This window comes from Sorex fumeus, unplaced genomic scaffold (assembly GCF_029834395.1).
Source record: "Sorex fumeus unplaced genomic scaffold, SorFum_2.1 ptg000232l, whole genome shotgun sequence".
NCBI lineage: Eukaryota > Metazoa > Chordata > Mammalia > Eulipotyphla > Soricidae > Sorex > Sorex fumeus.
Window position 1 is genome coordinate 807,592 of NW_026606289.1, and position 135,025 is coordinate 942,616.

Genomic DNA, 135,025 nt, shown 5'->3' on the forward strand with positions numbered 1-135,025 from the left:
AGTAGGGGGGTTAAGACACTGGTTTGATCCCCAGCACCACATAGGGTCCCCCGAGCTCTGTCTGTTGAGGCCCTGGAAGCCCCTGAGTGCCCACAGGGGTGCCTGGGCCGTTCCTAACGCATCCTCGGACCCTCATACGGAACCCCAGGCCTCTCCTCAAAATTGCCGGCCTGCCTGTGGAGTATTCTGCAAAGTGTGCGAGAAGGCAGGCCGTGGGGAAGCCCGGAGCGAGCAGCGTTCTGGAGACGGGGCGGGGTTCTGCGGGCCAGCAGGGTGGAGCGGGAGAGGCCTTCTGAGGAGGTGCCCTTCGACTTGACACCTGATGGCGCCGGGGGCAAGGCCGCGGGCAGGCGCTAGGTGGCGCCGTTGAGGGCGAGTGCCGTGGGGTTGGGCCGCGGCGGCAGCACCCGGGCTGGGGGTCCGCGAGGCCGCCCCCGCTGGAGCACTCGCCTTTGACTCGTGCCAGGGGCCCGGGGGTCCCCCTGCCCGGGGAGAGACCGGGTGGGGTAGGAGGGGCAGGGGGCGCGGACGCCGCGGCGCAAAGGGCCGGGGGCCGGGCGGGAGCCCACGGCCCTCGCCTCGCCTCGCCTCGCCGCGGCGTGCCGGCGGCGGGCGCGCGCGGCGGGGGCGGGCTGGCGGGGCGCGGGCCGGGGGCGCGGCGGGCGCGCGCGCGGGGGCGGGGCCGGCGGGCGGGGGGCGCGGCGACGCTGCGGCTGGGGCTGCGGGTCCGCACCGGGCGGGCGCTCGTTCCGGGCCGCAGCGCCGTCGTGCCCGCGCCCACCTGTCACGCCGGCGCGCCCCCGCCGCTCAGCTCGGGACGCGGGAGGCCTCGGCCAGCGGAGCCCGGCCCGGTCTCCGAGGGCTCGTGGCGGCCCGGGGTCGCAGGTGCCTCTCGGGCCGCGGGGTGCGGGGGGGCGGCTGACGAGGAGGGTCCCGGCGGGGCGCCGAGGACCGGGATGGGCTGCCGGGGCGGGGGGCTGTCGGGGGCCGCCCGCTCGCCGGGGGTGGGGGCGGGGCGGGGGCCGCGCGATGGGGGCTCCGCGGTGGCCCAGGCCCGAGGCGGCCCGTGGGGTGCGGGGGCCTGCGGGGGCGGCGGCGGGGCTGCGGCGATGGCTGTCGCGAGGGTGGCTGCGCCTCCCTCCGCCTCCCCCCAGACATGCTGCTGCTGAAGAAGCAGACGGAGGACATCAGCAGCGTCTACGAGATTCGCGAGAAGCTCGGCTCGTGAGTGCGGCCGCGCGGGGCTGGCCGAGTGGGTGTGAGCGCGTCGGCCGCTGTGGCCGTGAGTGTGGCCGGATGGGGCGAGGGCCCTGGCCGGCAGGGTGCTGGCGAGTCGGCGCGTGCGGGGGCGTGCAAGTGGGATTCTGGACACGCGTGTCGGTGTGTGTGCGTGCGAGCGCGATGCGTGTGATTGTGTGTGGATGTGTGTGCGGCGGTGTGGACGCCTGTCGACGTGTAGCTGCGTGCGGGCCACGGTGGACAGGTGTGCGTGGCTGCGTGTATGTGGTTTGTGCCTGGGTGCGGATGAGTGTGGATGTGTGCCTGCGTGAGCGTGGGGGCGGCGGTTAGGAACGTGTCCATTCATGTGAGCGGGTTACTGAATGGGACATGTGTGGACGCATGTGATCGTGTGAGCATGTGAGTGGGTGTGCGAGTGGATGCGTGTGATTATGTGTGCATGCAAGTTGGTGATGTTATTGTGTGCGCGTGTTTGATCGTGTGTGCGCCTATATGCGGGGTGTGCATGAACGGGGTTGCGTGCGTATATGTGAGTGCACACATGTTGGGGTCCGCGCATGTGTGGAGATGAGTGTGCATGTGCATGTATGTGGGTGAGTGTGCCTGTAATTGGGGCGTGCCCGTGTGTGGATACCTGGGAACGTGTGGGTGGCTGTCTGTGTCACCTGCCTCAGCTCTCCCCCTTTCGCTCCCCCTTCTACCGCAGGGGCGCCTTCTCCGAGGTGGTGCTGGCCCAGGAGCGGGGTTCCTCACACCTGGTTGCCCTCAAGTGCATCCCCAAGAAGGCGCTTCGGGGCAAGGAGGCCCTGGTGGAGAACGAGATCGCGGTGCTGCGCAGGTGTGCGGGGAGCCCGTCCCCTTCGGGCGGAGGCTGTCCCCCCCCACCCCCGTGCCCTCCCGCAGCCCTTCAGCTACTTCCTGCCCTTGCAGAGTCAGCCACCCCAACATTGTCGCCCTGGAGGATGTGCACGAGAGCCCCTCACACCTCTACCTGGCCATGGAGCTGTGAGCAGGGGCTGGTGGGCGGGGGGGGGGGGGGGGGAAACGCCCTGCGGCTGGGGAGCTGCGCTGAGACGCCCCTTTGGCAGGGTGACGGGGGGCGAGCTGTTTGACCGCATCATGGAGCGCGGCACGTACACAGAGAAGGACGCCAGCCACCTGGTGGGCCAGGTCCTGGGCGCCGTGTCCTACCTGCACAGCCTGGGCATTGTGCACCGCGACCTCAAGGTGTCCACCGGGGGGCACTCGGAGGGCCTGGGGAGGCGGGGTGGCGGCCGTCCGCGACCTGACCCCTTGCTGTCCCCTCGCCCTCACCTGCTGCAGCCCGAAAACCTCCTGTACGCCACGCCATTCGAGGACTCCAAGATCATGGTGTCCGACTTCGGCCTTTCCAAAATCCAGGCGGGAAACATGCTGGGCACTGCGTGCGGGACCCCGGGCTATGTGGGTAGGTGGGGGCCGGGGAGTCATGGGCGGGCGGGTGCGGGCGGCCACCTCCGGGCTGCCATGTCTGTCCCCGACGCAGCCCCGGAGCTCCTGGAACAGAAGCCGTACGGGAAGGCAGTGGACGTGTGGGCGCTGGGCGTCATCTGCTACATCCTGTGAGTGCTGCGGCCTGCCTAGCCCTGCCCAGTCGGGGAGGGCAGGCCGCGGGCTGACTTGACTGTGGGTGCCAGGCTGTGTGGCTACCCCCCCTTCTACGACGAGAGCGACCCCGAACTCTTCAGCCAGATCCTGAGGGCCAACTACGAGTTTGACTCGCCGTTTTGGGATGACATCTCAGAATCGGGTGAACTGGAAAGGGGCCCCCGGCTCAGGGTGGTTGGGAGGGGGCCTCAAAACAAGGGGCAGTAAGACGGGCTGGGCTGACCGCGCCCCCTGCTCCAGCCAAGGATTTCATCCGGCACCTTCTGGAACGAGACCCCCAGAAGCGGTTCACCTGCCAACAGGCCTTACAGCACCTTTGGTGAGTGGGACCCCTGGCCACGCAGCCCCAGTGCCAGCGGGACCCCAAGGCTCACTCTGACTCCCGGCCTCCTGTCAGGATCTCTGGGGACGCAGCCTTCGACAAGGACATCCTGTGTTCTGTCAGTGAGCAGATTCAGAGGAATTTTGCGCGGACCCACTGGAAGGTGGGTGCGGGCCCCCACCCGTCCCAGAAGATGAGTGAGGCCAGGGAGGAGGGCGGCGCTTCCGGGCCTGACCCAGTGTCTTCCCCCAGAGAGCCTTCAACGCCACCTCCTTTCTGCGCCACATCCGCAAGCTGGGGCAGAGCCCGGATGGGGAGGAGGGCCCAGAGCGGAGACCGGCCAGCCATAGCCTCCCGGGCTTCCAGCCCAGCCAGGCCCCCAAGTGGTGAAGCCCAGGTGGGTGGCGTGCGCCTTGCACCCCCGGGAGCTGGGAGGGAGGAGGGCTGTGGGTGAGGAGCACCGTGGCAGCGGCCCCCTGCCCTGGGCTTGTCCTCCTCCAGGCTGAGGCCCGGGCCACCAGGACCACTGGCCCCTCCCGCCTCTGGCCCCTTCACATCCCTCCCCTTGCCCCCGGCCCCGGGGCTGGCTTCTGCCGGAGAGTTCAAGAAGGTCTTCAATGCACAGGGTGCTGAGCTGGGAGCGGCCTGCCGCCCGGGTGCCACCCTGGCCCAGGGCTGACAGCGCATGTGTGTGGGGGCCCCCTCCCCTGCCGCCACCGCCGCCGCTGCCGCCCACCCTCTGGAAGCCCGAGGGGTTGGCATGCGGGCTCCAGGGCTCCGCTGGCCGCATGGCTGTGGTTGTTTTGTGCTTCGCTCACTGTGGCTGCTCCGCTTGTGCAGTGGCCTCCAGCCCCCCTTGACTCCCCCAGATCAATAAACACAGAGAGCAGTGTCTGGTGTGCTGGAACGATGGGGGGCAAGGGCAGGGATGGGAAGGGGTGTGGATGGGAGAGTCGCCCAGGGGAAGGGGGCAGCCAAATGCCCCCCGGACCCCCTCCCTTGCGGCCTCTCCCCAGGGCCCCTTGCTGGCTCCATCGTCCTCCGTCCTGCCCGGCAGCAGACTTGCAGACAGAGATGTGTGTGCCCCTGGGTGCCTTGCACTGATATGCGCCGGGGGTTCACCCTGCCCCACCCTGTTTTGGACGACCAGAACCGCAGAGCATACCCCAAGGGTATACTCCCGTGCCCAGCCGGGAAGGACTCCAGGGTCTCTCCTTGGCTCTAGCCCGAGCAGGGGAGCACTCTGAGTTCTGGGGAGCCTTCCCACGGCCCATGCCCTCCCCTTCCACAACCAGCTGCCGGGTCCCAGAGCAGAGGCTGGGCAGGCTTTGGGTATACCAGGGGTGGGGATCTGGGGCAGAATCAGCCTGGGCTGAGAGTGTCGGCGGCGGCGGCTCCCCGAAGGCGCTGAGCGTCCATCGCCATGGTGACCGCCGGCTGGTAGGATCACGTGCTCCACCTCGCCCGACAACCTCAGGCCTGGCTGGTTCCCCTCCCAGCTGTGGGCGACCTGGCCGCAAGGCAGGAAGGGATGTCTGCGAACCAGTCAGGCGCCGGCATCGCCACGCAGTGGAGGGATGCGGGTGCAACCTGGCCTGTGACCAGTAGGTGGCGCCAAGGCCCCACCTTTCCAGCTCATCCGCAGTTCCCAGCACTGGGTGCCCACACCTCGCCTGGAACCCTGGAACCCCAGCTCAGAGCCCCCCCCCATCCCCCACCCCTCGTCTCACTTGGGGGAGATTTCCTGCCTGCTCCTCTCAGAGTGCAGAGCTAGAGCAGAGTGAGAGTGCCTCGTTATCCCTTCTTCCATGGGGCAGAGATCACTTAGGCAGTTCCTACAGTTCCTGGGCAAACTGTCCAGGCTCAGGTGCCGAGGGGGTGCTGGGCCCGGCTGTGAACGGGATGTCAGGGACAGAGCACTGAGGGGGGCTCTCGTTCTGGGCCATGTGGAGGAATTGCTGGGGACAGCCTACGGACAGGGGAGCTCGGGAACTGGATGTGCACTGGGCAGCTTGGAGGGTCCGGAGGGACCCAGAAAGAGAAGCTTTGCTAGTGGGCACAGCCATGATCAGCGCATCCCAGGACGGTGGTGCTGCCTCCTTGCTCTTGGCATCTGAGCACCAAGCTGGAGCTGTCCAGGAACCGAGTCTCTGAGCAGAGCCACAGGGAGCGGAAGTTTCTGGGGGCACCCGGGGAGGCTAGGGAGGCTCCCACAGCACATTCTACCTTCTTGAGTGCAGGCAAAGGAAGAACAGCAAGTTGGAGAACCCCCTTGATGCCAGTGTGGGCCTGGCCTTTCCTGTCCATCCTCTGCCCCCAAAGTCCTTCCTTACATTCGCTGGGAAGTCAGGGCTGGGGAGTCTTTCCATGGCCACAGAGCGGGGGGCCTAGAGAGACCCCTCTTGTATGCAGCGAGGGGCTGCTGGAGGGCCAAGGATCGCTGTGGCCATCCTGGTGGGAGGCTTCAGAAGGGGGCTGGAGAACAGTGGGCGACTGGAGGCGAGCAGGGGGGTCTCAGGAATAAGAACGGGGGTCCTGCAACCTGCTGTGCTAGCCCTGGCTTCAGCCCCGTATTTATGGACGCATCACATAAGTAGTACGGGACCAGGGCCAGGAGTCATAGGACAGCGGGGAGGGTTCGATCCCCGGCACCACATAGGGTCCCCCGAGCCCCACCAAGAATCGCTGAGCATGGAGCCAGGAGTAAGTTGTGAGCATTGTAACTGTATGGTATGACCCCCCCCCAAAAAAAACAACATGGGGATCCCACTCCAAGAACCAAAGAGGAATCCCGTTTGGTTGCTGGGGATTCAGTAGGGGAGTGTTCTCGAGGCCTGGGGAGGGCAGCCGGCCCAAAGGATCTGAGATCAGTCTCTTTCTTTGCTTGGCAACTCCCGGCAGTGCTCAGGAGAGCCTCTGTGTGCGGGGAATCGAACCAGGGTCAGCCACGGGCACAGCCAGCACCTCTTCTACTCTCTCTCCAGCCCCAAGACCTGTTCGTTTCTCCAAAGAGTTTTTCATAATTTTTTCTTTCTTTTTTCATTCTTTTGGGCTGGAGCGATAGCACAGCGGGTAGGGCGTTCGCCTTACAAGAGGCCAACATGGCCGACCCGAGTTCGATTCCTCTGCCCCTCTCGGAGAGCCTGGCAAGCTACCGAGAGTAGTCGATATGCCAGACACAGTAACAACAAAGTCTCCAATGGAGACGTTACTGGGCCCGCTCGAGCAAATCGACGATCAACAGGAGGGCCTTTACCTTTTACCTTTTTTCATTCTTTTGGGGACCACACAAGCAGTGCTGGGGATCGAACCTGAGTCTCTGCATGCAGAGCCTGTGCTTAGCCTGTGGAACTCCCTCTGGCATCAGTCATATCTTCTTTTGGGCGGCGGGGGTGGGGGAAGGTATACCCGGCATTCCTCAGGACTTAACTCCCAGCTCTGGTGGTACTCACAGGACAATATGCGGTGTCGGGGATTGAACCCCGGTTGACCACATGCAAGGCCAGCACTCTCCCCACGGTCCTCTCTCTAGACTCACGCAGCCGTATATTTAAACCTTCTTGATCAGTAGCTGTCCCCCCACTAAGTCCGTTCTGAATGTGGGTAGCTGGCGAGGCTGTGAGCTCCTGCAGCGTGTTCCAGCCCGTTCTTGCCAGTCTGCCACCAGCTCGCCCAAGGACACTGAAGCATGAAGCCGAGGGTACTCGCTGCACTTGACAGGCCACCCGTGCTCTCTGGCCTCTGCGGCAACGGCGTGCTGCGTGCTTATTGCCACTTCTGACAAAGGAAACGTGAAGCTAGATCCCCCAACTCCAAACTGTTCAGCTCCAGATTGTGTCAGATACCCGTGGCTTCTTGTGAATTCTGCAAAAACAAACAAAAAAAGGCAGATGGGATTTAGAACAGGTGGCGTGAGTCTGTAGATGAAGTTGGAGCCTGTTGTGGACTGAAGGCTTTCGTCGCCCAGATCCCTCATGCTGAAGCCTGGTTCTCCTCGCAACTGTCTTTGGAGGTGGGGTGGAAGGAAGCAACAGGAAATGAGGTCCCAGGAGCGGCCTGGGCGGCTGGCTTTGTTCTTTGAGAACTCGAGCTGTCTTCCTGCCCCGCCACACGCCCTCTGAAGCCAGGCCAAGTGCCTGCATGGTGAGAAGTTTGTGTCTGCCCCCCGAAACAGAATCAGCCGGAACTTAGTCTTGGGTTTCCAGCCTTCAGAACCATGAGAACATAAACATTTCTCGGGGTGGGAGAGATAGTACAGAAGTCAAGGCACTTGCTTCGCGTGTGGCCCACCCTGATCTGATCCCTGGGCCCACACGGTCCCCTGAGCACCATGGGGAGTCTTTCCCAAGTTGAGCACCGCTGGGATGGAGTTTCCGTCTAGCCCATGAGAAGCACCTGGGATGGGCCTTGAGGCCTCCTACACCCCAGACACGCCACCAAGCCTGGAGCCCTCATTCACCCCCAGTAGGTTACTTCTCTCATGTTTGACTAGGCCAGAGAGACGGTACAGAGGTGAGGCGCCTCACCTTGCATGAGGCTGGCCTAGGTTCAGTCCCCAGCACCCCATCGGGTCCCCTGAGTACCACTAGGAGTGATCCCTGAGCACAGCCGAGTATGAACCAAAGCAAATAAAGCAGAGTAGTATTCTCTTCAGGGTTTCCCCCAGGGAGCCTTGTTCCCACCCTTGCACCGCCCTCAGCTTCTGCCCTCTCTCAACCAAAGGAGAGTTACTGCTTCCTTTCTGATGTAGCTGCTTTCCATTCCCCTGGGCCTCTTCTTTTCCTTTTTCTCCGCGTGCTAGCAAGAACCTCCACTACTATGTGACAACAAGCAGCAAAGCACCTTGTCCCCCAGACCAGGCAGGCCAGCTGCAATGTTTCCTCATTCCGTGTCAGAGTCACTGCATTTTTTGTCAAGTGACCGCCTCTTATCATCTCAACAAAGCTCCTGTCAACTCGTTTGTTGAAAAGTGATTTTTTTCAAACCATGAATTGGGTGTTACATTTTGTCAAATTAAGTTTTCTGCACCTGCCGAGGTAGTCATGCTGGTTTTGTGCTTTGTTCTATGAATATAGCATAATAAATGGATTTTCAGATGTTAAATCACGCTCATGTTCTTGAGAGAACTCTCAGTGATCATGGCCTAGAACCCTTAAATCTTGCTGGATTCAGCATGCGTATTGTGACGAGGGCTTTGCCCCAGTGTTAGTAAGGGAGGCTGTGGTGTGCCTCTTTCCTCTGAGGGTGTGTTTGGCGTGGGTGTATCGATGAGATGGGGTATGTTTCCACTCTATTCTGCCCTTGGAGGTGAGGGACAAGCAGCATTTTTTTCTTTCCCTGTTTGATGGGATTCATCTGGAAGAAAATCTGGGCCCGTGTCTTCTCTGTGGAAAGATATTCAGTGATCAATTCAGCTTAATTATTTTTTCAGGTGGGGGGCACACCCGGCTGTGCTCAGGGATCACTCTTGGGGTGGGGGCGGGGGACTCTGGGGAACCATATGGAGTGCTGGGAATCAAACCAGGGTTGACTGCACGCAAGGCAAGACCCTTGACCCCCCATATTATCTCTCCAGCCATCAACTTCATTCTTGTAAGATTCTTCCGGCTTTCTATTCCCTTGGAAGTGAGTTTCGGTCACTGTCATCCTAGGAATTCACTCATTTCATCTGCATTGCGTAACAGGTTGGCATGAAATTGTTCAGAACAGTTTCCTGTTTATCATCCTTTACATTTCTGTAGGTCAGTAGGCCATCTTTTATTTTTGGTGCCGGTCATCTTTTTTTTTTGTTGTTGTTTGTTTGCTGTCTCAGTCTAGCTGAGTTAAATTCTCTTGATCATGTCAAAGGACTGACTTCTGTCGTCATTGATTTTTCTCGATTGTTTCCAATTGCTTATTTCATTCAGGTCCGCACTCAAGTTACATCTGCTCGTTTAGGATTTACTCTGCTCATCTTCGTAGGACTTTTGGGACACTTCTGGCTATACTCAGGGGTCCCTCCTGGAGGGACTTGTGTGCTGCTGGAGATCGAACCGGCTCCGTTGCATGCAAGGCAGACCGCTCGCTCTACTGTCTCTCTGGCCCTTTTTGCTAATCGGGTAAGGGCAATAATTAGGCTCCTGACTTGAGACTTTTCGTCAGGCGTAGGGGTTTAAAGCTAGAAATTGCCTACTCTAGCCACAACCCATGCTTTCACTTTGTCACACCCCACACTTCGATTGAGGTGCCGTATTTTCTTGTTTCAAGCATCTTCCAATTTCCCTTGTAGGGGTCAGAAAGGCATGACCTGGGCTAAGGCGCCTGCCTTCCAGGTGGCTGGCCCTGCTCTCATCCTTAGTGCTGCATGTTCCCTGCAGTGAGCCTGAGGCACAGAGCTGTGAGGAAAGCAGACAGACAGACACATTTCACTGATTTTTTTCTTTGACTCATAGATTATATAGAAAACTATTCAATTTTCAAATATTTGGGGCTTTGTTCTACTTTGGGGCCATCCCCAGCAGTGCTCAGACGTTACTGCTGGCTCTGCACTTAGGGGTCAGTGTTAGTGGGTGGGGCTTGGAAAATTGTATGCATATCTATGTTCACTGCAGCACTTAGTACAATAATTGGGATATGGAAACAACCCAAATGTCCAAACACACACGAATGGATAAAAAAGTGGCATAGGGGACTGGAGACATAGTACAGTGGGTAGGGCATGTGCTTTGCAAGCACCCGGCCCCATCTTGATCCCCAGCACTCCATATGGTCCTTTGAGCAGTTCCAGGTGTGACCCTTGAGCACAGACAGAGCCAGGAGTAAATGCTCAGTGCACTATGTCCCCCCAAAATTGTGTGTGTGGAGAGAGAGGAATGTTGATTCAACAGAGAAATCGAATAATTATAAACACATAGACTCCTAACAACACAGCTCCCAAATGCATAAAGCAAAACAGCATCAGGAGAAATGACAATTCAGTCATAATAGTTGAAGTCGTCAACACTCACTTTCAATAATTGAGCAAAGCAGAAAGAAGACGAACCAGGATATGGACAATAGAACTGTCAGGATCAATCTGACTTCTGAGAGCCGCAACAGCAACAGTGCTTCGCCCCATCCCATGCTGCCCCCTTCTCTGCAACAGTGGCACGCACCCTCTTGCTTCAATGCTTCTGTTGTGGGGTTCACGTGCCTCTGGGTGGCAGGGGACCCAAACAGCAGCGTGACTCAGGATGTACTCGGGCGTGTGGGGTCACAGCAGGAGTCGAACTTACGCAGGCAGATGTGCTCTCCTGGATCCTCATTCTCAGGAGGCTTAAAACATAGCCGGCCATAGCCCAGGCCTCGCCTGTAGAAAAGGGCTGAGATGATGCGCAGTCTATTCCTTGCCACAAAAGAGTTATGAACCCCAATAGTAATATTTGTTTTTGTCTTGGGGGGTGGCTGCCAAGAAGGGGGATCGTTGGGTCATAAAGCAGCTCTATTCTTACATATTTTGTTTTGATTTTTATTTTTGGGGCACACCCAGTGATACTCAATCCTGGCTCTGTGCTCAGGGTCACTGCTGGCAGGGCTCAGAGGACCATATGTGGTTTGGAAATTGAATCCAGGTTGGCTGCATGCCAGGTGAGTGCCCTACCTGCTGTACTGCCGCTCCGGTGCCACATTCTTCCTTTGATTTTGATTACATTTTTAAAGAAATCCCCATATTGCTTTCCAGAGAAGTTGAACTCAATAACAATTTCCAGCAACGGTGAATGGGGGGGTGCCCTTTTCACCACATCTCTGCCAACACTGGCCATTCCCAGACTTTTGCTCGAGCGGGCCCAGTAACGTCTCCATTGGAGACTTTGTTGTTACTGTGTCTGGCATATCGAATACTCTCGGTAGCTTGCCGGGCTCTCCGATCCCAGACTTTAATTTTTTAATTTGTGTTCCAGCCACAGCCATGCTTAAGATCACTCTCCACACGTTCGGACGAACCTCACTCATGAAGGAACCAGCAGAGGAACCCAGGTGTGCGGGACCCGGGGCGTTGATCTCCAAAACTGCTCGGATTGGGAATGGGGCCTCCTCCACCGAGATGCCCCATCTTCCAGTATGTAGGCGTTACACCCACCAACTGCCCCCGGCCGTGTAATCCCATCAACGGCCAAGACCCAGAGACTATCTAACCCTGCTCCCGGAAGCGCGTGGCTGCATCTTATCATCCAGTTCTTACTCTGGAGAACCTGGCAGGCTACCGAAAGTATCCTGCCCACACGGCAGAGTCTGACAAACTCCCCGTGGCGTATTCAATATGCCAAAAACCAGTAACAATGGTGGGTCTCATTCTCCTGACCCTGAAAGAGCCTCAAATGTGGCACTTTTTAAAATCTCAGGGCTAGAACGAAGGAGACCTTACTGGGGCCTGCTCGAGACGATCGATGAACAACAGGATGACAATGTTTGTGTGTGTGGGGGGGGGTGTTGAACCACACCCATGAATGCTCAGGGCTTACTCCTGGCTCTGCACTCAGGAATCACTCCTGGAGGTGACCAGGGGACCCTGTGGGCTGTTGGAGATCGAACCAGGATCTGCTTCATGCAAGGCAGGTGCCTTACCCTCTGTGGTATCACTCTCGCGCCTTCCTTTCTTTCCTAATTCTTGGAAAGAAGTACCTTAGAAATCAATGGTCTCAGTCCTTGCTGCCCTGGGAATGTCTTTGAAGGCTGGCTTTGCTGGATATAGTTTCCAGAGGAATGCTGACCGGATGTTCTTCCTCTAGCTCTCTCCGGGAAGCCTGCTGGACAATCTCCTGGACTGCCCTTCTCCCTCGACTGATATTCTCCTGCTGCCTTCAGAGTAGTTCACTCAGGCTTTGGAGATTTCCGTTCCTTCCAGAGGTTTCTGTGTGGTCTTTTCAAACTTGTCTCTGCCATGGAAAGTTTGGGGCAGAATCACTTTCCCTGCAATGTGCAATGCTGCGTCTCGCTGTCCATTTCGAAGTATCTCAGGATGCTAGAGAGAGCACAGCAGGTCCGGCACTTGTCTTGCACGTTGCTGATTCTGGTCCCAGCCCTGAGCCCTACTAGGAGTGATCCCTGCACTCCTGAGCACACCCAGGTTGGCTTCCAAATCAAACTCATGATCATGACCTGCCTTTGAATGTAAGCCCAGGGCTGAGGAGATGGGATGGCTGGCTGAGCACAGGCTTTGTCCCTCACCTGCCAAGGCGGCGTGGTCAGGCCTGAGTGCTGAGTGGACAGGTGTCTGATGGAGAATTTTTCTCACTGTTCAGGCCACTCTCAGATCTTCCCACTGGGACGTGTGTGGAGCCTGGAGGCTTTCCAGGAGAGTGCAGGGCCCGGGCTACTCGCTGTTCCTCCCAGCCCTGTGTGTGGGACAGGCACCCCATCTTTCAAGCCTCAGCACAGTGGCAGCCAAACTCTTGGTCAGCTTCTTCTTGGTGCTGCTCACCGAGGACTGAGGTTGACTTCTGGATCAAAAAAATGGTTTTTGTCATTTAAACTCTTGTTTTCTGGGGCTGGAGCAATAGCACAGCAGGTAGGGCGTTTGCCTTGCACGCGGACGACCCGGGTTCGATTCCCAGCATCCCATATGGTCCCCTGAGCACTGCCAGGGGTAATTCCTGAGCGCAGAGCCAGGAAGAACCCCTGTGCATTGCCCGATGTGACCCCAAAAGCAATAAATAAATAAATAAATAAACTCGTGTTTTCTGGGGAGCAGATGTGTGAGTCCCCTCACTTGTCTGAGTGGCTCTTTCAAACTTTATTGGCCTTCACCTGCCTCTGGACTGCATTAGAAAGAAGCTGCCTGTCAGTCACTAGAGAATGTAGTAGGTTTATTTTGCTTAATGATGTTTGGAGTAACAATATCTTATTTTATCTTGGGTCCAGAGTGATTGCACCAGGGTTAGGGCACATGCCTAGTTTGGGGCTGGGCCGGCGTCCATTTAATCCCTGAGCCCCAGCCTCGTGGGTGCCTCTGAGTCACGCTGACTTGTTCCTTTGTACATGTGATGTTTTCCTCGCACATCTTAGACTTTTCTACAGGGCATCTTGGGCTATCTGGAGAAGATTCTTGCACAGGAGAATCGTGCTCATGTCTACGGATACTGTTGGGAGCTCCCCCTCCACTACTTCATCTAGAATTTTGGTTTTTTTTTTCAGTTTGGTTATATTGGAGGCACCCCTGGTAGTTCTCACTGGTTAGTCCTGACTCTGTGCTCAGGGACTACTCTGGGCGGTGTTTGGGGGACTCTGTGGTATGGGGGGTCAAAGCATACATTCAGCCCACTGAGCCCTCTCTCCAACCCCCGTTTGGAACTTTGAAAAGACACTGTATCGGGCTGGGGGATGGCGTCAATGGCCCCTGCAGCCCCACTAGGAACGACCTGTGATATCACCCATGATGGCAGGAATGGCAGAACACCACCCACTGTGGCCCCAAAACCCAAATATAAAATCATTATTTTCAGCTGCAAACTCCAAGTGCCACGGAGATGCCCAGTGCTCCTGATGAACGTCTGCAATTTTGCCATTGTTAAGGGTTGTCGTCATCCGAGACACGGTTTCCAGGCTCATGTGGGGCCGGTCCCCTCATGCTGTTCCACGCATCTCTGAGAGGACCCCTCTCTGCCTGGAGCACTCTAGCAGATTGGCTCCAGCTCGACACTTTCAGAACCAGGTGTCCTTTATAATGCTTCCTCCAGATCCGAGGTCACAGCAAATAACCTCACTTCTTTGTGGGTGGTGGGGGTTGGGGGCTTGGCCTACACCCAGTGGTGCTCAGGGCCTATTCCTGGCTCTGTGCTCGGAGGTCACCCCTGGCTGTAGCCGGAAGACCCTGTGTGGTGTCAGGCAAGCGTATCAGCTACCCGCTAGCCCCCTGGGGTGCAGCACATTTCCTTCCCTGCTGTTGTACGCACAGTCCAAGTGGCTGGATCACTCGTGATCTGTCATTCTCCTGCTCCTCTTTCCGCTAAAGGGCTGCGTAGTGCAGTGCTCAGCCCCTGCATAATCCAGGAACACCTTCCGTCTTAGGGTCAAGCATTAGGGTGTGCCACCTGCAGGGCTACTTTCAGCCTCCTAGGAGTGCTGGGGGGACCAGGTGTTACCTCTCAGGTCCCCGTGGCATTAGGAAAGCTTGATGCTGAGATGGAGGGGGTGCTCCAGGGACCCGGAATGATGACAGCATGTATAAAATGTAAAAGAAAATGGAGGGACTGCCCAGCAACTAAAGGAAGGATGGGCACTGCGGCCAGGGTGTAAGCAGTGAGAATGTGTGGCCAAGGCATGGGCACAGTCCACTCCCGTATCTCTCCAGTGTCCAGGAGCCCTATCCAGGCCCAGAGTCCCACAGAACCTGGCGTCAAGCAGGAGGCCCCAGTCCCTGAACAGACCGTCTCTGCAGTGGCCATCCCCCGTCCAACAGTGACTGGTCATGAGGCTTGGCCCAGCTGCCGTGAGCCTAGACGCCGTATGCTCCCTACGTGCATTTTGTGGGGGGTTGTTAGGGGCCACACCCCGCAGTGCTCAGGGCTTACTCCTAGCCCTGCACTCAGAGATCACCCGTGGTGGGCTTAGGGGATCCTATGGGAGGCTGGGTATTGAACCCAGGTCACCCGCAGGCAAGGCGAGGGGTCTCCCCACTATATTCTTTCCGGCCCCCGTCCATGCATTTTGGACTCAGAGGGCTTGGGAAGGCCTAGGAATCAGCAGCTAAGAGCCGGGCAGCAGACAGGGCCTGCACTCAGCCCAGAGCAGGCTCAGCCTCCAGATTGGCCTTCACTTTGCCCTCCGCTCGGCCTCCATCCCTTCTGCTCCAGGAAGCAGGGTTTCTCGGGGGGTGGGGGGTGGCGTCCACATGGCTCTCACCGCCTCTGCCACCTTCTCCTTCAGCCTGCCCCCACCCGCCCTCCTGTGCCCTTCCCTTCCTGAATCTCCAGCTGGAATCTTCCAGAATCACAGCTTTTGACAAGCTGCAGCCCTGCTGGGCAGGAGGCCTTGGAGCGGAGGCTGGGCGGTCAGCGCGAGTCGGCTGGCTTCCTTGGGATTTCACAGCCTGCGTCAGCACGAAGGAGGCTTCGCTTTGCAGAGCCGCTCCTGCGGCTGCCGGCAGGCTCTAGGGCACCCCCCGGCACCTCCAGAGGCATGTTCTGAGTCTGCACCTCAAGCCCCAAGGTATCCTTCCAGGCCTCCTGCTCCCTTTTATCGCCTCACACCCCAGAGGTGTCCTGGATGACTGGACAGGCGCTAATGGGCAGAGCTGAGGTGGGGGAGGGGCGGGCAGTTCCCCCCTCCCCCCCAGCCCTCCCATGTACTCAGCCGCGGCCCCACCTCTGCGTCTGCCGCCTCACAGACACACGCGGCACGAGGGGCGGGTGTGCACTGCCATGAATGACCCTGTGTGTCTTGGCGGCGGCGGCGCGGGCCCTTCCCCGCCCCTCCAACCCACAGCGGCCCAATCCAGGCCTCTGTCCCCTCCCCCAGGCCGCTCTTGCCCGGAGACCCCGGCTCCTCGCAGCAGTGTGACCACCCTCAGTGACAAAGAGCCCCAGTGATGCGGGCACGACATCTGGGGGGAGAGGGAGAAAGGTATCTTTTCACACGGCAAGTGGGTAAACAGTCGGGAGCCAGATGCACGGCTGCTGGGATGCAGTGTGCGCTGCCAGCAGGAGTCACCCAGACGCCCCCTCCCCCCCCCCCAGCTCCGGGGCCAGTAGTGGCCCTTGGGCGGCCGTTGTGGGACCCTGGCAGGACAGGTGGTCCCTTAGGATGGCAATCCCTCTCCCCCTCCCCAAGAAAGAAGCACAAGGCACGGTTGTGTGGGTGTGCAGCATTGCGGCCCAGGGCTAGGCCAGAGGCGTGTTTAATAGGGTTTCTTGGGTTTCAAGTGGGGGGATGGGGGGGTGTCTCCTGCTAGGCTTGTCCCCGCGCTCCTGCTTCTTTCTGCTCCCTCCTACTGCGTTCCCCCCCATGGAGGGCAGGGCGAGCCCTAGGTGGTATTCTAGGTGGTGTCGAGCCCGAAGACACCCTCGCTGGTGGGGGTGGTGAAGTAGGTGGGGATGTCGGGCACAGCCAAACCCTGCTGGATGCGCGCCTGCGCGCGCAGGGTACGCTCGAAGTCGAGCAGCTGGCCCATGAAGTTGAAGTTGGGGGAGATGTTGGACTTCTTCCGCTTCACCAGGTCGTACGCGTCGTTGAGAGACAGCTTCAGCTTCTGCATGAGGTATGCCACCGTAAGCGTGACGGAGCGGCTGACACCTGCCAGGCAGTGGACCAGGATCCCGCAGTTCTGCGACAGGGCCTCATCTGGGGTGGGGGAGGAGAAGCAACATGAGCACAAGCCAGGAGCCCTTTCCGACCCCCTGACCCCGGAGGCGAGGCGTCGAGGCCACTCACCAATGAACTCAATGGCCTCCGGGAAGAACTGGGACAGGTTCTGGCTCCAGTGGTCAGAGATGGGGATCTGCTTGTAGTGGAAGTCGCCGTTCTGCTCAAAGAGGTTCGGGAGGTTGGGCGTCACGTTGAGGATGTAGCGGATGCCCAGTTTGGCCAAGCTCTCCACGTTGGCAGAATCCTGCGCGGAGCCCAGGTAGAGGTTGGGCAGGATCTGGACCGGGTAGGAGGGCAGCAGCCCTCCGTGGGGCAGCATGGTGCCCTCGGATTCCGTGCCACTGCTTGTGGACTCACGCTCCGAGTCGGCGTCGGCACAGTCGGACGCCAGGTACAGGACGCCCAGCCCCACCACGGGGTTGGGCAATCCCAGGGCTCCGGCGCCCCGGAGCCCATCGAGGCTGGTCTCACACAGGTGAGGGCACTCGACCTGGAACTTGCTGAAGCCACCTAGAAGGGGATAGGAGGAAGGGCCTGCTGGGCTGCGCTCTGCAGGGGGAGCCCAGAGACCCCAGGACTAGAGCACAGCCCACTGCCTCGGGTGGGGACAAGGACTGCCTGAGCAGAGACACCCAAAGTAGGAGGTGCAAGAGCAGCAAGACCCAGTGGAGTCAGGAAGGGAGCCTCAGGGTTGAGAGGGACTGCCAGCCTGGGGGGGCATCAGGTACCCAGGGAAGGCCATGGAAGAACTGAAGCTCCGGGCCCTCCCCTCCTTGGGACAGTAGGGGCTGGTCCTGACCTTTCTGTCCTCTGAGATGAGGGGCGGAAGCCTAGGAAAACTCTCCCATACCTCGGCCTAGGGCAAGACCTGCTGGGACCACCTCACTGGCTCTGCAGGTCCATGGGAGAGGGGCCTCCCCTCCTCTGGGCCTCTGGTTATGTGGTCTGTTTGACCCCCCACACTCTCCCCCAAGTGGTGGGGAACCTTCCAGAACCTTCTGTGACCGGTAAGGTGCTCACGTGTCCCTCTGTGAAGTTCAGGGGCCGTGGGAGAGGACCCCCCTCCTCTGGACCTCAGGCTATGTGGTCTGTTTGCTCCCCCTCCCATGGGGTTGGGGAACCTTCCAGAACCTTCTGTGACCGGTAGGTGCTCACATGTCCCTCTGTGAAATTCAGGGGCCCTGGGAGAGGACTCCCCCTCTGGGCCTCAGGCTATGTGGTCTGTTTGCCCCCCCACCCATGGGGGTGGGGAACCTTCCAGAACCTTCCATGACCAGAACAGACCGCACATGTCCCTCTGTGAAGTTGGGGGGCCATGGGAGAGGAGCCCCCGCTCTGGGCCTCAGGCTATGTGGTCTGTTCGCCCCCCTACCCACGGGGGTGGGGAACCTTCCAGAACCTTCCATGACCAGAACAGACCGCACATGTCCCTCTGTGAAGTTGGGGGGCCATGGGAGAGGAGCCCCCGCTCTGGGCCTCAGGCTATGCGGTCTGTTCGCCCCCCCACTCATGGGGGTGGGGAACCTTCCAGAACCTTCCATGACGAGAACAGAGCTCACGTGTCCCTCTGTGAAGTTGGGGGGCCGTGGGAGAGAAGCCCCCCTCTTCTGGACCTCAGGCTATGTGGTGTGTCCGACCCCCCCTCCCCTGGGGGTGGGGAACCTTCCAGAACCTTCCATGCCTAGGAATGCATCCCTCCCAGAAGTTCAGTATGTGCATATGGGGTGGGGGAGGTGCCCTCACTGGGGTTTCGGAGCATCCCGCGAGCCAGAGCTGGCCGGCCCCCGTCCCCCTGCCGCCCCCCGCATTTTCCCGACGCAGACTCCGGGGTCCGGGCCGGGGAGGGGCGCGTGCCCGCACCTACCCTGAAGGTAGTAGGCCAGGTAGCCCTCCTCGCGCAGCCTCTGCAGCAGCGTGCCCAGCACCGACTCGCTCTCCCAGTCCTCGGCGGCGGCGGCGGCGGCGACCTCGGCGTCCGCCCGGCGGCGGCGGCCCCCGGCCTGGTCGTACAGCAGCACCGGGGCGGGCGGCGGCGGCTGCAGCGGCGGCCCGGGCAGCAGCGCGCGCACCGACAGGCTCCCCCGCCGCAGGCGGCGCAGCAGCAGCGCGGGCAGCGCCACGCTCAGCGCCCCGCCGATGCGCGCCGACTCGTACAGCTCCCGGCTGCGGCAGTCCAGGAGCAGCAGCTGCGGCCGCGGGGGCGCCAGCTCGTGGCGCAGCCACAGGCACGAGCGACCCAGACCCTCCATGGGCTCGCGGATCCGGGCACGTCGGGCCGCCGGCTCTGCGGAGAGACCGAGACGCCGCGTGAGCAGCGGGGCCCGCGGCCCGGCCCGCCCTCCCGCCGCGCCCTTCTCCCGTTCCGTCCGCGGGACACGCGGGAAGGGTCCCGGGGCCCCCAAGAAAAACGGCCGAGGCCGCCCCTCGGGCTCCCGGCGCCGCTCCGTCGCGGGGAGCGAGAGGAGAGCCGGGCAGGGGGGCGTCGGATCACCCTCCGGGCCGCGGGACGCCTCCTGTCACACCCCCTTTTCGGCGTCTCTCCCTCTGCCTGCCCTCGTCCTCAGTCATCCCCAAGTTCCGACTTTGGGGCCTGAAGCGCGCGAGAGATCCTCCTCACCTCTGTCCCCGGCCCCTCGGCGAGGCGAACTGAGCCAGGAACCGAGGCGGCGCCGGAGGAAAAAAGCGGGGGGGGGGGGGGAGAGAAGGAGGGAGGGAGGAGAGAGAGAGACGGCGCGCGAGAGGGGAGAGGGAGAGAGAGACAGGGAGAGAGCGAGAGAGCGAGAGAGCGAGAGCGAGAGAGGGAGGGAGGGAGGGAAGAGAGACGGAGAGATTTGCAGCGTGATCGGCGGCGGGAGGCGGTGCGATCGCCGCGGGTCCCGGAGTGGGGGGCCGGGGCGCCGAGCCCCCGCGGGGAGTCCCGGGCGGCCGGCCGCGAAGGGGCGGGGCGGGGAGCCGCGCGCACGTGGGAGCCGCTGCTGCGCGCCCGCCTGGCCGCCGCTGCCTGCGGGACCCCGCTCGCACCTTGGAAGCCGCTGCCTCGGGGTGTGGGGTTGCCATTTATCGGGGCGGGGCGGCGGGGGCGGGCTCAGGGGGCCCGGGAGCCAACGGGCGGCAGGGACAGCGGTCGGGTACCCCCCAGCCCACCCCAGCCCACCCCCCCGCAAGTGGCGCGCTGAGCTGGGGCTTCCACCCCGGCGGGACTGGGCCGGGGCAGAGGCCAAGGGCAGGTCAGGGGCCCGGCAGGGGGCCCAGCCGCAGCTCCCCTGGCCGGCGCCAGTCAGGCCCCTGGAGGCAGGGGGAGGGGAGGGGACGAGAGCCCTGGGCCCCCCGGCCCCAGAGCGGCCTCCAGCCAAGCGCACGGGCTTCCAGGCACCGTCCTGCCCTCTGACAGGCCCGCGTGCCTCCAGCCCCACAAAGGGCCCCTCATCCCCTCGGCTCTGGGCTCCCGCGGGGGCCCCCACTGAAATCAGGGAGGCGGGAAGAACGCAGCCACTGAGTCCCGTTCCCTTCCTGCCGGCCGGCAGGCAGCTCGGCGCGGGCGGTCGGGGAGGCGGCAGGCAGACGGGGGTCTGACGCTGGGCACCCCAGGAGCCTCATTTGCACCAACCTCACAAAAGGCAGGGGGAGGGGGCTGCGAGCCTCGGCTTTCACCGCCTCGATGGCCCGTTTCCCCCTGCGCTTCCCGCGAAACCTCTCACCTCTGGACTCCCCCGCCGCCCACCAGCCCGTCTGCCTCCTGGCCTGCTGCGCTGCCCGGCCCTGCCAGCCCGAGGCCGCCATACCTTCCATGGATACACGAGGTCCAGACAGGGCGCCCGCTGGCTCGCACTCACAAGAGCGCAGGACAGGCCAGTAATAAAGAAAGAGAGCGCCCAGCTAATCCCCGGGTGATAAGGCTGAGCCAATGCAAGGAGGTGGGGGAGGTTCCTACACGCACGGCCCTCCTCGGCTTCAGACCCATCGAGAGCAAATAGCAGAGTTGAAGGGAAATGTACAGCAGATAAGATAAAGCTCAGACAAATTGATCAAAAGGTTAAGCCTCTGATAGATAAATGGGCCAGGGACCAGGAGGGAGGAGGAGACGCAGCCTGGATCAAACATTTGGGGGCAAGTCTGGGCAGGCGGAGAGAGGGGGACATGGCAAGAGGGGCAAACACGGTGAGAGCAGGCACCCCGGTCCCTTTTGTCACTCAACACACGAGGAAAGTGTTCGGCTGGAGCCCCGCTCCCTCCGGCAGGGCACTGCCAGCCGCTGCCACTTCGCGGCGGGAGGATGAGCTGTCCGCCAGGGCCTTAGGGAAATTCGTTTGGCAACACACATTCAGACCTGAAAACAAATCTGCACCCTCTGGGGACCCTGGTCCAGGGACGGAGGAGCAGGCAGTGGCCAGAGAAACTGCCAGCACGGTGGGTGGGCATTCCGGCGGGGCAGGAGCCGGGGCCAGAGCTGGCGGCCTGCAGTCGTCCCTGCGGGATCCGATGGGCCACCCGCTGGGACGTGGCGGCTGCAGCCTGCACCCCAGGTTGGGGGCAGCACTCTCGGCCCCCACCTCTTTCACAGATTTCGCCCCTTCGTCAGCCCTCCCCGCCGTGTGACCTCCGCCAGGCAGCCTTCCAGACTCCTGGGCCAGCAGGGAATCTGCTTCCCTGAGGCTCCAGGAAGGAGGGGGCCCTCGTCTGGGACGGAGCCCCTGGGCTGAAGCTCTGATATCTTTTCTCTCCAAGGCAAGAGGTGGGCTGCCTCCTGGCCGTGAGCACCCGATTTGGGGGCCCCCTTCAGACTGCTGCAGCTGTGAGGGCACCTTCGACTAGGCAGGGGCAAAGGACCTCAGTGGGTGCGCCAGGGATCAGCCCTGTCTGTGCTGCGGTCATCAGGTGGGCAGCGGGGTTGGGTGGCCCACAGACACTTGCCGCCCCGGCCCCTTCTGAAGAGGGCAGTGTGGCCGGAGCGGGTATGGCCAGCCCCAGGAGGACTGCCTGGAGGAGGTGACCAGAGGGAAGCAGAGGAGACAGCAGCAGGCAGACGGAGCTGGGCAGCACCTCCTAGCCCTCGCTCTGGGCTCGAGTTCCGCGGCCCGGCCGGTCAGCCCTCCCGGCAGGAGAGCCAGCGCAGAGGAGCCGGGCTTCAATCTCCAGAGGGAGCGCTCGGGCGCCTCGTGCCAGAAGCGCCCGCCGCGCCAGCAGCAGGACAAACTCGAACCTGTTGCCACCTCCGCACTGCAGGGCTGAGCGCAGCCAAGCCCCCCTCCCTCCCCCGACCCTCGCCAGGCGGGCGCGCCAGGACTCTGGTCCCCGGCCCCGCCCGCTCCCAGGGCTAGGGGGCCCAGGCTGCGTTCTGGCCGCTCAACCCGCGCCGGGCGCCCCCGACCCTCCCCGCCCCCCACACTCCCGCGGCCAGGCCAAGAGGTGGGCAGGCTCCCGCGGGTGGCCAGGCGCGTCCGGAAAGCGCGCCACACCTCCACCGCCAGACCTGCCATCTCCCCTCACCCCCGACTGTGAGCTACCCGCCGGGCCAGGGGAGCAGGATTGGGGCTGTGGCGGCCAGGTCACGTGGCCGTGAATGCAACTCCCGGCGACAGCGTCCCTGTCACATCCCGAGTCTTTTCCACGCTCTGCTCCTGGCCCCGGCGCTCCTTCGTGCGCGGTCTCCTGGCGGGGCGGGGAGTTCCTCGGAGGCCGGGGCGGGCGCGTGCCTGGCCCGCCGCTGGCCGCAGGCCCCCCCTCGCCGGTGCAGGGCCTGGCACGCGCCGCTCAGGAAGAAATGCGTGTGAACAAAGAAGGCACGAGTGAATGAAACCAATTGTTGCGCGAGGGAGCCGCGGAGGCGCGGCGCTCCCGCTCGCCCCCAGCCCAGCCACTCGCCTTGACCCGCATCCGTCCGACCCCGAGCTCCCAGCACACCCCCATTCCAGGGCCAGTTCCCCTCCCCCCTCCTCACCTAAGAGAACCTCGGGCCCTAACTACCCTCCTCGTCAGGGAAGCGGCCAAGCCAGCCCCGGGGAAGCCAGTCTGTTTAGAGAGGTACAGGGGCTGCGATGGCTCTGCTGCCTCGGGCACAGATGCCCCCAAAGCTGCAGCCTCCTGAGGCCTCTCCAGCCAGAGGTGGGGGGGCCGGGGATGTGCGGGCGGCTGGGGGCTATGGGCGAGGTGGGGGGCGGCCGGGGACGGACACCGGAATCCAGCAGGTGTGAGCGCGTGCGGGGGTTCAGGGGAGCTCCTGCGGGGAGGCAGGAGGGGTGTGGCTAGGAGGGGCACGGCGGCTGGGGTGCGGGCGAGTGGGGGGTGGACTGCAGAGTCTTTGGCTGCGCACGTGGGTGGGGAGCCTTGGCTGGGGGTCTGGAGCCCTGCGGCAGGGCAAGGACCCGCGGCAAGTGTGTGCGCACGACTGGGTGTGTCCTCCGCATGTGCGGTCTGCGATGATGCTGGCCCCATGTCCGAGGCGGCCGGGGCGCGCGTGGCTGTGCCCGCGTGAGGGGCAGGGAGCGTGCGTGGCGGGGGGCCACGGGAGCCATGTACGGTGGCGCGCCCGAGCGGGTTTCTCCGGGGCCGGACTTTGGGGGCGCAGGGTGGAGGAGCGCACGTCGGGGGCGGCCAGGCCGCGTGGGGGTGGGGGCCCGGGATGCCGTGGGCTCGGCTCACCTCCGCTGCCCTCCATTGGCCTCGGCTCCCCGCGCCGGCTCTGCGCTTCGCGGCGGGGAAGTTTCCGAAGCTCTGGCGACCGGAACGGACCGCGCAGCAGCCGCCGGAGCCTCGGGCGGCGGCCTGGCCTGCAGCTGAGCGGCCGCCGCGGCTGCCGAGCGCAACTCCGGATCCCGCCTCCGCCGCCGCCTCCCCGCCCCGGCCGCCGTCTTCTCCGCCCCCAGCCCAGGAGGGGCCGTGTCGCCCGTCGTGCGTGGGGAGCGGCGGCGCGCCGAGGAGGGGACCCCGGCCCAGGAGGGGTCTGCGGGGGGGAGGGGGCGGGCTGCGCCACCAAGGAGGGGGCACGCGACCGGGGCCCGGAGCCCCCCAGCTTTCTCCCCATCTCCCGGAGCCGACTCGGGGGTGTCGGTGCCAGGAAGGGGCGGCGCCAGCGACGGGGGCTCAGCCGCGAGGGGGCAGCCCCAGGCCCTGCCTGGCTGGCTTCGCTGGGTGCCCAGCAACGACCTCCTTTGCTCTCTGCCAGTCCCAGGAGACTTTGACCGTGCTCTGGCGGGAGAAACTGAGGCAGTGCGTTGATAGTGCTCACGTGCTGGCGTGGTGGCAGAGCTGCGCTGCCGGGGGGAGGCGCCGCTTCCGTCCTGGCCTCGGAGCCCGGGGCCCCAGCTGCGTAGAACGAAGGCTGCCAGGATGGGTGGTGGGGCCCTGGGCGGGGTCGTCCCTTCTCCACCAGCCTGGCACGATCCCGAGTGGGGCACGGTCGGATGCCAATTGCTCTGTGGCCCTGGGCCACCCGGCACGTGCGGTGGCGTGGAATTCCCCTGAGGAATGGAGGGGCCCTTCCCGGCATGCTGCCTCTGTTTCCCCACCCAGCACCGCCTGGGCTCACACGGCCCCATCTGTGGCGTGCCTGCCCCACGGACTCCAGCTCCAGAGCCTTTCAGGGACAGTGCCAGCTGGTGGCGGCATCTGCCGGGCAGACCTGGGATGCCCCGGACGTGCCTGCGCTTTTGCCTGCCAGGAGGAGCAGAGCTGCAGGGGTTCGGGCAGCCACAGGGGGGGCTCCCGTGCCTGGGTGAAGGCAAGCACATAGCGGCAGTGAAAGGCGGGTTGGCTATACCCTAGGCTCCGCCTGGCTCCGCTCAGGCCCTGCCAGCTTCTGATGAGATCTCTCAGCGCCCAAGGCCCCCGGCCCATCTCCTTGACCACCCAGCATGTCAGGCGTTTGGTAGGACATCCTGGGTGCTCAGCTTTGGTGCCCCGAGGCATGGTGGTCTGTGGGCTGGATGAGGGCATGCCTGTTGAGACTTCCGGAAGTGCTGGCCCTCAGATGCCCACTGCAGCTCCCGCCAGGCCCTTACCCAGCCATGTTTAACCTCATAGCCTCATGGCAGTCCCCAAATCTGCCTGGTAGCTGAGGTCGAAAGCTGAGCATCCCCTCATGGAGGGACAGGAAGGGGGGGCAGAAGCCGGAGGAGGGGTACAGAGAGTGCCAAGCTTGCCAGCGGCGCTCAGTTCAGGCCCAGTAATCTGCTTCTAAGCCCCATGGCCGGCACGAGGAAGCAGAGCATCTGGTGCATTACAGATGATATAATCTTTCCCGAGAAGCAAGACGAAAGCGGGTGAACAGGCTGGAAGAATCACTGAGTCAAGGCGGGGAGACCCGCGGGGCGGAACACCTGGAGCCCGTGAGGAGTCGCTTCTGTGCTCTGATGACCGCTCCCCGCTCTGCCATACCAGGAACAGACCCCGCACTCCCAGCAAGCCGCCTCCTGGGGTGCCTGGAGAAGGAGCCCCTTCATCAGGATGCCAGGTGGGGGGCAGGCTTCTCCCTCTGTCACGACTCAGTACCCCCCGTGCCATACTGCCAGCTTCGGCCTGAGCCCCACCGGCTCCCCTCGACCCAGATGGCTCCACAACAGACGGCTTCGGCTGCCACCGTGGGCTGGGGGTGCCGAGAAGGGAGTCCTTAGCCCCTGTCTGGCAGCCCCTCTAGCAGTGACTTGTCCAAGGGGCTGCAACCTGTGGGTCAGGGGTGTGGGGGGGGTGACAAGGCCCTCCTGGGTTCCACATGCGGGATTGCTGACTGTCCAGCACTGTGGCCATGTGTGACGGGACGGGACAGATCACTCACAAGAGTTTCAGCCACCCTTGAAGATGAGAAAACTGAGGCCCACACGCACAGCCTCCGTGGCAACGCAGTGACCTCTGTCCTGGCAGCCTGGGTCTGGGGGTGGAGATGGCAAACAGGCCTCATGGAGGACCCTTCCCACCTTGGAGTCCAGGTCCACCTGCCAGGGGTCGTCGTGTGAACTGGCCCAGTTGAACCCCTGCCGGTCCCCAGGCAGCACCCCATTCCCCTTTCCTGCCACCATCTGCAGAAGGGAGGAAGGCTGGGGGCATTTCTGTCAGCAATGGAGGCTTTTCCGCCTGAATCTAGAGGTGTGGTTTCGACCACTCTGTGTTACTTCCTTCCCATGCGGGTAACTTGTGTCTCTGAGCTCCTGGCCAGCGAACCAGACTGCACAGGTGCAGGCCAAGCCCCGGGCAGAATGTGGCAAGATGAAAGATGCCTCACGACATCGGGAACCCGCACTCAGGGAGGCCTCCCTCCAGGGGACAGGGCTGGGTGGATGTCGGGGTCATGTGATAGTGGCCTGGATGTGGCGGGGGGGGGGGGGGAGCCCCCTTGGGGAACCGCTGCGGCCCAGTGCCTCCGCACTCACTGGGACTAAGTGCCTATCAGCCAGCATCCTGGGGTCCCACTGGACTCCTCATGGGGGGGGGGCAGCTGAGCAGCTCAGAACCCCGTCTGGCTCCTGCCACCAGGGAGAGAAGTTTTCAGAAGTAGTCATTAGATATGGAGGCTCGAGGTGCCATTAACTCTTTCTTTTCTTCTCAGCAGGCCTCTGGGTCCCTCCTGCTGGTCCCTAGATGATCTTCAAGTTTCCAAGGAGAGTGGGGGCCCCGGAAGTATGGCCACCCCTGTGCTGGGCTCCCTCCACACTATTCAGTATCTCCCTCGCTTTGGACAAAGCTTGCCCAGTGTGGTGGTGGGCGTCAAGGCCCCATGGGGTTGCTCACATGGTTGCTCACAGGCGCCCACCCAGCTAATGGACCCTCAGCCCCGTGCTTCTGCCCAGGGCATGTCCCCATCCCGCGTGGTGCTCTTGACTGCTCCCTGCCATCAGGATTCCCTCGGGCCCCCCATAGCTCCAGCCACTGGGCCACCATGGTGCCTCCAGGTGCAGGGGCCCACTCTAGGAGCTGAACCGTTACCTCCCCAGTGGCCAGGCCTGGCCCTCCTCCAGCTGCACATCTGGACACACACTTGTCCTGAAGCTGACGGTACTGGGCACCCCGCCCCACAGCACTCTTTGTGGTTTGAGCCTCTGGCAAGGGGTACACACCACTTCCGCCCTGCAGCTCCTGCTTTGGCCCCGGCACCGCACCCCTGAATCTTCCTGACGGTTCCCCTGAGGCTCTAGCTGTTCGGTCTCCCCCTGCATCCACCATCCCCTTCCCAGTTCAGCCTTGGGGGCCATCTAGTCAGGTTCCTCTGATGGCTGAGATGGGTGACGGAAACCCACATAGCTGCCACTGTCCCTGTACCCTAGGGTCATGCAGCCCTGAGTCAGGCCCCTGGGGTGCTGGCCTGGGCGGTCCCCGTGCACCAGGGACCCTTAAAATCATCCTGCTGTCCTGCTGCCTGCTATAGTGGCCCCGGGCCACCTGCTTTCTCCCACTGCCTCCCCACCAGAAGACTAGAGGTCCCTGGGGGGAGCCCCAGGAGTTGGTGGCCCTTGGCCTACCCTCTTAGGAGGGACGAGGAGGAGGGGCACGACCTGCCTAGGGGGGGCACGAGGGGTGGGAGGACAGGCCTGCTTCTTACCCGGGCAGCCCACCGGGAGCCCACGAGGTAACACATACACTCACATCCCAGAGCAGGTGGCCTGGATGAGACCGGCCCATGAGCTCGTAGACAAGGACCCATGCTCCCACGCTTGTAGACAGCACTGGAAAGGTGCCTTTGTTTGGAAAGAGTCATTGCAGGTGGCAGGAAGATGAGCTCGACTGGAATGGGGGGGGGGTGGACTCAGAAGGACCCGGAAAATCAGCGCTGAGAGGGCCACCGGTCTCTGGCACGTCCCAGACTGGAAGGCAGTGACGTCCTAAGGGTTCTAAGCCACCCGCTTGGTGCGCTTTGTGCCTGCAGCTGTGCCTGTACTCAGAGCCGCTCGATTCTCGTGGACTGAACCATTCACTGCCCACACTCATTGAAGGAGGAGAGGAACATCCTGACCTCTGCAGGACTAGCTCTGAGGAAACTCTTATTAGATTCTTGCTCGCAGCTGGAGGTAGACCCAGGCTCAGCTGCAGCGCTTGTGGTTTGAACCCAGAGCGGGAGAAATTGACAAGAGCTGTGAGGTGTCTGTCCAGCTGGCCTCACTACTATCGCAAAGCGTTTCTTCCCCAGGCTTTGTGCCAAATGGATAGCCCCAGCACCGCATGGTTCTCTAAGGACTGCCTGGGAAGTCCCTGGGCAATAAAGGGTGTGGGGAAAACAAAACAGAACAAACAAACAAACAAAACAAAACAACCAAAAACCAAAGAAACAGGAAAACAAGGGATTCCTTTTCAGGTAGAGCGAGTAACTTTTCTTCCGGCTCTTTCCTTTTCCCCTCTTTAGTATTGCTTTGGTTGCTGCTTAGAAAATGTCCTATTGTAGTTTTATTTTAACTAATTTCCATATATTTTTAAAATGTATTCTTGGGACCGGAGTGATAGTAGAGCCGGTAGGGCATTTGCCTTGCACGTGGCCAACTCAGGTTCGATCCCCAGCATCCCATATGGTCCCCCAAGAACTGCCAACAGTAATTCCTGAGTACAGAGCCAGGAAGAACCCCTGAGCATCACTGGGTGTGACCCAAAGAGCAAAAAAAAAGTCAATGTATTCTTACAGTACTCTCTTCAGAGCCCATGCTAGAGTACAGCAGAGATGGTGGCAGCCAGGGTTCTGTCGCTGGTGATGCCAGAGTCCTGCAGCACCTCTCGGCCCTCAGGAGTGATCCCTGAGTGCAGAATTAGGAGTAAGTCCTGAGTACTGCTGGGTGTGGTCCCCAAGCACAAGCAAACCAGAAATTAAAACTTCCTCTTTGACTGTACATTTATAGGTGTGTTGATCGGTTTCCTACTGTTCAAATTTTGTTGTGATCTTTTTCAGTGTTAATTTCTACTTTGAGTCTATTCCACTCTGTGGGGGTCCAGTTCTTTTCCATTTCTGGCCTGGGATATAGTCTGTATGCAGCGAAGGGTCTCTACTGTCTCTGGGTGGAGAGTCCTATCAATGTCCACTGGATCCTGGGAGTGGAGTACTTCTGTTTCCTTGGCCATTTCTCTGCAGTGGTTTCAGGGGTCAAGGAGCGCCTGAGTGTGAGCAGGGCTAGTTCTCTTTGTCAGGGGGTTTGCAGCTCTCTCAGTATAGCACTGTGTGGCTTTCTTGGGGCCTGAGCCATGGTCCTGCACTTTCTGAATTGGAGATAAAACTTTAGTGGGGTGTTGGAGGGAGAGAAGACAGCTCAGAGCAGGCACTTTGGCTGTTCCAGAGTCCTGTTAGGAAAACGGATGGGTAGCCACAGGCTAACCCCCCACCACCACCATTTGCGCCTGCTTGGAGCGCCAGAGCATCAGAGGCAATTTTGGGGGTTAGAGAACTTTGGCGCTCCCTGAAGAGTTGCTGGCTTAGTTGACTTCCCCGCCAGATGCAGACAAGCGTGGTGCTTCATAGCCCACGGTCGATTCTTCAGGAATGACATTTGTTGAGACCCTGCTCCGAAGGATGGCAGTCCCCACTGTGCATTCCAGCCAGGAAACTAATGATGAGTTCCATGAACTGAGCTGTGCCTCAGCCTTAGGGGGAAAGCGGGATTTTGTCATCCTGAGTCAGGACTGAGTGAATGTGTTCAATCGGGTCCCGGGGAGCATTGACACTGGGTGCTAGGGGGCGGGGGGTGGCAGTTAGGGCGTGGAGAGCAGAGGACCAGCCGAAAGTGGACTGCTTTTGCAGGTGACCCGTGAGAAGGCAGGAGGGCAGCAAGCTGGGTTTCGGGGTGCCAGGGAACAGAAGGGTAAAATGAGAGGAGCCCAAAGGCAGATGCAGGTAATGACATTCAAGGCTGCTCCCCACAGCACCCCCACATGTCTGCTAATTTCAGGGTCTCTCTCGGTCTAGTCATGGAGCCCCATTTCCTGAACCCCTAACCAACCCAGTGCCTGTCTGGCCTCTGCTTGCGGACCCCCCTTCCTGCTGCCTGGAACATGATGTCTAACTCAGGGCCATTGGGCACCCCAAGAGCCCCGCTTCAGCCTGAGTGTCCCCGAGGACGTCCAGGTCCTTGGTAAGGGGGGGGAGGAGCGGGGCTCTGGCCTCACTGGGTCCCCGGGAGAAGCAGAGGGAGGTGCCCCCATCATGGCCCCTCACCCAGTGCGCAGCTGCGGCATTCTGTGCCTTTCACAGCCACCCCTCAAACAGGAACAGGAGCTCCTGCAGGCCGCGCCAGTCACCCCATCCCCTGCCCTCATGGTGGCCATGGAAGCTCAGTCAGCCTCCCTCCCTCCTTCCCTGCTCCTCCCTCCCTTTCTCTCTCCTCCCTTCTCCCATTCCTCCTTCCCTCCTCCATCCTTCCTTTCCTCCCTCCTCCATCTCTCCTCCTATCCTCCTTCCTCTCTCCTCCATCCTTCCTCCCTCTCAGCTTTATGGCCTACAGGCACCCCTCCTGCTGTGACCCCAACATGTCTATCTTCCTGAGGGTCTTGGAAGGGCGCTGTGATGGGCTGGGGTCCTCTCCAGGAGGGTCACTTGCTGTTTCCAGGCTCCAGGAAGTAGACACATCTTTCAGGAGTCACCATTCCCTGCCTCTCCATCATCACCCCGCCGCCAGACACCTCCTGCCCCCAATTTACTTTGGGTTTTGGTTCACACCCATGATGCTGGGGGCTACTCCTGGATTGGTTCTCAGGGGTGACTCCCAGAGGTGCCGGAATCAAACCCAGGGCTCCCTCAACCCTCTTTGAACCACAGCCCTGCCTCAGGCACCCATTTCTGGTGTTTAGGGGCCCCTGGCTAGAGCACAGCTCTCTGTGGAAGCTGAAGAATCTCTTTCTCTGAGGGCTGACTGTCCCTCTCCTGGGAGTGGGCTGCACATGGCCATGACAGAGAGGCACTCAGCGTGGCACCAAGCGGTCTGGCGAGTGTCCTGGGCACTGTCAGAAGACTGGCGCAGTTTGGAGGCCGGGTGCCAGTGCAGTGGGGCTGGGCTGGTCAGGAGACAGGGGTCTAAGGCTGGAGGGGGTGTGTGTGTTTGTGCTGCTTGAGGTTTACTCCTGATTCTGTGCTCGGGGCTCACTTCTGGCAGGACTTGGGGGAACCATATGAGGTGCCAGGGATTGAATCCCTGTGCTATCTCTCTGGCCCAGGCTGGAGGTTTATGATTTGCTTTGGGGGGCTGGGAGGGGTGTCACACTCCACAGTATTTAGGGGTCGCTCCCTCTGCTGCTGGGATGGAACCCAGGCCTCACACAGACAAAGCCATCTCCAGGAGAGCCTGTCCAGAGTCCTCTCAAAGACAGACGGGCTGCAGCTGGGGAAGCTTCTGGAAGGCATTGCTCTGTCCACCCTGGAGCGGGCCTGGGTGCTAAGCTCGTCTCCCCCACCTTCCTCCCCTTGTCCGCTATAGCCGTCCTGCGTTCACAGCTCAGCCGGCAGGGCGGCCGCTTACCTTTCTCCCTGCCGTGGCCTTTGTTTTCCCAGGAGTTAATCATTGTCCTTTGCTTGCTGTTTGCTTAGCTTCCCATGCACTTATCACTAATTCAACCCTCAACTCGTCCCGGTGTGTAAATGTTCTCTCAAGACGTTCAAACACACCAGGCATTCGAGCGATCTCATGCACGAGAAACTCTCTGGTGGCCGAGCCCTCTGACCCTCTCGGGCTCCCGCGCCATCTCCTAGTTCACCCCCCCATCCTTGCCCCCCCGCCCCCCGCCGCCGTCTGCCGGCAGCATGTGACTGCAGCGCTCATGTCCACTGGGAAAATGTATTCCAAAGGAGCAGGCTGGCCCGCGGGGGCCTCGGCGCGGCCTTGAGCGGCTGCCCCCACCTGGGTCTTGCTCCCATTATCTGTAGGAGCCCAGGTTTGGACCAGGGTTATTCATTAATCCCTCACTTATTCATTCAACAGACACTGGTTTAGCAGTGACTCTTAGGAACTCTGTTTATCATGGAAAATGTCACCCAGAAACAAAGGGGAAGAGATGTTAATGAAGGCCAGGGTGCAAAGAGAGAGAAGAAAACTGCCTGCTATGGAGGCAGGCTGGGGAGGAGGGTGATGGGATGGAACCTGAGGACACCGGTGCTGGGAAATATACACTAATGGAGGGATGTTTTTGGAACACGGTGTCACTGCAACCTCATCACGAACAGCTTTGAAAGGGTCTATCTTACAGTGATTCAATAATTAAATCTTTTTTTTTTTTAAAGGCGAGGGCGCTCTGGCCAGCGTCAACAATTCGCACTCCCACCCCCCTCACCTATTCCTTTGGAGAACTGCTTATTTGGAAGTAACGAGGTTCCCAGAAGTTGCAAAGACCCGTGTGCTTCTGCTACTCCTGTGCCCTGCCTCCGCTCAGTGCTCAGGGACGACTGCTGATCGCGCACATGTCAGGAATGGGGCGTATGTTTCGGAAAGCAGCCCAGGAGCGCGTGTGCGCTGGGTCTCCGATTCCCCGCTCTTCCTGGAGGCTTTCCAGGACATTCCAGCTGGGTCCGTGCACGGCTGCAGGCTGCTCTCAGTCTCTCCTACCTTCTGGAGGTGTTTCCCCACTTTGCGTGGCCCTTCACTGCTCCCAGCTCTGGAGCCTGGCCTCCCACCACTGGAACCTTCTGGAACATCTTGTTCCCTTTGTTCCCTGTCCCCTCCCCTCATTTTCTCTGGGTTGCCATGATAGTGGGCCATGACAGCTGGGGTGGGGCATCGGGGAGTCAGAAGGCTCTAGAGATGTGTGATCCCCCACGACGTTGTGGAGTAGGTACACAAAGCCTCTTGACTCCACAACAGCACGAGGCACATAAATGTCAGCTTGGCTAACCTCCATTAGGGTTTCTCTCGCAGGATATGGGGAACCAGCTTTGTGATTTAACGGCACATCAGCCAACAGAAAGTCGGGCTTAAAGGCAAAAGGGACTAGCGAAGAGAACACTAGCAAAGAGAACAACGCCTTCAGGGGTGAAGGACAAGGAAGGCCCAATCGCGTCCCCAAGCCCCTACAATGCTGAGGCAAGGGTCTCAGGCTCTGGAAACCTGCCAAGGCCACCAGAGGCCATGGATACGGCACAGAGCAGTCTCCAAGGCTGGCAGACTCAGGCCTGTGGGGAAGCGTCCCAACTGGCCACTGCAGGAAGCGAGACATTCATTCAGGTTATTTCATGGTCCCAACTCCACCTCTTTGCTTCCACACAAGCACCAGAGTGGCTGGGCCTTCCCCAAACTGGGCTGTTCCCAAACGCTCAGACTTCAAAACATTCGGAAATGGTTGAAGGTTGGAGTGCACCCCTGACTCATCCCCTGAAACAAAACCTAGTCAAAACCTAGTGCAAAGCCCCCCTCCCCCAACTTCCATCCAGGTTTCAAGGCATTGCCGTTCTGAGGTTCTAAGAAATCAATACATGCAGTCAGGAAATGAAGCACAAAGGGTGTCTGATGCACCGCTAACAAAAGAAAATATAATAAAGGGCAGAGTTCTATGCAAACACCAGGTATATAGGGAAAAGAACCAAATCATACTTCAAACAATGAAAAAAATCAAGTAATTGCAGTTAAACGCACAATGAAAGGGAGGGACTAGAGAGCTCATTCAGGGAGTATGGTGCTCGCCTGGCATGTTACCCACCCTGGTTTGATCCCTGGCACCACATCTGAACCCCTACGCACCCCAGGGTGCTCAAAGCCAGGCGTAAGCCCTGAGACTGCTAGGTGTGGCCCCCCAATTGAAAAATCTTTTTTAAAAAACGTGGAGTGAAATATTTCCATTTCCAGCCATGAGAAGTCCATTTGCTCTTGCCTTTCTCTGATGACACTTAAAAATGCTCCGGAAGTCACAAACAATGCAGAAATGGAGGGATGCATTAGATCCTTGGTGTTGGCAAACACCAAACAGGGGCAAAGGGCTCTTTGAGATGGTAGGGGGCTATTCTAGATACCATGGAGCTGGCCAGCCAGCAGGCTGTGGAGGAGGCCCCCTGGTTAGTCCCCATCATTGCACTTGAGCCCAGGAAGGATTAGCCCTAGAAAGAGGTGATCTGAGACAGGCCACCTGGGCACTAGCCAATTTTATTTGCTGCCACCCCAGAGATGGACTCAGCCTGTCTGAGATAGCCGGCGTTCTCACAACGCCAACTGCAATCTTCTTCTGAGTAAGATAACATCCTTACCCTCCAGTGACTGCTAGAAAAAAAATGTTGCAATTATAGTGTTTAGCAAACAAGAACAACTAGGCCCAGGAGGAGAGAAGGCAGATTCATGAAAAAACACCCAAACTGACAATAGAAAATGACCCACAGCGATTGCAGGCATTGGACTTCCAATATGAACCTTGAAGTAAACAAGAACACAATGTCCGCAGAGCTGAGCTGAGAGCACGGCAGAAACCCACATTGTAAAAAAAGAACAGGCTGAGAATGCTCCAGCTCGAGATGATGGAAATAAATGGATGTGTATAATAGGACAGGCGCTGCTAGAGGGACGGCCAGTGGACAGAAAGACGAGCCTGATGAGACCACTGAGAATAGAGCACAGAGAGAATAGGGACGGAAGAGGGAAGCCAGGGAGAGAGGAAGAGACGGTGAGGCAATCACAGGGGCGAGTGTAGAATCACGCTCTTAGAAGCTGTGCAGAGAAAGACACAGCAGAAGCGATACCAAAAGCCGGAACGCTCGAGAACATTCCCGAATGTGGGGCAAGCCCTCCAACCGTGCATTCAAGCTGCTCAGGAAGGCCACGCAACACAAGAAAGAGCAGAAAGAGAAATAGCCAACCAGGCGCATGAGGTTCAATCACTAACAACAGAATCGCTAAATTGTGAAATGTCGAGAGCTTTCTGCTTGAGGCTGGGTACAAGATAAGGTTTCGGGCTAACGCTGACTCTGACTCGCATTTACATTGTACCGAAGGGCCGGGCGGGCGGCCGCAGCAAGGCCTCCAGAGGGGAAAACAGCAGCTTGCGGGCCATAGGAGAGTTTATGTAAACAACTTGAAGACTCTACAGATAAGTTGACACGAATACAAACTTTTAGCACAATTTCTGATTCAAAATCAATATATAAAAACAAACAGACAGCCCTGGGTTTGATCCCCAGCACTGAAAAAAAAAGAAAGAAACGGACAGATTTTGTAAATAAAAGAAAGATAACATTTGCAACAGCATAAAAGATGTAGTCTCCCGAGAAGAAATATTATGGGAAACAGGCAAGATAATTATGCAGACGTTTGTAATGGTTGGAAAGACATTGGAGGGAATATCAGAAACACACAGTGTGCATGGATCTGGGCATCTCGTTCTCCCCTTCTCACTTTCTCACACATTAGTTCAAACTTGTAGAGAGATTAGAAAAAGAGGAGGAATGGTAAAAGGGGCATGTTGGGCCGAGAAAGGGCATGGCTGAGCCTTGGCACACAGAGACCTCAGGATGAAAGACAGAAAGCCGCCCCTGTGATCAGGAAGGAGACAAGGGCATCTGGTCTCACCACGGCTAGCCAGCATCAACTTAATAGAGCTTCTCACCAGGGAATTAGGCAAGAGGCAGGGAAAAATACATCAGATCGAACATAAATAAGTGAAGCCATCACTACTCACAGATGACATGCTCTGAGAGGGAGAAAATCCCGAGGAAGCCACCAAGACTAGGAGAAAGAATAAACCAGGTCAGTGAGTATACATGGTCAAGGTACAGAAATCAGTGGTATCTCTCTGCACAGCAATGAACACTCCGGAGATGAAGGAAACAGCTCTACATACAATGGTAGCAGAAAGAATACATACCTAGGAATAAATTAAAAAGAAGGACCAGACTTATACAAGAGCATAGTGTTGAACTCCATCAAAGAACTTTTAGAGAAATACAAAGATGCCCCACATTCATAGATCACAGGATTGTGAAGATGGTAGCACTCTCAAAATCTGTTTAGAGGTTCCATGCAATACCTGGCAAACTTCCGGATGGCATTTTCCAGGAATTGACAGACTGATCCTTAACTTCACATGTAAATGCAAGGGACTCAGAGTAGCCAAAACTATCCTGGAAAAGGAAGAACAAAATCAAAAGACTCACATTCCTTGTGACGAAACTTACCTCTAAGCCATGTGAATCAAGACTGCGTGGTTCTGGCAAAAGGAGACACATCCAGACATGTAACAGAACCAAGGGTCCAGAGATAAGCCCTTCCATTTAGGGTTCATTGATTTTCAATCAGGGTTCCAAGGCAATCTAATGGGAGAGAGATTGGGGCTAGGGCAACTGGAGAGCATTGTGTAGAAACCCTGAAGTTAAACTCCTTTCTGTATGACACCAGAGACAAAGTATAGCAGTTCAGATACTAGAAATGAATCAGAGACTTCATCGAAGAGCTAAAACTTATAAAACCCCTAGAAGAAAAGATAGACGTCAATCTTCATGACTTTGGACCGGGCAGTGGTTTCTTAGATAAATTGGACTTCATCCAAATAATTCGGTGCTACAAATGACTGCCCAGGAAAGCAAAAACTCAAACCAAACAACAAGGGGCTATATTTGCAGAGCGGAACTCAGACAAGGAACTTCCATCGAAGATCTATATAAAGAACCCTTGCAACACCAGCATCAGAAGCAAATGATTCCATTCTAAAAGTGGGCAAAGAGTTAAAATAGATCATTCTCCAAGGAGGATGTACAGGTGGCATCACTCGTTCTTAGGGAAGTGCCAGTCCAGTCATCAGGAGTGATGAAGGCTGGAAGGAAAACTACAGACAAATCCAGTGCTGGTGAGGATGTAGAGCAAGAGACCCCTCGTACACTGCTGATGGGAACTAAAATGGTGCAGCTGGCTTTGAAAAAGTGTGGCAGTTTCTCAAAATGTTAAACAGAGTCAGCATCGACATTGTACTATGTGCCTTTCTGTGTACACACATGCGCATTTTTATTTTTCTGAATCCTTTGAATCAACCGAGTCATTATACTTCTTTATCTCGAAATACTCTGTGTATATTCCCTAAAAACAAGGAACATTCTCTTATCTAAGAACAGTTCTCAAAATCAGGAAATGAAAAGTGATGCTGGCTAGAAAGATCTAGAGACGATCGAGGGTTTTCCACTTCCCCCATTCACATCCTTCCTGCATGTTCTCTCTAGAAAGGGGTCATGTCTGAGTGACTGTCTGGACCCATCATGATATATTTCTATCTCTGTTAGTGTGGGGCAATTTGGGGGGTATTTGTGCTTATAACATTGAGATCTTTCTTTGTTTGAGGGGGCTGGGCGATATCCTGCAGTGCTCAGCGCTACTCTCAGCTCTGTGATTGGGCTGTGCTCAGGGGGCACTGGAGATCAGCTGGGGGTAGACCATGAGGCAGACAAGCACCTTAGACCTGCTCCATGTCTCTGGCATTTTCTGTGTCTCTGTCCTCCACTAGCCCTTTGCAACGGCACGGGCCGATTGTTTTGTAGGACATCCTGGGTGATCCTCTCAAGCCCACATGGGTCCTGACAGCTTTGGCCAGTGCATGGTTCATAGTGTCTGCCAGGCCCCTCTACTGGCAAGTTTCTCTTTCTTTCATCTGGGGGGAGGCTTGCAGGCTTCCCGACACGTACCCCAGTCCTCATCAAACTCTCACCCACTGGGGTTCTCATCCGTGAGGAGTGTTGCTGCGTGATGCTCTGCCACTGCCATTGTTTCATTTCTTCCTCTCCCCATTGACTGATTTATTCCTCTCAGCCTGGGCTTAGGGTTTCCTGACTCTCTGGAAGCACAGGACATTCTAGGTTGATCCGAACTTTTCCTCTTCAATCTGAACGGGAAGGGGCATTTTGAAAACCACTGGGAGGGAAATTGCATGCATACTACAGACACATATGCAAATACACACACATATATGTACTGATACTACATATCAGTACGGTGTCATAGCTGCTCTTTTTTATCATTTACTTTATAATTTATTTCTTTATTTATGTTGCTTTTTGGGTCGCACCCAGCGATGCACAGGGGTTACTCCTGGCTCTTCATTTAGGAATTACTCCTGGTGGTGCTCAGGAGACCATATGGGATGCTGGGAATCGAACCCAGGTCAGCCGGGCGCAAGGCAAACACCCTACCAGCTGTTATCGCTCCAGCCCCGTAGCTGCTCTTTACAGCCATCTGTCCTCTCTCATCTCTCTCTGTCGCCTGCCCCTGCACCATCCGCTCTCCATCTCCGTGCTTCACATGGACAGACACCTTCCCACTCCGCTTCATTCTGCCCCTGACTGACTTAACTGCTGACTTGTTGCCTTTCAACTGGCCACAAAAATGTATGCATTTGCGCAACTCTGGAATGCTTGGAAAATAGTTTCAGGAGGGACAGCTCATGCCTCTGCCCAGAGAGACCTGTCCGCCGGAGTCCAATATCTATCTCTAGCTTGAGGGCGTCATGGGGAGTGCATTCAAAGGTTACCGGGGCTGCTTCTCTTTGCATTTCACTGTGTTTTCCCCCTCGCTCTGTGACTTTCTGGACTTCGCTTGCCCCTCGTTAGGTGGAGGGCCAGAGTTTGGGAGGGCTTTGCTTATTCTTGCTCTTGGAGATTGACTGTGCTTTGGAAGTTAGTTTGGACGTTTTTCATGCACAGGGCTGTCCTGATCTCTGCTAGCCAGACTCACTCCAGAAAGTCCACTTGTGAGCAGGCCAATGTCCCACTTGGTTTACAGTTTGAGTGCAAGTGTAGTGCAGATGCCGCCCTTTCAAGGGCGTTTGGCAAGTGGCCTCTGAAGAGCATCTGACAGCAAGTGGTCAAGAAGATTCTCCAGGAAGGCTGAGATGTGGCTCGAGGTGGTAGAGAAAGTGCCGTGCATGTGTGAGGCCTTCAGTTCAGCGCTGCTGCCACACACAGTGCCCAGCCCAAGCTCCCAAAGATCAGCCAATGTGACCGGAAGTATGTCTGCCCCTGTTCCTGCACTGCTATTCTAGGGCACGGCTCCTATAATGGAGAAGGGGGCTGAGGGAAGTGAGTGAGCAGAAACGGACCAGACAGAGTCATCTCCCTCATTGCAGGGACTGACTGGTCACCGAAGGTAACAGAAATTGAGAGTTGATCTTTGGAGGACTCTGGGGTTGAGGACAGGGATGGAAGGCAATAGTGGCAGGAGGCAGGCATTGGTGGAAGACACATTAAAGAGCATTTTATAAAAGAAAGGAAGAAGGAGTTGCTTTCCCCACTCTGGGTTTATCTGCTGGGCACTGCATTTAAGATAGTGTGCTCCTGGGGGCTGGCCAGACAGTACAGGGTTTAAAGCACTAGCTTTGCACAAGCTTCGATCCCCAGCATCCCGTATAGTCCCCTGGGCCCACCAGGAGTGATCCCTGAACACGGAGCCAGGGGTAAGCCCTGAGCGCCGCCGGGTATGGTCTGGGCCAAAAGATGGACAGAGGGTCCAAGGGACAGAGCAGACGAGGCCCTGAAGAAATCAGGGTTATGGCCGAGCTGGTACTGCGGGTCAGAGCTGGGCAGAGGTGGGTTTTGAGAAAGGGTGCTTTTGGGGATCTGTGTGGAAAACAGGTGGACCAGGCAAGAGGAGAGAGGCTGCAGAGAGGCTGGGAACTGGCACCCCTGCTGGGGAAGGCATTTGTACTTTCCTGGGCCCTGGGGTGCACTAGTGGGTGGCAGCTGGGTCCCCGGATACAAGCCTGGCAGAGAGCAGGATGAGTGGAGGCAGAGGGGCAGTGCCCCCAAGGAGCGTGAGGGCGGGGTGGGAGGGTAACTGGCAGGCCTCCTTCGGGGCAGCTGCACCTTCCCTTCCTCTCCACTGGCGGATGGACGGGTAATGGGGGGTGGCGCCTTCTCACACCCACAGGCCCTTTTGAACCTCTTTGACCTCAAGATTAGCTGAAGCAAGTGGTGGGGGTCAGAGTTCCTGGGAACTACGTATGGGGCCCTCTGGATTGAGCAAGGCCCACGGACCCTACCCCCACCGCACAGGCCTGAGGCTGGAACCGTAGCACAGAGGGGAGGGCAATTGCTTTGCACACGGCCCACCCGGGTTCAATCCCCGGCATCCCATAGGGTCTCTCGAGCACTGCTGGGAGAAATTCCTGAACATCGCCGGTGTGGCTCCCCCAACCCTAAAGGGAAAGAAAGCACAAGCCCACGGGATATTCTGCCCACTACGGCAGGTACCCACGGCAGCTGCCCCCCGCCTGCTGCTGCCCGGCGTCCCCCCTCCGCCCGCCTGGGGAACCGGTCCGCAGCGGCTGGGGCCGGCACAGCGAGACTCTAGAGCCCCTGCCTTAGCCCCTGAGCGGCCTCCCACCTGGGCCACCCGGGGGTCAAGGCTGGGCCTCCTGCCTGAGAAGCCTCAAGGTTACAGCCGCCCACCACCTACCTGCCCCTTCCGCCTGCAGCCGGTTTGCCTGGCGCCCAGGCCGCTAATTACCCGGTCACCTCCAAGCCCGAATTTGGAATTCAAATGAAGCCGTTGATTTTCACCTTTTATTCTAACAGTGGCTCCAGCTCCATCAACTCTCTAATGATCAATTTGCCTAATTAAAAAAAAATTGAGCGTTTGGAAACCAATTCACCAAAGCCTCTTCCGGCTTGGTGTCTTTCCCGGGCTCGCTTCTCGGCTGGGTTAGAGGTGACCTCTCTCTGGGGGCTCTTTTCCTTCTTTCCCCGATGGGAGATATGCCCATCTGCGAGCACTTCTCCTGGGGTGGGTTTCCTGTTTCCTCACCCCAAACTTAGCCATCGCTGCGGCTCCTGGGAAAGCCGGGAGCGGGGGGAGGATCTGAGTAATGCCTGCTCTTTCCTGGTGCAAGGCTGGCTTAGCAAGGGAGCTCTCCAGCCGCGTAGAAAGGCCGTTGGAATATTCTCGAAGAGAGGAAAAGGAGCAGGAAGAGTGGAGGTGGCCTCCTGGCTCCTCCTGGCATCTGGCCCTTGTCCCTGGGAAGGTCACCCCACCTCCTCCGGTGAAAAATAGGGCAAGAGAGCGTGAGCTGCAGCCAGGTGAGGGCCGGCACGTTGATCCTGCTGTTTACTGGCTGTGGCCTGAGCTGAGCTGTCAGGCCGCAGAAGCTGCCCCCTGAGACGCTGTGTTTGCTCTGGAAAAACCCTCCACATTGCAAAGCTGGAAGAAAACAAGCCCCCACCCCCACATTCTGGACCCAGTCATCAGCGCCCAGGGCTCCCCGAGGCCTTCTCCTGGCCCGGCCCCAACACTTACCTGGCTTTCCAGATTCTTCTTTCCCTTCAGGGCCTCCCTTATGCCCCCCACCGCCCCCCCGGACTCCACCAGTCCTGCTGCTTCCATGGCTCTTCCAGAGAAGATGGTAGTGGTTTAATGGGGTCACCCCCACCTGTGAGGAACACGGTGCCTACTGCGGGAGGGGCCCGGCGCTCTCGTAGCAGCCCAGCTCTGCGCTGCTCTTCTGGCTGGGAGCAAAGTGGAGGGAACAGGGCCTGTGGGGAGCTGGCCGTGTGACCCCAAACCGTGTCAGGGTGAATGGCTGAGCACTGGCAGCATTGGCCCACAGGGCCCCCTGAGAGTGGGGCACTGCTCGGCGGAGTCGCCTCACGGGGCTCCAGGTAGAAAGGGTGGGGTCTCTGGACCTCAGCTTCTCTCCACCGAGGGGCTGAAAGTGGGGGGCTGGGCTGTGGGCGGCGGCCCCAGGGGGCTCAGAGTGATTAGGACTGGCCTGCTCCAAAGAATCCTTTGCTGGGAGGGGCTGAACCCCCTCTGGGAAAGGGGTGACCCCTCAGCACTGGCCCACAGGCAGCATAAAAGGCGGCAAAAATGGAGCACCCTCCCCCCTGGACCTTGGGCCTGCCGGCCCCCGCCAGAGAGGAGAGAAGGGAGGTCAGTGCACCCTGGGTCCAGTCCAGTCTATTCCAGTCCATTCCAGTCCCGGGGTGGGGAGGGGAAGCTTCAAGTGGGATGTGAGTCTGGACTGAATTTTAATCACCCGAAAGGACCAGAGAAGTTAATGGTTGGGGGTGAGGGGTGGGGGAGGTGCGAGACAGGCCGTGACCGGCATAAACAAACCGTATCTTGAGTTGCACCAGCGGAAAGGTCTGGAATGGCCAGGGAGCCCCAGGAAGTGGGGCCTAGGCCTTCGGGTGGCCTCCTCGCCCCTCCCTTCCAGATGTGGCCAGCTAGGGGTGTGGGCAGGCTGGAGGGCCACACAGGGGCGCGGGGCCTTCCCAAGAAAGCTGCCAGGAACGGGGGGAGGACAAAGCCTAGACAGAAAGCACCCCCAAAAGCCTCCTGCTTCCCCAAAGCCAAGCTTGGCTGCCCTGAGCCTCATCACTGCCCTGGAGACAGGCCTCATGCAGATTCCACTGCAGAGGGTCGGGGTGCCAGGGTTCCAGCCCGGTGGGGACCAAATGGGCTCAGAAGGGGCTCAGAAGGGCTCAGGAGGAGGGTGGCTGCCCATGGATCTCAGCCCTTCTAGCAATTTCCTCAGAGTCAGTGGTGCTGCACCGTGTGGTGCTCCCCAAGGCACTCCTGTATGAGAAGCCTGGCTGATGGCCTATGCTCCCAGTGCCAGCTGGGCCCCAAGTCTCTGATGGGGCTGGGGGACCTGGGGGAGCAGGTATTCTGCCTCCCCCACCACTTTTGGCTGCCACCAGCTGCACAGCAGCCGGCGGGCACCGCTTCCCATTTCAGGAAATGGCCGCACACTGGCTGCCAGCTTGCGCAACCATGGCAACCGGAAGCGGGGAGCCTCTTCCCGTCACCCCGCAGAAAGGGCAGCCTATTTCTGGGACCTGAGCCCAGTTATTTGCTAGTTCTGTATTTCGCTGAGAATTACAATCTGGGAGAGTAGCTTTCAGGGTGCTGGCCCCGATCTGGGGGGCTCGGAGACGCACCTCCCAGGCCATGTGTGTGCCCGTGTTCAGTCTCCAGTGCTCCACGGGTCTTTTCTGCTAGAACAGGAGAGGACAAGCGCTGGAGGGGGGGGTGTTCCTGGGGTGGGTCGGGGACCTGCCTCTATTCTGAGCTCCATAGAGAAGGTCCTCTGAACTAGCCCGAGGTAAGGGAAGGCTCTGTCATGGCGGGAGGGGTCTGTCCAGTTCCGTTGGCCAGTTGAATGCTCCCCCAGGACTGCTCATGTGGCTGCCGGTGCAGGCTACTCTGCCCCCTAGTGACGGGCTCCAGCCAGTGTGCTGGGCACAGCACTGGGTTCCGGCGCATCACATGGGCAGCGGGGAGGACGCAGCTGGCTCCTTAGACTCAGTATAATGTTTTCCCAGCTCATCCTTGTCTTGGCATAGATCAGGATTTGCGGTGTCCAGCTTAAGGCAGATAAGCAGACCACATTATGCACGTCCATGCATCTGTTGGTGGACTTGAAGCCTGTTTCCACTTTGGGGCTCTTAGGAATAAATGTAGGCACATTCAGGCCCCTCGTTTGGTGCGGCCCTATTTTCATTTCGTTGGGGCAGACAGAAGAGTAGAATTTTCTGGGAAATATGGCAACTCTGTTTAACCTCTGCAGGACTGGTCACACTGTTCTCTGCAGTGACGGCACCATCTTCCAATCCCCCTGCTGGGTCTGACTGGTCCACTTTCCGCACATCCTGCCCATGACTCTTTAATGCAGACCCCTGGTGGGTATAAAGTGGCATCTCAGCGGTTTCCACTTCCATTCCCTGATTGCTAGTGATGGCGAACATCTTTCAAAAGCTTATGACACATTGTAGATGGTCTTCAGAGAATGATGCAGGCTTAGAACCCTGGTGGCAGCCCACAGTAATGCGCGTAATTCATCACATTTGCAGCCCTGGGGTCAACATCTCTCTCCCTCTCTCTGTGTTTTTTTTTTTCCGTGTGTGTGGGGGGGCACAACTGGCTGTGCTCAGAGCTGACTCAAATCTTTGCTCTTAGAGATCACTCCTAATGGTACTTGGGGGACCATGTTGGGTGCTGGGGATTGAACCCAGGTTGGCTGAGTGCAAGGCAAACCCCCTACCCACTGGACTATCTCTCTGGACTCTGGTCCTGAGTCATTAGATCCTTTGTAGTGTGTGCGTCTTCAGATTCTGACCCCATCTGGCAGTCTTTCAGGGCTATTCTTGGCTCTATACACAAGGGTCACTGCCCCTGGTGCCCAGGGGACTGCATGGTGCTGCTGATCCAGCTCTTCCGCATGCAGAGCCAACAGCGCCTTCTTCTTTACCTTTTTATTGGTGGATTTATTGCTTGGAGGCCACACCTGGAGTTGCTCAGGCCTCACACCTGGCTCTGTGCTCAGGGATCACCTCTGCCAGGGCTTGGGGGATCGTATGGGGTGCTGGGGATGGAACATGGGTCGGCCACAAGCAAGGCAGGCGTCCTGACTGGTGAACACAGTTTATCAGCTCCATGAAAGGCTATTTCCAGACTCTGGGCTCTGTTCTATTCTATTGATCTATATCTGTCATTGCACCAGTATCTCATTGTCTTAATTCTGTTGCTTTGTTGGGTTTGGGGGCTTTTATTTATTTATTTATTTATTTGCAGTGTGGGAAATTGAACCCAGAGCCTCACACAGAGGAGGTTAATGGTTTACTGCCAACTAAATCCCTGGCAGTGTGATTTCTTTGATTATTTCTGTATTTGTTTGAGGGCCGCATCTGGTGGTGCTCAGAGCTTCCTTCTGGCTCTGTGTTCAGGGCTCATCCCCTGGGGAACAGTATGCAGTGCCGGGGATTGAGCTAGGGTCAGCTGTCTCTTTCTATCCCTGGCACTGCTAAGTTTTAAAGCCAGAAAGTCTGGAATGCCTAAACTTGGTTCTTTTTCTAGAGACGTTTGCTTATGTTGGCTCTCTTACATTTGTGATTTGATCGGCCTGTCAATTTCTGCAAGGAAAAAAAGCTGGAATTTGGTAAGTATCATCTTGAACTTAAGAGCACAATTATGAGAGCGTGGCCTTTCTCAACACCATCAAGCCTTGTTTGCTTTGCATCTGGGGCCACGTCCCTTGTAGTGTCTGGAGACTTCTCCCAGCTGTTGTGCTCAGGGGTTGCTCCTGGTGGTGCTATGGGGCCATGTGCTTCCAGGGATTAAAACTGAGCCTCCACCCCCAGAAAATCCTCCCTTGGAGTTCTCTCTCTCTCTAACTCTGTCTTGAATCACTGTGAGACACAGTTACAAAGTTATTCACAGTTGAGTTTCAGTAATACAATGTTGCAACACTCGCCATTCCCCAATGGATGTTTCTCCCCACCACCAACTACATTGTCTCCGCCTGCCTCCAACTATGTATCTCTTGGGCCAGACAATACAGAGTTCTGCACTCAGGAATTACTCTACCAGTGCTGGGGCCATATGGGATGCCAGGATCCATGTGCAAGGCCAGCGCCCTGCTCAAAATCCAGTTTGCTCTCTGCCTGGGCATCTGCATGGGCTTAGCTGTTCCCTCCTGGCTCCCCTTGCTACATCCTGCAGCCTCCCAGCCGTTGCGCTCACCTCGCTGGATACTGGCCTCCACACTTATTTGCTCACCCAGCAACTTGGACCTCTATCGACTGCCTGCCAAGAGAGAAGCGAGAACTTGATTCTCGGCCAGTGAGTAAACAGCAAACCCAGGATCACCCGAGTCCGTTCCTGATTGTGTGTGGCGGGTGTGTGTGTGTGTGTGTGTGTGTGTGTGTGTGTGTGTGTGTGTGTCTCAAACTGTGAAATTTGTGGCAGTCGACTGGGTGCCCTGAGGGGTCTCTGCCGAAGGGACATCTCTGGATGCCTGCGCTGGCCCCTACCCCACAGCAGCACGTTTCATGGGGTCACTATTTTCAGAGGGACACCTATGTCCCTGAACTGACCCAGCAAATTCTCCCTGGGAGTTCAACAGTGTCGGGGATGCAGCCTGGGGTCAAAGATACAGATGTGGAGAGCCAGGTAGCTCCTCTGGAATGCCCCCACAGGACTGGGGAGAGGGAGGACTGAGCCCAGGAGATAGGGATGGGCTAGGACCGTGAAGCCAGTGAGGAAAGGGGGAGCACTGGACTGGGAGTAGAAACCACCACTGCAGACCTGGTGCACTCAGAGGAGCCTCGGGGGCTGGCTGTCGTGCCCCCCCCATCTGTCTGGACACCCGCCGTTCCCTGCATTGGAGGCCACATCAGCAACTGTCCAGAGCAAGTGTAAGCCTGTCCTGCTCCCACTGCCGCCAGCGACACATCCTGCTGTTGTGAGAGTCACCCCAGGAAAGTCCTTCTTGCCTTGCTGGCTTCTGGGACTCTGGTGTCTCTTGGCTGGTGACCGTTCCCTCTTTCCTGAATCTGCCTCTATGCTGAGCAGGGTCACCCTCCCACTTGCCCCATGTGTGGAAGACCTCATGGGGTGGGGGGCTCTCGGCCTGGCCCGAGACCTGGGGGTCCCCTACCCCCTAACCACAAAAGGCTCAGCTGTGGGGTGCTTAAGCAGAAGCTGTGACAGTGAACTGCTGCCATTCGCCCCATTGCAGTGGGGGGAGGGGAGCCCTGGACAGCGCTGCTCCGGCTGCTTCTCCCTTAGGGACCCCTTTTCCCCACGCAGTGCTTTGTCCTGGATCACATGACTATTGGGGTGCTTTTGCATTTTATTTCAATGCTTGAAATTTCTATTAAGGAAGGATCATTTCCGGTACTATTGAAGTCATTGTTTTCCCATTGCACAGTGTGGTCATGTTTAAAGCCTCAACCTCGTGGAGACCCAGTCCATCTCCCATCAAATACATGAGTCAGTGGTTTTGGATGTCTTCACCGGCTTGTGCATCCATCACCACCATGTAATTCCAGAACATTCCATGACCCCTCAAACCTGCATGGCATCAGCGGTCCGCCTCCTTGTTCCCCTAGTCTCCTGAGCCCTCCTTGTCTCTGGTTTTGTAGCAGCTATATGTGCATCTCGATCTGGGTGACTTTTCTGGCCCCCTGCCCAGCCCTTAGCCCGTCCCCTCGGGTTCGGCTTCTTGCACAAAGCTCTCACAGGTGCACAGAGCTGCTCCTGTTTGGCTGTACTGAGTCTGTTTCTGCTCAGATCTCTGAGAAAGGATGCAACCCCAACACAGCAGATTAGCCAAGGGGTCTCCGGCCATCTGCGTCCTGGCCGAGGAGGTTTCTGCCTTCTCCCTCCAAGTGTACTCCGACTTCCCAGGGGAACAGAGTTGGCTCCGTGTGGCCAGACCAGGCTTTACAGGCCTCTCTGGAGTCTGAGGGCGGAAGTGGGGAAAGTGTGTGGGGCCCGAGGGGTGGGATGGTCACTGTCAAATTAGGGTAGACCCCACGGTTTGGTTTGGACCTGGGGACTGACAGCACCACCCCCCAGGGTAGGAAAGGGGGGTCCCAGCTACTGGGAAATGGTTCAAGAGGGCACAGGAAGATCTTGACATGTTGGAGCCTTGGAAGGTGGGGTGAGCGGTCAGAAGGGGGCCCTCCAAGCGCCAGGAGTGCTGCGTGGCCTTTAACCCCTGCTTCCACCCAGGTGAGGAAATAGCGGGCCAAGGTGTTATCACTGGGGGGGTGCCTTGGGGCAGTGTCCTCAGTGGGTCCTTCAGAAAGAAAACTGGGAGCACTGGCCTGCTCCTCCCCCGGAAGAAGGGGTCCCTGGAGCCCTGCCTCCTCCTCTGCTCTGGGCCTTTCAGCCCCCAAATGCGCGGGGCCCAGCAATGGAGTGCTCTGACTCAAGCCTGAGGGACGCCTGTCTCGGGCAATGACAGATAGAGTCTGACGGGAAGCCAAGGACAGACTAGGCACAAGTGGCTCTGGGGGTGGAGTGGGAAAGGGAAGTCAGGTCTAGGGCGGCTGCTGGGCTGGCCAAGGCCCAAGCACACCGTGGGAGGACACAGAGGGGAGAACAGAAGACTCAAGGACATCTGGCAGGACCTCACCAGCTGTGGAGGCCCCCCACCCTGCCTGCTCCTCTGAGCTTCATGGCAGAGTCCTGTCCCCCAGAAGGAGGCTGTGGTGTTCTGGGCACAGAGACCCTGGGTTTGGGGCTTAGATGGGGAGTCCTGGCAGTGCCCGCCAGCATTTGAGTGCCAGGGAAGGGACGCCCCACTTTTGGGGAGGCTGACAAGAGTGGCGGGCGGGAGGTATCCCATGACATCCCCAGGCTCAAACAATCCTGTGTCTGCTGAGTCAGTCTGTCCACTCAGCAGGCTCAACTTCCTGCTCTTCACCCCACACAAGGGTCTGGGGAGTAGGAGGCCACCGGCAGGTGGGGAGGGGGCAGTGGAGGCAGGGGACACGTGGGGGACAGCAGAGGGAGGTGGGCTGGCGGGAGGGGCAGACCCCTGAGAAGCAGGTGCTCTGGGCTTCAGCATCGGCCGTGGATGGAGGCTGAGGGACAGTGAGCAGCGACAGCGCTGAAGGCAGGACAAGGGCGAGCAGCACCTGGCCAAGGCCTGAGGGAGCTGGGAAGCAGGAGCAGGGACGCCTGGTGGCAGAGCGCGGAGACCTCAGCTGGGCCGCCAGAAGCTTCAGGAAGCCTGTCGCAGAGGAGAGAAGCGCTGGCTGGCCCCAGCTTGTGTCCCCGCTGTGACTGTGGGACTCTGGGGCTGGGTGATGTGTTGAAGTCAGGGGCTTCCAGTTGCGGTCACCCTGGTGGGCCCAGAAGAGAAGAGGGGCGCAGAAAGGGAGCCTTCAGGCGCTGTGGCCAGAGGATGGGGGTGACAAGGACGGAGAGCCTGAGGGTGGGGGTGGGGAGCAGACACTGGGGCGAAGGCTTTCCGCCCTCTCCAATCACAGCCCTGAATCACCAGCTCCCCCGTTGTCTGGCGGCGGCTGTGTGTCCCTTTTGTCCTCTAGGTCCTTCAACTGGGTTGGGCGCACGGCTCGTGGAAGACCGCAACCCGGGCGGCCGGCGGGAGCCGCGTTTTCGGCACCGCGCCGTGCCCGGCTGCCCGGGCGGGCGCTGGAGAACTCGAGGCCCTGCGTGCCCAGCGGATCCTGGCGGACCGAGGCTCCGGCACGACCGGGTTCGGGGATGGGCCCTGGCCGGGGCCCGGGCTTTGCCGCGAGTTCGAAAGCGCAGCAGGGGCCCAGCCTTGTTCTGGGGCGTTGCACCCACACTCCCGGGAGCCAGGGGCCTTGGCGCGCCGGAGGCGGGGCGGAGGGGACGGCGCCAGTTCTCCGGGGCGGGACAGGTGACGTCGGGGTGCCGGCCACGGGACCGATCTGTGCGCCTGCGCCCCTGCCCGCGCTTGCGCGCTCTCCGGTGGCGGCTCCGGCGCGGCAGCCCGCGCCCCCTCCCCCCGCGCGGTGCGGGCCGGGAGGGGCCGGGCGGGCGGGGTGGGGCCCGGTGGCCGCTCCGGCCTGGAGACCCCCGGAGCGGGCCTCGACGCGAGGGGGGCAGCCTCTGGAGGCGCCGGGGGTGGGGGTGTCCCTGGGCCCGCGGGCGGGGCCTCATGGAGGCCGTTGTCCCGGAGGGCAGCGGAGCAGGGGACGCCCTCCGGGGCGCCGAGGGGCGGCCGCCACCCGAGGCCAGGGTGCACTTCCGAGTGACAAGGTTCATCATGGAGGCAGGTAACTGCAGCCGGGAAGAGGGCGGGCCCTGCACGGACGGGACCCCGGAGGCCAGGGCTGCGGGGCTCCGCTTGCACCGACTGGCGCCGGCCTCCCGGAGGAGCGGCCCGGCGCCCGGGAGCCCCGGCTCAGGCTCCCGCCTTTCCGCCGCGCCCCGTGCATCGGCCCTGAGCGGGGGAAGCCGCCGCGGCTTTGCCAGTTCTTGGACCCGAACAGCCCCAAGAGATGAGGAGGGAAGCGACTAGCACGGCTCGGAGCGGCCAAGCCCGGGGAGCGCCCCGCGCCTACTGCACGCCCCGTGTCCCTGCACGCGGAGACACTGCGGAGCGCTCGGTGCCACCGAGCCCGTGGGAGCACACCCGGGGAGCCTTCTGCGGGCACCCCGAGCTCCTAGAGTGTCCGGCGACCTCGCTCGAGCGGTCAGGCAGCGAAGCCGCCGCGCCGGCAATTTGCACGTTTCCCTGTCAAAAGTATCTCTTAGTCGCCACGTTATTTCCGACCTCTGCTACTTTGTGGCTACAATGTGTGCGGCGCGCTGGGCGATCTGCCCGGAGAGATTACTTGGGGTTTGTTCTGTTGGAGTCCGACTCAGCCGAGACCGGGAACGGCCGCCCCAGCCGCCATCCCGGTGACTTGTACATTGCTCGGCCACGTGGCTGAGCAAGCCTGGCCCTGTCCCCTGGTGCCGCCCGCCATCTGCTCAGCGCTCCATGGAAAGCATGACGCCCCCTTGAGAACTTGCTGCCAACTCAAGATCACCGGCGGGACACCTTGGGGAAGGAGGGGGTCCATGTTGGGACAGTTGGGGTGACTGAACTTTAAAATCTGCAATGTTCCAAGCACATTAGCAGGAGGTCAGGAGCTGGGGTGGGGGTGGGGATCAGCTCTTCACATCTTTTCACTGTGATTCAGGCTACATGGTTATACTTATTTCAGGCTTGGATGAATACACTTGCTGCTCCACACACGGTCCTGCTGTGGAGTTCTTTATAAAACACCGTCTGGGCTGGCGGGGTGGGGATGGGGGGGGGGCTTCGGGGCTGGAGGGAGCCCCAGGCACCACCAGGAGTGATCACTGAGCACTGCTGAGTGTGCCCTTTCCAAACTAAACTGCAGCCAAGTGATTGTGCATCTTCTCTTGCTCTCTGTGTGACCCCAAGTATTGGGCTTCCCTGTCCTCCCCCCACCCCCCACCACCTGTACTGGGATCTCAGCTAGCAAAAAAGGGTTTAATTATTTATTTTGGTTTGGGGGCCACACCTGACGGTGCTTAGGGCTTCCTCTTGGCTCTGCACTCAGGGATCACTCCTAGAGGGGCTCGGGATCCTGCAGATTACCAGGGATTAAGCTCAGGTGGGCCTCATGCAAAACAAGTGCTCTACCCAACTGGACACTCTGGCCCCAGCAAAAGGGATTTTACTGAAGGATTCAGCATCCTTCATTTGGTTTTTGAACCACCCAGCAGTGCTCAGAGCTAACTTCCAGCTCAACACTCGGGTATCTCTCCTAGCAGGGCTTGGGAGACCATGTGGGTTGCGGGAATTAAACCTAGGTCAGCTACGTGCAAGGCCAGCGCTCTCCCCGCTGTCCTATCCAGGCCTGGAATTCAGCGTTTGAGGTAGGCATTCCCCCACCCCCCAAGATGAGGTGGTGAGCCTGTTACCTCACCCTTGTTCTCAGGCAGAGGAGAGAGAAGGCTCCGAGGTGACTGGGGGCAAGGGAGCCCACCAGGAGTCCACGGGTGATGGGGAAGGCCAGAAAATCTCAGCCCTGGGGACCTGTGGAAGAGCTAGGGACACTTTGAGCTGAGCCCCCAGAGCCTCGTGACTAATGGGGTGCTAAGTTTGGGGTCATCCAGCCCAGTGACCCCCAGGAATGCTGCATGCACCTTTCATGTCCTAGCTGGCCTACCTTAAGGGTTGCCCGAGGGCCATTTGGCCTACCTGTGTACACCCTGCTCAGTGGGAACTTCCTTGGTTTGGATTTCGGGGCAGAAAATCAACACCAGTAAGTGCTCAGGGGTCATTCCTGGTGAGCTCAAGGGCCCAGTGGGATCCTGGGATCAAACCCATCTGGGGCTGTGTGCAAAGCATCTCTCTAGCTGCGGTGAGAATTTGCTGGGACTGGACCTGTGGCCCCCGGCAGGAGCTGGGCATGGGCTAGGGGTGGGCTTGAGCCCCTTATTGTGGGCACCAGGATCAGGGTGGGGTGCTCTGTTCCTTGATCCTGTGCTGAACCTCCCTGCCTCTCTGCCCTGCCCGGTGGCCAGCCTCTCCCTGTGCTTGTCAGAATCTGGACTCACCTCAGGGCTCAGGCACCTGCCTCGTGCTCCCAGCCCTTCTTGCTCCTGTTGCCCCATGAGCTGTGGGGAAAGGCTGCCTCAAAAGTGCTTGCTCAGTTGGAAGCAGGCACACACAGGGTGCGTGACAGGCTGGAAGGGGCTGCGGAAGTTGAGGCGCCTGGCGCTCGCCAGGCCGGAACGGAGCCTGGCTTTGTGTCTGCGCTGCAGGTCGGTAACTTGGCGCACCCTGAAGCTTGCAGAGAGCAGCACAGTCCACTGCAGGGGCTACTGCATTGAGCGGGACCCCGAGCGGCTGTGGGCCCATGGGGTCTGCACAGGTTGGTGGCCCACTGTGTGGGTGGAGGACACAGTGACTCCCAGAAGGCCGGATGTTGTGTGTGGGCAGGCAGGCCCGGCCCAGCAGCATTGTCCCAGCAGCCTGAGCGCCCCACCTGCTTCCCGCCTGCAGGTATCAAACTCGGGATGCGCTCCATTCCCATCGCCACCGCCTGCACCATTTACCACAAGTTCTTCGACGAGACCCATGTGGACGCCTATGACCCCTACTTGGTCGCCATGTCTTCCCTTTATCTGGCTGGCAAGGTGGAGGAGCAGCACTTGCGGACCCGGGATATCATCAACGTGGCCAACAGGTAACAGCACAGAGCAGCCCCAGCGCCTGCCTGCATGGATCCATGGCGGAGCTCCCAAAGAAGCGTCTGAACCGGGGACTTGCCTTGGCAGCCAGGAGGCCCAGATCCTGAGCACCCCGCCTAAACGTGCACAGCCGCAGTGGCGAGGGCTCTGTGCAAGGGCAGTTTGGGCTGGGTAAGCCAGAGGGGTACAGAGAGCGGTGGGGAGTCCTGCTGTTCTCCATGAGAGCATCATGGAGTCAATGATTTGTTCAGATGGTGCCAGAGCAATAGGATAGTGGGTAAGGTGTTTGCCTGGCCGGTGGCCCACCTGGGTTCAATCCCTGGTACCACGTATGGTGCCCCAAGCACTGCCAGGAGTGACCCCTGAGCACAGAACTAGAAAATAACCCTGAGCAGCGCCAGGTGCGGCCCATAAAACAAAGAACAGCAGCAAAAAGATTTGCCCAGAGCGAGATTCATCCACAATGACTGGGGGCAGAAAAACACCGGAGAGAAGCATCCCCCCTGACTATGCACACACACTCCATAGGCCAGAGAGGGAGTTGCCTGACGTAGATAGTTCTGGAAGCAGAGTCAGACTTGCTCGCCCGGTGTGGACATGGGGAGGCCTGTGCTTGGCACCCCTTCTCCCGAGCCCTGGTGTACATGTTTGGGACAGACGTGAGCTGAGGCCCAGGAAAGCCTAGAAAAAGTGACTTATGGAAAGTTACTAAATGGCCATGCGTCACAGCCTTCCAGGAACTCTGATCGTTAGGAGAGAAAGCTCTGCGGTGCCTTCACTTTTAATAAACAGGTAACAGGAACTGCGCTCCCCATGGCCCGCGGTCTGACAGGTTCACTATGTACCGCCAAAGGCGAAGATCAAAGCAGGCGTGCGATCGAGGGAGGGCGGCTGGAGTCCACTCATAATTGCCAGAGCCACAGCAGGGAGGCCCCGCGGAAGGGGAAATTGCTAATTAGACGTGGGTACAGGGTGGAGCTGGGGGTGGGGGGATTGAACATTGAGTGATGCGCCAAGGCATCGTGAGTTGCAGCGGGAAATTTTGGTCACTGAAGTGTCAGTCCTGTGTAGGTGGGGCTGCTGTGGGTGCGACGGGTGTAGGAAAGGAAGTCATTCCTCCTCTGCATCCGTCTGCTGCTGCCTCAGTTCCATGCTTCCCGTGGGCCCCAGGTGAAAAACCTTTATTCCCGCAGGTGATGTGTAGTGTCTCCGAGGTCAGGCAGTACAAGTGACTTGGTGCTAGAATGCCCGGCTGCTCCCTGGCCGTCCCAGAGCCCCTCTTGGCGCTGCCATGTTGCCGAGTGAGCCAGGTGAACCCTTCGGGACTCCAAGTTGGCCTCGCCAGTTTTGCTCCGAGGCCCAAAGAGAGGAATCAGTTCCTCCCCTGGCCCAGGTCATGCACTCGGTGTTTGCAGCACATGTGGCCTTGGTGGAACTTGGTGGCACTGCTTGTCTTGTGATACTGCTCGCACACGCACCACAAAGGTGGAGGCTCTGCAGCCTCTGGGGCCGCAGTTGAGGCCCATGTGCTTCCTGGATATCTGAAAACTCGTGGAGCAGTGGGACCCAGGGGTTTGTAGCTCGTGTGGGTTCAGAGGCTCATTGACTTGGGGGTGTCCCGCTGCCTCTCACACAGGTACCTCCATCCCGGAAGTGAACCCCTGGAACTGGATGCACGTTTCTGGGAGATGCGGGACAGCATCGTGCAGTGCGAGCTCCTGGTGCTCAGAGTCCTGCGCTTCCAGGTATCTTTCCAGCACCCGCACAAGGTACGTGCTGGGTCCCGCTGCCACCTGCGGCCACCCCGCCACTCTCACTCAGGCTTAGCCCCTGGCCTGGCCTCCCCCCACAGCCACTTCCAGTTTCTGTCCTGCCTTTCCATCCACTTGACTTGGCTGTGGCCCCAAGCTGGGGTGTGTGTAAACCCCTGGCCTGGACGACCCATGTGCTGTGTGTGCCATGGTCAAACAAGGGTGGGTTTGGGCCCTGCTGGAGTCCCCCCTTCCCGAAGGTCAGTCCCTGTAGTGGCGCAGGCACCCAGCTCTGCTGGGTGTGGCAATGTCCACAACAACTGTGTGGCTGGGGCCAGGCATGCAGGTTCTACTCTGGACTGCCAGGAGCATGTTGGCACCTAAAAGAGAGCCTCTGGAAACAGCGACAGAATGGGAGGGACACTACCCCCATCTTCAGGGCGAGCTCCTCGGGGAGGCTTGGAGAGGATCTGCAAAGAGACGAGTGGCATGTGGCTTTGCACATGAGCACACTGCGTGCTCTTGCATTTGAATGGAAGTTTATTTGAGCCACTGGGGGTGCACCAGCAGCTGGAGGAAAGAACCCAGAGGACCTTCTGGAGATGAGCAATTGCCTAGTTCCCAAGGGGAACATTGGAAGCTCATATGCCATGTCAGCCAGTGGTTTCTTGCTGCTTGGATGCCGATGCCGTTCGGTGCAGTTTGGGGGACTTGCACGTTGGCCCCTGCAGTACCTAGGAAATAGCTCTGTCTGGAGAGAACTTGGGGCTTTTGTTGAAACAGTTGTTAACAAACCTTGAGGCAACGGCCAAGTACGAAATTGGTGGGTGCAGTGCTGTGTGGGCTCTGGGTGACCGCAGGGTGGATGGTGGTGTGTTGGACCCAGGCAACAGCAGCCTCTGGATGAGCTAGCGCACGGTAGGGCGACCCCCGTGGTCAGTGGCTCTTTCTCTGTCTCTTGAGAGTACGCTGTCTGTCCCTGCCACCCACCGATCTTGGGCAGGGCCCAGGGCATGCTGGAAGAAAGTGGGGTCCCATCAGGACAGAAGGGCCCTCAGGTGGCACAGGGCTTGGACGCAGTGTGGTGGCCCAGGGAGTGTGGAGTGGGTCAGGGCAGAGTCGGGGGGGGGGATGGACGGCGAGTCCCCAGGTCTCAGAGCTGACTGGCGTGTCTTTGCAGTACCTGCTCCACTACCTGCTTTCTCTCAAGAACTGGCTGAACCGTTACAGCTGGCAGCGAACCCCCATCTCTGTCACTGCCTGGGCACTGCTGCGGGACAGCTACCACGGAGGGCTGTGCCTCCGCTTCCGGGCTCAGCATGTAGCCGTGGCAGTGCTCCACCTGGCTCTGCGAGCATACGGGGTGGAGGTACCTGCCGAGGCCCAGGCCGAAAAGCCATGGTGGCAGGTGAGGCGTCTGTTCAGAACCCCAACGGGGCCCCCTTCCTTTCCGTGAGGCTGTTGAATCCCCCAAGGGACCGGCTGGGCTGTGCCGCATGCATCCAGGAATACATGTCCACTTCCTGTGCTGGGAAACTGCCACGGACTCAGTGGGGGCACCCCCTGGCTGACAAGTATGGAGCTCAGCCCAGCCCTTCCCCAAGCTGGGGAGAGTTTGCCAGACATCAGAGGGGTAGGTCCTCTCAGACGTCACACAGGGGGACAGGGACATAGGGGTGGGCCAGAGCATGGTGGGCACATGGGTGAAGTGAAGGGCCGGTGGGCAGCTGAAAGGGTAGATGGTGAGTGGCTGATGAGCACATGAGATGGATAGATGGGTGACTAGGTGCTGGGTGCACAGCTGGGTAGATGGGTGGGTAAGTAGGTGGATTGGTGGGTAGATGGGTTGGGTAGGTAAGTAGATGGGTAGGTAGGTGAGGATAAAGTAGATGGTAGGTTGGTAGAAGGGTAGGTGGCTAGATGGATCTGAGGGTAGATGAGTGTGTGAATATGTGGATAGATGGGTACATGTCTAGACGATGACAGTAGGAGGGTAGGTGGGAAGCTGGGTAGAGGCGTAGATAGGTGGATGGATTGGTAGGTGAAGGGTGATGGTAGGTGGATAGAACAGTAAGTGGGTAGATGGGTAGGTGGTCAGATGGGCATATGTATAGATGTGTAGATGAGCAATGTGTAGGTGAGTTGGTGGGTAGATCAGTAGGTAGATGGTGGGTGGATGATGGTAGGTGGACAAATGAGTAGATCGGTAGGTAGGTAGAAGAGTAGGTGGGCATATTAGTAGGTGGGTAGAAGGGTAAGTGAGCAGACAGGTAAATGAGTAGGTAGTTGGAGAGGGATGGTAAGTGGGTAGAGGGCTAGGTGGATAGCTTGGTAGATAGATAAGTAGGTAGGTAAATGTATAGATGGGTCAGGTGGGTGGAGGGTGATGGTAGGTGGGTAGGTGGTTAAATTGGCAAGTCAGTGGATAAATAGGTCTGTGAGTAAGTGACTAGATCTGTCATTGGCTAGGTGGGTAGGTTAGTAGATGGGTAGCTGGGTGGAAGATGATTATAGGTAGATAGGCGGTTAGATGGGTAGGTCGGTAGCTAGGAAAATGGGTAGGTAGGAGAGTATATGGGTTGTTGGGTAGATTGTTATGTGGTACGTGGGTAGTTATGTAGGTCAGTATATGAGTTGGTGGGAAGATGGGTAAGTAGATAAATTGGTAAATGGGTAGATGGGTAGGTGGTTAGATCTGTTAGGTGAGTAGATTAGTGGGTGAGTATATGGATGGGTTGGTTATTTATGGGTTGTTTGGTATATAGGTTGGTATATTGAATAGATGGGGAAGTGGTTGAAGGGTGATGATGGTAGTTGGGTAGAGGGATAGGTGGGAAAGTTGTTAGGTAAGTGGATATGTGGGTAGATATGTAGGTTGTTAGGTAGGTGGATAGGTGGGTAGGTGTATAGGATGGTAGATGGGGAGGTGCATAGGTGGGTAGATGTAGAGGTTATTAGATAGGTGGATAGGTGGGTAGATAGATATATAGATAGGTAGATGGGTAGGTAGGTGAGGGTGATGGTAGATGAGTAGGTTGGTACATAAAAGGTGGGTACATGGTTAGATGTGTCATTTGGTAGATGGGTAGGTAGGTCTAAGATGATGCTAGGTGGGTAGATGGGTAGGTTTGTAGAAAGGTAGGGGGATAGGTGTGTGTGTGTTGATAGATGGGGAGGCGGTTGGAAGATGATGGTAGGTGGGTAGTTAGGTAGATAGTACATGGGTGAATAGATAGGTAGATGGATAGGTTGGTATATGGGTAGGTAGCACTGTAGCACTGTCCTCCCGTTGTCCATCGATTTGCTCGAGCGGGCCCAGTAACGTCTCCATTGTGAGACTTGTTACTGTGTTTGGCATATCAAATACGTCACAGGTAGCTATGTAGATGAATTTAAGTGTGTAAATAAGTGGGTATGTAGATGATATTAGAGGGGTAGATTAGTAGGTGTGTGGAAGGTAACGGTTGGTGGGTAAATGGGAAGCTGAGTAGGTGGGTAGATCGGTAGGTTAGTAGTGGTTAGGTGGTTATATCAGTAGATAAGAGGGTAGTTGGGTAGGTTCGCAAGTGGATAGATGAGTAGATGGGTAGATGGGTAAGTGAGTAGCTGGCTAGTGTAGGTGTGTAGATCAGTAGATAGACGGGTGGGTAGGTAGCTAGATGTGTAGATGGGTAATTGGATATGTGGGTAGATGGGTAGGTGGGTAGTTGAGTGCATGGGTAGATGGGTAGGTGGGTAAATAGGTAAGAGGGTAGATGGGTAGGTGTGTCATGTAGATGAATAGCTGAGTTGATGATGTATTGGGTAGGTGGATCAGTAGGTAGATAGGTAGGTGAGTAGGTGGGTAGATGGGTAGGTATGTAGGTGGATAAATGGGTGAATGGTAAAGGTGGGTAGATGGTAGATAGATAAATGGGTGGATGCTTAGGTGAGTTGGTGGGTAGATGGGTGAGTGGGAAGGTGTAGGCGGGTAGGTGGGTAGATCAGTAGATGGGTGGTGGTTAGGTGGGTATAGCAGTCAATAGTTAGTTGGGTGGATGAGTAGGTGAATAGCTGGTTAGTGTAGGTGTGTAGATCAGTAGGTAGATGGGTAGGTGGCTAGATGGGTAGGGGGTTAGATGGTTAGGTGAGTGCATGAGTAGATAGGTAGGTAGGTAGGTAGGCAGGTAGGTAGGTAGGTAGATGGTCATGCGGGTTGATGTGTCAATGGGTTGGTGGGTAGGAATATAGGTGGTTAGATGGGTAGCTGGGTAAGAGTAGGTAGGTTGGTGGGTGCATGGGTAGATGGGTAGGTGAGTAGGCTTGTAGATAGGTAAGTGGGTAGGTTTGTAGATGAGTAGGTGGATAGGTTTGTAGGGTTGTAGGTTTGTAGGTTGGTAGATGGAAAGGTGGGTAGATGGGTAGTTGGGTAAATGGGTAAGTGGGTAATTGGGTAGATGGGAAGGTGGGTAGGTGGGTATAAGGTGGGTGTATGGGTAGGTGGGTTGGTGAGTCAATGGATTGATGGGTGGGTGGTAGATGGGCAGGTGTGTAGATGTGTAGGTGGGCTGGTGAGTAGCTAGCTGGAGGGTAGATGGACACATGGGTATCTGTGTTGATGGGTGAGTGGGTATTTGGTTAGGATGCTAGATGGGTAGGTAGCTCAGTGGGTGAATAGGTGGATGGGTTAATGGGTTGGTGGGTTATGGGTAGGTATATAGATGGGTAGATGAGTAGATTGGTACGTAGGTAGTTGGGTACAAGGTTAGGTGGGTAGATGGGAATGTAGGCTGATATATTGATGGGTAGGTGGGTAGAATGGCAGGTGGGATGATAGGTAGGTGGGTTGGTAGATCAGTGGGTAGATGGGTGGATGGGTTGATTGGTGGGTGGTAAGGTGGGTATATAAGCAGGTGGTTAGTTGGTTGACTAGGTAGATGGGTAGATGAATAGGTGAGTAGATGGGTGGGTGGGAAGATATGTAGGTTGGTAGGTAGATTCTTGGGTTGTTGGGTAGATGGGTAGGTGGTTTGTTGGGTAGATGGGTGGATTGGTTGTTGGGTGGATGGGTAGATGGGTAGGTGGGTATGTTGGTAGATAGGTAGGTATGTAGAGGGGTTGGTAGTAAATTGGTAGGTGCCTAGATGGATAGGTAGGTAGATGGGAAGGTGCTGGATTGTAGGTGAGTAAATGGCTAGGTGGTTAAATGGGTAGGTGGGTAGATTGTTGGGAAGTAGGGGGTGGCAGATGGTTTGAAGACCTCAGTGACATCACTTCTGCCTTCCCCCTTCTCAGCTGGTAGCAAGTAGGTGGAACCTCCCCCGGGCCATACCATCCTGGGGTCCGTCCGGGTAGGGTACCATGTCTGAGTCTTTTGTGTCAAGGTCTCTCTTCTGGCTTCTCTGCATCTGGGGATCTGCCCCCTTGCTTCTTACTGCTCATTGTCTCGCCCTGTTCTTGAGTGAGCATCTGTAGAAGCACTATTCTGGCTAACCCCCAGTGGCCTCAGATCTCGATAGTGTCTATTGCTTCCTGAGCTGAGGGCTGTCCCCATGGTGCCCTTCCTGGCCTGCTCCTCCCTTCCTGAGGAGCTGACTGACCCCGCCTCTGCACAGTTGAAATCTAGATTCTGGATCTGGTCTGCTTTCTTTGTTTTTTTCTGGGATATAGCCTTCCCAGAAAAGTTTGGAAATTCCTTGCAATACTCAGCCCAGCTCAGCCTGATGTTTCACCACTCATCCCAGTAGTGGTTGGGGTGCTGTTCAGCATTGGGGGTCCAAGTTGGTGTTGTAGCACCATGCACCGTTTCCCACCCTGGCCCATGCTTGGCACCTTTGCACCCTGGAGTGCAGAAGATGTGTGTGACTGCAGGGTTCCTGTGGGTGGGGACGAGGGGTGGCACAAGGGCTGCATTTCTGTCCTTTGAGGGTAGCTGGGGACTCTGTGGCCCCATGCTTCTCCTAAACTCAAGGTGCTCACGGCTGCACTGCCACCAGCTTGCTTCTGGGAAGCAGCCCTTTGGGGACGTGAGGGGCTGGTCAGGAGTCCTGGGCACAAGGTGGCACTCTTGGTCTGTGGTGGGGGCTTCAGCTCCCTGACAGATACTGCGTGTGGGCAGCCCAGCTCTGCAGCCTCAGGGCTCCCTTTGTCACACACATGCGTATCCCCTGCCCTTTGACTGCCATCTGGGAGGAAGTGGTGACTGTCTTCCTGTAGGGGCCGTAACTGGGCAGGGAGGCCTTCAGCCTCTGCTGCCAGGGCCCAGGTTGTCACTTGCTCCATTGTAGACATGGGCTGGGGTGCTCGGCACACACCGTGCTGTATCCTGATCCCAGCAGAACTATGCATCTCCCCAGGCCATCTGCGATGTGGCCGCGTCAAGGATCCCCGAAAGGGGCCTGTGTGGCTTTGTCCCTGCTCACCCCTGTGGCAGCAGCACTCCAAGGGTCCTTGCTTCTCTGTGGGCCACTTCTTGGACACCCAGGAATTAGCCCTGATCTGCACCTCTGAGCCCGTGTGGAATCTTGGTTTCCCGGCAGCCCTGTGGCTCACCATGGGACTCCCCTCGGCTTCCTGGAAGGTAGCTGGGAATGTGCTTCCACGGGGTAGGGCACAGCCCAGTACCACGGCTGAACATAGTCCTCTCGACTTAGGCACACACGTGGTGCTTCCCCCAGGGTTGCCCACCAGGCCTGCCTTAGTGACACCTGCCCCTCCCCGAGATTAAGGACCCCCCAGAACTCATGCTGCCAGCTAAGACTGTTGGAGCAGGGTGCCCCCTCCAGAAGCCATCCAGGGCCAGACCTGCTGGGACCCCATGGGAATCCCTGTCCGCCTCCCAGAGGTCTGCTGTAGGCTGTGAGGTAGTCCTGTGGGGACCACCTTCTTGCTCCCCCCATATCCCCGGAGCCCCAGGGGAAGCTGCAGCCTTCTGACCTCTGGAATGTTCTATGCAGAAATCCTGCGGTGAGGGTGGCTGGTGTGGCCAGAGCGAGTCTAACCAGAGTTTGTTTTCCTTCTTCTTTCCAGGTGTTTAGTGAGGACATAACCAAGCCAATCATTGATAACATTGTGTCTGATCTCATTCAGATTTATACCATGGACACAGAGATCCCCTAAGACCCTGCCCGGGACGCCTGGTTCCCCGAGGACTGGTGGGGACACTGGCTCTGTGCCACGGGAGACCGTCACACCTGTTGCTTGCACTCTCCGGGTAGCCCCTGCCCCACGCGTGTGGCAGCCGTGCCTCCAGCAGGCAGGCTTTGAGCAGGCGGGGCTGGACCCCAGGCGGCGAGGCTGCTTTTGTCTTGTGAGAGGACCTGTGATCACATTTGGGACAATACATCATTGGAATGAGAATCTGAGAAACAGGCGGGCGTGGCCCCCTTATGGATTTTTTTTTAAAGAGCCCAATTTATAGAGAATGAAATATGCCGTAGATAAATTCTATTTTTGTCTAATAAAAAGATGATCCAAAACTCCTCTAAGATGCCTCAACTTTGTTCTTTGCTGCCCTGTCTTTGCTCTGAAGCGCCCTGTCTTTGTTCTGAGGTGCCCCATCTTTCTTCTGAGGAGCTCTGTCTTTGTTCTGTAGCTTGGGTGGCCTTGGGGGGCAATTTTTTGGTTTTCTTTTATTTGGGGTCACACCTGACAATGCTCAGGGCTTACTCCTGGCTCTGCACTCAGGAATCACTCCTGGTGATGCTCAGGGGACCATGTAGGATGCCAGGGATTGAACCCAAGTCCGCAGTGTGCAAGGTAATGTCTCCAGTTCCGGTTTTTGTGCGTCTTTGGGACTCAGTCTACCTGTAAAGTCCCCTGGGATGCAGAGCTGCTTTCAGGCTGAGCTCAGTGTCTTCCAGAGGGCAGGATGCGTGTTGTGCCATTGGCCTGGAGGTGTGCCCTCTTTCTTGTCCCACTACCCCGTCCTTTGGGCTGAGGCACTGCCCTGTTTGGCGAGTGAGCCTCATTTTGGAAAGATGGGCAGATCTGACCAAGGTGGACAGGGGACATGGGGGCTGTCATTCACAACTGTCACACCACCGCTGCCAGGACACTAAAAACTGAAGCTCCATGTTGCTCTTACTTCCGAGAAACACCCTGTGCAGGGTCCTAGCTATGGGGGACTGTGCTCTTGTCCCCTGTTCCCACACCCTCCACCTCCCTAGGTGCCGCCACTGGCACACACGGAGCCCCGACTGGTGAGAGTGGTTCACATTTCTCAGGTGACTGTCTGCACGCTGGCTGAGTGGGCTCGGTATCAGGGGAGTGTCCTGGGGCACTGGTCTGTGGTACAGCTCCTTCCTGTGGCCAGGGAGTCTCTGCTTTCCTTTGGTAGATCACTGCTCCACATCTGGTCCCCCTTCTCGGGCTGCTTTCAGGTTTCTCTATTGTACACGGTGCCTCTGTCATGACCGCTGGGCCCCAGAGGCACCGTGAGAGCTATGGGTTTCTCCCTCAGCACCTCTCTGGCCAACCTCCACTGGCCCTAAATCTAGAAAGTGCCCCGCTGCTTCCTGAGCTGAGGGTGTTCGTGGGGTGCCCTGCCTGGCCTGCTCCCCCCATCCTCATGGGCCGACTGGAGTCTGGGGCTGATCTGCCTGCTCTTGTTTCCTCCGGGGCGCAGCCTTCCCAGAACGGTTTGGAGACCCGGAGACTCCTAGCAATGCTCAGCTTGGCTGTGTGGGCTTGATGGCCCGGTGCTTGGTCCCAGCAGGGCTTGGGGATATAACCTGCCCCCCCCCGGCATGGCACCTTCACAGCCACGGAGTGGAGTGGAGAGGCTGTGTGTGACTGCAGTGTCCCTGTGGGTGATGGTAAGGAGCGGAAGAGGGGCTGCATTTCTGCTGTCTGAGTGCAGCTGGTGGCCTTGTGCACCTGTGTTTCTTCTAAACCCGTGGTACCACAGTGGACTGTTTGGTGATGGTGGAACCTTCCAGACCTGTCACCAACTGCACCTCTTCCAGGCTGTCATTCCCTACCCCATACTCTGGGGTTTTCAGAAAGTGGCGATACTAGTTTGGTAGGCCCGCCTGGTGCTTGGGTTTCTCCATTCAGAAAGTTCTGAGTCACTTATGTTAACAGACATGCCCCCTCTCCTGGAAATTTGGGGTCCTCTATCTCTTTTCAGAATCACTGGATGCCAGGCTGAGTTCCTTCTTGGTATGAGCCTCATTTTTCTGCTTTATAGGCTGAGTGGCTGGGACCCTGCCATCTCAGGGGGTACCACTTCTTGTCCCCCCTCTACCTATTGGGGTGCCAGTCCATGGGTCTGGGGACTTTGGTGCCCACCTCCCCAAAAGCCAGGGTCTAAAAGGTCCTGTGTCACTTTTCTGGCCACCAAGAGAAGATATGAGGTGGCCGCAGGCTCCATTATTGTAGACAAGGTGGGAAGTGGGTGGCTCTGCGTGGGTTGGGTTCATCCGATTTCTCTCCTGTCAGTGCACCCCCCCCCCCATCCCCGAGCTAGGGACACTCTGCCTCCTTCCATCTCCATTATTCCTGTTTTCACAAGGTTAGCAATGAGCAATTACTGAGAAAAGATGCCTAGAAGCTTCCTGGAGTGTCACATGGCCTGCCCAGCCCACAAGAAGGGACCCTTTCTCACGCCTACCCTACAGATCTGGACTGGCTCTTGGCAGGTGTCGGGTTAGGGTGATGTCCTGGTGCCACGTGGCTGGTGTCCTGGCCAGGAGCCCCTCATGGAAGGCTGGAGCCCCACTACCTTCAGTTCATAATTGGCCCCCCAGATGGATGCCTTGTTATGGAGTCGCCCCGAGCTTTTCCATGGGCCTGCGAGGTGGGCTGAGGCAGGATCCTGGGCGAGCCGCGATCAAGAGGACTCGTCAAGGGCGGGCAGTGGCCGCAGATGGAAGGAGCCTGGACCCAGCTGAGCCCGCACGGTACTGGAGATGGGATGCCAAAGAGAGCCGGCCAGCTGCCAAGCCACGGGCCTGTGGGGTAAACTCCCTTGTTTGTAGGGCCTGGGGAGCCGGTGTGGAGAGAGGGGACAGGGAGGGCTCAAGAACTGGGGCCTGGGACATTGGTTTTTCATGGGGCCAGAGTGGAGTTGGGGTGATGAGGAGGGGGAGGGGACGATCCCTGAACCTGGCACAAAGTGGCCATGGCAGGTGCTGCTGCCAGACCGCTGAAGAGCGAGAGGGTCTGCTGGGACTGAGGCTGGAGTGGCGATGAAGGCAGCTCCTCTGTCTCCAGCAAGAGTGCCCCAAAGAACAAGTCACATGCACTGTGCAGAGCGGGACTCGAGGGACCTTTCATTGGGGTTTCATACACAGAAATGTGGGTGGAGGCTTTAAGTTAGGAAGGCGCACTACACACTAGTACATTAGTATGCATCTGTGAGCTTCCCCACGAAGATAATTTTGGTGCATCTTTATAACAGGCAGATAAAAATGTAAAACAGATTTAATAACTGAACACAGTTGCCTAAGCCATTCCGGATAATATAATGCTGAGAGAGAGAGAGAGAGAGAGAGAGAGAGAGAAAGAGAGAGAGGGGCTCCCACTGAGTCTGGGCTCTCAGGAACGGCCCAGGCCAAAACGAAACCCGAGCTTGCGACGCCCCTTTCCTGACCCCAGCCCCCTGCAGAAAGGCCACCTGGGGACGAGACAGTTGCAAGGAGGCGCATTGGCGAGCGGCGCGGGAGCGCGGTAAAGCAGCTGCGGCCGCCCCGTGGCCAGATGTGGCGGCTGGGAGAGAACGAAGAGAAGCTGGTCGGTGGCTCATCCCAGAGCAGCCTGAGCCACGCAGCGTGGGGTCAACCCAGCGACCTGCCCTGTTTGTCGGGGTTGACACGAGGACATTGGGAACAATTTACAAATGGTAACATTCTCCATGTGCCTTTGGAAACAAGGATGGCTTGGAGTCATCTGCAGCATTTGAAAGGGGAGGGGTTCTTTCTTTACCAAAAGTCCCGTGCTCAGATCGGACAGCACAGCTCAGTGGGCGGGCCACACCGGCTGGACACTCACGATCGCGGGTGGAGACCAGCCCCAGGGGCAATCCCGAGCACACCCACACCCCGTCTTTCTCTTGGTGCCCACATCTCTCTCCCCGGCGACAGGTACTGGTCCCAGCCGCGAGGAGCCCACAGTGGCTTCCGAAACAAGGGGTGCGTTCAAACACACAGCGCTCAAGAGAAGCTGGTGTGGCTGCAGACCCACAGCTGGCCCGTTCCTCTTGGCTTCTGTGAGGAGCTCTGGAAGCTGGGGCCGTCTGTGTACCCCTCAGGGGAACCTGGGTGCTCGCAAGGCCAGGACAGGCTTCTGCAGAAATTGCTGGCGCCCTTGGCCTTCCTGTCCCGAGACCTTGGGACACACAGGGCCCACATGGGGACTTCTGCTGGCCTGTGTCGGGTGAGGCCGGGGTCAGGAGAGGGCACAGGCACGTTTCCCGGAGCCCCCCAGGGCCTCCCCACCCAGCCACCCGCCTCGGCTCCCCAAGGAAAATGGGGGGAGCAGCGGGAGGTGCCAAGGGGCTGGGATCTACACGGCAGGCACGTACGTCAGCTCCTCGTGGGTTTGGGGGACCCCTCTTCCCCCTCTCCCGCATCCTGGTTATGGTTGGCACTTTCCCAGGCCGTGGGGCCTGGCTCTGCACTGGAAAGTGGGGGCGTGGACAAAGCAGCCCAGCAGTGGAACCCCGGGTTTGGGTTCGGAGGGAAGCGAAGGCAGCTGTAAGCGGAACTTCCCCGGCCCCAGCCCCTCAGGTGCAGCGACACTTCTCGGTTTCCCTGGAAGTGAGAAAAACGGCGCCGGTGCCCGTCTGGCACAGGACTCTGCGGGGGGCAGGGAGCAGCAGGAGCAGGGCTGGGATCGGAACCCCAAAGTTATTCACCCGAAGGTCCTCTGGCTGTCCAGGTGCCTGGGGGAGCCGTGCCACAAGCCACAGACGCCTGAGAAGAGGGAGGGAAAGAGCATGCTGCGTGCTGGCACCCTCTGGCCGCCGGCTCCGCGTGACTGTCCACGTCGGCGGCCCCGTGAGGCTGGTGAGCAGCCGGGGGAGAGTTCGTGTAAAAAAGCTTCCACAGAGAAAAGGGGGGACAGCTCTTCTCGCGTTCTCGTTTCTCCTTCTCGGGCCCCCCAGAAGAAGCCTCGACGGCCAGGCTTCACGCCAGGGCCTCAGAGCAAGGCCAGAGCCTCCCCCCCCACCAAGTGCGCGTGTCGGGCTGCGCGTGCCCCAAGCAGAGCTGCTCAGAGGGACGTTTCCACACTGTGAAGTGAGCTCCCGGCTCCGGAAGCAAACACCGACGAGGTAGCTGGCTTGGTGGCACGCGTGGTCAAGTAGAGGCCACTGTCTATGGCGTTGTTGTTTCGGTTGGGGGACGGGGGTGGGGGGGCCCGCAGGCGCTCCTCGTTCTCGTCCACATCTGTGTCGTCGATGAGAGGGATGTTGTGGGTGTAGTCATTGATCAGAAACTCGGGCTGCGCCATGAAGTTGTGGATGGAGGTCTTGGATTGGGGTTTCTCCAGACCTTCGTACAGGGAGCTACGGAACGCTTTCACCACCCGAATCTGCCGGGGAGGGGGGCGGGCAAGGGGCGGGGAGAAGGGAGGGAATGAGAATAGGAAGGAGGGAGGGGGAGAGGGAAGAGGAGGGAGGGAGAGGGAGGGAGAGGGAGGGCCGAGGGAGGAGGGTGGGAAAAGAATGGAAGGAGGGAGACGCCATCAGTGTCTGGCCGCTGTGAGCAACTCCACCCGCACCCCCAGTCGAGAGCATCCCTGGGCATCATCCGGCTGTCATGTGGTTTCTGCTTTGGGCCTCAGTTGCTGAGGTTTCCCCTGGGCAAGGCAGGGCCTCCCAAGGCTGACCTGGGTGGATACTGGTGGTCAGTGGTGGTTGGGGGGTGGGGACGCCCCACTCCGCTCTTCCCTTCTCTCCTGGAAAGTGACTAGGCTAATGTTACAGGGCTCAGCCAGGCCCCGCTGTGCACGCTCCCATCTGGACACCAGTCTCCCTGGCCCCTAAGCCCAGCAGCCATGTCTGTATCACATGGGGCCCGGCAGAGGCCCGGGACACAACCGTTGTTTCTGGAAACTTCTGCCCGGCTGTTCTGCTTCCCAACTCCTTTCTCCTGCGTGATTCTTGCCACAGACCATGACCACTGCACAAGAGTCCTCCCCAGACGCCCGGTGGAAAAGAGCACTCACAGAGCCAGTACCCTGCCCCTTGCCTGTGCCCTCCCCGGCAGTGCCAGCACCGCTCTTGCTCTCTGGCCACAGCCTGGCCTTCCACCTGCTTCTAGATGCCAGTCATGGGGGAGCTGCTCCTGCTCCTCAGCGGGGCCGGCTCTGAGTGCTGGTCCGGGCGCCCCATCTTTCCGGAGGGATTTTGTCCTTTGCTGTCTTAAGCATGGGGAGCGTTTTCTCTGAACTTGGGGCTGCTCTTCTGTGGTGCGAATGGCTGGCTGGTCCCCCAGACCGTCCCCTAGATAGCCAGAGCATTTGGCCTTTGTAATGAGCAGAAGTTCTTTGCAGCTGTTGCAGGGCTGCCTCGTCGTTTGGGTCAGAAACCCGGGGGGGTCCACAGACATCCCCTTCCAAGCAGAGACAGAATGGACACAGGCTGCTTGGGCTCCCACCCCAGGCACAGCTCTCACCCAACTGGCCCTCTGCGTTGCATGTGGGTCACATCTTTGGGCCAGGTGAGCTGAATTCCCTACGTCCAGGCCTGGAAAGTTCCTTCAGGACCTCATGCAGGGTTGGGTGCATCAAGGATCACCTGTCCACACGCTCACTGCCCACCCACCCACCCGCTCACCCGCTCGCCTGCCCACCTGCTCACCGCCCACCCACTCCTCTGTCCGCTCACCCATCCACCCACCCACTAACTGCCACCACCCACCCGCTCACCACCCACTGCCCACCCTCTCACCTGCTCACCTCCCACTGCCCACCACCCGTCTGCTCACTTGCTGTGCCCCCTCTGCCTCTAGTGCGGGCTCTGAGTTTGCCTGGTTGTTGCACACAGTAGGGGGCATGCAAGGGGCTCCCCTTCAGTTGTCTGCTGCCGGGGCTCTCAAGGTGCTGCTTGTCATCTTGGGTCACAAGTGAAGGTGACCCAGCCTGCAGCAAGTCATGTGCGTGAAAGGTGGGCCCCAGCCATGAGGACAGGGCTCAGGGTCTGCTCTTAGGGGACTCTGACGGTTCACGGCGGGAATTCTGCCGTGGGGCCAGCTCGGGCCCCAGGCCTAACGGGGAACACTGAAGAGCCACCCAGGCTGAGCTTTCCCCAGTGCCTGCCCCGCCTCCCCACCTCAGGACGCAGCAACCGATGATGCAGGCTTCTCCCAGATGATCCCTGCACAGCCGGGAGGCAAAGGCCAGCAGGGCTCTCCCTTGTCCCCAGGGCCCAACTGCTGACATTTCACATTGGGGCCCTCCTTGCCTGTCCCAGGGCCTCAAGATGCACAACCCCTGGGGAGAGCCCAGGAGAACCAGCAGCCTGTGCTCGTGCAGCTTCCTGAGGCGGCGTCCAAATCCACTGTACTGTGGGGCCACAGGTGGGCCGCGGGCTGCCTGAGGGCCCAGAGCTCCCCTCCACTGTGACTTCCACTCATGGGGCCTGTGTGCACCCCTTCTTCTCGCCTGTCCTCCACGTCCTGCCATCCCCCACACCTTCTGTCCAGGCACTCCCACGCCACCTCCTGATCCTCCTCAGCCCTGAAAGATGTCTGCTGTCACCCGTCACATGCGCCTCCCTGGCCCCTGCTCTCAGCAGAGCATCCTGAGTAACCCCTATGAACAAAAACCAGGCTGTCCCACGTCCCCCCACACTGTCTCCCCCACGCCCCTTTCCCTTGACATCATTCTCTTGCCCCCCTCTGCACCTCAGGACCTTTGCACCAGCTGTTCCCTCTGCTGAGCCAGCCCTTGATAGCGTCTCCTCTAGCACTCCAAATCTCCGCAACACAGGTCACGTCCACCCCTAACCTGTCTGTTCCCTTTCACTGCCCCACAGAAGACCCCTGATGGGCCCCTGGGGCTCTCAGACAAGCTGACAGCTGGCTAGCCACCTACAAGGCCCACCCACTCCCTTTTACCCACTCTCTGTTCCAGGCCCCGAGTTCTATGCAAATAGTGCTCATTCCCAGGGGGCTATGGCCCTGCCCTCTTATCTTCTGGGGAGTCCGGTCTCAGCTCACCTCCCTGCTGCCGCCAGGTCAGCCCAGGTCTGCCTTTGCCTTACCCCAACTCCAGGCCCACAGGAGCCAGCACCCCGAATTTGGGGTGACAGGCTGGCGCTGGGCGCCTAGGCAATGATAGAGGGTCCACAGAAGGGTGAAGGGTGTGGCCAATAGTGCCCTGCTCGCCACTTTCCCTGGCCTGTATCACTCAAGTCTGCAAGGCAGGTGGGGAAAAGAAGGGCCGGGACAGGGAGGCAAGCAGGGCCGGAGGCAGAGCCCCGTAGAAGGCAGAGAAGAGTGCAGGCAAGTAGAGCAGAGCGAACAAAGCGAAGTCTCCAGAACACCCCGCGGCCAGCCCCCTACCAAGTCCTCCCTGCACCCTCATCTCCCCGCAGATTCATAACTCCAAGGCAGTCAGCCCCTCCTGCCCCCCTCGGAGCTCCACAGCCTCCGGCCTCGCCCCAACCCCAGCCCAGAAGCTCTAACACGTTCTCAACACAGCGACCCAGGAGACCCTTGGGTATGACTCCTGATCTGAAAGGGACATGAAGAGGTGTTTCCAAGGGCCCCAGGGTGCCTGAAACATGGGGCAGTGAACAAGGGTCCCTGTTATCATGGGACTGGTTGGCGGCCGTGACTGACAGATCTGTTGTGTGCGGTGGGACATGGTGGGACTCAGCCTTTTGGTGCACTGAGACTAAAGAGGATCTGGGTGCGGTGATCCCACCCAAGGCCTGGGCTCCCCTCCAGGCTGCGGGTGCCCCTGAGGCATCCTGCTTCTACTTCAGGGCCAGGCCTGTGGCCGCTGTCCGAGTGTGTGCACAGTCAGAGTCCAGCCAAATGGCCAGTGCCGCTGAGAACCGAGAAAGGCGCCTCGCCCACCACAGGCTGAAAGGCCGGAGCAGCAGCACCACCCACAGGGCCACGGTGGATGCAAGGACTTCGCATTGCCAGTGAAGATCCCCCACCCCACCCCACCCCACCTGTGCCATCCCTTTGGCCAGCATCTCGGCCGCTGCCCACTGCATACAGGTAAATTGAGCAGAAACCCGTGGCTGGTTGCATCTTGGGGTCCTGACACCCCGCTGGGAGGAGGGATGCTGAGTTCGCAATTTTTGTGTATGTGGTCAGTTCGGAACCAGGGTGGCTGCCACACACCCGGCCGGGGGCGGGACTTCTCATCACCCCAACCCCAGAAAGTTAGGTGGGGACCAGGGGAGGGGACCAGGCTGAGTGATGGAGGAGAGCCCGAGACTGGGCACAGTGGTGAAAATGGCAACGGCATGTGGGTGGACATGGCAGAGGAGGCCTGGGGGTTCAGAGTCACCAGGAAAGGTGGGGCAGGCACACATGTGGCCCGTGGAGCCCCAGGGAGCACTGTGTCACGCTGCCTGCTGGGCTCCGTCCTCCCCAGCATCCAATGTCGCTGTGCCACTGCTCCTAGCATTGATGCTTTGTGGGTCTCTGGCCTAGAGAGTGAAGTTCTCAGCGGGACACGTGGAACGAGGAGCACTGGCTCTCCAGCTCCTGGGCACACAAGGCTTTCACCTAGGGCAGTATCAAGTGGTCATGGCGCTTCCGTTTCCGGCTGCTTCTGCACAATGCTGGGCACTCTGCCCTGACCTTCTCCCTGCAGGGTGCAGGCCAGGGGCCAGCCCCAACTCAGCCGCCAGGCCTCCTCAATTTGTCCGCTGTGGATGGGGGCGCCAGTGGCTTGCTCAGGGTTCTCGCAGCTCGGAGTGGCTACTCCCTGGGAACCCTGGTTTCACGGCTGGGTCCTGGCGAGGATCGGGACATGTGCCCCGGTACTTACCGCACCACGTGCTCCTGGAGGTGCAGGGACAGATGGCTAGGAGCCGAGGAAGGAGAGAGAGGCTTCCCAGGGTGGGACATAGGGGGTGTGGGGGAAGAACGTAGCCAACAAGACCCTCGCTGGTCCTGGGCGGGACGCATCAGAGCTGGGGGCCAGGCAGAGTGGGGGCTGTGTCAGCCACCTTCTCCCCAAGTCACTGGATGGTCAGATGGAGAGACAGACAGACAGGAAGCGCAGAGAGACAGATGGCAAAGAAAAGGAGAGGGATGGATCCTCGTCCCTCATTGTTCTTTGTTCGTGGGGGTGGGTGCTTGGGACATTCTTGACTGGGACCTCCTGCAGGCCTCTGCGGTGCTGTGACCCAAAGCTGAGGGACCCCCGTTGAGTATACGGTGGGCTGGTCGGGGAATGGCCTGGGGTGAAGGCGCAGGGGACACGGCACCCTCACCCCTTCCCTAAAGGACCGCTTAAACCAAGAGGGAGGGGCACGCCCTACCGGGGACCTCTCACCAGTTCCTAAAAAAAAACCAAACAAACAAGAAGACGACGAATAAGAAGACAAGATGAAAGAAAAAAGGGGGAAGAAGAAATCACGCAAAAAGCACTTGGCAGAGTCCGGGGCGGGGCCTTCTCGGAGATGGGAGCTGCCAGCTCACTGAAAGGAAAGGAAAGAGGCAGAAGCGGGGCCGGGGGCAGCTGTCCGTGTGCTCTCTGGCAGCCTACAACTTCCCCCTTGTCTTCGTGAACAGGTGGGGAGGGGGCAGTAGGGAAGCTTCTAGATCTCTGGGACAGCCCCCAGGCTTTCTTGCCAAAGTCACTTTGCTCCCAACTCGGGGCAGAGGGGCCAGTCCCTGCCCCACTTCTTGGAGAAGGAGAAAGCGTTGTGGGGCAGGTCAGGAGCAGACCTTCGGTCCCGAGGCCTGTTTGGAAAGAGCAGACGAAGTGGCGCCGTGCCAGCAGGGGTCCCAGGGGACATGCACCGTGCCCTGCGTTCAGCTCGGGAGGATGGGTCCCCTCTAACGCCCTGTCTTGGGGCAACAGCCACCCTGGGGACCCGCTGCCTTTGGGAACCACCTCGGGGCAAGTTCTGGAAGCTGCTGGAATCCCCCAGTGGACGGCGGCCGCGTTTCTCTGCTGCAAAGGATGTAGATCAGGCACCTGCCTCCCCTTCTGCCCACGGAAGGCGCCCTGGACCCACGCACACCCTGCTGCCCCCCTGCACACACCCGGTCCCGGCCCCAGGTAGCACCGGAAGAACCCTTGGAACGGCACACAAGGTGAAGGAAAGAAGCCCAGCGACAGGCGTGCTCAGTGAGCACGACACGGGATAGAGAGCAGGATGGGAGCCGCGCTGGCGAGGGGCAACATTTCATCGGAGACTATGGCTTTGGAGAGACACACCGTCTGGGAGGGGGCTGCGCGGGGCCACGAGCGAGCGGAGGGAGCGAGACTGGAAAAAAGAGAAGGAAGATTCGGGCGGGGGCGACTCTCCCCCCCCAGAGGCCATTTAAGAGCAAAGGGAAGTCAAGACTCACTGCCAGCGGCACTGGTGGGATTGGCAGCAGAGAGAGTTACGGGAGGAGGGCTAGAAAGATTGGTTACGTCATGGAGCTGGCTGAGGACCGAGGACCGGCGGCGCACAGCGCCCTGAAATGAACCGCTTCTCTTGAAGGTACTCACTACCTCCATCTGTGGGAGAGAAAATGAGATAAAGGTTGGCTTGCACAGTTGTCCCCTCGAGGGGCCATACTGGGTCAGCGCCAGCAGCCTCGGGCCACCCCGACGCTCTCTGGGCAGCGTGGGGCTGGGCATGGCCGTCGAGGGCGGCAGCAGGGGTTAGCTGGGGCACACAGCACACCGTTAGCAATGCCCCGCACTGCCCTGCGCGGTGTGGCCCCTGGCGGGCCACTCAGACAAATACCTGAGTCGGGTCAGGACTGGTCAACCTGTTGGCTGCCCTGGCACGCCTGAGGGACAGGACACACCCCCGTTAGAGAGAGGGATGGAGACTCTGCTCCTTGGTGGTCCCCCTTCCCAGCTCATCCCGGTGCAGCTCGTGAGACTCCTCAGCGAGTGGGAGGGGGTCCCCCAAAGCACCTCCCACAGCCCTGTGGGGGACAGGGGCGGCACATTCTTGATTCTTGCCTTATGGGCCACACGCAGCGGCCCTTGGGGCTTTGTGCTCAGGGGACCATATGGGATGCCGGGGATCAAACGGGGTTCAGCTGCATGCAAGGCAAGCATGTCATCCCCTGTCCTCCTTCCCTCCCTCCCTCTCTCCCTCCCTCCCTCCCTCCCTCCATCTCTCTCTCTCTTTCTCTCTCTCTCTCTGTATTTCATGCCATACCTGGCAATGGTCAGGACTTACTCCTAATTCTGTGCTCGAGATCACTCCTGGAGGTGCTTAGGGACCCAAATGCAGTGCTGAGATGGAATCGGGCTTGGCCTTGACCTCTGTACTGACTCTCTGGCCTGGCTTTTGGGACCCCCATCCCATTTGAAGGGGGTCAAAGGGGAAGTGGGTCTTCAGAAGACAAGAACGCGGAGAGAGCCCCAAACACCTCCTGAGGCCACCATTGGCATAAGAGGCCGGGATAGGGGGATGAATCAGACCCAAAGAACTGGGCAGAGACTGGTGGCCGCCTGCTGTGGGAGCCAGTGGCCCTCTTTGGGGTTTCAGCTAAGAAGGCACTACTGCTCACGGGGCTCTCGGTAGAAAGCAGGAGCCATGTGCTGTTCCTGCTGGGGCCTGGCTTCTCAGCGTGTTCAGCCCCCAACCCAAGATGAAGATGGACGGCATCGCCAGGTCAGCTCCAGCCACTTTCAGCCCCCACACCTCGCCTGAGCTCTGCCACGTTACAGGGGTGGCCCGGCCCATGATGTCCCAGATGGACATCCTCCAGCTTGTGGGTGACAAAGGAAGGGAAGAGCTTTCCTGGCCTCGAGGGACACCCGCATACAACGCCTGTCACCCCCTCCCCAGATGCCCCCCAAGCCCAGTGGCCGAAGCCGTACGGATGGAAGAGCTGCGCAGCGGGTTTGGCGACAGCGCGGGCGGCAGTGATGAACTGGGTAGTGGTTTGTAGGGCTGGGTTGCCTCCACAGGCACCCCATTGGCGGCGTCTATGACCCAGGGGACTAGGTGCTGGTCTGAGGAGCTAGAAGTCTAGGGCGCTGCCTAGAAACCATTTCTTTAGATGGGGGCAGGGCGCACAGATCATGTGGGAGCCTTTGGGGGCTTTATTTGCCCTTTTCAAGTCTGTCTTTTGATTGGAAAGGAACAGATGCTCAGAAAAACCTCGCGTTCAGACACGTTCAGTGTTCCTGACTTTTGTTGTGAAGCCAATGGGACATGGTCACTGTCCCAGAGATGGGGCATTCAGAGAGGACGTGTGAGCCCTGGGTGGGCGTGGGGGGTGGGCCCCAGGTTCTCGCATCTATGTGAGCAGTGGAAGTGGTGGGAAATCCAGTGTCCCTGTGAGCACACAGGGGTGCCCCATCACCAGAGGTGGGCAGGGGCACTAGAACAGCTCCCTCCACCTTGGGGTGCACCCCTGGAAGCAAAGAGGCCAGCAGAGGGATAAAGCACTGCCCCCCCCCCCCGCCTTCCAAGAGGAGTAACAAAAGACAAACTTTAGTTTTCTGGGGCCAGCCTGATGGGACCCCAAGCTCCTCGTGGGGTGCTGCGGCTTGGGAGTGTCCCTGGTCTTCCTGCTCCACCTGAGGCTAAGAGCACAGACTTGGGGTGTGGGTCTCAGCTGCCAGGGACCAGGACTGCTCCTTCTGCACGGAGACAGGTGGCATGAGCACCTCAAGGGACCGAACTGGACAAAGGCTTCTGGTGTAGGTGGGAACATGGGGGCTGTGCCTGGCGCTGTGCCTGGGGAGGTCTCAGGGGCGTCCTAAATCCCTGGCTGCATACCCCAGGGGAGAAAGAATCAAGGCTGGTCCTGAGCCGAGCCATACTACGGGCAGGCTGCAGGGGGCAGCAGCGAGCTGAGGCAGCCGGCACCTGGATGGGTTTGTGAGGGGAGCCCATGTGGGCATGCCGCTGTGTCAGGTGCATAGGGACATCGGGAACGGCCTGGGCTGGCTCCCAGCTGCTGTTGGGACAGTGACGGCGCAGGAGTCGGGGCTCCTGGTCAGGTGCAGGAGGTGGGAAGGATGGAGGGACTGGAAGCTGATGGCCTTTACCGGCTCCCCTGCCCGGCTAGACCCGGCACCCTGGGCTCTGTGGGCTCTTTAGCAGAGCAGAAAGGGTGTGGAGGGAGGGCAGGACGCCAGGCAAGCAAAGGGGAGCCGCAGGCCGTGAGCCGAGAGGGAACAGCAGAGCCGCCCGCACGTGAGGAAGCGGAGGGACGTGCGGGGTTGGCCCAGCCTAGCAGCGAACAGGACAGGCCCAGAGGCAGACAGAGAGCGAGGATGGAATGTTCTGGCAAGGCAGTGGGCTGAGAAGAATTGGGGGCGGAGAGTGAAGCCAGGAGGTGCTCTGGCGGGGGTCCGTGGCCCCTGGCTGCACGGCCGGAAGCCAGAGGTTTAGATGGCAGGAAGGACAGCCCCTAGCGCTTGAATCCACTTCCCAAGCAAAATCTTGCCACAGAACCCACTGGAGCACCCCATGATCGGGAGCTCACCAGAGCCAGTAGAGATGGGCAAGGAGCCCCGAGGGCACTTCCTGCCGCTAGGGCAGGCGGCCCAGCAGGAGGAGGCCAGCAGAGGGTCCCTGCGCCCGACCCTCTGCTGCTCCTGCTCAGAGGCACCTCCCCGTGAGGGGTGGGGGTGGGGATTGGGGTGTCTCCCTGTAGGCAGCCTACCTGCGTCTGGATGCGGTTGAGGCCCCGGAACCAGAGGATCTGGCCTCTGCGCAGCTCGCGCTCGGCATGGTCAATCTCCTCCTCACCCTCTGCCAGCTCCTCATCCAGCATGTCGTCCTTGCCTGGCCCATGCCCCGCTTCCTTCAGGCACTTGAGCTGGCTGCTGGGGATGGTGGCAATGACCTGGGCATGGGCACAGGATGTGGGCAGAGTCAGGACAGACGCACCCCCGCTGCTCGCCATGGCCATGGTCCCTAGGTGCTGACACACAGGACGCAGTGGCCATTCCTCTCTGTGTTTCAGGGACTGCATGGGCCCTGGGCAGTGACGATGTGGGTTTGCAGGACCCAGATGGTGTGCAGGACATGCCTAGCCTAGGAGCACTCTTGGTGGACAAATGAATTGGGGGGGGGCGAGCTTCCATAGCCCTTAATCTGAGGGCTGCGGATGGTGTCACCAACAGGGATGAGTGTGACTGGGGCAGCCGCCTAGATCCTGCCCTTCCTTCGGCCACTCCCCAGCCCGATTCCCCCAGACCAATAGCACAGCCTGCAGTGTGCTTGCCTTGCATAAAGCGAACCCCAGTTCAATTCCTGGTATCCCATATGGTCCCCGAACCCCCACCAGGAGTGACCCCTGAGCACAGAGCCAGGAGGAAGCACCAGGTATGGCCCTGAAACCAAATCAAAATACATACAACCCTTGTTTGGCTGTCCCAAACTGCAAGTCTGAGTACAGTAATTTGCAGTGAGTCTAGAAAGGTCTTCATGACATTGTCTGGAGGGAGCAGGGGGGAGGCTGGATAATGGAGGGTGAAGTGGGGTGGTGGGATCCGCCTTGGATAAAAGTTGGGGGACACGTTCTGCTTGTTGGCTCAAAGAAGGGGGATTTCCAGGGCCTCAAGGCTGAGTTTGGAAAGGGAGCAATGGGCCAAACAGGGGCCAGACAGAGGAAGTTGCCTTGTAGACCTGCAATCCTTCGCACAGAAGAGAGGGGTTTGCACGGTCATTCCACGTCGGTTCTCAGGCCCCCCACTGCCAGTATCGGGCACATGAGCTGACCCGTAGGCGAGGGCCTGACGTCTGGAGAGTGTCAGTGGCCCAGGGCACCCGGAAACAACGCACAAACTATCGTCAAAGATACTTTATTGCTACACACAGGAAGCGGCCAGGCGAGGCTGAACTCGGTGGGTGACAGGGTGCACCTACGGCAATGCGGTGATGAGCTGGAAGGGAAGGTGGATCTGTATGTCCCATTCCCACAAGGCCCTTTTCCTAGGGCAGCCCCCGAAGTTCCGTCTGGTGCAGTCTGAGGCCACCTGGCTCACGGGCAGCGGGTCGCAGCCCTGGAGGGTTCGTGGGCAAAGCCTGGCCTGGCTGCGCTGGGCCGCCGATGCCCGTTAGCAGAGGCAGGGCTGTGGCCGGCTGGCTGAGGGCTGTGCTGTGCAGCCTGCTGTCAGCATAGGACAGGAGGAGAGGTGACAGCACACGTGCTATCCCAGGTGCCTGGAAGAAGGAAGCTTCCAGAGGACATTCAGGGACAGAGCAAGATGGGAGTGATTGGGAGGGAAGGACAGGAGGATGTCTCCAGAGTCATGGCTAAATTCCCGAAGCACCAGAGGGAACTCGGAGCAAAGCACCTTGGGAGTTGGGGATAAGCCATGGAGCCCATAGGGGGAGCCAAGGAAAGAGACAGTGGGAGTCCGGCAGCGGCCAGCAGGGGGCAGTCAGAACATGAGTGGTTCATTAGTAGCCTGGCCTAGCCAAGGGCCACATATTGTGGCCTGGGAGGCAAGAAGAAGTAACGATGGGAGGGAGACAGCTGGAGGAGAAACAGCCAAGCAGGGACCAAGACAGACATGGCTGTGAAGATAGTCAAGGATCAAGCAGGCTGAGGCCCAGCAGGTGACCACAGACAGCTCATGGCTGTGCCTCAGCGGGAAGATGGAATATTGGTGGATTCTGACTGGGGGCAGTTCAGTGCAGGCTGGGGTGGAATGATCTAGAAGGATACAACGGAAGTGGCAGAAAGGGGTGATGAGTTATTGATGGTTCCGGAGCAGGACATCCAAGGGGACCTCAGTGGAGACAAAAAAGGATGGAGGCTTCATCCTGCCCACATGGCTTGAGCTGGCTCTGGCACTGATGTCACAACTCAAAGAGCTGTGCATGGGCACCATGAGAGCACAGGGACTCCATGTGGCGACCAGGGTGGGGGTGACAACTGTCAGTCGGAGCCTTGTACCTGGCATGTCCCCAGAGCTGTCATAAGGCCAACACTCACCTGACCCCAGAGCAGCTCCCCAATACCAACGAACAGACACCAGAGCCACTGCTCCGTGGACAGCGGGGAGCAGCTGAAAGGCTTCCCGCCAAACTGGACGATGATGATCTGTGGGGGGGGGAGGGGAAGGACCCACAGCCTGAGCCCCTTCTCCTCGGCTCAGTGCACCCGACCTCCAGGCCACTATCCCTAGCCCTGGAACTCGCCAACCTCGCACGCCCTCGGCCTGCCTGGAAGACCTCACTGAAGCCCCCCCGTCTCCAACGCCACCTGCCATGTGCTTCTCGGTACCCCATGTCCTGGCAGCCCCCCTCGGGGGACTGAGAGGAACCGGGAAGCACGGTAATGGGGAGTTTCCAGAGAAGCTTCGGGAGCATGGGTGGCCCACCTGGATAGCAAAGGTGCCCAGCACGATGCCGCAGAAGATGGGGTTGCTGAAGACGCCACGGAAGACGTTGCGCTCGCCGTGGATCTTGCGCGCATTGATCTCGTTGAAGAGCTGCATCAGCACGAACGTGTTGAAGATGATGGTGTAATGCTCGGATGGCGGCGAATGCAGCGGCGCGTTCCTCCCGCTGTCGATGTCAAAGAACAGCTCCCCTGCAAGCCCGGGGCATCAGGCCGCAGCCACCATCTCGCCAGGCTGCCACCAGTGCCCCCAGTCCGAGGGTGGGGAAAGCAAGGAGGTCAGCAGGCTCTGGGCCCCTGAGTGGCCTGGCTGGGGCAGCAATCCCAGTGGCTGGCAGGCAATGGCACCCCCGTGCCTCCTGCGATCCAGGGGTGCCCACAACAGGGGCCACAGACCCACATACCTGCAACTCAGATGCCCAGCATCAAAGAACAGTCCTCAGAGGCCAGGCAGGACACAGAAGGCTCTCCAGGAGCAAAGGGCCCGCTCACTGGCCTCCCCCAGCCCCTCTTCTCTGCCTTCCCTTTGCCCCTTCTCTGTCCCCCCACTTCCGGCTGAGCACTGTGCTCAGTGTCTCCTGGAGAAATGTGGGGTGTAACTCCATGGATGGGGCTGCAGACACACAGAGAGAGGGCCTTGGGGAGGGAGGGCAGGCGGGGTCCTCGCAGGGTTGGGCTCCTGAGGCCGCTGCCTGGGACGTACCCACGAAGAGCAGCGTGAAGATGATGGTGAGCTGGTAGGCAGCGTGGCCCACAATGTTCTTCATCATGGTGCGGGAGATGAGCGGCTGGTCCCGCCCATATGGCTTCCGCAGCAGCAGCGCCTCGGTGGGTGGCTCTGTGGCCAGGGCCAGTGAGGCAAATGTGTCCATGATGAGGTTCACCCACAGCATCTGCACGGCTTTGAGAGGCGAGTCCTGCAGGGTGTGGAGCCCGTGCTGTCTGAACGGGGCCGGCCAGCCGCGGGGCACACGTGGCCAGGGTCACCCCCAGGAACCCAAGCACCCTGGGGGCGACTGTCTCCAACACCATGCAGGAGTGCGCACCCGATGCGGATCAGATCTGCTGCTTCGGAGGCGGGGCTGGGGCTGGGTCTCCAGTTGGGAAGATGGAAATGCACTGGAACTCAGGTGAGGCCGTGCACTGATGGCGCTCTTGCAAGGGTGGGGGACATGCAGAGTGGACACCCCGCTCTCGTCCTGGCCCTCGGGAGGGCCCCTCAGCCCCAGCTCTGGGCTCCCCCCAGAGCTTCCCACTCACTCCAAATTGGGGGTTGACCTCATGGAGGCCACCGCGCCCACCTGCGTGATGCAGGCGCCTGTGAAGGCCACGATCACAGCCACCACGTTGACCGTCAGCTGGAACTGCAGGAACTTGGAGATGCTGTCGTAGACATTGCGGCCCCACATCACTGCTTTGACGATGCTGCTGAAGTTGTCATCGGTGAGAATGATGTCCGAGGCCTCCTTGGCCACGTCGGTGCCCGCGATGCCCTGGGGGATACACACATGCCTGGGGACCCCTTCCCTGGTGCCCTGCCACCCCTCCAGTCCAGTCTTAGCCACACTCTCCACTCCTGTCTGCTGTCAAAGGGAGGGGGCTTTGTGACAAAGACCCACCCATGCCCCATGGCCACTGCCTGGCCGCAGCCCTGGGTTTGGAGCACCCTAGTTTTGCTCTCTGCAGCTCCTCCCTACCCCACTGTGTCTGGTTCTGGAAAGGACTGGCTTCATTAAACGAGTGAAAGGCACCCCATTTCAGTCAGTGGGGAGCAGGGCAGGCGGAGTTCCCCCTTTCAGCAGCCGAGCACAGCGCCCTGCAGAGTGCCAGGACTGGGCAGCAAAACCAGTTCCGTGGTGGTCAGGGACATGACTCAAGTCATGGAGCACATGCTCGGCGTGGGCAAGGCCGTGAGTTTGATCCCTGGAATATCCCCACTCCCACCCGTCCAGTAATGGCCCAGAGCAATTACCCAAGACGACCAAGAACCACTTTCGTGCGCAGCAGAACCAGCCGGAAGGTGATATGGGGCATCACCCATCCCACTCGGGGTCTCAATACTTCAACTGCAGTAGGACGAGGTGAGGCAACCGCAAAAGGACCAGCCCCAATGACATCCCAAATATCTTTTGGATTTGGGGACCACACTCACTGGTGCTCAGGACTTACTCCTGGTTCTGTATTCAGGAATGACTCCTCGTGGTTATCAGGGGACTCTGTGGTGCCAGGTATCAAAGCAGGGTCGGCTACATGCCAGGCAACTGCCATACCCTGTCCTACTGCTCCAACCCCTGTGTTTGGTTTCGATTTTTGGCAGTGCCAGGAGCGAACCCAGGGCGTCAGCATGAGCTGAGTGCTCAGTCCTCTCTCAGCCTCTGAGCATCTTGGACTGCCTGGCAGAGCCCAGGAAGGGAGCCCTGGACAGGAAGGTACTTGGCTGACAGGCATGTAACTCCCCGTGCCTCTTACCATGGCGAAGCCCACGTCTGCCTTCTTGAGGGCAGGCCCATCATTCGTGCCATCCCCGGTTACGGCCACCACTTGTCGCTGGTCACCACTGGTGCTGTCGATGATGCCTGGGGCACAGAGTGGGGCTGCCAGTTGCCCTGTGGCTGGGTGGGGCACTACTGGGGGCAACCCTGGCCCCTCTACCCACCGCCACCCTAGAGCTTCCACACAGGTGGGCTTTGGTTGGAGGCCCTGGGCCCAGGAGTGCGCTGGGTGGGGCTCAGGTTTCTGCTCGGAGGAGACCACAGCCTCTACCAAGCAATGCCAAAAATTTGTTATCAGGGAAGCCTGGCCTGGCATGTTGGCCTGTGAGTGGGTCTCCACGACACCCATTTTCCTGTTGGAAAAACCGAGGCATAGGAAGGGAACAGTCTGTGGCAGCAGCTGGTCATGAGCAGAGGCCCTTGAGTCTGGGGTAGGCCCCAGCCCTCTGCTGCACTGTGCACAGGCCTGAGGTTCCATTACCTTTGACCAGAGTGTGCTTGTCGGTGGGGGACGATCGGGCCAGGACCCTCAGCTTGGGCCACACCTTATCCAGACGCTCCTGTTCGATCTGAGAAGGAAGAGCAAGCAGCTCGGAGCCCCAGGAAGGTGGCAGCCGGCCAGAGGGAGGGCTAGCAGCCGTGAGTGTGGGAGCGGGGAGGGGGGCGGTGCGAGGGTGCGCAGCGGGCGGGGGCAGCTGGGCAGCGGTGGGGGGTGGTCCTCGGGCGGGTGGCAGGGCGGGCGGGCAGAGCAGGGCCGTGGGTGAGAGGAGGGGAGCGGCAGGCCAGTTGGGCTGCAGGCACCGGGCGGTGGCGGCCAGTACCTCGCCCTTCTCGTTGCGGATGCGCCGGTTGAACTCCTTGCCCTCCAGGCACAGGAAGTCCTCTCCGGGGTGGATGATGCCGCACTTGGCGGCGATGGCCCGGGCCGTGTTGATGTTGTCGCCGGTGACCATGCGCACCGTGATGCCCGCACGCTGACATTTACGGATCGCTTCCGGAACCTGGGAGAGACCAAGGGTGGTTGGGGCGAGAGCAGGGCCGTAGGGGTGGGGGGAAATATTCATGTGAAGGACCCCCAGAAGGCTGCAAGGTCCTCACGAAGGCCTGTGTGCCAGAACAGTAGGCCCAATGGGCAGTGAAGGGGCATCTCCATCACTTCTCAGGGCCCAGCTCCTGCCCTAATGTCGTCCTAGCTGAGAGAAGGGGCCTGGGAGCACCCGGATCTTTCAGCTCATGTCCAGCTAGCAAGTGGACACTCAGAGGTGCCGAGTGGGGTGTCTGCTGGGACCAGATATCCTGGGGCCCTGAGGATACCTCCTTGGGACCAGAAGTTTGGCCCAAGACCTTCACCTCTCGTTTGGCTTCTAGAAAGGTTGGGTCTCAGTGCCAGAGATCTAAGAGCCACTGCCAGATGGGTACAGCACCCCAACAAGAGGAGGTGGGTGACTGCACCCCAAGTGCACTCTCAGTGGGGACAGATAGTGCCTGGGAGGCTGAAGGGGAGAGAAGGGAGGCTCAGTGCTCAGGCATGGTGCACCCTAGGGGTTCCAGCTTCCTGCTCTGTGCCCGGGCCCCCAGCAGGACAACGGGGCCTGGTGAAGTGAGGGCCAGGAGTCAGGTGGGGTGCTGATACACGTGGGAGTCCAGGCATGCTGAGGGTCCTCGGACTACGGAGGGAGGGAGTGTGCAGGAGCAGACGAGCGGCACCATGAGGATCCAGTCACAGGCCCCGATTCCAGCCGCAGGTACTGGGGACTTGGATCCCGAGCCCCTAAAAATGTGTACTGACTCTCCAGCTCTGCAAGTCTCAGGTGTGCAGGCGTCTGAGCAGGGGAGGCGCCGAGTGCCTTGGTGCTGCCACCATGTGGCCACCACGAGCCTGGCACCAGCTCTGGGCCAGGGCTATGCATAGGGTCTGGTTTAGGACCCCAAGTGGCTCCCCCAGGCTGGTGCTGCTAGTCCCAGAGCAGGGAGCGCTGCCTGACCTCGGGCCGCACAGGGTCTTCGATGCCTACGACGGCGATGCAGGTGAGCTCGCCAACCACCTCGTTCTCGTTGTCCCAGTCTGGCTCCTGGGTGGCCGCAAAGTCCCGGTAAGCGATGCAGATGGTGCGCAGGCCATCACACGCCATGGGCTCAATGATCTTCTTCACCATGTCTTCCCGGTCTCGTGGCCGGAAGCCACGCAACTCCCCGTTGCTGTTTAAGATGTTGGTGCACCTGCAGGGGAGCCGGGCCAGAGAGGGGTCCCTGAGCCCAGGGGGAACCGCACTGCCCTGCAAGAGGCAGAGGGCTTTCTGTGGGGGTAGAGGCGTTCTGCTTGTTGTGGCCTGTGAGTGGACCCCCGTTTTCTGCTCTTCCCAGCACCTCGGTGTGTGACCTGGTTCGCAAGTTAGGTGGCTACCAAGTGAAGATGAGGTGATAGCGTGGAAGTGGCCCTCAAGGCCCTGACTGGCATCTTCGTGCAGAGCAGATCACACACCTGGCAGCTGGCGACCATCAAGGACAGGGCTGCCCAGGGCAGAAACGACATCCTGAAGCACCTTCCCTTTGCATTTCTGGGCTTGAAAGGCACCAGTGCTGAGCACGGGTCAGGCACCCTCTGGAGAACGGAGTGGTCCTTGCATCCCTGGGAGAAGCTAGTGCAGCTCTGCTGAGCCCCAAAATTGCCACAGAAGGCGGGCTGGGTGGGCGGAGGGAGCAAAAAATGGGGAAGGGGGCCGCCTGCAGAGGGCAGGGAGGGAATGCCCAGGAGCTCTCTCTCCCTGAGCATGAAGGTGTGTACCGTGGCCGTGGCTACGGCACAGGGGAAACTGAGGACCATGGGCAGGGAGAAACTGCTTCCAGTTCTTGCAGCAGAGAAGAGTTGAGCCTGGCTGAGACCCAGAGCCCAGTTGCAGAATTTGGGCTTTGGGGGTCTGGAGAGACAGCAGGTGAAGGTGTTTGCCTGGCATGTGGCCAGGTCAGGTTTGATCCCTGGCACTACCTATGGTCCTTCAAACCTGCCAGGAGGGATCCCGGAGCACACAGCCAGGAGTCAGCCCTGAGCAATGCCAAGTGTGGCCCCCTAAAAATAAAGTCAATAGAAGTTGGGCTTTTTTGGGGGGAGCACATCAGAGAAGCCCAGCCATGGGGACCCAGCAGAAGGCTTGGGGAGGAAGGTCTCTTGCCGCTCGCCCCCCAGCAGGCAGCTCTGGAGAGAGGCACCCGGGGGCTGGGGCACTAGGGGATGGGCAGGCCGCCTCTCCTGGCTATTTTACTGGGGTGTAATTAAGTCCAACCAGTTCAGAAACCCACAAGGAAGAACAGGTCCCCCTGTACACCTTAGCACCGAGAGGTGTGGGCAACCTTGGCTGGTGGGTGAGGACCCCAAGAACCAACTCAAGACAAACAATTGAAAAGATGGCAGGGGACGTGCATCGCCCTTACTGAGGCCAGCCGGCTGCATGGGGTGTGGGTGGAGGGGCTCAATAAATGCCTGTCAGATGTGTAAGTGGCAGAGCACTGGCCTGGCATGTATGGGGACCTGACTCTCTCTTGGCACTGCATGGGGCCCTGAGCATGCTGGGTATTCCTGGTCGTCCCCTAGATGTCACCAGGCTTTGCAGCTCTGGGTATGGTCTCTATAGAAACCGCAGTGTGACATCTCCCTTAGGGGCCTGGATGACTGTGATAATGATGGCGGCAAGCAGCAAGTGACACAGGCGAGTAATGTAGAATGGGGCTGCACCTCCCCGAGACAGCCTCGCTCTCCCAAAGCCACATGTGTTGCCCCGCATACCCCAACCTCTTCCCTTGTAAACTGTGGCTGTGAGCACTGATAAGTGCTCTGAGTTCAGAGATGTGTTTCTCATCACCTCGGGTTCCTGACAGCAGAGTGGCACTGTCCCAAGAAAGGATGGTCAACAGGGCTGGCCTTGGCATGGAATATTATGCAGTCAGGAAAAGGCCCACCAGCTGGGTGACCCACAAACTCGCCCTGGGAACTGAGTCCACTCGGCCCTGTGTGCACTCATGGCTAGGAAAAGTCTGGAAGTGGCAAAGCCGGACTGGAAGCACTCGTATTACCAGGGGCCGGGGAGAGGGGTGGGGGAGGATGATACCAATGTCTGGGATGTGGGGGGTGGCGATGGGCGGGGATGCTGACACTAACTTTTTCAGCAGGATCTCCGAGGCGCCCTTGCTGAAGAGGCGGAAGCCGCCCCGGGGCGTGCGGATGACGGTGCTCATGGACTTGCGCACCGAGTTGAAGGTATACACCTTGTACAGCTTGTCTTCGGGCATCTGCTCCCGCACGGGCTGGGAGTCACACTGCAGGTCGAGGACGAAGCCCAGCAGGGCACACTCGGTCTTGTTGCCCACCTGGCGCGGGAGGCCACCTTCCTTCTCTGGAGGCTGGGGACGAGAAGCAGTGCTGCGAGGGGCTCCCCATGGCACATGGCGGCTTCCCCCCACGCCCCGGGGCTCGAACAGATCATCCACAACCAACTGGTCCGCACCCTGGAATCTAGTCAGGTTCTGTTTAACAGTTTTTTAAAATATTTCTTTCTCTATTTTGGTTTGGAAGTGCTCAGGGCTGACTCCTGGCTCCGTGCTCAGGGATCGTTCCTGGCAGGGTTTGGAGGAGGCAGCAGTGCCTTAGTCCCTTTGCTCTTTGTCCAGCCCCCAGACTTCTTTCTTTCACAAGGGGCTCCCCTTAGCACTGACCCTGGGATGTGCCCAGGGGCTACTTAGGAGTGCTCCCAGCAGTGCTCAGTGCACAGTACTCCTCAGGGGCCACTCACGTGAGGGGCCCATGAGCCTCCTCACTAGTTCCGAGAGCCCCGCGGGGCAGCCCCGCACCAGCCCGGGGCCACGCGCCCTGCTCACTAGGATTTTCGTGGTGTAGGCACTGTTGATGGAGATAGCGTGGACCAGGAGCTCGAGAATATTGGGGTTCAGGGCGCTGGGTGCCGGGACCTCTTTGTAGTGGGTGTCCCCGAGATAGGCCTGGACCACGGTCATGCGGTTGGTGGTGAGCGTGCCTGTCTTGTCGGAGCAGATGGCTGTGGCGTTGCCCATGGTCTCACAGGCGTCCAGGTGCCGGACCAGGTTGTTGTCCTTCATCATTTTCTGTGAGGGGCACAGAGGGGTTCCTGGAAGGGGGCTGAGGAGCCACTGGGGACCCGGTGGTGGCTGTGTGTGGTATCTGGACTCCTGCAAGCTGTGGAGGGGCAGACTGGACATGCTCCCTGCGGCCCCCTCCTCGCTCCTCTGCCTCCAGCATCCCTGGCCTCCATCCGTCTCCGCCTTTCCTGCCCCTGGTGTCCCCCGAATTCTTGTGCTCATGCTGCTGTTCCCGGGGTACCGATGAGCCCTCCCCTGCTGGAACCCAGGTTTTTTTCCCAGCCCGTTCCTGGCTCCATGCCCCCCTAGGCGCTGGGTGCACTGCTGGTACCTTGACAGAATACGCTAAGGATATGGTGACCGCTAGCGGCAAGCCCTCGGGAACAGCCACCACCAGCACAGTGACCCCGATGATGAAGAACTTCACGAAGTACTGCACGTAAACAGGGGTGCACTCCGCCAGCCACACCCGGCCCTCGAAGACGAAGGTCTTGATGACGAAGTACAGGACCAGGATGATGACAGTGATGGCCGACATCACCAGCCCTGCACACCGGGCAGGAGGGACAGACGCGGTCAGGGCCGTGGGAGGGGGACAGCCCAGAGAGCAGTCCCCGATCGGCGCTGTGCCCACCTGCTTTTCCGATCTGCACGGCCAGCTTGGTGAGCTTGCCCTGCAGCACGGACTTCTCCTTCCGGGGCGCGCTGGCCTTCTTCTTCTCCCGCTCCTCCAGCTCGCCGCCCTCCGCACTCTTCAGGGGCTGCATCTCCATGGCGGCCGCGCCCGCCTGCTTCTTGGCTGCACACACAGGAGGCACGGCGTGTGTGCAGGGTGGCAGCATCTCCCCCCTCTGTCGCAAGCCCAAGCCCTCCAGAGATGCCAGGACTAGCCCGCACGGTCCCGGGGGCGTCCAGGGGAAGGACAGGCAGAGGCACACAGATGCGGGGTCGCCCTGAACCCGAGACTGTTCAATTACCCAGAGCACACTCAGTGAGCGAAGGGTGTCCAGCACTCTCCCCCGAGCCCCACGTGCCCTGACGCCCCCCTAAGGCCACACCTTGGGCCACTCTCCTCCCCAAACTCCTGCTGCCTTTGTCACCTCTGTCACCTCACACACTCTCTGTCCGGCAGCACTGGCCCACGAGGTCCTGTCCATCCCCACCCAAGAGAGAAAGGGACAGCCTGGTTGCCAGTCGCTCGGCTGCCCTGTCCCTCTGGCCCCTCCCACCCAGTAATGCCGCCTGCCCTGGTGGCCCTGGGTCCCCTGTGGTACACGTGACTGCCCAGGTCCAGGACTCTGGACGAGAGAGAGCGTTAATGGCCCACACTCCCAGGGCCTGGAAGTGACCTCCCACCCACAGCTTTCGCTTTGTTCCACCCCCCGCCCCACGCTGGGCCCAGCTTCCCCGGTGTGCCCCAGGGGAGACGGCCCCACTCACCTGCTAGCTAAGAGCTGCTCCTTGTGGCACCCCTACCCCCGCCCCCCCATGCACGGACCATTACCTTTGCTCTGGCCACTGTCCACGGCCCCATCCTGCTGCTTGCCTACAATGGAAGAGGGGCAACAGACACAGAGACATAAGGACACCCATGGGCATGGAGCAGTGTGGAGGGCTCGCGGGTACACCCTGTGTCTGGAAGGGGAGTCGCCAGCTGTCTGCTCCCAGCAACATGGTTTGCAGGGTCCTCCCTCCAGAGTCAGCACTGGGGGGGGCTAGGGATGCGGCAGCAGGAGGCAGCAGGGGGTGGCCAGAGGGCAGAGGCAAGGCACTTGGGCTACGGGAGCTCTGGGGACAAACTCAGGCATGCGTGCAGCGCGGTGGGAGGCAGGGACCCAGGCCTGTCCGTTGGGGAACCCCAACGGAGGATGAAGGTGCTCCCAGAAGGTACGGCTGCTCTTGCTTCCGGTTTCTGAGGGCCCCCGAGTCCGCCGGCACAGGACTCTGGGCCAGGAAGCAGCAGGTGGCACAGCGCTTTGATGTGTTGTCCGGGGGGCCACGTCTGCTGGCGGATCCACAGCCAGATCTGCCGCCACCCCGCAGCAGCATGGGCCACTGGGCCCCAGGAACAGAAGGAGGCAGCTCCGGGCAGCGCCGTCTGCTCTGGGGCCCCCGTGGGGGTGCCGAGTGGGGTGCAGGGTGGAGACAGCCAGAGGGGAGGGGTGGGACAGCACAGAGAAAAGGCACGGGCCCGGGGGCCCCGGAGAGAGGGTGGAGGGGCCGGCTCAGCAGGACGGGAAGAGGGGAAGGAGGGTGCCCCGGGCTGAAGGGAGACTCAGGGTCAAAGCCAGCAGGCAAGAGGGTGGGGAGGGGGCAGGACACAGAGGGAGAGTGGGGGCACAGGACCTGGTGCAGAGATGGGCACCCCTTTACAAACCCTCCCAAGGCCCGCTGAGCAAGGGAGGGGACGGGGAGCTGGGAGGAGGGGCCTGGGGGCAGTTGGGCTGGGCCTGACTTAAGGGAAGGGGGTGAGTCCACAAAGGTGTCCCGCAACCCCAGGAGCGAGCCTGGAGGGTCCCCTGCTAACCGGCCGTCGGGGTGTCGGTGGAGGGCCGCGCGGCCAGATCAGCCGGACTTCCGGGGGGAGGGGGCCGGGGTTCGCCTACCCACCCCTCGCCCTCCTGTGGGCCGAGTCCTGCAGGAGAGGGGGATGGTGTGGCCAAGGTGCAGCAGGGGGTCTGGGGCGGCTGGCACAGTTCCCAGACCCAGACTACCCAAGACAGGGGTCCCCTGTCATCTCTCACTGACCTGGGGCGCCCCGCACCCTCCCAGTGTGCTCTGGCTCTGTGGCCAGCCTGATGTCCCGGTCAAGCAGCGCCCCATCCCCGCTGAGGCTCGGACATCCTTGAGGGAGTCCAGTTCCGCACGCCCAGGAGTCCCCCTCATCTGGCTCCAGGCTCCACCTATTCTTGGCTGCTGGGATGACTTCTCCCGCCCCAGGGGCACCGACCCTGAAAGAGGGCCCCCCCCATCGCGATGGCCGGCTCTCAGGAGCCGCGAGCAGGTCCAGCCTAACCTTTCTTCTCCTTCTTGTCCTCCTCCTCTCCGCCGGCCCCGAGCAAAGTGAAGATGATCCCTGTCTGGGAGTTCACACCAACAGCAGTCACCACCATTCTTCCAGAACCTTCCATGACGTGAGTGCCTGGCACAGCAACACCGAAAGTTGGAGACTGCGGCTGGCATCTACAGGATTTCTCCCGGAGTGCCCAGGGGTGTGGACGGCGCACTCAGAGGCCCTCGGAGGCCGCATTTGAAATCACATCCTGCTGGGCCTTTCCATCTATCTTCCTGCGGGCCCGCACATGGCTGAGCTGGAACATTCTGGAAAGGCTAAGCTAGGAAGACACTGTGCTGCCCCCAGGCCCTTTCGGGGTTTCACTGCCCCTCACCTGAGAGCAGCATGGGGTCCTTGTCAGCTGCCTTGCGCACATGGTCGGACTCCCCAGTCAGCGAGCTCTCGTCGATCTTCAGGTCGTTGCCCTGGATAAGCACGCCATCGGCCGGCAGCAGGTCCCCTGCAGCAGGCGGATCATGGGGCGACCCGGGTCATCGCCTCCTCTGGCCCCGGGCCCAGGGGATCGCACACTGCGCACACTCACCGTACTTGACCTGCGCGATGTCCCCCACCACCAGGGTAGCCACGGGGATCTGCAGAAGCTGCCCATTGCGAATGACGGTGAATTTCTGCTCCTGCTCAATGCGGCTCTGGAGACCTCGGAACTGCTTCTCCTTGCTCCAGTCATTGAAGGCCGTGACCAGCACCACACAGATGACGCTGAGCAGTATGGCCGCACCCTCGATCCAGCCGGCCTCCGCCTCGCCCTCGTCCTCCGCCCCAGCCGACACGTTGCCGCACGCTGAGCGGGACAGGAGGGACAGGCAGTGGGGGCGATGGCGGAGAGGCCCTGCCAGCCGCCTCTCCCGGCCCGCTGGCTCCCACGCGCTCACCTTCGCTCTCCTCCCCAGGCGGCGCGTAGAAGGAGAGTCCCAGGGACACGATGGCCGCCACCTCCAGGATGATGAGGGTCACGTCCTGTAGGGCCTCCCACACCAGCTGCAGGAAGGTCTTGGGCTGCTTCGGGGGGATGAAGTTCTGCCCGTAGATCTGCCTGCGCTTCTCCAAGTCGTTGGCATTGTCTGCCAGACCTGGCGTGGACACGTGGGTCAGGAGGCAGCAGCACCAATGGCTGGCCACCCCCACCTCGCTGCTCCCAAGAGTCCCCACCCCTCTGGCCTGTGCCTTGCTGCAGATCTGGGAAGGGGGAAGCAAGAGGAGGGGGCCCCCAACGCAGGGAGAAACCCCGAGGTGGCCGCAGAAGAGACAGGGAAGGCAGGTGCCCCCTGCCGTGCCCTCCTGGCTGCCCCGCGAGACAGCTGCCAGCCCCCCACACCTGCCGTGACTTGTGGAGGCGCCAGCCCTGAGCAGCGCCAGCTGCTGCCCGTCTCTATGGTGACTGGAATGACACGCACAGCCATGCTGCCAACTTTGGAGCAGCTGAGGGGCTTGAGCGTTAGGGATCAGTGCCCCCCACACCGCCCAGGCCTCCTGCCCTAGAGACCAGCCTAGGCAAAGGGGCCCCCACCCGGGGAGCCTGCCGCCCAGACCCATATCTGAGGGGCTGCTGGGTCAGGAGGGGCCGAGCAGAGCGAGCCCAGAGCGCCGTCCTCCCCCCACGGCCCCAGCTGTGCCTGTCCTTCTCAGGCTCGGAGGTTCCGTTCCCGAGGGCCAGGGACTCAGCTGTCTGTACTGGGCTATTCACTGAGCCTCTCCAGAGCACCCACAGCTCTGTGTGCTGCCACTGCCCATGGCAGCCTGGGCTCTCTGGTTGGCATGGACACAGAGGCCAGACGCCATTAGAATGGGATTAGGACCACACTGCGTGGCTCCCAGCTAATTCAGCCCCCCTTTCCAGGCCAGACAGGAGAAGGGACGGGGCCCAGGGGCCCACGGGGCCTGCCAGTAACCATGGTCCGAGAGTTGCTCTGAGACTCCTCCATGGCAGTGCCCAGAGTTGAACGCCACTCTGCATGGTCAGCTGGGGCCATGGGGAGCTCGGGCTGCGGGGAGCCGGACGAGGGAGAGAAGTCAAGGCCAAAGTCGGCAGGTGTCCTGGGCAGGGGGCAGTGCTCAGGCGAGATCCCTCCACCGCTCCCATGCGGCCCACCCGGCCCCTGTCTGCCCTTCACCAGGCCGCTCTCCAGAGGCCTTGACATTTCAGACGCTAACGAGGCCTGCCAGACTGAGCCACCGCCCCCAGCTCAATCTGCCGCTTCCTTTTATTTGGGGAAGGCTGGAACCTTGACCGGCACTAGACCTTGGCTCCCACCCACCCCCACCCCCTGGGCCCCAAATCCTAGGGGACAGGGCCACGAGGGGGTAAGGCGAGACGTCGTTTGCTGGGCAGCACCCTTTACCTGGCTTTGCTGCCTGTACAGAGAGAGATCAGCCGGCCAAGGCCCAGGGGACAAGGGAGCTGAGATCAATCAGTGCTGGCCGAGAATAGCCGTGCCAGGGAGGTGCCAGCTGGACCTGGCACCCTCTAGAGAACCTGCCCCCAGCTCTCCATGCACTCAGGATGGGCAGGGCTGTGCCACCTCCGCTCAGCACCCTGGGTGCCCGGGGCCCACCATTCCGGGCCACCCACTTCCTCCCCCTCCTCCCCTGCGCTCAAGCCCGTGGAAGGCGCACGCGGCTGGGCCCGGCCTTTCTCCGCCAGCACATTTCTTGCAAGAGCTGCGTGGGAAGGGCTCGGGAGCCCGGCGGCCAGCACACGCTCATCGCTCCCCTCTCCGGTCCACCCCCAAGAGGAGCATGCCTCTCGGCTTGGGGAAAACGGCAGGGGTGGAAGGCGGAGTGGGGGCTCGCGGCCCTCACTTACCCTCGGTGGGCGAGGTCTTTAGCCGCCGGCAGAGCCCGTTGACGTCCCCATAGGCTTCTTCAATCTTCTGCAGGGCCTCGGCCCCACGGAGCTCCATGAGCGAGCGCAGCTCAGCTAGGGTGCACCCGAAGCCCCCCGGCTGGGGGGCCTTGGGGTGGGACTCGATGGAACTGTTGGCCATTTCGTCCATCCTGCCCAGCCTCTCAGCTAGGAACAGGAGGCCACCGAGGTCCCAGCACCCCAACTGGTACGAGAGTGGCGGGGGAGTGGGGCCGTGGCCAGCCGCAGACACCTGGGGGGGAGGGAGGCAAGAAGCCAGGCGCACAGTTGAGGCGGAGATTGAGAACATGCCCTGCCAAGCGGCCCCGAGGTGCACGTCACTGCCCAGGCAGGCGGGCGCCTCAGCCCACCCCCTCGGTCCTGGCCAGCAGGAGCACTGCGCCCAAAGCGAAGGTCTGCTGTGGCAGGAAGAATTGTCCGGGCATGCTGGCGAGGCTCTGGAGGCCCTCGGCCCCCCCCCCCCAGATCCATTGGGGAAGCCACACTGAGGCAGGGTGACAGGTGGAGACGGAGCAGCAGCAGCCTTGTCCTGGCCCTGCTGCCACCAGCTCTTGCCTGATTAAGACCCACCCAGGCAGCAGGCCCTGCCAGAGATGCCAGGCGCTGGCTTCCGGCGGCCTCCTGCCCTCTTAGGCCTGGGGCTGTGCAGGGTCGCAGAGCGCCAGGTCTCAGCAGGATGAGGGGGGCCAGGAAGCTAGAGCGGGGAGCAAGAGAGCGGGAGAAGGAAGAGGGGGTCCCGGGACAGAGTCCGCGGTCACCTGGTGACTCGGCCACATACAGCCTGCTGCCCCCCAGCTGGGGTCCCTCTCTCGTACCCCCCGAACTCAGCACCTGGGCTCTCCTGCAGGGATGGACAGGGACTGTCGCTCACCACCACATCAACCTGCCTGCGGCCTTCTCGGTGTCCAAGGAGAGCAGATGGGAGCGATCTGAGTGTGTCCCGCGGCACTTCCCCCATGCAGGAGCGGAAGAACCCCAAGGCCATGGCCTGCACACCAGCCAGCTGCTGGAGCCCTCCCTGCCAAGCTCGTCTCCAAGTCCTGAAGCCCCCGTGGCACTCACTGCTGCGCTACACTGTCCAGAGAGGCCGCTTTGCACACCTGACTTACCGTGGTGTTCTGCAGCCCCCCTCTTGCCAATGCCCCCCGCCATCTCATTCGTGGAGCCCCGCATCCCCACGCAGGCCCCTGGTGTGGGGTAGGCACAGGGGGCACCTCTGGGAAGTGGGCCGGAGTCATCCCTCCTGGTGGTGCTCCCACTGCCCATGGCTGCGGGGCTGGGGGCATCCTGGTGAGATAGATGCATGGTGCAGACGGGGGCTCCTTGCCCACGCTGGTGAGGTTGGCAGCAGCCTCCCACTTCACGGTCACTGCCGTTTCCATGGCACCCCTGCCCTGGCTTTCTCTGCCGCCCCCACAGCCCTTCCCTTCCTCGCTAAGAAAGGTGGTCTGTGGTGCACCTCCCCTTTCTCTGCCCCCGAGACCCAGGCCGCCAGCCCTGTGCCTTCCTGGAGCTCAAAGCTGCCAGAAGGGGTCCCCCAAAGGGCTATGAGCATGTGGGGTGCCACTCAAGCAGCCCAGAGTGAACGGGCCCCCAGCACCTGGACTGGGGGTCCAGGCTCCGCTGGGGCAAGGGTGTAGAAGCAGAGGCCCATGGAGAGCCCCCCGCCATGTTGACCGGTTGGGGCCAAGCAGGAGTGAGGGCCAGAGGCCAACAGCGAGGCTGGGGAAGGCTTCTTTCCGGGATATAGGAACTGGGGGGGCTCTTCTGTGACCTGCTTAGTTTTCAAGGTGATTGCCTGGCTGCAGTAACTCATGACTGCAGGGGCAGGGGAGAGGCAGGCGGCAAACCCCGGGGGAGTCCCAGGTGCCCCCCACCTCCCTGTCTCCCCGCACTGCTGGCAGGGATGTAGAAAAGCTATGGGCCGCCCATGTCTCTGGGGCCAGAAGGGGCAGCAGCCGGCTACTGTGGACACTGTGGCTCCCTCTCGTCGCTCACACCTAGATCGCCATCATTTCATAATAAGCCTCGCTCCTGCCTGGCCCCAACTGGCCAACACGAGGCGGGGGGCAGCTCTCCACGGGATGCTGGCCCCTGCTTCCACACCCTTTCCCCAGCGCAGCCTGGACCCCCAGGCCGAGTGACTGTCTACACCCCCACCTCAAAGCCAGGATACCCCTTTCCTGTTGCCAGCATCTGCCACATGGCCTCCTGACATCTCTCCCTCCAGGCCCAGGGTAAGAAGCTTCCTGAATGTGCTAGGATCCCCCTGCTCTCTTACAACCCCACTCTTAGGGACACCCCGTAAGGGCAAGAGGTATCTCCTTTCCATTTCCCAGATGGGTAAACTGAGGCCAGGGGATGTTCATGAGTCTCCGCCGTCCACATTCCAAGAAGCCATGGCAGGTGGCAGGAGGGAGGCGCCCCCGCCCCCCGCTTGGCTTTCCCGCCATCCAACCCACAGCCAGCCTCACCTTTATAGAAATGCTGCCCCGAAGCCCAGGGCTCAGCTGAGCCTCTGCCACATCCCTTTTGCCCAAGTCCCATTCAGAGCAAGCTGGGGTACTGCCCATTTGTGTCAGTGAGGCCTGGGCACAGCTGCCACTCAAGTGCCAGCACCCAAGTGGCGGCAGGGAGCCCAGGCTGTCCTTTCCGTCCTCCTGCCTGACAGCTGGTGACAAGGACAAGCCCCCAGGGCCCCAGTGGGACCACACGCGAGGAAGAAGGGTGAGGTGCCCGTAGAGAACCATCTGCCCATCAGTCTTGGGACCCCCACTCAGCCTGCGGGGAATCCTTTACGCCACAGGCCGCTGCTCAACCAGCGTGAACCTCTGAGAGCCCGGCCGGGTCGACACACAGGGGGCCACGCAGCGCCCCCCGCTCTCTGCGGCCAACATCAGCCCACCGTCTTTAACCCCCTCCTACCCACACCTGCTTTCCTGACCCTGAGCTGCGCAGGCAGCAGGAAGGAGCGGACACCTAGACCAGCCTCATTAATATTTCACAGACACTGTCACTGCAGCGCCTGGCCTCACGGCTCCAGCAGGGAGGAGGATGGGGAAAAAGGAGAGAAAAAGGAGAAAACAGATTCAAAGGGCTAGCCCCCGTCTTGCCCCCCTTTCTGTTGTTCCTGGTACAATCTGCGCACACCCCGAGTGGCTGGTGTGGAGAACAGCTTTGGGCAAAGACAATAACAACAGGCCAGGGACCTGCAACCCTCGCGCACACCCCCCCTCACCCCGTGAACCCCCGAGCATGTCCCACGTGGCAAGGTGGTGGGCATCGCAAAGCCCTGCTCTTCGGCGTCAGTCTAGGGAGGATTCTAGAATCTGGAGGTGGCCAGATCCAGAGCCCGACCAGATTCAGCCCCCACCTCGGGGCGGGTGACCTTGGGCGCTGTCCCTCCTGGGCCCCGGCCACCTCCAGGGAATTGGACTTGATCTCTCTGGATTCCGGACTCCTTAAGCCGATCTTTGGTTCTGGCCACGAGACATGCTGGCCAGGACCTCCCAGCCAGAGGCGGCACCCCCCTTCCCCAAGGTCGGAGGCCCAGCTGCACTTGAGCACACACATCTGCCTGCCTTCAGGGGCTCTCGAGAGGGCCCCGGGTCCTCCAGTGCCAACAAGCTCCAACAGAGAAAGTAATGTGGCACCTCCTTGTGAAGAGCGTTTTCTGCCAAGCCATCCACGGACGACGCGGGAGCCAGCAAGCCAGGTTCTAGGTGGGGGCTCGCACATTAGAAGCAGGAGCCGGAAGAGGGCTTGGCAGCCCGCCCGTGTTCAGAGGAGCCAGGAGGGGGCCCAGACCCAGAGGCCGCCCCGGACCGCACGCAGCTAAGCCAGGGCGGCACACGCACCCACACGCTGCAGGTGGCATCCCCTTGGTGAGGGGAGGGAAGTCTGCCCAGCGGCGCCCGGATGAGAACACGGCACAGAAGGAGTGGCCAGAGGCAGAGACGGCAGCGGGGCACTGGGGAGCGTGGCAGGAGGGTGGGAGGCGGGGTTCCCTGGGGACGAAGGAGCTCGGGCGACGGGACCAGGCCAGGTTCTGGGCATGGCTGGTGGCTGCAATACTCTCTGAAGGCCCCAAATCCGATGCCCCAAACGATGTAGCCGATCCGTCGCTTGCCACCTGGCTACGACCGTGATTATAGTCCCAAACAGGTCCGGACACTGGCCACACTGGTCACAGCTGCTGCAATGACAAGTGTCACTGCCGGGCACGACTCCACAGAACCCACGCACACCCGGGGCCAAGGGACCTTGGTCAGCACCTTCATCCTGCTTAGACAGTGGCTGCCCCATCTAATGGCAGAGAAGAGGCAGGGCAGAGAGAGACCGGCTTGCTGATGCCTGGCGCCACGGTTCATGCCCTGTGCCTGGAGCTTCCCACACCCCCACCCACACCCTAGAAGGTTCCAGGAGGGCAGGCAGAACTGGAGGCCTCCTGAGCGGCCCTCCTTTAGATTTTGCTTCAGTGTATTGTCATCAGCTGGTGGTGACGTTGCCCACAGTGTGACCAGGAGGGCCAGGGATAGCTTCCAGAGATAGCTTGTTCTTGGACAGCCCCAGGGATTCTTGGGGGGAAATGGAAGGCCCTCTGTCCTGGCCCTCTGTCCTCACTGTTGGCTACGATGCCCCGTGAAGACAAGAGCAACTTCCTTGGGCCAGCTCGTGGTCCCGTGCGTGGCAAATGACTTGAAACCCTGGGGACCAGCCGTAGGAAATCTGCCAGTGCTCTTCAAACGGCTGCCTCCCTGAGTTGGGTGTCTGTGACCCGCTCTCACCCGGGGCATCTCCCTGCATGCCGGAGGCCAGCTCAGCCTCTAACTGCCTGGGACCTAGGAGCCCCATGCCCACCTCCCTGGCACCCCAGAGGTTGACTGTCAACCCCAAGGCCACAAGGTTGATTGCAGATGGAGAACTGCACTGGCCGGGAAGGTAGCTAGCCGGTGGCATGGGGCATGCTCATGTGCTCTTGAGAGCTAGGGTCATTCGGGAGCTCAGTCAAGGTTCCGGCCTGTATCAGGTTTGTCTCCAGCGGTGGGGCCACCTCCACTCAGTGGCCCCAGACCAAAAACAGTGGGTCTGGGGACACAGGCTTTCCACTCCACATCTCAGGGCCCCCTTTCCCGATCCCCATCCTTCTTCCTCCTGGTAAGCTTGCCACGGGCTCTAAGAACGCCCTGCCATGCCCTGGAGGCTCACTCCACCCATCAGGCTGCTCTGGCTCCCCGGCCCCCTACTGAGCACCCTGCACTCCTCCTGGTCCACAGATGTACCTGACCAGCCCTCTGCAGGGTAGTTCACGTTCCTCCAGAGCCCTTCCCACTTCCCCCTTCTGGCTGGGCCCTTGGAGTGTTCCGGGGGTCACAAGAGTGCCCTGGGAGGGCTGTCACTTGTTTCTTGCCAGGAGCCAGGCACGATGACACTAATTATCCAATTAGAGCGAGCTGCGCAGGCGCGGGATGTGGAGAGCCGGGCAGGGGTGGGGGGGTTGCATGCTGCGGGGCACGCCTGCATTGCAGCAGAGCCCCCCAAGCCACTTTCCACCTCCACCACCAGCTGCCTCCTTCCTCTCTACAGGGGCGGCTGCAAAGGGCCTGGGGCCTGCCTGGCCGAGCATGACATGGACAGGGACCCTGAGGTCCCTGGCTAGGCCTGGAGGTCTGCTTTGGGGCTCAAAGGGGCAGAAAACAGGAGCTTGGGTTGGGTTATGGTGGGTCCCCTGGGTCCCTGTCCCCCCGTCTCAGTCTCCCCAGTTCTGTCCGAGGTACCACACTCTCTGTTCCTGCCAGTTGCCAATCCCGGACCCAGCTACCAGCCACCGGAAGCAGCCAAGGCTGAAAGGGATAATTAAGGAAATTACAGACAGCTGGAGGCTGAGGGCAAGCAAAGAGCAGACTGGCAGGACACAAGTGTGTCTCCTGGCCACAGACCCCATGGTCCCCATCCTGGATCCTAGAGGAACAAGGGGGCCTTAGGGAAGGCTCCCCACTTTGGTGTGACAGACTGCACCTGGGGCCTGGTTGAGACAAAGGTAGTGACCTGGGAGACCCCCCATGAGCACCCCCCCCCGAGTCAAGCAACCGCCCAGCACCCAGCTGTATCCTTCCCAGGAACCCCAGGGAAAAGCTGAGGAGAGGTCCAGGGAACTGCACGATGGCAGCAGCCCAGCAGGCTGGGAGTGGTGGTTCGGACGGTTCAGAGGGCCACCACATCCCGACCGTCCAGCTGCCAAGCCCAGGGCCTTGGTGGGCAAACCCGACTCATGGGGTCCTTCAGGTTGACTCTGAGCCGGGGCATCACTTCCTGCCTTCGGCTCCAGGCCCGTGTCATGTGGGGCGCCTCTCCCTCACCCCAGGCACCTGCTGACACAGTAGCCTGGGAGTGGGACGGCTGGGGCTGAGGTCCCTGTGGGTGACACCAGGGAAGGTGCTCCTCCCACCCGTGAGGGCTCTGAGACCTTGGGCCAGGCTGGTACTCCTTGAGACTCCCCTCCTGGATGCTCACACAGGCCGACAGTCCGGCACAGGCTGACTAGACAGGGGCCAAAGACTTCGCTGCAAATCAGCAGCCAGGAAAAGGTTGTGTCCAAGCTCCGCACCATCTTCTTCCCCAAGACAAATTCCCTCTGGATTAAACAGGTCCAGCAAATGGCATCCCCCGGAGAGCACGTTTAGCAACCAAGTGTTGCTGCAAATCAAGTTTGATTGGGGTGTGTATGTGTGCTCTCACACATGTCACCATGCCCCCACGCAGCCCAGAGGAGAAAACATTGATCATTTTGCAGAAAGCCTGGTCCACATCTCTGGATTAAAGGGTTAAAGTGCTAAGGATGAACCCCCGCCCCCAGCCCTGCTCTCTGGCAGATGCCCCCCACCCCAGAAACAGTGCCGGGGCCCAGCAGGCCCAAGAGGTAATGGAGGCTGCTGGATATAGTGTTTACCGAGCACATAAGAAGAATGGCATAGCAAAGAACAAAGAGATGTTCAAGTCATTTGCAACAAGTCTGGAAATTGTCTCCATCTTTCATGTCGAACCTTCAGTTCCAATCCCCAAGAGAAAGCCGGGACCTCGGCGGCGGGGCGAGGTCGGGACGAGACAAGTCGCTGGGCGCAGGAGCGCAGGGATGCGATTAATAAGGCGGCCAAGCAGTGCACACGCCCACGAGCCATTAAACGGAGAGAGAGCAAAGGCCAGGGTTCCGACTTGCTTTTTTTCCCCTCTGCCGAAGACTGGCAAGGCCGCCAGAGCCGCCATCAGCTGCACCCCAGAAGCCCTTGGGCGGACCTTTTGGCAGGAGGCACATCTGTCTGGGCACTGCCTCCTCGGACAGGCCTGGCTTTACCACGCCCGCCCCCCAAGATGCTCGGCAGAGCCCCGCGTCAGCCAAACGGTCCCGGCAGCCTGGATCTCCACAAATAGCCAAATAATTAAGTGAATGACAATCTCTTGAGAGAATATTGTGCAGCCATTACAAATTGTAATTACAGCCCGTGAGTGCCCCACTCCGCTGCAGTGGCCGCTGCGTAGCGCGCGCTTCGCCCAGGCCTCACGCAGGAAGCCTCACACAACAAAATTCAACTAGAGCCATTTTGAAAAAAGCATTCATTTCGGAAGGGATTACATTAATACAGAAAATGCTTATGTGAAGTGGAAAGCAGATTACACAATTGGGCCGTGGCATAATTACAGCCGTGGCAATAAACACCCGATGCAGAGACCACAGAGCAGAAGCAAATGCAGTAACATGGACACTCGGCCACGGGGGCCGCTATGGGTGTCCAGGGAGGGGCGGGCACAGGCTAGAGCAGCAGGGGCGGCCAGCGGACACAGTCGCCTCCCAGTATTCCTCTCCCTCTCACCCCCTTGCCCACGGGCCCCTCCATGGAAGGGCCGTTTGCTTGAGCGCCTCCACTGGAAGGAACCTTTGGGGAGGGGCCGCTTGGGAGTGCCCCCAGGGTCTGCGTTTGACTTGGGCACACGCTGGGCCTAAAGCTGCTCCAGACACCACACTGAGCCTTCCGGAAGGAGGGAAACATTCGCAGTCCTCACCGTCCCGCACAATGGCCACTGGACACTGAAGAGGTGGCGGTACCCCCCGACAAGCAATCTTGCGTTTTCCTTCACTGTCATCACATTGCCTCACAAGCAGAGTTCTGGAAAGTGCCAGGGACTGCGGCCCGAGAAAGACCAAATTCGAGTCTGAGAGACACCACGACAGAATGACCAGGCAGCTCTGGGCGCCGACTGCCACCCCCCACCCCGCCCCACCGTGGCACAGCTCTAATCTGATCGGGACACCTCCATGCACCAAGCCTTTCTGCCACCCGGGCCTTGCGTCCAGCTCCTACCCCTCCTCAGCTAGGTGACCTTGCCTTGGTCCCCTTCCCCACCTTGGCTACCCAGGCAGGTGTGGCTACCGGTTCCAGCTTTCCCGCTGTGCCACCCCACAGGCCTGGGTGGTTTGGCAGCTGCTCCTGGGCTGCCTTCCAGAGCCTCCCACCCAGCAGAAGGTGTGCCTGCAGGGGTGGGCCCGGCATGGCCTCTGGGAAGGGAGAAGGGACGGGGCGGGTCCTGGGTGCCGGCCGCGGCATCCTGCCTGGGCCCACCTCAGAGATGACTTCGCTGAGGCTCCTGGGCAGCATGTGCCCCTCTTTGGTCACAGCTGAGTCCACACCAGGCCCACAGAGTCTTCCTGGGACCGGAAGTGTCATGGCATCCCACGACGACAGAGCCAGCCGCTGGGCGCACACCAGATGTGGGAGCCCAATGGCCTGGGTGGCAGTCCAGGTGTCACTGCCTACTGGCTGTGTGGCCTTGGGCTAGTGACCTTTCTTAGCCTCAGTCTCCTCATGCATGAAATGGATGAAATCTCCCGAGTGGTCCTGGCTGCTGCCAGGGGTTCCCGGAACGGAACAAGTGTTTCCAAGCCCTGGAAGTGGGCCTCGGCACAGGCTGAGTGTTAATGCCATTACCACAGTCCTGCCGGCCAGTGGAGGCTGACAGAGGCTGCAGCCCTCAGCTGACCAGCTGCGCGCTGAGTTCAAAGGGCAGAGGCGGCCAGGTGCGGGTTTCAGCTCTCAGAAAGCCCCAGGGACCCTGGCCAGCGCCCCTCCCACAGCAGAGAAGCCCGCGGCTGACCCCGGCCCCCCCCCCCCCCGACCACATTTCTTCTGTGATGGCAAGTGCGCACAGACTCAGCGCCCGGCCTCTCCCCGCTCTGGGGCTGACAAATGATTCAGCCTTAGAAGCTCCGCTCCAGCTCAGAGCCTGAAATGTCAGCAGCAGACGCAGTTCGAAACCGCCCCGACCCTCCCAGGCCATGAACAGGGAAGGGACTTGGCCAAGGTCACGAATGTCAGCAGGCCTCGAGGTGCCATGGAAGCTGTGCCTTCCCGCTTCTTAGGCCTGGGCAACCGCCACCGCCTCCTCTGTCCCTGCCATCCCGGCACCCCAGATCTTCCCCTCTGGGGCTTCCTTCCCCAAAGGACAGGCTCTCCTTCTGGCTCTTTGTAATCCCCTTCCCACACTGCCCCATGTCCACCTGTGTCACCCCCACAGCCTGGCAGTGCCGGGCACAGTGCAGGTGGGTCTAGTGAAGAACAGCTGTGCCTTTGGCCCTCTGCCTCCCCCAGGATGGCCGCAGGACCCACCGAGGGCAGCGCCACATCAGCCTGGCCCTGGCCTCTCTCTGGTCCAAGCTCCAGGGCCCAGCTCCACCCTTGGCCCTTGGCTGCCCTGGGCAGCGCCCCCTGCTGGCCAGGGAAGGCGGGACTCCTGCTGCCTTGCAGACCTGGGGCCGCATGTTCCCGGCAGGGCAAGTGCGGATGTTGGCGACGCTGGCTCCCGGCCTTGATGGAGAGGCTCGGCTAGGGTGTATAAACTGGGTCCGGAGTGTGTGGGGAAATTTCAGGCCCCGGGCCCTGGGGCGGGGGGGGGGGCGGCAATCTCCAGCCATCCACCCATCCCGCGATCCAAGGGCTAAGCCCCTTCCCCTCGCGGGGCCTCCACGTGCCCACCTGAGAAACAGGGACAGAACCCAGGCCTGGCGCTCCTCAGCAGGTGATTAGTCAAGGTCGGGAGTGTGCCAGCTCAAAGGGGCTCCCAGTGAGGGAGCTGGGGGTACCTAGGGGAACCTAGCTGGGGGTGAGGGAGACACGGGCCTGGCAGATGCATCAGTGCACTTAGGTGGGAGACCCCCCCAGGGCGTGCTCTTGGGGACTGAGGGGCTCCACCGACCCTGGCCTGGCTGGGAAGTGTCTGGTGTCAAGCTGAGGGGCCCTGGGACTGCAGGCAGAAGCAGGACAGAGCCTGCGGGAGCCTGGGGCGCTCCAAATTCCAGCAGCCCCAGCCCCGAAGGTTGGGAAGACTGAGGCCAAGGTCGCGCAGAGGGTGGTGGGGGGCAGCTGTCCCCAGGGCTGGCTGCGGTAACGGCGGCGCCCTGGGCTCGCCCCTGCAGCGCTCCGTTGCGCGGGCGTGTGGGCACGCGGAGGACCCCGTGGGAACGCGCCTGTGAGGGCCACTCAGCGCGCACCTGGCCCGGGGGAGGGCGGCACGGGGGGAGGCCGCCGGGGGCACGGCGTGCGCGCGGCCTCCCGGAGTCCGAGCTGCGCCCTCCCGCGACCCGGCCCACAGCCCCCCGCGGCCATTCCCCCGCCGGAGATGCGCGTGCGCGCGGGATGCAGAGCGCTGGGTGCGGGTGCGGGTGCGGGTGCGGGGCACCCCCGCCCCAGGCCGACCCGGGGCCCCCCGGGGTGACGCTCTGCCGCGGCGCCGCAAGGACACGCAGGCCTGGCGCGGAGCGCAGGTGCCACTAACGGGGATCCGCGTCCCCCCCACCTGCCGCCCTCGGCACCTGCCGGCCCGGGCCTCCCGCCCGCGCCCGCGCCCGCGCCCACCGACGAGGCGCCCGTGCGCCCCGGGCACCACTTACCCGGTCATGGGCACGGCCGCCGCGGCGGCCTCAGCTCCGGCGGGCGCTGGCGCTGCGGCGAGCGCCGGGCGGGCACCGATCCGCTTCCAGGCACCCAAAGGCCCGCGGCTCAGGGCGCCTGGGCCGGGGCGCGGGGCGCGACCCTCCGCGACCCTCCGAGGCGAGAGCCGCGGCCGAGCGCTCCCCACGCTCCGCACCGGCGGTGGCGGGCGACGCGGCGCGCTCGGCTCCAGCCGCAGCTCTGAGAGCGCCGGAGGGAGGAGGCGAGAGGGAGTGAGCGCGGAGGGGGGAGGCGCGGGGAGGAGGGAGCGGGCGCGGGGGGCGGTGCGCGGTGCGGGGGCCGCGGGGCTCCCGAGCCGCGCACCCGGCCGCGCCCTTCAGGCCGCCCAGTCACCCCCGTGGGTGCTGCTCGGCAGGTTGCTAGGTGCCGCTGTGAGGCCGGGGGTCCTGGCGACACCCGTGCAGCCCCGGCCTGTGCAGCCCTCGGACCGTGCCTCGGCCTAGGCCGTCCCTGGGCCCTGCTGTAGTCGGAGACCTTGGCGGCCAGGTGGCCTCACCTGAAACTATCCCCCACCAACGGCGACATCTGAACGTCTCCAAGACGGGTGCGGAACTTGGGTCATGCCTCGAAGTCAGTGGCCCCAAAAGGTTATCGCACCGCACCGTGGCACACCGGCACCCCCTCACCCCCCCAAGGGCCCCCCCCTCCGCTGGTGTGTGTCCAGGAGTTCACTGGCAGGCCCCACCCAGGTGCTCTGCAAAATCTGCGTGCATGGGGGCAGCCAGGAGAGGGGGCGGAGTGCCATCCGAGGGGCTCCCAGTGAGAAGGTGGCAGCGGCGGTGGTGGGGGGATTCGGGGCACTGAGCACCACAGAGCAGGGCCAGGTGGGCACAGAGGGAGTGCGGCTCGCCCTGTGCCCCAGGCGAGCATTCAGGGACCAGTGCTGGTGTAAGGGGTGGGACCTTCGAGGAGTGGCCACAAGGACAGACACCTAAAGGACACAAAGGCACTGCAGGGGCCGCACCCCAGCCAGGCACCGTCAGGCCCTTCCTCCGCCCTCCTCAGGAAGCAGAGGGGCATCTCTGAGCTCTGTCCAGTGCCGATGAGTACACTAGTGCACACACCCTCACATGCACCTGCACACAGCGCACATGCATGCTCTCAGTCATAGGCATACACACAAGTGCACGCACACCCTCAGCCAGCCACGTACACCCACACACCATCAAGTGCACGCACATCCTCTCCCCACACACTCTCGCACAGGCACATGCACGCACACCCTCAGTCATACACACTCAGACTCATGCACTCACACTGTCATTCAGATACACTCACACAGTTAGATGCAATCACGCCGTCAGACATATACACAGACTCATGCACTCACGCCGTCAGACATAGGCACTCTTACACAGTTACATGCATTCACACCCTCAGTTATATACACTCATACACATGCAAGCACACCCTCAGTCATATGCACCCAGACTCATGCACTTACACTGTCACTCAGATACACTCCCACACAGTTACATGCATTCATGCCATCAGACATATACTCTCAGACACATGCACGCACACCCTCAGTCATACACCCAGACTCATGCACTTACACTGTCACTCAGATACACTCCCACACAGTTACATGTACACACACACCCTCGGTCATATACACTGACTCATGCACTCACACTGTCATTCAGATACACTCACACAGTTACATGCAATCATGCCGTCAGACATATACACAGACTCATGCACTCATGCCGTCAGACATATACACTCTTACACAGTTACATGCATTCACGCCATCAGTTATATACACTCATACACAGGTACGCACACCCTCAGTCATACACTCACGCACATGCACTCACGCTGTCAGTCATATACACACACAGATACATGCATGTGCATGCAAACTCTCAGTCCTATAGATTCACACACAGGCACATTCACATGCACTCTCAGTCATATGCACAAACATCCTCAGCCCTGCATACTCACACACACAGGAACATGCACTCAGACCCTCATTCATATACTCTCACACAGTTACGTGCACATTCATACGCAGTCATAAAAAGTCACACCGTCATATGCACACAGCACCACAGTCATATACACTCATACACAGTCAGTTATGCATACCCGCAGTCACAGACACTCAAGCAAGACACATTCATGCAAAACTTCAGCTCTGCGCACACACTAACAGGGGCACATGCACGTCAGCCCTTCACGCACACAGGCACATGTTCTCACACCCTCAGCCATTTACACTCACACACACAGTCACATGCATGCACAAATACACTCACACATACATAGTTCCATGTACTCAGACCCTTGGTCATACACTCACACAAAGTGCATGCACTCACATACTGAGTTGCAAACACTCAGATACATGCACTTACACCCCCAGACATACACACGCGCACACAATCACTTGCACTCAAACCTTCACTAACCCTCATATGCACGCACACCCTCAGTGTATACACTCTCCGCAATCACCACCACGCACACCACCAGCTCTACACACTCACACAGTCACACAGATATGTACCTTCGGCCCCAACACTGAGAGTCATACAATCACATTCATGCACGCACACTCACACGTGAGGTCACAGTCAAGCACAGCCTAAGGGGGTGTGGTAGAGCGTCTGGGGCTCTACCTGCAGAGGTGTGGTGGGCCGGTCCCTTCCCCTATCTGTATGAGCAGAAACCCCTGGCAGCTTTTGCCCTGGCTGGTGGCACACCGCCCTGCTAGGGGACAGCAGTGAGGGGTGGGAACTGAGCAGGGGGAGACCCGCGTGCCTCGCCAGGAAGTGATGCAGGAGCCTGAGAATGTCCCCAGAGCTGGCACTCCCTTCTCTCCCGCACCCTGTGACACCTGGTGGCCTCAGGGAGTGTGCTCACTCCCCTCCCGGCTGGGCACCAGCTCCTGTGCTCCAAGCAGAGAAGGCCCAAGGCTGGAGTCGCCCACTGAGTGCCCCCACCTCTCTGTCACCAAGGGGCTTCGGCGTGCGGGGAAAGCCCTGGCACCAGCAAGCAGTACCCCGATGCTTTTTTGCTAGCCAGGACCACCAGACCTGGGAGTAGGGACTCGTGCTGTGTCCTGTCACGGGGGCCAACCTCTCCGGTTCTCTCCATCTTTGCTAGAAGTTTCTTCCAGAAGCGAGACCTTATTTTTTGCATGGATCAGGGCTGCCTGGGGTGGCACCCCCATGGCCCCATCTCTCCCCTCACCCTCTGCCCTTTCTCCTGTCCTTGGTCCCTGCTCCTGGCACCCACATTTACAGACTCCCTGCTAACTCACCCCTCTGGCCCCCCTCCAAGGCGCTCAGCTTAAGCCTCAAGCAGAAGGCTTCCCTAGCCGCTGGCAGGACCCCCTTGTCCCTTCCTCATTGCCTCCATCCACCCAACGGGCGCTGCAGCAGCCTCACACAGGCCCTGAGCCCTGAGCCCTGAGCCCTGCCTACGCGGGTCTCCCGCACCCTGGTGGGCCCCGCTCCCAGATTTCCTAGCCCCCTCAGCCCAGCCTTGATACGGGGACCTCTGGCTGGCCCCTCCCCCGCCCTGGCGCACATCCCAAGGCTCTGGGCCACCAGCGCGCCTGGTCTCCAGGCCAGGTTCACAGCAGCCCCGCGGCAGGCGGCGGTTCTCTCAGAGAAATGTGTGTGTCCTGACCCCTAGAGCCCGCTCGAGTCCGTATTTGGAAATAGGCACAGCGGAGAGAGGGAAGACTGCACGGAGGGCACCCCTGCTCATCCGGGCGGCGCAGCACGAGCGTGCACAGACTGGGTGACAGCACCCTGCACCAGGGACACCGGGAGGCCCCTGAAGGTGGAGAGGCAGGATGGATGTCCTGCATTCGAGGCCTGCAGACAGGGGCTCAGAGCAGACTTCTGGCACCCCCAGTGAGGAGAGAACCTGTTGGATGCCACAAGTCGTTCCAGCCCCCCGTTTCCCTGAGAGTTCCTGAGAGAAATTCACCCCAGGGAGCCCTTTCTGCCCATGGCCCTTTGCGCTGCACCCCTCGTGGCTGCCAGCCTCTTGACTCCAGGACCAGCTTAGCCCAAGAGTATCCCTGCCCTGGCAGTCTTGCACCATGGGCGAAAGCAACTGTTCTAAGCTCTCCAGGGCTGTGCTGTGTCTGTGCCTCTTCCTCTAGAACCAGCCGTGGAAGGGCCTGGAGTTCCAAGCTTCTAGGAAGATTGGGGAGCCCGTGGGGGAGGGGCCTGGAGTCACAAAGGAGGAGCCTGGAGTCATGGGGGAGGGCCCTAGAGCCCCCAGGGGAGGGGCCTGGAGTCACGGGGGAGGGGCCAGGAGCCCACAGGGGCGGGGCCTGGAGCCCTCAGAGAGGGGCCTAGAGCACCCAGGGGCAGGGCCTAGAGCCCACAGGGGAGAGGCCTGGAGCCCCCAGGGGAGGGGCCTAGAGTGACCAGGGGCGGGGCCTAGAGCCCACAGGGGAGGGGCCTGTAGCCCACAGGAGAGGGGCCTGGAGCCCTCAGGGGAAGGGTCTGGACTCACAGGGGAGGGGCCTAGAGCCCACAGGGGAGGAGCCTGGCACCACAGGGGCGGGGCCTGGCGCCCACAGGGGAGGGGCCTGGAGCCCAGAACAAAGGAGTCTGGAGCCCGCAGGGGAGAAACTAAATCCCCATGGAACCTGTGAAGGCTGAAGGCCGCAGTGCGAGCTCTCAGAGCAGCCCCCCGTCCCTGCCAACAATGCATGACCTGTGGCCGCCCTGGCTGACTGCCCCTCCAACAAGCCCTGACTAGTCTAAACCCAAGCCGTGGATTTGGCTTAGGCTCCAGCTGAGCTGCCACATTCAGGAGGCACCTGACTGGGAGTAAGTCCTGGGGGATGCCCCCACCTGGCCACTACTGGGCCCCTGCGCCTTCCAGGAGTCATAGCCTGTGAGCACCTGTGGGCGAGCCTGTCCTCCGACTCAGACACTCGACGGTACTCCCCACCTTGCAGGGGCTTCGAGCCAAGGGGTCACAGTCCCCCTTTCGCACCCCAGGGGCTCCAACCCCACCCTTCCCCTCTTGTCCCCAGCGTCGAGGCGTTCCCTGCACCCCAAGGCCATCCACCTGCCCCAGACTGCGTGGCCCACCAGCGCTCTGTGCCTTGGAGCAGCTGGCACGGAGCCGCACAAGGCCACGTTGCCTAGCAGAGAGCACATGTGAAATGGCGCAGCAGAGGGGCCGTGGTCACCCCGGGTAACCCTGTGCTGCCTCGGGTTTGTTAAGAGCTCAATCAGTCTCAACTGCTGGATTATCATCATCACCATCAGCATCAGCATTACCATCCAGAGGCTTTTGACAGGCTTGATAGCAGAGCCTGCTGAGTAACTCGCCTTTGATGAGTGCTCCGGGGAGGGGCCGCCTTTCATCCCTGAGACACAGCCTGTGGCAGTGTGGCCCCGTCATCTCCGGAGGCGCACGCCTCGGGCTCCAAGTGACACCTGGGATGACCCCGGCTTCTGCGCGGGACAAAGGGGGGCACTGCAGTCGGGTACCACCCCCTAGCCTGCGGGGTGCCGTGCTGGCAAGAGTGAGGCTCTGGGCCCCCCTGGGTGGGCAAGAGTGCAAGAGTGCAAGGTGGGTGGGGGGGGGGGGGAGGGCAAGAGCAGGAAGTGGGGCCAAGGGGCTGTACCGGAGCTGCAGAATGAAGGCCTGTGCCCTGAGCCCTGTGCCGGCCCTGCTCTCCCTCGGCAGGACTCTTGGCAGGCCAGTGCCCTTGCGCTGCCTGCCAGCTCAGCAGAGATAGCTGGGCCGTGGACACATGGCCCAGAATAGTGCTATGACATTCTATCGCTGGCTACCACGCTGAGCGGTGCCTCCCATCCCCAAAGGCAGGAACTTGGGGACGCCCGGGGCCCCAGTGTCAGGCTAGGGGGAAGGGCACTGACGGCGTGCAGCCTTCCTGTGCCTAGGCACACACCCCTGCACGGGACCAAGAAGTACACACAGGCCCCCACCCCTACCCACTCGGCTTGCCATCCTGGGGCCACTGTGCCCTCAGCCCACGGTGCCCCGCTCACTGCCTTCCCATTTGTGGCTTAGGTTCTGAGTGGGGGCCTCGTGTTGCCACCCAGGCTTGCCTGTCACCGTGTCATTGTGCTCTGCTGTGTGGGGGCTGCACTGGGACCTAAGGAGTCCCAGACCAGCTGTGTCCAAAACTGCCGGCCGGCTCCAGTGGGGTGCGCCCCCTGGTGGTAACATGAAGCCCTGCGCTGCCCACAGCTCTGTTCCGTCTGGAATGGCATCAGGCTGGGCAAGAAGGCGCCTTCCCAGGTTGGGGACCCGCCTGGTGCTGCACGATGGCGTAAGCTTGGCAAAAACCCTGCTCAGGACTGACAGATGCCGCCTTGGGCTAAGCATCCTTGTGGAGCCCAGTCTAGGGACGGCTAGGGCAAAGGAATCTCTGGAAGGGAGTGAAGGGGAAGGGGCCAGCCCCAGGATCTCCCTTCTGGTACGCGGGGACCCCCTTGTCCAGTCCTGTGGGCAGTGTGGTATGGAGAAGCAGTGCCTAGGAGATGGGCCCTGGTGGGGGTGTTGGCCTCCTGGCATCCCTTTCTGCTCGATCCTTAGTGCCCCAGCTCAGTGACACACACGGTCGTACTGCACAGTGTTTTTTAATTGAAAAACAACTGACGTCAGAAGCAGCCCCGACTCAAGCTGGGTGTGATTGCCCTGACCCCACCCCCCACATACACTGAGACTGGCAGGCGACAGGTGGGGGTCCCCATGGGGGCAGGGGTGGTACAGAGCTATGCTGGGGACTCGCAGCCCCCTCCTGAATGTGGACTGGGAGCCCTGGGGCTGTGTAGCTTCTCTGGGATCACCTAGGCTTGGGGGAAGGCCTGGGCAGGGAAGAGTTGGAGAGCAACTGCCCCCCTTCGCTTGACCGGGAAGACCCTGCACTCTGGACCTGAAAATGTGAGAGAAGAGAGGGACAGTGGAGGGTGGAGAGTCCCAGACTGGGGGACACCCAAGGAGAACAAGGTAGTACCGCTGGATAGGGGCACCCTGGCAGGCTCTGGAGCGCCAGGAACCGAGAGGGCACAAGACCAACAAGTGGGGTGCACTCAACCGGGTCCTCTGTCTCCACCCCACTGTCCCGGCCTTCTCCCCCCATCCTAGGGCCAAGGACCATTTCCAGCAATCGTGCCTCGGGCAGTTTGGTTTCTGGGTGAATGTAAAGAAAACTTGGTCGGGGGAACCTCTGAGTGGCTAGGATGGGTGGCCAGAGACAGCTGGGATGGGGGCCAGGCTCAGGCTCCGTGCGCATGCTCAGGAGCCAGGGCGAGGGGGTCATAGGGCAATCAGTGGGGGCTGCGGGTCAAAGGAGGGGCCAGGGTTTCTCCCTCTGTGCCCCACTTCAGGCCAGCCACTGGGCTCCCCGGGGACCCTGTCCAGGTCTCCAGGCTGCAGCCGAGGCCTCTACTTCTTATAGTTGCCAAACTGGATGGCCAGGCGGTCGGTGACGCAGCGGAAGGTGGCCGGCTGCACCTCCCAGTAGGGCACAGGGTTGTTGAAAAGGCTGATGCCGTTGTAGTAGGCCCGCTTCACCCCGAAGCCCACGGGGCAGAAGTCGTTGACACCCACTGTGGTGATGTTGTTAGTGTGCAGATATACCACCTGGGGGCAGAGGGAACGCCTGTCATTCTCCCCGCATGCGCCGGGAGGCAGGAGAGGGAGTGGGCTGAGACCCTGGGATGTGAGCAGGGCCAGGAATGCCCTGTGTGGTGAGTGGACATGTCCCTGCAAGAAACGGGGCACCTCTGGGATCTCTGGTCCTCCTTTTTGGATTCCCAGTTCTGGATCTGTCCCCAGGAGAGAAGTCCAGAGACTAGAGGCGTGTGGCAGCGAAGCGCGCAGGAGGAAGGCAGAGAGCACAGCGCAGAAACGGTCAGTCCGCCGCTGCGCCCTCTAGAGGCAGAGAGGACAGTAGTCGCTAGAGGGCGCCCTCTGCTGGCAGCACCCAGCAGCACCCAACAGCAGCAGCAGCAGCAGCAGCAGCCAAGGGGCCCCTCTGGCCCGCAGCACCTCTGGGTGGGTGTGAACGGCGTCCAGAAAGAGATATGAGTTCACAGAAGGGAGGACAAGGCCAAGTTTGCCCTCGACACTACAGAGAAATGAAGCAAGCTCCCCCACCTGCACCCCTCCGCAGCAGGGCCATCCGCCTGGGACTCAGTCCTGGGGTCAGTCTGTGAGCCCAGACTGTTCCCTTACCGCATTGACTCGACCCAGACTTCCGGAGTCCCTTCTCCAGGCCTGCCTGGCTGACTCCTGTCCATCCCACCGCCCCGACGAGCGCACAGCTGAAGGTGGGGGGTGGGCAGGGCTGCCGTCTCACCTGCAGGAGCTTGAGGTCAGGGAGGCCGGCGGGCACCCGAGCCAGCTTGTTGTTGTCCAGGTGGAGCTCCCGGAGGCTGGGCAGGAAGCTCAGGCTCCCGTTCTCGATCATGCGGATCTGGTTGTGGCCGAGGCCCAGCCTGCGGCAGGAGAGAGGAGTCAAGTGAGGTGGGGTGTGCAGAGGCGAGGCGAGCGGGGAGACAGGGGCCTGGGGCCACACCTGTACAGCTTGGAGTAGCGGAGCAGGTCCTCCAGCTCAATGGCCTGGATCTTGTTGTGGTCCAGATGGAGCTCGTTCAGGGTCTCTGGGAGGTCTGCCGGGGAGATGGGCTGAGCCGAGGGCGGGTCCCCCTTCCCCGCCCCCGCGGGGTCCCTGGCCCTGCAGGGCTGTCTTCCTACCTTTGGGGATGCCCGTGAGCTTCGCCTCGGAGATGCGCAGGTAGTTGAGCTTCAGGCCATCGAAGGCTCCAGGCTCAAAGCCGCTGTTTTCCAGGGGGTTCCCGCCCATCTCTAGGAAAGAGCCCTCTCAGCATGGGGCTGGCTGAATCCCCACGCCCCTCCGCATCTGCCTGCCAGGCCCTGCGCGTCACCCACTCTCCCAGGGAGGAACTTGGAGATCCAAGCTGGGCCCTCCAGAACGCTCCAGAACTTCCCGCGAGCCACGCCGGACTCGCCCATGGCTCACCGATGCAGTTCATGTTGCGCAGGCCACTGAACACGCCCTTGGGCACCTTGCGGATCCTGTTGTCGTGAATTCGCAGCTCCACCAGTGAGCTGGGCAGGTTGGGCGGGATCTCCACCAGGTGGTTCTTGGAGATGTACAGCTTCTGCAGCCTGCGCAGCGGGCTGAAGGCCTTCTCGTGGATCTTGGAGATCTTGTTGTTCACCAGGACCAGAGCCTACAGCAGGGAGCCCTGAAGATGCGCCCTCTGCCTCTCCTCCCCACGCGAGCTGTCTGCCTCTGCCACCCTGTGCCTCAGTTTCCCACCTGACTGCCTCCTCCTTTGCTGACACGAGTCGGTCGGGTGAAGTGTTGGGGATGGGGTCCACGGCCGTCTGGGCTCGGGGGCTACTCCCAGCTCTGTGCTCAGGGCACCATACACAGTTCTGGGTATCGGACCAGGCGAGCCCCACTCAGGGCTCGGGTCCCCCTCCCCGCCCCCACTGTGCCGTGGGTGAGATTCTAGAAGTTGTGTGTTGAGCCCTGCTGGCGGCTGAGCCCCCTCCCACTCCCCGCCTTCGTGCCTACTACCCTCCTGCCGGCTGATGCACACGCGGGGGCGCAGGGGCGGCTTACGTAGAGGTGCTGGAGGCCCTTAAAGTCGTCCTTGCGGAGCTCGGAGATGTCATTGTTCTGCAGGTCCAGCAATGTGGTGTCCGGGGAGATGTCCTTGGGGACCGCCTTAAGACCTGTGGGCGGGCGGCAGTGTGTGTTGGGGGGGGGAGTCAAGGCTCCCGGCGCGGTTGCTAGGAGCCTCCTCTGTGCCCAGCCTCTGCAGAGGGCCACGCATGTGTGCAGCACAGGTGCTGCAGTCGGGGACCCGAACCCCACCTCAGCTGGATCCCTCCGCCCCCCGTGGGGACCGACCTAGATCGGAGCACTGGACCACACGCAGGTGGCAGTGGCAGCCGAATGGGCACATGGCACTGAAGGTGGGGGTGATGGAGTCCAGGTCTGGGGCGCCCGATGTGCTGTCGGCCCCCGAAGCCTCCTCGGCGTCATTCAGCATGGGAAGCCCGTCGTCCAGGGTGAAGTCCCAAAAGCCCCTCTGCTCGAACGGCAGGGCCTGGCCCAAGGCCAGCAGCGCCGAGAGGAGCCACAGGGGCCACATGGTCAGGTACCTGGGGGCAGAGCAGGGAGGGCTGTCAGAACGGCTGCCCCCCGACACCTCCCATGCCGGGGCGGGATGCGACGTCTTCCCTACCCATGTGTGCAGACACATGTGAACACACGAACACACGTGCACGCACAAGCATACATGCAAATTTACAGGTGCCCAGCTGCACACATGTGTGCAGAGCACCCGCACAGGTCACGGTGACGCACACACAAACACGAGTGTGAACGAACGGTCCATGGATACGCAGCCATGCATACGCACGTACGTGAGGGCAGGCCCATGTGCACACTCACAGCTTAGCACATACGCACACACACGTAGACTCATGGGCACAGAGATGGGACACACCTGCACAGGGACACCCACATGAATACACGCTTATACATGCCTGCACACACATGCATGGACGTGTGCAAGAAGGCGTGTCTGTGGGTGCGCACACGTGCAGACACACATGCGCACCCATGGGCATGCACAGGCCCCTGGAGGCACTGAGGTCAGCATGGGGGCTTGGGGGCCAGGAGCCACTCCCTGAGGGCTCCTAGAACCCACACTTGAACAGCCACATGGGGCCAGAGGCCTGGAAGGAGACGAAGTGCCCCAGGGCAGCACAGTACTCCTGGATCCTGCCTGCAGCCCATCCCCCTGAAGGCCTGCCCAGGGAAGGGGTGGTGGGCAGGGGCAGAGGCAGACTTGCCAGAGAACCCCCAGGCCGGGCTTGTGCCCACATGTGCCCATGGAGACAGCCCCTAGGCTCACTAGCAGGGCCGGCCCAGTACAGGGAAGGGGGACCCCTGCCTCTCCCCTCCGTTTCCGGGGAAAGTCCCAGCCAGGGGGCAAAGCTGTGGGTGGGAGCTCCACTGGCCGCCAGGCCCCTCCCAGGGAGCGCTCTCTATCCCCCCTCGCCCACCTGGACAGGGGAGGGGCTGTTGGGGGCCCCACCCCGCCGGGCCCCAGTCCCACAACCCTACCTCATTCCCACCCTGCAGCGCGGTGTTGTGGTGGGTTTACCGACGCAGGAAGATGCTGCCCCCGCCCCCTACCCCACTGGGCCCTCAAGGGCACTCCCAGGAGGGACGCTCTGCGTAGGGGTACAGCCCCCCCTCCCAGGTTGTGAGCAAGAAGCACGGGGCACCCGGCCTGGCAGGATTCTGGAGGGAGGTCGAGGCCCGCCTGCCTGCTCCCCTCTTCATTTCCCTCGCAGCCTGGGCGCGGTGGCGGTGGGGAGACGCCGGGGCCTCCTTGCGCAGCCCCTGAAAGCCTGTGCAGCGCTCCAAGCAGGGCTGCCCGGCCAAACAAGCCACATTGGCAGCCTCTGAGAACATGGTTGGGCCGTGCCAGGCATTCAGGCCAGGCCAAGGGCGGTGGGAGCAGGACCTGAGGCTGGCAGGCCGGAGTGTGGCAGATGTGTGGCCTGGGGCTGCCAAGTAGTCTCGGCCCGGGGCACCGCCCGGCTGCCACCTTCCAGCCAGGCTGCAGGGGCCCCCACACCCCGCGGCCTCAGCGTTGCCCCGCGAGAGGGGACCTAGGCTTCTGTCTGCGGGGTGACTGTGGCAAAATCTGCTGGCTGCAATGTCACAAAGTCCTGGGTTCCTACTTGCCAGGCTCTTTCTAGAAGCTTCCAGGAAGAGGGAGATGGCTCTCACCTCCCAGGAGCGGGCCTGGGGCCGGGTGATCTCTTCACAGAAGGAAGCGCCACTTGCTAGTTGGGTAAGCTGAGGCTCCCCGTGTGCCTTAGCGTCCCCGAAGGGCCCCCTGCGCAGCCCCTCTGCCCGGCCATTGTTCCGGAGCCTGGCTGGGCGTTCCTTCTCCCCTTCCTGGGCCCCACACCCCCAGACCAGCCCCACTCAGCTCCCTTCGCCTGGGCAAGCCAGGGAGGTTCCCGAGCGAGCGAGCGAGCGAGCTTTCTAGACCCCCCAGGCTGAGACGCTCCGCTGGGCTCCCCAGAGCCGCCCTCCCCCGCCCATCCTGGAGTCAGGCCAAGGCGAGGGGCTTGGCTCTGAGCCCCAGGAGGGGCCTCCCAGCCCGGGGGCTCCCCACAGCCCTGCCCAAGCCCCAGTCCTGCTCGGGTGGGCTTCAGCCCCCCAAGCCCTCAAGGTGTGTCAGTGCGAGGAGGGGATGGCGAGGGGTCCTCCAGGAGGAATGGGAGCTCCGCGTGGGGGAAGGGCCTAACCTCAGGACCTCCCCGCTGGAAAGTGGGGGGATGAACCCCAGATCGCTCTTCAGCACGAGACTGCTGGGAAATTCCTTATAGAAGGTTGGGGAGAGGCTCTGGTGGCTCCCCGCAGCCCCTCTGGGACAGTCACGGCTGGGGGTGGGAGCGTCAGCGACCTCCCAGGGGATCCCCAGGGGACATTTCGCCAAGGCCGTGGGGGGGGGGGGGTAACAGGGTCATGAAGGGTGTGGGGAGGCGGGGTGTAAGGGCTGGAGGAGGGGGCAGGAAATGCAGGAGCGGGGGTAGGGGGCAGTCACTAGCGACTCCATGACACAGAGAGGGCTCTTTCATCCTGTCCCCAAGTCACCGCCCTGAACAGAATCGCCAGCACACCCACCACAGAAGGGCTCCTGGGCTTTGGATACTGCCTGGCCACTGTGGCAGGGTTGAGGGGGGTCTGGAGGCCCTCCAGGCCAGAGCTAGGGGTTCGAGGGCTGAGCCTAGTCCTCCCTGGGAGCCATGGACCTCACCCAACTGCGGAGAGCACGCCCAGTCCTGGCCCAGCGGTGATCCCCTCGCTGCAGCAGGGGGACAGGCGACCTCCAGGGAGCCATTCAGAAGCTGGGAAGAGGGCTGGGGGCTCCCTTTTCGCAGGGTCCCAGTAGGCCAGGGCCGTATGGCACTGTGTCAGGCTGAGGAGCCAGGACAGAGCTGCCCAACAGCCGTGCACAGGCACTGCAGCTGGCCAGGAACTGGAGGCAGGGAATGCCCCGTGGCTACGTGGGGAGTCCGAGCAGGGTTCTGGGCCAACCTGGGAGAGAACAGCATCGGCCCAGACACTGAGCCTGTCGCACATGGTGTCCTCCGGCTCAGGGGACCAGCAAGGCTACCAGAACAGGGCTTGCCCACGGCTTGCCCCAAGAGCTTTGGCAGAGCTGGGCTTGCCCGGCTGCCCTCCCGTGCCCTGGCGATGCTCTGTGGCAGGCAGCAGGGGGCCAGGACCCCAGGGGAACCTGACTGAGCTCCTGAGGTCAGACGGGAGAGGGCTGTGGAAGGGCAGAAAGGGCCCGCCGGTGTCCCGGGCAGGCGGCAGGCGGGAGGAGCAGAGGGCCGCGATGTGCCCGCCGCCCGGTCCGGCCGGCCGTCGTCGGGCCGAGCGCGGCAGCCTGCGGGGTGGCACGAAGCCCTACCTGGGGCGGGGACGGAGGCTGTCTAGTTGGCAGCGTGGGTGTCGCGCGGTCTCGTCCGGGCCGTCTGGCGCAGCTGCTCGCTCCCGGACTGGCGGCGGAGAGAGGGAGCCGGAGGGGCGGGAGGGCGGCTAAAGGCTGGGCGGGCGGGGGCGGGGAGGGGCGCCGAGGGGGCTGGGCGGGACGAGACTGGTGGGAGGGGGCAGGCTTCCCGGCCCCCCTGACGGCTTCAAAGGAGCAATTTTCTCGTAGACGTAGACGGTGGGGCTACTCCCCCCTCCTCCTGGCGCGTGCACCCCAGCCCGCCCCCGCGTGCACACAGCTCCCTCCCTCACCCCGGGACCCCAGGCCTTACACAAACTTTCCACTGCCAGCATGGGGCCACTGAGGCCCAGCGCGGGATCTGATGGCGCCCTGGGTGAGACGCAGAGAGGGAAGGAAAAAGAGGAGGCGGCCTACGGGTGCTGCTCCAGCCAGCGGCGCCCCAGAAGTCTCTCCTGAGACCCCCGGAGCTTGCAGCCCCCTGCCGGGCCCAGCACAAAAGCGGTTCCCAGTCCAGCAGGCACGCACCACAGGCAGCCTGCGGCCCCCTAAAGCAGACGAAGAGCCCTGTCCTAATGTCTGGGGCCTGACTCGGCACGAAGCGCCAGCCCCGAGGCTGAGAGGCCAGCATCTTGCTCAACCCATGCAGGTCCCCCAGGGCACGAAGGCTCGGCCACTTGCAGAGCGGGGCCACCAACAGGCGAGACCCCCGAGATCTTGCAGGTCCAGCGCAGCGGGGGGTGTGCGCGTGGAAAGCAGCTGAGGCCGGCACCAGGAGAGGCCCCAGGCGCTGTGGTGGCCCGCCCTGTGTTTGCGGGAGCGGGACGTGGGACGGGGTTCAGTGGCGCAGAGACCGTCGCTGAAGTGGGTGCCATTGCGCTCACCCCACTTCAGCCCTGTTTGCCAGCACTTCCCCGGTCCCTCAGTCCCTAGCACTGGATGTGCCCAGACAGCGGTCAAGCGCCTCATCAATGGTAGCACCAACACAGTAGCGGGCGTGGCAGGAGGAAGAGGGCACAGATGGTCCAAAGCACGTCTGCAGACCCCTGGCTGCTCACCAGACCACGTCCAGTGGAACAGAGGGTGGGGTCAGTGGGCAGAGGAGTCCTGGCCAGGCCCACAGAGGCTGGAAGGAACCACGGAAAGGTTGGGCTTGGCCTTGGGGGTGCTGAGAAGATTCTGTAGTTGATTGAGACAGTGAAATAACTCTGCGTCACATGTTTAGAACTGGACACGCGGGCTACGAAGGTGGCTCAAAGGGCCGGTGTGCGTGCCTGGGTGCACATTCCCGCACCCCAGTCTCCCCTAAAACCACTGACCATAACACTGGTGATCCCCAAGACTGCTGGGGAGTTTCAAAAATCAAATCCTTCAGGGGTTGGAGCGATAGCACAGTGGGTAGGGCATTTGCCTTGCATGCGGCTGACCCAGGTTCGATTCCCAGCATCCCATCTGGTCCCCCAAGCACCGTCAGGAGTCATTCTTGAGTGCATCAGCCAGGAGGAACCCCTGTGCAATGTCGGGTGTGACCCAAAAAGCAATAAATAAATAAATAAATAATAAAGTAAAATCCTTCAAACCAAAAAAAATGGAATTAGATGAAATGTAGGGTGTGCGTATGGAGTCCTACGAAAGCCTGTACCAACCCAGGGGTGACATTCCAATGGCCCAAGGAGCCGTTAGTCCTCTGGAGACTCCAGGAGCCACTGGAGCAGAGTCTCATCCTGTTCAGGCCGGGGCTGAGCCCCAGGCTTGGGGGTCTTCCTGGAGGAGGAGTTGGAGAAGGTGGAAGCGAAAGGACAGGACCAAGTGGCAAGGGTCATTACGTGGCCGCCATGAGGGGAGCCCCTGAGGGGTGTGTTCTTCACACTTGGGGGGTGCAGAGGGGTGTGGAAATCGAACCTGTGTACATCCGGCTTCTGTGCTTGCAAAGCTCTGGGTCTGTGGTTTGCAATCCGCAGTGAGCCTGGCCCTCTAATTTGGGGGCTGCCCCAGGCAGCACCTAGTCTGGGACCATCTCCTGCGCCTCCCGTAGTCCATCTCTCTCTCCCGGTGGCACGAGACTTGGTGGCTGGGGCCAGACTGAAGGAGGAGCAGCAGGGCCGGGCGGCAGGCGGGGGCACCCATGGAGGCTGCACGGGAAGGGACTCGAGCTGGACCCCAGGCAGGAAGACCTGGAATGCACCCCCACTGCTAGCTGCATGGCCATGCCCCGCCCCTGTTCCCAACGGGACACCACACTGTGAGGGCAGGCCTGGAGCAGCTGCAGCCCCGTCGGCCTGGGTGGGAGGCTCCCCAGCGTGGCCTCTGAGCCTTTCTGGCCTCTCCTGCAAAGTGCCCACTACCCTCCCTGCTCGCTCATGCCTCCTCAGGTTTCCCCCCTGCCCCTCTGTCCCTCCTGGGTCCTCTCCTCAGCCCAGCTCACGTGCCGGGTGAGGACAGCATGGAGGCCAGATGGTAGTGCCTGGAGGGCTTCTGGGAGGCGGTGGCTTGTCCCATTCGGGCGCACAGGAACCGTCCTGGAGCATGCGATCTGGCGAGAGCAGGCAGAGGCTGCGTCCTGCGGGGCTCCCGGTGTGGCTGTCCCCGAGTCCAGCCTCGGAGACCAGGCAGGCTGGGTCCGCGATGGCTACAGGAACCCAGCCGCGGGGGATATTTGGGGGGACCGTTCTCCATGGGGCCCCAGAGTGTGCGGCTGTCGCGTGGGCAAGGCGCGGCTGGTGAAAGTTGGCACCCCGCGCTCTTGCCCAGAGCTTTTTCTGACCTTGCCCGGGGCCATAATCACACAGCAGCTCCCCACGGGGCGCCAGGGTTGTAATTTCAGGGCCCAGAGGGGTTCCGTGGAGCCCTGCTATCTTTAGAGAAGCCGCCCGGGGTGTGCCCACACAGGGAAGGTGCAGTCTGGGCTGTGGCAGGTGGGGTTCCGGGGTGCCCGCTTCCACCCGGGGGTCCCCCAGGCTGGGAGTCTCCAGGCCGCCTCGGCCCCAGGTCACTCCGTCTCAGCTTGGGCCCTGCCCAGGACCAGGACACCCAACTCGAGGGTCTCCCCAGCTCCGTGCAGCATGAGCCCAGGCCAGGGCGCAGGGTCCTGTGCTGGCTTTTCCTGCCCTCCCCCTCCCCCCGGCCAGAGTCCTCTCGGAGCTGGCTTCTGGGGAACCCCAGCCGGGTTCGAGCAGCACCCCCCACCTGCCCAAAGCTCCCGGCTCTCTGTAAAGTGCCTCCGGCTCCCCTCCCTGGGGACTGCCGGCAGCCCCTACATTTCCTGTGCTCCTAAGCCTGACCTCGAAGGGGCTGCAGAGGGCTAGGAGAGCTGGGGAAGCTGGGGAGGGGGGCGAGGGGCTCCCCACTGCCGTGCCTCCAGGCTGCTGACCTCTGACCCAGCCCAAACAGGAAGTGCCCTATCTGCGGGCTGGAGGGAGCCGAAGGAATGCGGGGAGGAATCCAAAGCAAACAGTCCACCAGCTTCCCAGGCCCAGAATGGGGGGCGGGGGGGACGGGCTGCAGAAGCAAAACTCCTCAGGGCTCCCAGTTCCCAGACACCACCCCCCCAGCCTGACCCTCCACGACCCTGAGCTCCCCATTCCCGCTCTGAGCTCCCTGCCCTGCCTCCACCCTGAGCACTGTGGCACCCTGAGCTGCCCAGGCGGGCCCAAGCATCATCCCTCACACAGACGGGGTCACAGTTCCAGGAACCTCAGAGATTCAAAGGCCAGCAGGCAACAGCAGTGCAGCCCTCGGGGCACCCTGGGGTCTCCCCAGGCTACACCTGCTCCACTGGGACCAAGCGTTGGGGACTGGGTGCTTCTCGCCACTTTCCCATAGAACCAGGTGAAAGAAAGCGCTGTGGGTCCCACATCCCCGGGCAAGTCACCCGAGCTGCTCCTGCCTGGCTTCTGCCTCCGCGAGCCCTGCTGTGGGCACCCCAGGATGACCTGGGCTGGGGGAGAGGCCCCGTCACCTGGATGGGGCTGAGGGGGCTGGGGCGGGTGGCACCCAGCAGTCTTCGCCTCGGGGCCCCATGCACAGGGGCTTCCAGGTTGCGCTCGGGAGAGGAGGCGCGTGCCTTGTCATAGACGGAGCCCGGAAGTAGGTGACAAGATCTCAGAGAGGGTCCGCATGGGGAAGTCCGAGGCCCAGAGAAGGAACCCCTCGGGAATGCACCCTGTCCCTTCCTGGCCTCCTGGGGTGGCCATGGGGAGGGGGCAGCGGCGGCCCAGTCTCATCTGACCTCGTGGCTCATGAAGGGTCCCATGGCCCAGAGGGTGCCCACGGCTGCTGCCGGGAGAGCACGCGTACCTGGGTGGTGGCCTGAACTGCACCCCAGAGCACATACTTGAAGCCAGGGGACCCTGGGGTCCAGCGAGGCCAGTGTGAAGTGGGAGAGGGCAGAGAAGCTTCTAGAAGGTGTCTGAGCAGGGCCGGGGGCCCGTTTGCCAGCATCCCCTCTCCTCCCGCAGCGGGGCTTGACCGGCCCCCAGCCCCCAGCCCCCAGCCCAGGCCCGCGGCGGGCGTGGAGCGCAGCTGGCCCCTCCCAGGCGGCTGCCTGCTTTCCGTTGCCCCCTTGGCAAGAGGGGCAGAGGAAAACGGAATAATTAAACCCAAACGTCCTGGTAACTTTTTCCTGGAACGAGAGGATGCAGGGCGGGAGGTTCCAGTCCACTGGCTGGCGGGGTGACCCCGGCTTTCTTGCCCCCGTCCCCTCCTCCCCAGAAGTGCCTGGGGATGGTCGGAGCCCGACGCTCACAAGGCCGGTGCTCCTCCTGCTCCTGAACCACGTCCTCAGCCCGCGGCCCGGCTGGGTGGGCCCGGGTGCCTCCGCTCCCGCAGGCTCCGGCCCTTATTTGGCAAAAGGGTCTCTGGCGATGAGAGTACGGAAAGGCTGCGGTATGAGCTCATCTGGGAAGACGGTGGCTCCCCGCCAACGCAGGTGTCCTTAGCAGTTGGCGAGGGGGACGCGACGGAGCCCCAGGGGAGCGCAGCAAAGCCCAAAGGTCTCCGCGGCCTGCTGCCCCCCCAGTAACCCCTTCCTGTCCCCAGGACCAGCGTGGGGTTCCTGTCTGTGACCTCGATCCCTCGGCCCAAGGCGGGTGAAGGGAAGACCGGGGAAGTTCTTTGATGCTTGGCCCGAGCGATAGTCCAGCAGATGAGGTGCTGGCCCTGCACGCGACCGACCCGGGTTGATTGCCAACGCCCTGGGGTTCCCCAAACCCCTCCAGGAGTGCTCCCTGAGTGCAGAGCCAGGACTCAGCCCTGAGCACTGCTGGGTGTGGCCTAAAGAACCAAACCAAGCCCTGCTGGAAGGTTTCTTTCTCTTTTTTGCAGAGTCAGGAATTAAACCCAGGACCTTTCGGCACGCTCGGCCCTAGCCACACCCACCGGTCCTGAGGCCTGAACCTTGAGCAAATCTTGGAGGAGGGGATGGATGACGGCTGCAGGAGCTGCCTCTGCTCCATGGCCTCCCCTCTGTCATCTCCTCGCCCCTTTCCACTCAGCCCTGCCTCGGGACACAGGGTCCCCTGGGTCTGGGGTCCTGGGGACACCTGCCAGCCTCAGAAAACAGCCCCAGACAGCATGGCCAAGCACCGTGGGCTTCTGCCCAACTCCCCTGCTCACTACGTCATGGCGTCTGTGTCTTGCCCTGGACTCACTCCCCCACAAGGCCAGCGGGGATGGGTTCGTGTGGGGCACGAGATAGTGGGCAGGCCCTGGGGACCCCATGCTGCCCGCGCCCCAGAAGCACATCCGGAGCGTGTGGAGGGTCACACGGTGGAGGAGGCCCATTGCCTCGGTGCCGGGGCAGGGTGGAAGGAGGAGGGTGCTGGCCCCCGCACGGCAATTTGGAGGTGGCCCCTCCATTTCCCGGTGACCACTGCCCCCGAATCTGCATGCACCCCTCTCCCCACTCCCTGCGATGGCTGACAGCCTCCTATGTCAGCAAGCCCCCCTCAAGCCTTCTCCAGGCAGGGAGGAGCCACAGGCTCGGGGGTGACTCGGGGAGCACTGTGGGGTATCTTGGGGGCACTCACCCCTCCTCCCTCTGCTGCTGTGGAGCACGGGGCTGGCCGTGGGATTCGGGGGCGCGGGGTGTCAGGCATCCCGCCTGCACTGGTCTGCGCACCTGATCAGGACTCCCCACCGTGCTGTGTCCACTGCGGTCTGTCTCCGCACCTTCACCACAGGGCCGGGTCTCTCAGGGACCCACGTGGGGTTCAGCCTCTTAACCACAGGGGCCTCCGAAGGATTCTCTTCCGCCAGCACGCACCCCCCACCCTGCGCCCCAGTGAATCCCGCAGGGCTTCCTGGTGGGGAAGGGGGGTAGGTAGGGGCCCCCTGGCAGTAGGTGTGGAGGTGAAGGTCCCCGAGCCTGCTAAATGGGAGGTGGCTGCTGTGGCCTGCATGATGGGGTCAGCTTCCCAGCTGGACTCCATTCCAGAGGCTTCGCTCCCCTCTCTGCCCACTCCGCCCCCGTCCAGAGGTGTGAGGGTGCCCACAGCATCCAGGGAGGGTTTCTGCAGCCTGGGCACCAAAGGTGGGCTCCAGCTAGGCCATCTCAGGGGGTTTAGGTGCCCGGGCCATGTCATCACGGTGGCCCCACTCCCCTCCACAGCTCTCCCAGGCTGGGCGGCCAGGGGTGGCGGGCAGCGGTGGGGTGGGGGTGGCCTGGGCGGCCGGGGGTGGCAGGCAGGGGCCGGGGCCGGGAGGGACGCCGGCTCTGGTATCCACGGAGCTTTCCGTCTCACCCTGTCCAGCGCTGACTTAACTTTGGAAGCAATCTTAGAAATGAGTTAATTGTGGGCAAGACCGGGGCGGCGAGGGGGCGGGGAGGGGGGAGGGGATGTCGGCGCGGGGTTTCCAGGTCTGCTCCCTGCGGGAGTGAGCGCCCCTCGGAGGGTTTGTGTTCGACCCCGGCATCTCTGGCACCAGGGCAGCCCTGGGTGGCCCAGGGTGGGGGCGGGGGCTAGCTCGGAGGCGCCTGGGGGGCGGGAGCACAGGCGGACGCTGGAAGCCAAGCCGGGAGCACCACCTTCCCCACCCCCACGTCGTCTGCCCGGAGGAGGAAGGGGGGACCCCAGAGGCCAGCACGCCTGAGGAAGGGGGAGCCCTGCGCTGGAATCTTGCCCCCCAACCCTCTCCCCCAGGGCTGACCAAACATCCTGCCAGCTGCTTCCCATTAGCTGCGGGGGGCGGGGCGCCTGCCCCCAGGTCTCCCTGGCTCGGCCCACCTAGGCGGGAAGGGGCCAGGGGGTGCCGGCTCACCCCGGGGGGAAGGGCAGTGGCCACTTGAAAACTAGCTGGTCGGTCCTGGGGCCCTCGAAGGAAGGGCCGCCCCAGCAGAGGTCCCGGGAGGGGGCCGAAGCAGAGGGCCCCTCCCCCACGCAGAGCTGATTCGGGAGCACTGAGGCCGAGCACTGAGCGGCCTGCGCGGACCCTGAGCTCCTATGATGGCAGGAAGGAGGCTCCCGGCTCAGGGTGGACCCGGGCTCCTTGGAAAGTTCTAGAGTCCAAGAGCTGGAAGGTGACTAGCCGTGCTGCCTCAGAGGATCCTGTGGTTTGAACGGCTACAACCCTGCAGGCGCCAAAGGGCAAAAAAGGGTCCCTGGCCGCTCCCGAGTCGGGGGTGGGGTGGGGGGGGGCTGCAGCTGGCACCCCCCTCCCTCCCCCTCTCCGCCCCTCCCCCTACTCCTCACCTCTCTGCTCCCCTGTCCTCCCCTCCCCACTTCCCTGTGCCGCTTCCTTCCCTCCCCTCTCCCCTCCCACACCCCCTCTCCTCCCTCCATTCCCCCTCCTCTCTCCCATCCCCTCCCCCTCCCTTCTCCTCTCCCCTCCCACATCTCTCTCCACTCCCCCTTCCCATCTCTGCCCTCCCCATTCCCCTCTCCCCCTGCATCTCACCCCTCCCCTCATTGCCCTCTCCTCCTCCTCTTCCCTCCTCTCTCCCTCTCCCCTCTCCCCTCTGCCCTTTCCCTCTCCCCCTATCCCCACCCCTCCCCCACTCCTCTCTCCCCTCTGCCCATTCCCCTTTCGCCCTTCCCTTCTCCCCTCCCCTCTCCTCCCACACTCCCTTCCCGTCTCCTCCTTCCCCTCTCTCCTCTACCCCTCTGCGTTCTCCCCTCTCCTCTCGCCCTTCCCCTATTCCCTTCCCTCCTGTCCCTCTCTTTTCTCTCTCCACTCCCATCCCCCCTCACTCCTTCCTCCCCTCTCCTCTGGGCCCTGTCCCCCAGTCTTTTCCTCTCTCTCCCTCCAGTTCCCCCTCCTCTCCCCTCCCACTCTCCTGTCTCCTCGTCCACTCCCTTTTCTCCCCTTCTTCCTCCCCTCCCCCTTCTGCTCTCCCACCGCCCACAGTGTGGAGCTGCCACTGTGGAGGGTCAGAGGATGTTAACGACCCCTGCCGCCGTGACGTCACAGGGCCGGTCGTCCAGTGGGGCGCGCAGGGAAAGTCCCGGTGTGACCCAGATCCTAAAAAGAGCCCTTGGGGCGGCGGGTGGGACTGGGGGTGTGGGCGGCTGTGTGCTCTCCCCAGGGGTCCTGGAGAAGCCCTGGAGTCGAATGTCCCCAAAGGCCCCACGACGGTGGTGGGGAGCTCCGGGGGGTGGGGTGCGGCCAGGGTAACCTCAGGACCCGAAGGGGAGGCGGGGGCCGGGTCCCCCCTCCCTCTCCCCTCCCAGCCCGGCGTGCCAGCGTGTTCTCAACGGGCCCTCCCCTCCGGGAGCGACGTCGAGGGGTCCCCGGCCAAGGCCAGAGGCACGTGGAAAGGCGGCGCGGCCCCCTCCCCGCCGGCCCTCCGAGCGGAGCGGGCACGTTTGCGCTCCAGGGCTGGCGCTCGTGTCTCCGGCTCCAGACACATGTGACTCAGCCCCCGGCGGCCTTGCCAAGCCGTCTAGACCCGAGCGTCTGCCCGCGGAGGGGGCCGTCCCCCACCATTTCCTCTCTCGCCGCCCGGCCAGCTGCGCCCCGCGCTCGCTCCAGCCGCCCCCACCTCCCCCGGGGCCCCGTGCACGCGCCCCGCCCGCCTCCAGGGCTGCGGGCACGCGCCGCTCTCCGCCCCCGTGCCACGTCCCCGCGCCCCCGGCTGCGCTCACGTGCACGCGCAGGCCCGGCCGCCCCCTCCCCCTGGCCGCGCGAGCCTCCCGGCCCGCTGCTCCCGGCCGCGCGCCAAGGGCAGGAAGGGCTGCCGGTCGCCCCCACAGCCCCCATCGGGGCTCCCACCGAGGTTTCGGGGCAGCAGCCGCCCCTGCCTCGGCTGCTCTAGGGGGCAGCAGGGCCGGCCTGTGCACGCAGATACGCACGCAGAGGGAACGTTCTAGAACTGGCAGCCAGAGGCCCTTCCGGGGCCCTTCTCTCCAGTGCAGGGGGGCTGTGGCCACTGCCGCCGGGCCCCAGGGCCACCTTCCCAGAAACTCCTAGTCTCATTGCCCTTCTCAAAATGGGGTGTGTGTGGGGGCTTGGCACTCTTGAGGAGCTTCTAGGTGGCCTTGGCAAGCTCCCTCCCCTCGCTACAGGCTGCAGCCCTTGTGCCACCTGTATGGAGCTACTTTGTTCCTCAGTGGGCCCCCGGACCTGGGCACCTGGGAGAGGGGAGAGGCTGGAGCACAGTGGAGCCCCGAGGGGCACAGTTCTGACCTCATTCTCCCACCGGAATGCTCTGCCCAGGGCACAGTTTTATTTGGGAGCCGAAGCTGCCCCCACAGCGTCGTGTGGGGGAAGGTACCCGCTTGACCCAGCGCTTATGTCCCCACTGCCCAGCCAGGTGCCCCCACCCCTGCCAGCCCACTCCTGACGCCTGTCGACCTCTCCTTTTCCAAGCGGTCTTCCAAGGACTGACGCGGAGTTGGGGGGCTGCTGGGCCCCGCGGTCCGTGTCGCTCCTGGGAGGTGGCTGCCTGCGTCCTCAGTCCCCCCATTTCAGCTCCTGATTGCCTGGTTCCTTTCCCCGCCCAGGCAACTTCGCCCCCAGCCCCTTCTTCCTGGTCCCCGAGACTCCCAGGGCTGTGCCCCTCCCAGCCTGCAGTGTCCGCAGTGAGGGTGTCAGGGATGTGTCAGGATTCTGGGGGGGGGGGTGCAGACTGGGGGCGTCTTCAGCAGCCATGCCCAGGAGCGGAGGCTGGAGGCCACAGCCTCAACCACGTCCTCCTCCAGGCCTCCAGCCCCCACCCCCGCAGGCCCCGACAGAGCTGCTGAGTTGAGCATCCTGGCTCCAGCCGGCTGGGTGGAGAAGGGGAATTTTCTTCCAGAACACACAGGGGCTGGTTTCTTCCCACTCCCCCAGAGTAGAAGACACGCCAGGGTGGGGGAGGCCTGAAACTGCCGTGGTTTCTCCCGCCAAATTCCCCAGTCCTAGGAAAGATCCACAGCAAAACCCACAAGAATTTGAACGTCTGAGCTGGGGCCGTGATGGAAATGAGATCTTAAGAAAGAAAGAAAGAAAGAAAGAAAGAAAGAAAGAAAGAAAGAAAGAAAGAGAGAGAGAGAGAAAGAAAGAAAGAAAGAAAGAAAGAAAGAAAGAAAGAAAGAAAGGAAGAACAAAAATAGTCAAAGGGGGAAAGATGAGGGGGAATGCCCTGGTGCAGAGTCCTTCGCTGCCAGCAGGGCTTGGGGCTTGGGGCGAGGGGACAGAACTGTCCCCCCAGTGGAATTCCGGGACTCCCCATCCCAAGGATAATGTGGATTCCAGAGCCAGCAGCCGCCTTGCCTCCTCTCGTGGTGCTCAAAGAGCACAGTGCCACTCTGCTCCAGACTTTAACCCAACCCCTCCAGAGAGAGGCTAGAGGGGCTCGGACCTCCCAGCTCCTTCCCACCTCGCCTCATTCCGTCACGAGTGGGGGCTGGGGGTATCACGCTGAGCTCCAGAGGGCTGGGACAGGGCCCCAGGATTTCGGTCCAGACTCACTGAGTTTGGGGAGACTGCGAGGTGCAGAAAAGAGCCCCAGAACCTTCCAAAGATAGACGGGGGGAGGAAAAGAAAGCCGCCCAGCGGGATGACAGTGAAGCGTGGTCCCAGGCACTGTCCTACGTGTTTCCTAGGAATCCTGACTCATTCCGTTCTTCCAGGCGCAGACCCCAGGAGATACGCGCTTTCGCTGACCTCATCGAGAGCCAGGCGGCACAGAGGAGTTAGGTCATCGGCCTAATGTCACACAGCTAGTGACGTGGCGCCGGATTCAAAGTCAAGAAATTGTGAGTGTGGGAAAGCAGAGATCAGCACCCCGTGGAAGACGAACGGAGTCAGAAATCCCCCATCCGGCCTTTCACCAGCCGGGCAAGCCGCTCAAGGCAGGGGCGCCCTCTGCTGGTGGAATCGGGCCTCGACCGGTGTTCCCCCGGAGAGCCCCTCCTTCCGCCCGGCCCCTGGTTCCCAGCCCGCCCCGTTCCCAGCCCGCCCCATTCCCGGCCCTCCCGCCGTCAGTCCCGCCCCCAGACGCCTGACGTCCTCCACGCTCCGCCCTTCTTCCCACCCGCGAGCTTTCAATTCCGCTTCCGCTCCGCTCCGCTCCGGTCCCGCCCCATTCCGTTCCGGTTCCGCTCCCGTCCCCTTCCGGTCCTGGCCGTTTCCGTTCCGGTTCCATCCGATCTGCCCACTCCGCCCCATCGCTCTCTTCCTCTCCTTTTTCCGTTCCACGTCCCGCCCCCTCCTCTGTGGGCGGGTTCCGGGGGGCCGCGGCCCAATGAGAAGGCGTGGTGGGTGGGGCGAGGGTGGGCCGTGGGAACGCCCTTCGGCAGAAGCCCCGCCCCAACCCGAGGGTGGGCGGAAGGAGCGCTGGGCTGGCCCGTGATTGACAGGTGGACTGGCCAGTTAGCCCGGGGCATGGGCGGGGCGCGGCCGGGAGCGCGAAACATGGCCGGGCTCGGCGCAGGGGGCGGCAGCGGCGGCCCGGACCCGAGCGAGAGCGGCGTTTTGGACGCAGCGGTGGAGGTGTACGGCAAGCTGAAGGTGCCTTGGGTCCGGGCCGGCCAGATCGTATTTGGGAAGTTGGAGGCACACGGGCCTCCGGCGCAGTCCCGGGTGCCGCTTGTGCCCGCGTAGTGGGGGGCTCCCAGGGGGGGTGTCCCTGTCTCTTGGGCCTCGCGCACGGACGCGAAGCAAGTGCCATAGGGAGGGCCACAGGCCAGGCCTCTAGGATCTTGCGGGGTCCCACGGGACACCAACAGGTCCAATCCGCCGCTCTGTGTCGCTGGCTTCCCTGGCCAGTGCGGGCAGGCGTGAGGAAGCCACCTGTCCAGGTCAGGCCTCCGTCCTCTGCTGCTTGGAGCCTGAGTCGGGTGGGGTGGCGCGCCCGGGAAGATCGTTGAGGGGGCTAGAGGGGGGCCCGGGGAATGTGTGCGTGGGGAGGAGGAAGACGAGCCTGTGACTCTGGCCTTCCCTGGCCCTTCTCCACCCTAGGACCTCAGGTGCCCTTTCCTCCAGGGACTCTACCTCACTGAGCCCACCACCATCCAGGAGCTGCTGTGTACCCCCTCCAAGTACCGCCTGGAAATCCTGGAGTGGATGTATATCCGGTGAGGGCACCCTGTTGGCCCGCAGCCCCCACCTCCCCCTGGGCGAGCAGGGCAGCTGTGGAGAAGCTGTCACAGGGGAGAAGCCCTGCACTCCACGTCTCAGCTGTGCGCAGTGGCCTCTGTGCCTTTGTTCCGTTGCCATCCACATTGCCCTAAGGGTGGCAGAGGACAGTGGCTAGGCTGGACTCCTGTTGGACAGCCCCATTCCTTACGCCTATGGGTCCAGTGTGTCTGCGTGTGGCCAACCCGTGCCAGGGCAGCATCTTGCCCAGAGGGCCAGGGAAGACCCCACATGTACAGAGGAGTGGGCTGCTCTGGGGAGGAGCTCCAGAGTTGTACATTGGGAGTTTGTATTTTGGTTTGGGGGCCACATCTGACTGCGCTTCGGGCTGACTCCTGGACCTGCTCAGGAATCACTCCTGGTTGCGTTCTGGGAACTGTTTGTGGCACTGGGGATTGAACTTGGGCTGCCTACGTGCAAGGCACGTGCCCTCTCCACTATACAACCTCCCCAGCCCTCTGGTTTTATTTATTTATTGGTTTGTGGGCCACACTCTGCTGTGCTCAGGGCTGACTCCTGAGTCTGCACTCCTGGATCACTCCGGTGGGCTCAGGGGACACTGTAAGGTGCCAGGGATGGGACCCGGGTCCGGGCATGCTCTCTCTGCCCCCGTTTTAAGCCCTCTTGTGCATTGGTCTGAAAGCTGGAGTGGGGGCAGACTGAGATGATAGTCCAGGAATTAAAGCACTGGCCCTGCTTCTATCCCCAGCACCTCACGAGGTCCCTGAGCACTGCCAGGAGAGCTCCCTGGGCGCAGAGCCAGGAGTAACACAGCTGGGAGTGCTTTAACCCTCATTCAAAGGGAAAAAAGGCAGGAAGACTGTCCCCCGTGTTGGGCACAGCCTAGGGTCCTGGGCAACTGGGCTTGACAGATTGCAGCTCAGGGGGACAGGAGCTGGTGTTAGAGTAGTGGGCGACCAGTCTCCGTGCAACAGGCACACTTGCCAGGAGGCACGATAGGCCCTGGGCACGGTTGGAGCCCCTGCCTGCCCAGCAGGTTGTCGTCCCCTGGCATGTCTTGGACCTGAAGCTTGGCTGGTGTTTGTCCCTGGCCTGGAGCCTCGCTTCACACCTCTGCATGTCCCACGTACTCCTCCACGGCCTTCGAAGCCCATGTCTCTTTTCTCATCTCTTTGCAAATCTCCAGTTCCTGGGGTGAAGCTTGCACCCTCAACCACTGTGCCATTTGGCTCCCCCAGGCCTCCATGCAGTCTGGCGCGGCCCTGGATCAACTCACAGCCATTACCAGGACCTGGGCCCCTGCTGGGCACCCCTAGGCAGATGGGCCTGGGCACAGACCTCAGTGCCGGGTGCGCTTCTGCCCGCTTGGCACAGCCTGTTGCAGGGAGGAGATGCTGTTTGCTCTGGGATGGTCTCAGGCAGCTGCTTGGGTGGTAAACCATGCCATGGCCTTTGACCTTGATGCGCTGGGCAGGGCCAGTGTGGGAGTAGCGGGCAAGTGACCCCTGGCGCTTCGGCAGACTACCTCAGGGGTCTGGGCGGGCAGATTTCACGTGGAGAGGCTGAAGGCAGCGAGACCGGTGGGAGGCTTTGGCAGGTGCCAGGCTCAGCCCTGGCCCAATGAGAGAGGCTCGAGCACCGGAAGGAGTGCTGCGAAGCCTCATCTTGGAGAGCACATTGTGGGAGGGAGCACCGGGAAGGATAATGGCCAGAGAGGCACAGGTGGGAGGCCCTGGCTGCGATCCTCAAAGGCTTTTAGTGCCGTTTCAAAGGCAAATTGGGCTGCTGAGGCGGCCAGGATGATTCTGGGCAGGCTCCGGGCCGGCCAAAGTGCCCGGCCTGGACACAGTTCAGGTCCCAGCTTTGCAGCTGCCTCTGCCGGGAATTGGCTGGTGGGCCGCGTGCTGCTTTCACGCCTCCTGCCCCCCGCTCCCAGCCCAGCCTGTGTGGGCTGCACAGCAAACCGCAGCAGCCGAGAGCTGAGATGCATTGTGGGAAGGGGTGCCCAGCACCAGCCCCCCTGGGCAGCGGATTTCCGGCCCTCGGTTCTCCTTGGTGGCTGCCAGGAGCTGGACTTACTGTCCCTGCCTTTGTCCCTGCACTCTCCCAGCGGCCGCAGGAAGATGCTTGTAAAAAGCCCTTTCTGGGTGAGGTCAGCTCGGCCTTTGTGTGTCTGCTTTTCTGCGTCTCGGCCGGGGTACGCTCTGCCCTGGGAGCCTGGTGGGCAGCCAGGCCCAGGCCGGCCTCCTGGCAGTGCCCCAGGCCAGTGTGCTTTGGGACTCTCCGTCCTGGCAGAGCATCAGCCTGGGTGGTCGTGCACACGGGGGTGGGGGGGCGGGAGGGGGGCGCAGGCAGGCTTCCTTCCAGTGCAGTTCGGGTCTAGAAACTGCTCAGCCGTTGCGGGGTGGGATGCGGTCTCTGCCATGATTCTCCACGGGTGTCACTCCCTGGGCTGAGGGGGACGGTGGGGCTTGCCGAGGTGGCCTTCCCACCTGGGCACTGACAAAGGGCTTAAAGGTGGCAGGGCTAGGGTGCCTGCCATGGGTGGGGCTGTGCAGACCCAGTGGCACGGTACCTGGCGGGGGGGTGGCGCGGTGAACTTTAATCCACCTCCTGTGACATCGGCCCTCATTGGCGAGCCTCTTTGGGGGGGCTCCCAGGGCTGCCCTTCCCATTGATTCTGACCTAGTGGCCCAGTGCTTGGGGCCACTTAGGCTGCTCCACAGTGTCCTGGGCCCAGTGAGGGGGAGAGGTGATGGGGATCCAGTGCTGCTCATGCTCACATCAGGGCGGGTGTGAGCAGCGGTGCTCGGGGGTCACTCCTGGCAGGGCTCGGGACTGGAACTGGTCTTGGCTGCGTCTTCCCACTGGCCTCTTGCAGGTCTGCAACCCCCAAAGGGAGCTGATGAGCTGTGCTCTCCTCGCAGAGTGTACCCCTTCTGGAAGGAGAGGCTCACCGCGCTCAAGGGGGTCCCCGTGGAGGTGAAGATCCAAGGTGAGTATTCTGGGCGGGGGCCTCGCGCCTTGCCCTGGCTGGCGTGGGGGTGACAGCCCTTCTGCTCCTGCAGAGATGGTGAAGCTGGGCTCGGATCTGCTGCTCTGTGGCCCGCGGGATGATGAGCTCCTGCAGGTAGGCTGGGATGCGCGCCTCTGAGGGCATCAAGGGCAGCTGGCTCCTCCGAGATGTGGCCAGGCTGGGGGGTGGGGGTGCAGTGTGCCCAGTCCCTGGCCTGTGGCATCGTCACCCCTGCCCTGAGGCACGTGCCAGCACCCCCCCAGGGCAGGAGAAGTCTGCCTCCCTCACTTGGGCGGCACTGTGCCCCCACATCTGGGCTCTCCTCCTGGGGACGGTTGGAACTCACCTGGGTCCAAGGTAAGGAGTGAGCTGGTCCTAGGGTAACTGGAACTTCCCGGGAAGTGCCAGAATGTTCCAGGGTGTACAATGTTTTCGGGCGGGTCACCTGGTCTCCTGCCCTCAGCGCCTGTCATGTGAATGCCCGCCCTCCTGCTCTGTGTCATGTGGCTGCTGGGTTTAGTGGGTGTGTCTGGGAGCTGAAAATGGCCATGAGAGATGCCGGCATGTCTTCAGACGGCGCACCTAGTCTCTGGGCCGATGGGTACCAAGTGTACCTCCCACTGGCCACCGTGCGCAGGTCCTGCCCATGGAAGTAGCTGGCAGGCTCTGAGCTGGTCAGAAGCGTTTGGTGGGGGCGAAGTTCCATGCGCCCCCTTATCCCCAAGCTCATGAGAAGGGGCATCTGCGGTTTCTTCTAAGGGTCACTCTTGGGGCGGGACATTTGTACATGGAGTCAAGTTAGCATGTGCTGCCGCGCGGTTGGCCCCAAACCCATGGTTAGTAGAACTGTGGGGTCATTGAAGGAATGGTCAGGTGACAGCACTACATGTGGCTGCTCCCCCTCATCCGTGACCAGGACAGGGCTGCACTCTGCCCCATCTCGTCTCTCACCTGGGGCTGTGTGGGTGTGGACATGCTTAGGGACATGCCCTGGGACCTCAATGGCAGGAAGGTGATGACTGGTGGCATGGGACCCCGGCTTTACAGGTGGCAGGATGGCCTGGCAGCCGGGGAAGGGATTCTGACCACGGAGGGGCCCGGAGGCATGTGGACTGCCCGTGGTCCTTCCAAACTCCCTATTCGCTTCATCCTGTGCCGAGGAGCAGAGCGAGGGCTGGGCTGGCCTGTGCCTGCAGGTGTGCCTGGAAGGGCCGTCAGCAAAGAAGTGACGAGATTCTGGTTCGGGTTGGGGGATCTCTGGGGGGTGACACTGGCCAAGACCACCTGTTGGGCTGCTGAGGAGGGGACAGCAGGCAGCGCTCCCAGCTCTGGTGCTCAGGGCTCCAGGAGGCCCCCAGGAGATCAGTGGCTCTTCTGATTCTGTGGTGGTTTGGGGGGGGCGGCAATCAAAAAGATGCCCTCACCCCATCCTGCTCCTGGGCCCCCCCGCTCAAGTGAGTCACTGGGGTTGATGTGGAAAATGAGTCATCAGGAGGAACTGAGCAGGCGTGCGGTGATGCTGCTGGGATGCCAGAAGCTTCCAGAGACTGGGGCTTCTGAGGACTTCCCTGGAGACAATGACCAGGCCCCAGCCATCGGGGCAGAGCGCCCCCACCCCGGCCCACTCCACCTCCCCAGGGGTTCCATGCTGCGCCTGAGTGGCCAGGGTGGCCCGTGCGTCCTCCTTTCTAGCAGGGACCAGGCCTTGGGCCCTGAGCATCCCAGAGCAGGACGGAGCAGCCTTTCGGACCAGAACTCAGGGAGCCCCAGGGATTCTGACTTCTCCTGAGGTCAGAAGGAGCCTGTGGGTTCGAGCTTTCAACACCCAGGCCTTCTCTTGGAGCTGTTCCTGGGCAGTTTCTGTGGGATCAGGGGCTGCTGTGACCTGTCCCTGCCTGTGGCCTTCCCTCTGCAGGGCCGGGATTGTGCCCAGAAGCAGCTGCACTTCATGGACCAGCTGCTGACCGTGGGCCAGAGCCTGGCCCACACAGGTGCCAGCTGCCCCAGGTAAGGGTGCCCAGTGGGTGCCCTGGGGCCGCCTCTGTAGTTGATGAGACTTACTGTCGGGGAGGCCTCAGAAGGGGTCTGTCTCTCCCTTCCCTGGCCCGGGGAGGCTCGTCTTGGCCGTGCGCCCTTTGTGACCAGATGCCCCTCTGCAGTGCCGAGGAGCACTTGGAGGACATCATGGAGAAGAACGAGGTCCTGTTGGACAGTGTCCTTTCCCCCAGTCATCTGCAGTGGCTCATGAGCCCTAGATGCGACCCCTGGCCTCTGGATGTGCAGCCCCTCCTCCTCGGGCTCTATGACTCCAGCCAAGAGCAGCCGCAGCTGCACGCCCCGTCCCTGCCTGGCCCTGGGGCAGATGTGTCTGCGCAGCTGGAGCAGGACGAGGTGGAGAAGCTGGCCACGCAGCTGCACGGGAGGGCGCTCATGCTGGAGGCGCTCCGGGCCCAGGTGAGGGCACCAGGCCAGGGCTGTGGGGTGGGAAGTGCCCAGCAGCTGGGCCATGGCTAGCCCTGAGCATGCCCCAGCACATCACTGTAGCAGTGGTTCTGGCTAGGCTTCTGGATCTCCCTGAGGCCCATGTGCTGGACGTGGGGTCAAGGTGTTCCCTCGGTTAACTCCCAGTCCTCTTCCGCCTCCTTCTGGCTCTGGCTACGAGGCCTATGGGGCCTGGCTGGGCCCGCCTGGTATGCTTTGGTTTGGCAGTGCCTGGAGCAGCACCAGCTGGATGTGCGTGTGACCTGGACCGATGCCAACACCCTGGACCAGACACTGCACCTGGTCACGTCCGACTTCCACCAGCTCGTCCAGGCTTTCCTCCAAGTGTGTGAGCACGAGCTGGCCGAGTGCTCTCAGCGCCCTAGGCCCCAGCTGCACTCCTGTGGGCCCGTCATCCAGGCCGTGGACCAGGTCCTTACCTCGTATGGCCAGGTGAGCATCTCAGGCTCACCGCCCGTCAGGGAGGCCACTTGCTCCGTTTGACCCGCGGCCCAGCCTCCGTGTTCATGTGTTCATTCCTGTGCGGGATCACCGTCTCCACCCTCTGCTTGCTCTCGCTCGTCCGGGGCCTGCCCGTAGCGACACTTCACCCACCCACTTTCCAAGCCTGATGCTCAGGTGCTGGTGTGTTTGCAATTTGGGGTACAGCTTCATATGCGTGGTTTGGATTTTTGAAGCCGAGACCTTTTGAGGGGTGGGCGATTTGGGCCCACCTCTGTCCCCCAAGGTGCTCAGTATTTCCTCCTGGCTCTGTGCTCAGGAATCAGTCCTGCCAGGGCTAGGGGGACCAGATGTGTTGGCAGGATTCAAACCCCACTTGCCTGGGCGTAAGCAAACACCCTGCCAGCCATG

General features: G+C 61.0%; 6 protein-coding genes across 13 annotated transcripts in view; 3 read left to right on the forward strand and 3 right to left on the reverse strand.

The window, feature by feature from the left end:
- The first annotated feature begins 673 nt into the window (after positions 1-673).
- On the forward strand, positions 674-52,540 carry PNCK (pregnancy up-regulated nonubiquitous CaM kinase). Of its 2 annotated transcripts, XM_056108699.1 has the most exons (12): positions 674-885; positions 1,155-1,224; positions 1,946-2,077; positions 2,170-2,244; positions 2,328-2,466; positions 2,563-2,686; positions 2,765-2,840; positions 2,916-3,028; positions 3,127-3,205; positions 3,284-3,371; positions 3,461-3,605; positions 3,710-4,100. In XM_056108699.1, the coding sequence occupies exons 2-11, from the start codon at positions 1,157-1,159 to the stop codon at positions 3,596-3,598; spliced, it is 1,032 nt and encodes a 343-aa protein (XP_055964674.1). In that variant the 5' UTR covers positions 674-885; positions 1,155-1,156; the 3' UTR covers positions 3,599-3,605; positions 3,710-4,100. The 2 variants fall into 2 exon arrangements, with proteins under 2 accessions (XP_055964674.1, XP_055964675.1); XM_056108700.1 differs by lacking the exons at positions 674-885; positions 3,710-4,100 and adding an exon at positions 52,528-52,540 and having other exon boundaries at positions 1,038-1,224.
- DUSP9 (dual specificity phosphatase 9) lies at positions 16,138-23,334 on the reverse strand. 2 transcript variants are annotated; one of them, XM_056108693.1, is made up of 4 exons: positions 23,168-23,334; positions 18,393-18,812; positions 16,595-17,038; positions 16,138-16,504 (listed from the first exon to the last, which is right to left on the reverse strand). In XM_056108693.1, exons 1-4 carry the CDS (start codon positions 23,181-23,183, stop codon positions 16,200-16,202), a joined length of 1,185 nt encoding a protein of 394 aa, XP_055964668.1. In that variant the 5' UTR covers positions 23,184-23,334; the 3' UTR covers positions 16,138-16,199. The 2 variants fall into 2 exon arrangements, with proteins under 2 accessions (XP_055964668.1, XP_055964669.1); XM_056108694.1 differs by lacking the exon at positions 23,168-23,334 and adding an exon at positions 19,146-19,174.
- CCNQ (cyclin Q) lies at positions 48,599-61,069 on the forward strand. 3 transcript variants are annotated; one of them, XM_056108705.1, is made up of 5 exons: positions 48,599-48,926; positions 51,677-51,860; positions 53,501-53,633; positions 54,796-55,023; positions 60,624-61,069. In XM_056108705.1, exons 1-5 carry the CDS (start codon positions 48,809-48,811, stop codon positions 60,711-60,713), a joined length of 753 nt encoding a protein of 250 aa, XP_055964680.1. In that variant the 5' UTR covers positions 48,599-48,808; the 3' UTR covers positions 60,714-61,069. The 3 variants fall into 3 exon arrangements, with proteins under 3 accessions (XP_055964680.1, XP_055964682.1, XP_055964681.1); XM_056108707.1 differs by having other exon boundaries at positions 60,684-61,069; XM_056108706.1 differs by having other exon boundaries at positions 53,501-53,609.
- Positions 61,070-65,059: 3,990 nt separating this feature from the next.
- Positions 65,060-102,774, reverse strand: ATP2B3 (ATPase plasma membrane Ca2+ transporting 3). 4 transcript variants are annotated; one of them, XM_056108680.1, is made up of 23 exons: positions 102,535-102,774; positions 91,536-91,827; positions 89,605-89,802; positions 89,256-89,513; positions 89,046-89,171; positions 88,673-88,798; positions 88,184-88,291; positions 87,161-87,202; positions 86,291-86,455; positions 85,988-86,202; positions 85,420-85,662; positions 84,704-84,945; positions 82,536-82,770; positions 81,372-81,551; positions 81,032-81,119; positions 80,528-80,634; positions 79,360-79,551; positions 78,762-78,975; positions 78,039-78,250; positions 77,651-77,758; positions 75,368-75,550; positions 72,089-72,242; positions 65,903-66,128 (listed from the first exon to the last, which is right to left on the reverse strand). In XM_056108680.1, the coding sequence occupies exons 2-23, from the start codon at positions 91,723-91,725 to the stop codon at positions 66,103-66,105; spliced, it is 3,612 nt and encodes a 1,203-aa protein (XP_055964655.1). In that variant the 5' UTR covers positions 91,726-91,827; positions 102,535-102,774; the 3' UTR covers positions 65,903-66,102. The 4 variants fall into 4 exon arrangements, with proteins under 4 accessions (XP_055964653.1, XP_055964654.1, XP_055964655.1 ...); XM_056108678.1 differs by lacking the exon at positions 72,089-72,242 and having other exon boundaries at positions 65,060-66,128; XM_056108681.1 differs by lacking the exon at positions 88,184-88,291.
- A 6,401-nt stretch (positions 102,775-109,175) lies between these two features.
- On the reverse strand, positions 109,176-116,159 carry BGN (biglycan). Its single transcript, XM_056108697.1, has 8 exons — positions 116,101-116,159; positions 112,503-112,756; positions 112,212-112,324; positions 111,600-111,813; positions 111,314-111,424; positions 111,135-111,228; positions 110,916-111,054; positions 109,176-110,197 (listed from the first exon to the last, which is right to left on the reverse strand). The coding sequence occupies exons 2-8, from the start codon at positions 112,744-112,746 to the stop codon at positions 110,000-110,002; spliced, it is 1,113 nt and encodes a 370-aa protein (XP_055964672.1). The 5' UTR covers positions 112,747-112,756; positions 116,101-116,159; the 3' UTR covers positions 109,176-109,999.
- An 11,782-nt stretch (positions 116,160-127,941) lies between these two features.
- The window catches only part of HAUS7 (HAUS augmin like complex subunit 7), an 11,378-nt gene continuing 4,294 nt past the window's right edge, over positions 127,942-135,025 (forward strand). The window contains exons 1-7 of the mRNA XM_056108692.1: positions 127,942-128,067; positions 128,518-128,633; positions 131,583-131,650; positions 131,724-131,785; positions 133,587-133,678; positions 133,831-134,125; positions 134,381-134,605. Of these exons, the coding sequence (XP_055964667.1) occupies positions 127,942-128,067; positions 128,518-128,633; positions 131,583-131,650; positions 131,724-131,785; positions 133,587-133,678; positions 133,831-134,125; positions 134,381-134,605 (984 nt within the window). The remainder of the gene's footprint in view (positions 128,068-128,517; positions 128,634-131,582; positions 131,651-131,723; positions 131,786-133,586; positions 133,679-133,830; positions 134,126-134,380; positions 134,606-135,025) is intronic.

Excerpts from the sequence above, each read along its gene's own strand:
- BGN (XM_056108697.1), bottom strand. The coding sequence starts at position 112,746 with ATGTGGCCCCTGTGGCTCCTCTCGGCGCTGCTGGCCTTGGGCCAGGCC. Across the intron at positions 111,814-112,211 it reads AGGGCCTCCAGCACCTCTAC|GCTCTGGTCCTGGTGAACAA; the intron begins GTAAGCCGCCCC and ends TCCCTGCTGTAG. Across the intron at positions 111,229-111,313 it reads GCTCACGGGCATCCCCAAAG|ACCTCCCAGAGACCCTGAAC; the intron begins GTAGGAAGACAG and ends TCTCCCCGGCAG.
- DUSP9 (XM_056108693.1), bottom strand. Across the intron at positions 17,039-18,392 it reads CCTGGCCTACTACCTTCAGG|GTGGCTTCAGCAAGTTCCAG; the intron begins GTAGGTGCGGGC and ends ATCCCCTTCTAG. Across the intron at positions 16,505-16,594 it reads GGAGGCCATTGAGTTCATTG|ATGAGGCCCTGTCGCAGAAC; the intron begins GTGAGTGGCCTC and ends CCCCCACCCCAG.
- PNCK (XM_056108699.1), top strand. The coding sequence starts at position 1,157 with ATGCTGCTGCTGAAGAAGCAGACGGAGGACATCAGCAGCGTCTACGAG. Across the intron at positions 2,245-2,327 it reads CTCTACCTGGCCATGGAGCT|GGTGACGGGGGGCGAGCTGT; the intron begins GTGAGCAGGGGC and ends CCCCTTTGGCAG. Across the intron at positions 2,687-2,764 it reads CGGGACCCCGGGCTATGTGG|CCCCGGAGCTCCTGGAACAG; the intron begins GTAGGTGGGGGC and ends TCCCCGACGCAG.
- CCNQ (XM_056108705.1), top strand. The coding sequence starts at position 48,809 with ATGGAGGCCGTTGTCCCGGAGGGCAGCGGAGCAGGGGACGCCCTCCGG. Across the intron at positions 48,927-51,676 it reads AAGGTTCATCATGGAGGCAG|GTATCAAACTCGGGATGCGC; the intron begins GTAACTGCAGCC and ends TCCCGCCTGCAG. Across the intron at positions 55,024-60,623 it reads CCGAAAAGCCATGGTGGCAG|GTGTTTAGTGAGGACATAAC; the intron begins GTGAGGCGTCTG and ends TCTTCTTTCCAG.
- ATP2B3 (XM_056108678.1), bottom strand. The coding sequence starts at position 91,725 with ATGGACGAAATGGCCAACAGTTCCATCGAGTCCCACCCCAAGGCCCCC. Across the intron at positions 89,803-91,535 it reads AAAGACCTCGCCCACCGAGG|GTCTGGCAGACAATGCCAAC; the intron begins GTAAGTGAGGGC and ends TGTCCACGCCAG. Across the intron at positions 78,251-78,761 it reads CTTCACGCTGCTCTTCGTGG|GGGAGCTGTTCTTTGACATC; the intron begins GTACGTCCCAGG and ends CCGGGCTTGCAG.